At 40.4% G+C, this 135402-nt stretch overlaps 2 protein-coding genes across 2 annotated transcripts; both read right to left on the reverse strand.

Annotated features, from left to right (window-relative positions):
* Positions 1–1430: 1430 nt before the first annotated feature.
* On the reverse strand, positions 1431–69516 carry FANCC (FA complementation group C). Its single transcript, XM_050328875.1, has 15 exons — positions 69488–69516; positions 59042–59215; positions 57428–57515; positions 51700–51794; positions 24484–24603; positions 23642–23706; positions 21659–21823; positions 18598–18754; positions 13576–13628; positions 11441–11540; positions 9014–9089; positions 8099–8180; positions 4701–4872; positions 1907–2111; positions 1431–1519 (listed from the first exon to the last, which is right to left on the reverse strand). The coding sequence occupies exons 2-15, from the start codon at positions 59204–59206 to the stop codon at positions 1431–1433; spliced, it is 1632 nt and encodes a 543-aa protein (XP_050184832.1). The 5' UTR covers positions 59207–59215; positions 69488–69516.
* Positions 69517–92787: 23271 nt separating this feature from the next.
* On the reverse strand, positions 92788–134069 carry PTCH1 (patched 1). The gene is made up of 21 exons (XM_050329445.1): positions 133974–134069; positions 133769–133860; positions 132130–132328; positions 131377–131498; positions 129939–130086; positions 129214–129345; positions 128761–128916; positions 128050–128148; positions 126930–127055; positions 119768–119886; positions 117448–117847; positions 116657–116966; positions 111378–111520; positions 109276–109459; positions 107613–107893; positions 105923–106060; positions 103840–103982; positions 100782–100881; positions 99185–99439; positions 97598–98108; positions 92788–95948 (listed from the first exon to the last, which is right to left on the reverse strand). Exons 1-20 carry the CDS (start codon positions 134067–134069, stop codon positions 97599–97601), a joined length of 3753 nt encoding a protein of 1250 aa, XP_050185402.1. The 3' UTR covers positions 92788–95948; position 97598.
* Positions 134070–135402: the final 1333 nt, after the last annotated feature.

Consider the following 135402-nt stretch of genomic DNA (forward strand, 5'->3'; position numbering starts at 1 on the left):
GAGAAGATGGGAAATAATGCCGTTATGTTGCTAAATACTAAAAATTCTCCATTAATATTGACAACAAAACCACAGATTTGTCCCTCACCACTGAACACATGAGAAGCAACTTCTGCCCAAGGTTTCTCTTCTCATTCACCTGAGTGGAACCAAGCAACTTTGAGAACTACTGTTCTCTCAAGTTTAAGTGAAACAAATCAAGAGGTCAGAAACTATTTAAAGGAAACACAAATGGATGGACATTGTAACCATTTCTAAGTCATCTCCAGAGAAAACTAAAAGCACAGGAAGGTTCTGCATGTGTTAGGGGAAGCAATTCAATTCTGTAAAGCTTTCAAAAGGAAAAATAAATCCCTCCCCCAGAAGATGACAGAATACCAGGAAAAGATCCTAAGTCGCAATTTTTGCAGATCAGGAGGGACTTTACTCCTTGTTATCTGCTGTGTTAAACCCAAAGTTCAGTGTGCTAACCAAAACCACAGCCATGCAGCCCAAATCAGTTCCACACCATTCTGCCTTTCATATATTGCCTTCAGTCCTCTTCATATCACATGGAGAGCCTAGTTACACATTAATTATTATACAGATACAGTCAAAATCAATCAGACTGACAAACTCTGGCCTGCAACAGCTCACGACCACCCTGCACTGGGGAACACTCAGTTTTGAGAGGTAGTTATGTTGCTTTCTATGAAGAAGCAAGAAATTGCCTTTGGTTTTTCTGGAAAGGTTTAAAGTAACAGGCTAGTACGTTCATAGAATTGTAGAAATATAGAATTAACTGGGTTGGAAGAGACCTCCGAGACCATCAAGTTCAACCCTTGATCCAACCCCACTGTGATTACCAGATCATGGCTCTCAGCGCCATTACAGCATCACAGCTCAACAGCTGCACTACTCAAGAGAAACTAGAAGTAGCAGACTGTAAATATACACCCCCACCCCCAATTTTATCACTACATTCTTATGCTAAAAAAGAACTTGTTCATTTTTAAACTTGCACCTAAAATGTGAGAATTATCTTAGCCCTTCCTAAACAGAGAAATATTTAGTCTGTTTACTCAGGCAGCTGCATCATAAGAATCAGATGCCTTACACATGCAATACACCCTATAAAGAGCACTCTGCTGCTGAAAGGGAAAAACCTTTGGAAGTGTATAAACTACACACTGGCCTTAGACATGCTTGCACAGGAGTTGTGAACTTCTTCAAGGAATATGGCTTTATAGTTAGGAAAGAATTTCTAATCTCACACTGATACAGCACTGTCTTCAGAGACACAAACACATCTTGAGGTCTGCACCAGTATTCCTGAAGCCTGTCATCCACAACAAGAAGGTACGGTGGCAAGCTTCCAACCTTGTACTCCTCTTCAGCTTTTTTCACACCCTAAGAGACACAGTCTTAGCTCTTCTGTCATTCCTTCTCTCTCAATTACCACACTGTTGTCCTCTTTGACTTTCTAAAGCACCAGGCTTCTCTCCCATCAATTCTAACACCTGGTAAACAGCTGCTCTACCTAATGCAAAACAGTGAGAAGACAGTTCCAGCATCTCTGCAGTGGCTGGAGTATTTAGGCAGTGATTTATACTTGGAGAATCAACATGTTTGCACAGGCAATCTTGATGTATGTAAATGATCTGTAGCCATCTCTTAACTGCAAGCTACTATTTCAACGCTTTCTTCATCTGCATAGTCAGAACAGCAACCTTTTCAGTGAGATTTTATCAAGAAGTGATGGAAACATATTGACCGTATCTGAGATAGATTTGTAGCAAGTTAGGTATAGCTGTTGTAGACAATCCTCCTTAATTCTCTGTTACGTGTTTTCTTTATTAAAAGGTAGAAACTTGAATCCAAAATAGTAAAATACATAACCTGGGAAAAAAAAAAAAATAAGAAACACTTACATGGTAAATACATTCCTGGGCAACCATATGTCCACCAGATGAAAAGAGTAGAAAGTTGGTCAGAAGATGTGTCAAAAGATGCTGGATACAGCACTGCTCCGTACCCGTTATCCTGTGCACAGCAGGCTCCAGATCTCTGAGAGAAAGGTCTGCACAGCTGAAGAGCATCATTAGATGACTGTAGACTGCTTCAACTTCTACCTGTGGGAAATGATTTCAAAGGACACAGGATCAGAGAAGAGTAAAGGTCAAATCTGTGGTATTTTTCTTTTGGATTTGTTCACTAAAAGGAAACTGAACCCTTGGCAGAAACTACCCAAACATGAAAAGAGTTTGAGTTTAGCTGGGAAAACGGGGAAGGAAGGGCTGTACACATTTCTTTTATACTGATTCACACACACAGAGAGGTGGACAGAATGGATTTTTTTATTTTCTTTGGTATTACAAATGGAGCAGACAGGCGTCAAGCCAGGATTTTACCTTTTTAATAATGTAAGGAAATGGAGAAAGTCCCTCAGCAGAACGTGGTCAGATTTTTGCATTGTGGGAAAAAGAACAGAGGCTCCTCAAGGGCTCATTTCAGCACTGCTGCTATAAATCAATTAAATCCCCATGCAACCTGACCTCAGCTGATAAAATGTTCTGGTAAGAATGGAGATTTTTCCTTCTTCCTGTGTTGTTTGCAACTTATGTTTTTATGTTGTGAGTTAGCCAATAAAACCTAGTTTTTACTGAAAGTAGAAAACAGAAGATTTTGGCACCTACATAATGGAAAAAACCCTATAAGCAACTACTGCAAAAAATCCTAACAATAATTCTGTTCACTTTATTAAAAATGAACCAAACAAATTTGTAGAAAATACTCAAATGAGTAATTGCTGGAGCAATAGAAAAATACACCACTGCAGATCCAAAGGAAAAGGACACCTGTTTCTCATCCATATTCATTGGGACAATTTTGTTTCAGACATTGACCTACACCTTTAATAATTTCACATCAAGCAATCTGAAAAGGCTGCTATTCTTGAATTAAGGCCACAATTACATGTGAGGCACAAAGAATACCAGAATCTACAGAAAGGTAGCTGGAATTCAAGGTTCTTTACCCCTCTGTGCCCCCTATGTGCCAGACTGCAGATGGACAGCAGCCGGCTCTGCTCCGAGAGCTCATGTACCCCAGGAGTCTCAGTGCCAACCTCCAAGTGTTCCTTCAATGTTTCAGAACCTAAAGTTATAAAAGGACTCCAACAAATTCACTGAGAAGCAGAGTATTTAGTCCTGCACATATGAGTGAAGTTTAGTGAGCAGCAAAAGTATTTCCCATGCCATCTTAATCCTTAACTGGTGAATGGTGCAGGGGTTTTCAGGTGGAAACCACTTCATTTGAAACTGCCAAAGGGCTAATTCAGAGAAAAAGCAAACACCCAGACATAGGCAGAGGGTTTGCATGGAACTCTGGGAATGTCTCTGGAGTAGCCTGATCCATGCAAAAAAAGAAAAAAAAAAGTCTTAGTTCAGCCACCTAAGAAAAGAATGATAATGAACTGAAATATCAGAACTCTGGGACAAGGTGAGTAACTGCATGGGTTGTCAGTAGAAAAGCTCATTTCTCACTGAAGTTTGTCATGTATTATGACAGAATAACAAACTGATAGAATAGGGGACACACATGGAAATGATTTCATATATGGGACAAAGTGACTTCATTCTTTAGGGCTGGAGTTGGAACAATATTCCACACACTGATCTGCACCTGTAGTGCTTCAATTTCATCCACTCATGTTTATGGCTTACATATTGCCTTCTTTCCCAAAACTGCGTTCTAAAGCCAACCTGATTTCTTTACTTCACCACAGCCCTAACACAGCTCCGCTCAGCCAACATCCCAGCCCCTTAGACTGTAAGAAATTAAAAAAAAATTGCACAAGTGATTGATTGGGATGTGATCTTGTGTTTGTAGTGCCATCTGGGTGGTGAGAGGGGGAGGAAAGGAAATAAAATATTGCACAATACACCGTTGTACATGGACCATTAAATGTAAAAGTAAAGTGTCGTGTACTGAGCTGCATTTTTAAATCAAACAGAATCCATTTTCAAATTAAGGAAAACCAGAGAAGTTGCAGCCAAATTTTGAATGTGGACTTTGTAGATTAGATTGCTTAGGCTAGTTCAAACTTGCATAATAGGTTTCAGTTAAAGGCTTTCATGTATTTTGCATGCATACACAGACACACAGCACTCTTCCTGCAGTAAAGTGCATAAGGTTAGAACACTGTTCCTTCTGTTAGAAATACAGCATATGGGAGTATTACCTACTTATTACATTATCACACATGCCAAAAATCAGTAAATATATGTAAAAGAAATCAGAATAGATAGGCAAGGTTAGGATTCAAGGCTGTGTCTGATAAGTATTTTTTTCTGCTTCAGCTACTGTGATTTCCTGTGTTTTCTTCTCAGAAGATGTCACAACACAGGAATGCTGGATTCTGCCACACTGATTTAAAAAATGCCATCACCAGGGTAGTTTTACTTGTGATTAAAAGCACCCCCCCCAATTCATCCAAAAGAAAGCCTAACCTAAATAACATACTGTAAAAAGAGGAATAATGTTTTCTAAATGTGACAAAAAATTCAAAACCATCATCTTTCTACTTCTCCACCGCCACAATTCCCTGGAGACCTTGTAAAGTCAATACCTTTATTTTTTCTGGTGTGCATGATTAGTTTTATAGCAATGAGATAGACTATTGACTGCTCATTGCCACTTACTATCCGTACATCACCCACCATTGCCTGAGTCCTTTGTTGGTTTTCATTCTGAGGACAGTAGTAAAATGCCAGCAGCCACAGCAAAGGGTCTGGTTGTACAGCAGCCTTCAGTAATTGTTCTGCTGCAATATCCAGCCATTCTCCAAAGCAAGCAACCAAAAACCAGATTTCAAAAAGGTCAGTGAGAGAACTGGAAAATAATGAAGATAAAATTAAGTATTTTTCATTATTTGACATTTTTAATTATTTTAAGTTAACTGCAAAGGGTGCTGCCAGTTTTAAATTTAAACCACTCTTCAACAGACAATGCCTTATCTGCTTTGTGCTGTTTACTCTATTATCTGAATTCATGATCAAATGAGACAGACACACACTCTGCTACTACAGATTGACAGCATAACCGACTATCTGCAACATCACTTTCTAATAAACTGTGAAAAAATACCACGTATGAAAATAAATATAATAAAATTAACTGTTTATACTCTCCAGTTGAAGGATTTTCTAAACTCTAAATCATATATCAATTATTACACTCCAACACACTGTTGCCTTCCACTTTGTTGCTTTCTGGGGTTATTTTCTGGTTTTGGGTAATTTATGAAGCACATCTTTTTTCATAATTCATGAGCCATTACCTTTAGATGGACTAAACGTAAAGTTTTAAAGTATATTCATCTCCCGACTCTTCAAATTCATGTCCTCTTTAATGAAAATTCTGATGGTGTTTACAACAGGGTTATTGCAGTAAGAAAGGTGAGAATGGACTACCCCTCATCTCTACAGTTTCTCACATGCAGTCCTCTAAAGTTAGAGAAGATTAAAGACAAGAGAAGTAATGGGGAGATGCAAACTAATGGTAGGTGTCTCTGAAACAAAAAGTTAAATTAGGTATGGAAGGACAAACAGAAGGACAACTAGGAGATTAAGAGCCAGGAACAATTATTCCTAACAAACTTTGCAAAACTTGGAATAGAGGTTTTTCTTATGTTTAATTCCAGGGGACTCCAAAACTGCTGTGCCACCTTTCCCAGGAAACTCTAAGAGATCTTAGATATTTCAGGAGTTAATGAAGTTGTCTGAGACCATCACATCATTTGGGGAACATGATGAGCTCATAGCTTATCTGAACACTTTACAGTGCCTGTTTTGGACTCATGTACCCTCCACTTCTGACCCCACTGCTTTTTCTGCCTTACCTGTGTCCCACTGTCGTTGCCAAAAGTGGCCCTTCACTTTTTCTGGACTTGCCCCCACAAAAGGTTCATGAGTTGATTTCTGGTTTAATATAACATTTACTGTTCACTGAGATGACTACATATCATAATAAATCTGGATTAGAAGGACACAGAAAGCACTTTGCTGTAAGATTCTTGCCCTGCACTCAGCGCTGGGGAGGCCACCCCTGGAGTGCTGTGTCCAGCTCTGGCCCCTCAGGGCAGGAAGGACATGGAGGGGCTGGGGCAGGGGCAGAGAAGAGCAGGGAGGCTGGGGAAGGGACTGGAGCACAAGTGCTGTGAGGAGAGGCTGAGGGAGCTGGGGTTGTTGAGCCTGGAGAGGAGGAGGCTCAGGGGAGACCTCAGCACTCTCTGCAACTCCTGACAGGAGGGGGGAGCCAGGTGGGGTTGGTCTCTTCTCCCAGGAACCAGCAGCAGGACAAGAGGGCTCGGTCTAAGCTGTGCCAGGGGAGGTTTGGGTTGGATATGAGGAAGGAGTTTTTTCCATGGAGAGTGCTCAGCCATTGGGATGGGCTGCCCAGGGAGAGGGTGCAGTCACCGTCCCTGGAGGTGTTTGAGGTGAGCCTGGATGTGGCATCAGTGCCACGGCCTGGGAACCACGGCAGGGTTGGATCAAGGGTTGCACTTGATGATATCGGAGGTCTTTTCCAACCTGTCTGGTTCTCTGATTCTGTGATTCTGTGATTCACATTTGATGTAAAATATGACTACTGAAAACCAACCTATATAAAAGAGAGGATTGAATATAAGCAAGAGGATATGCTGTATAATAGTATTTTTTTCTCCTCTGCAAATCTTATTAAGTAGAAAGCATGTAGAATCAGGAATAAAGCAATAAAAGAAAATTGAATAGTTTCCTCATGGATATTAGCATTTAAAAATGTGTTAGATCCGTTTTCTTTGTAACTGAGAGGAGTTTGATAGAAAACGTAGGAGTTCTAAAGGCAGTAAGAGTATATTCTGGCAAACACAATACTATTCAAAGTAGTGTACTATCAAGGCAAAGGAGAAAAAGACAATACAAGCTAAGAAAGGGCTGCTAACAAAGGGAGAACAGACATGCTTATATTATTGTAATGCATTATGATGGATGGTATTTGTTTTATTTGTTTGTTCTAAGCCTCAGTTATGTGTTTCTTGAAGCAGCCAGGGTCAGCTCCTGGTCACATTCCAAGGACAGAGAGATTTGACACACTTCAGGGACAAACAGGCAAGGCACAGCACCGAACTGCAGCTCATACAGAAAGTGAGAAGCTGCTAGCAGACAGCCTGGTCTCAGAGGGAAATAAAAAAAGCTTTTTTTCTGCCACTCAGCAACAAAGGAAAGCCCCCACGAGTTAACTGAAACCAAGCATGGTCAGAAGTATCCTTTTCCCAGGACACAGGGAGACAGCTGGGTATTTTGTTCTGCAAGTCTGTTAGGCCTAGGTGATCTGTGTTTTCTGTGAAATATCTCAAGTTTTAAATCAAAATTAATTTGGTTTCTTTGAATTTAAAAGCTGTTTAACATAGTCTTTGGGCAGCTCACTCTCAGAGTGGAGCTAAGCAGACTCGCATCTGAGCTCTATCTCATCACATCTCATCACACTTCTGATTAGAAAGCATTACAGGGCAGCAGCACATAGACATGGATGTTTTTTCAGTCTTTTCATACAGTCCCCTCCCAAAGCAGAATTCATGTAGACAAACAATAACTGTCACTACTGCAACTATTTGGACAACAACAAAAACAAAAAAAAAGCCGAGGGCAACGGGTCAGAGACATGGGGTGTCAGCTCAAAGAGTAATGCAACAAATGATACTGCAGTCTGGCAGGCATTTATTTATGAAAATAGTCAAGAAGCTTGAAGTTTGGATGTTTCCACAACCCTGCAGAAAGGCAATCCCAGCTTCTTCATAAAACAGTTTTAAAAGTTTTTGAAGAGAAGTGGGAGAATAGGCAAGTAAGCATTTCCATTATACACCTAGTTATTTGTTGAAAGGAGGACAAGATTTTGTTTATTCAGAGGCAAAGTTCAGGTTCAGTAAGTAATCTAATTACTATTCTTTAAAACAAAGCTCCCTTTAGAGAATAATAAGAAAGTGAAGAAATGTAGGCACTAAAAACTTCAAATGATATGACTTTTTTGAAAGGTAACATGCAAAGGACAAAAAGGTAGAAAATCTTACACTGCTTACCTAATGTTTGTATCTTCTACTAATGCTTTGAGCGTATCTGAAATGTTTTTCAAGTGTTGACACCAAGATGTAGTTGGGAGTTCTGAGGATGGAGGAGGAAAATAAAACTTTTAAAATCCTAGTCTGTCCAACTATAACATAACAGTGAAACTAACTGCATCAAGCTAGCTTTGAAATTTTTGCAACTGGATTCAGTTATCACAGAGGATTTAAAATTTTGTCTTAAAATTTCCCATTTTCAACAATATCTATTACTGTGTTTCTTAGAACAATTCAGTGGCAAGGCCATGTGAAGAAGTATGGCTGGGAATATTCAAATGAGGTTGATGTTCCTTTGTGTAATTGCTACCTCAATATTAATATATAATCAGTGGAGTAACATTCTTGGAGACTCTTGTACTGAGCTTAAATTATTATTATTATTAATTCAACTATGTTGAAAAGTGGTTTCTTGATCTATATGAATGGAAACCTGAAAAAAAATTTGGTTTGCAGTCTAAAATATCAGCAGAATTCAAGTTTCAGAGACCAACAGAAAGCCTGTTTCTTGTAATAGACATATGAAAATTGTCATTACGACAATAAGGAGATGTAAGTATATAGATCCCAGTACTGATAAGGAGATGTAGTATATAGATCCCAGTAACATGGCTTAATTCCTACACAGTTAGGCACTCTTTCTTTGTTATTCACTTCTGGTTTAGTTTTTGTTAAAGTCATGTCTGTAGTATTGTTAATAAGAAGTGGATGTTCCAGCAGAAAAATCCATTAAAAGAATATTGTTACAATTGCTAAGTCAAACACACCCTATTTAGGAAATGGCAAATGTTTGTCTCCTCCCTTTTAAAGTTATTTTAAGACATATACAGACCATGCAGATGGGTAATGCTGCAAATAGTTCATGAATAAACTTACCAGAAGGACGTCTGAGTAGTGCTCTTACGAGAGGCTGGTGATGGCAAGGGAAGTATGCCTTCAAGGGAAATGCATGCTAAAAGACACAAAATCACTCTTTTAATGGTTTCTGGTCAGTTTGCAAAACAAACTCACAGCGAACAATCTCATCTAAGGTAGTAATTAACAATGCAGACTGAAGCAAGAGAACAGAAAATTAACACCATACTTCATTTTAGGATTTTGCATAAAGAAAGGGGATATTTAGGAAATGCTTATGAGAAGTAATTACTTTAAAAGTATATGCATCAAAAAAGATTCAGAGCATGGAAAAAAATAACATTTTAATAGTCTTAGGCTTTTGCCCTGTTTTCTCCTTAATATGCAGAAGTTAAAAGAGATACTAATTAGTTTAACTTCATTTTCCAGCGTAAACAGATTCATGGATCATATTAAACTAAGAAATAATAACATCTATAGACTCTGAGGACTTTACTGCCATCTGTTCAAAAATGCAAACTTAAAATTCTTAGGATCCGACTCAGCGCACAAATATATACACTCTTCTCAGACAGTCTATGTATCATTGGTATGGTAATGCTCTAAAGGTCTACTTATCAAGAGGATATATAATGTATAATAGGAAATAATGTTGAACACTGGTTTAAAATATTTATCCAGGTATTTAAAATAAAGTTTCCAATCTGAAAACTAATGATAATTCTGAAATGATCAAGGAAAAATAACTCATGAAGAAATTATAATTTCCATGAAATAAAAACATGAACTTTAACTTCATAAAATTACAAGCAACATGACCCAATTTTCCTGAGGTCAGCTTTCACTACCACCACAAACTTGAAGAAAATATTCTAGAATGAAACATGTCCTAACAGTGATCTCAGTACACCCTTTCCTAAATTTCTTCTTCCACTGCTATAGAAATGGTGCTTTTTCCTAAGTAGGTTTAAACCCCATGTTCCATTTACACTTTTTTCATGTCCTGTCAAGGGCAGTCAGACACCACAAAGATGGGTGCCTTAGGAATATGTGTAGTGATGGCATGACCAGTAAAAAAATCAGACATCTGACTGGCCTAAAGTTTAGGAACCAATCCATATTGTGTTTTTGCGTGTCAACTGTTAGTTAACATTATGGACTCATATACTGTGAAACAAGGGATTTTAAAATTCCAGTACTGAAAATAACACTTTAATTAGAACTCCATGAATTAAGCAACATACAAGTTAAATAGAGGAAACTCAGTATTTAAAACCACCTCAGAAAAATTGGCAGTAGTCCATGTTGTAATGCCAGTGGGTGAAGGACTTTCACCCTGAAGAAAATGCATCACCTGAGCAACAGGATTAGCTCGTGGGTGGCTGATGGGTGTGGAATCTTCACCTTGTTCTCACCCAGTGATTCCCACCTCTGGCTACACAGTGTGCTGCCACCCATGCAGGCAGGGTGGCACGAGATTAAAATGTACAGCACTCTGTATTAAGCAAGACTGGAAGACAGACTCAACCACGCTGCTAATTAAAGGCCAGTACGTCCCTAATTACAAGAAGTCCCAACCATTTCCTTAACTAACATCTCCCCAAAAGGTGCAAAAATAAAAGGAACTGGAAATTTTCTTAACTCTACAGTGAAAGCTACTAAATGACAGAGTACTTTCCAAACTTGCATCATATGGAGTTCAAAAACTAAACAAAATGACAGTGTGATTTGGGAACCTGAAATCAAGTTTGCAAGCTATAAACAAGGCAAGACTTTTTCATGCCTGTATTTTGAAATTGAAAAACAAGAAACTGATTTTGCTCTTGTTTAAATTAACACATAGGAAAGTAATTCAACTTAATTCAGTACAGTAAGACCTGTGTAAAAATCTGTGCAGAGGAGATATTAAGCTGGGAAATTTGAAGATCTGGACCAAGTAAAAGTTCTGAGAGGCCAGTATTGAAGACCAGAAACTGAAATCAGTATGTATTGTGTCTTTTACCTCCTGAACAGATAAATATGACTATTCAGTATCTTACAATTATTTAGGGGACTGGGGATGTGGTTGTTTTCTCTGCTTTATTTATTATCAGTGACCCTGCTACTGCAAAAGAAAAATGCATCTAGTGTTTTTCATCCTTTTTATCGAAGATGGGTGCTTATGATCATGTTCACTCCACAGCCAGAAACTTTAGCATCAGGGGAACTGAGCCTGGCTGTACCAGGGTACAGCTGGTAAACTGCTCTTACATATTGGTTTCACAATATAATTTTAAGCACAGGTGAAAATGTTTGATCTGAACTTTGGCATATCTATGCAGCTGTAGAGAGATGCTTTTATGTAGCTCATTATATTCAGTCACCTCTCTTAAGAGTAAAATTGGTTTTTTTCTTGTGAAATTTTGTATTTTGTCACAGAAAAGAAGTTAAGAAAGAGATCTGGACTACCTGCTTGTTTTGATTCTGATGAGCCTCAATGAAGAGCTGTGTAAACACCTGTATTATGGTCATAACTTCTGAAGTTCCATCAGTTTCCAGCAGTGCATTCCTAAGCATTGAAAAGTTAAAATATAACATATCAGATAGGTAGTCTGCCCATCACATCACTGTTAATTGAAAGGAAGAAAAAAAAAGGTATATTCTTTGTAGGTTTAAGGTGTGTCTGAGCTCATTACACTGGTGTGGACACTAACAGAATTACTAACTTTATAGGCTTTTTAGATTTTATTTTTAAATTAAGAAAAAAACCCTGTGGGCAACTAGTAAAAGAAAATAAGCTAGATTTAGTAAACATCTACAATACATACGCAGACACATGACTGGGAAATAGGAACAGTAGGAAATATCCCTGTGATAAAATAATTTAGCACAATTAACCTCAATAAATGTATGCAAATGGCAGGAGAAGTTATTCCAGAAAAAGTCACAATGCTTAGATCCAACCTTCTAACAGGACATTATCCCCAAAAATAAAAGAAGTTTTGTGCCAGCTATAGAAACATAACCGTTTCCAAGAAAGGAACCACAAGTTCTTTATCAGCTGTTCTTTAAAATCTCACATGTGACTAAATCTTAACGTCTGCACACCACTTGATAATTATTGGAAGGATATCAGAGAAATACAACAAAAAGAAACACAAAGTTGCATAAACCAATTTGTCTGCAGCATCTAGGTAACATATACAGTTTGATGTAAACACCAAGAGGACCTGAAACAAGGTATTTTTAAAATATATTACAATATCAATATCAACAGTGTAGAGGAATAAGCACACTACAGAGAAACAATTCAAAGCAAACAAGAGAGCAGGAATGTAGGCTGAGCATGATGATTTTTAGAGACAATTTGTAACATAAATAGCAGTGCAAAGTTTTATTAGGAAATACTGTGCTGGACAAAGTCCTGCATTAGCTAAGAAACAGCAAAGAAACAGCATCTCATCCATTTCCACTATCTACCGAGGGGAAAGGATGCAAGAGAGCTACGCAGTCTCATGTTATTTTCAGAAAACATTTTATACGCCATGACCCTAAACAAGCCAAGAGGCTTGAACAAATTTTGTCTCCTTGGACCATCCCAACATGCAGCCTCAGCCTAGGACACCAGTACAGGCCTGTTAAGTGCCATCAGCTTCTAAGTGCTCCTTGCTTTGGGGAAGTGAGTGGTCTCAGCTCCTCAGAAGACACGCAGCTGTGCAGACACCACAGCAACGGGAAGGACTGCAGGGCAAGAGCTGCCAAGTGCCTCCACTCCCACAATACAGAGTTTCTACAGCAGACTCTTCTGTCAGTGCCTGCACAAACCTAAGCACGCACACAGACACACAGACAGCCCCAAACACATGTCCTGGGAGCCCTGTTTTCTTAAGAAGGAAAACACCTGATGAACAAAGGAAGTCAGTCACTAAATACATTACTGTTGTATCAAATCTGTAATACTGATAGCCCTGGCAGGAGATCTACTTAAAAATATTAAGGCAAGTGAAGCACAGAGAAAAAGCCACTAAAAACAGTGTAGAAAGGATCGGAAGCCCCCATGTGGTAACCAGCATATATTGCTTCAACATAATTTTAATGCATTCGAAACCAAACTCATTATTCACAGGCAGATCAATAGTTTAATGCCATTAAGAGCATATCTAATACAAATCCTGAAGACCTTTAATATAATGTAAAAGAGGCTACAATGGTAAGTGCAAATGTTTTTGCTAAATTACACCTTCATGCTGGCATGGGTCAAGCCATTTCAGCATTTATAATTTTCACCGTGAAATCATATTTCAGCCACAAGTCTCTACTGAAGTACAAAATAAATTGTAAATTTAAAAGGCTAAAATACAATGTAGGTAACTGTACCAATTATCTCATAATGTAACTTTCATGTAAACTTCACAAGATTTTAAACATTTTTCATTATTTGCAGTGTACTACATAAAAGGGGACTTTAAAGAATACAGGTAAAGAAAAAGACATCCTGAAACTATAATACATCACAGACTACAATACTGCTTTTTCTCATGAAGAAAACCTCAATGTTTAAATGGATCACTTGAAACTCTCCCCACCATAATTTCAAAACTTACTTGAAAATTTCATTTACAACTCTGAAAATGGCAGGATGGCTCGCTGCTTGTGGCTGTTGATAAACAAATGAAAGAAAATAAGGTATTAAAAAGAAACAACTCACACAACTGCCACTCTATAATTTACTGCTTAATTCATGGGTGCTATTACATAGCCATTATTAAACTGTAACTCTCAGATCAGCTCTTACTAACCCCTCAGATTTTTTCAGGATTAGCATTCTTAGGATTCTACACAGCAAGACCAAGCAGGCTCAGCAGCTGATAAATGCAAACACCTGGGATCCCAGACTGTTTATGACAACAATCACTACGAATACTGAAGGTGGCAGAGAGAAGGAGCAGGTTGCTGCATGCAATTGCTAGAGGCAAGACACGGGGAGCTAATTTTCAAAAAGCTTTTCTCTCCTCTTTGCAGGCAATACCTTTTGGATGTGCTTTGAGACTCTTGGTACATCTTCAAGACTAAATTCCAGAAATTAAATTGATTTTATTGCCTCTGTCTTTAACAGTATTGCACTCATTTTTGTCCAAGACATTTTTTCACAGTATTATCTTCTTCTGTGAATTTCAGAGTTGCTGCTACAAGCTACATCTCTCAGTGCATGAAAATGTTTTTTTTTTTAAACTAGTGAAGGTTTTTACCATGCTACCACAAAAAAGACTGTTTTGAGGAAGTTGTTATATTAGACAAGCACTACTAACCACACTACTTTCTAATTCCATATTCTTAGGCTTTTATGGAGCATCTAGAATAAAAACTACTTACACATTCCCCAAAGTACTAAATTAAAGCTGAAGTTAAAAAAAAATCCTCACTTTCTGTTTCTGAAGTTAGCACCACAAGATCTGAAAATAATATAGTTCTTGAAACGTCTAGAGTAAAGCATGTTTAATAAAATGCATTCTACAACCTTCAGGAGGCATAGCATTTATAAAATGGCATTTATTGTAACTGCTTAAAGAGCATAATGCACAACTGAAAAGAAAACTTGTAGCCATTTGTTTCAAGCTAAAAAGTACCTTATAGAATATTAATATTGTTGCCTAAATGGTTGTGTGGGAAAAAAAAAACTCCAAGCCAAATTAGGTAGGAGATAAGGATACAAAGGCTTTAATGAGTCCCCAAGCTTTCCAGAACACCCCCAACCCACGCTCCTGAAATAGAGATGTCCACAGTTTTTATAATGATTTTCACCCAATCCCTGTCCGGCCACCACCCAGGTTCTGCCTCTTGGGAATTGGGTCTGGGGGCGTTTTGGGACCCCCTCTTCTTCATCTTCCTCAGAGCACGTAATGTCCTTGGAGGCCTCCCAGAATTCTAGGCCTGAAGGTTGTTGTGTCTATGGCTATATCTTCTTGTGTAGATTTTAGGGTGTCCTCTACAATTCTACCTTGAAAAAGAGACTAAACAGGCCAGTGGAATTTAGGGGAGTTGATAGGGGAATGGGTAACAGGGTTTGCTATGTGTGATTGGTGTGTTAAAGGGTAAAGGGATAATATGCTGCTACTCTAAAATCTACATTTACTACATAACTACTTCTAAGGTCTACAAAAATTAAAAAATCAAAACTCCAGGGTATCATATTAAAAATAATAACAATAATGATAATAGAACATTTTTTAATTGCACACAGACAAAAGCGAGGACTTTGCTCAATACGATCCCCAGATGATAATACTGGAAAATAAAGAAACGACCCTCACTGCTACCATCTAGAAAAGCTCCTCGTTCCCCACAGTTGCCTGTGCCCCACTGGAGGCACCGGGCAGCACCCCAGTTTCAGTTCTGCCCCACTGCTCCGTGCCGTGGCACTGCGCTGCCAGGGCAGACCCGTCCGGAAACCTGGAATGGGACGTGCCTTCCACACCACCCCTCCTGTGGCTCTGGCAAAGCAGAGGGCAGAGAACGCTCTTCAGCGCTCTGGGCTGAAGGCTGAGCTCGGTCACTGCCCCGCAGCCGCTCCGAGCTCCCCCTGCTCACGGACACACCCACGGTCGCTTAGACAGGTTCAACACAGACCAGAAGGGTCCACTAACACATTGCCTCACGTATCAGCATCACATCACAGCTCTTTGGAGCACCACCAGAATGAATGTGCTGCATGCAACACTGAAAAACTTTCTACTCTGTCCTGCCAGACAGCAGCAAACTGAAAATCAAACACTGCCTACCAGGAGCTTGCTCCATCACTTTAAAAACATGCACAATACAAACAAACCCAAAAAGATTCAAACATAGAGAACTGGAGCTGCCTGTGTGATATTGTGATTATATATTTCAAGACTCTGTCCCCCATCACTGGGATTTTTGAAAAAAGGAAAATAGAAAAAAATATACTTTTAACATAAAGTGTCACAGACACAGGTTTTATAGAACCATACTATTTTGATATCTGGAGAATCCTAAATAATTAATTTGTAACACAAAGCCAGAACTGAATAAAGAAATAAGAGAAATATATTTTTATCTACAGTAAAAAAGTAAGTGGCAAGAGGAACAGAATAGAATCATAGAATGCTCTGCAGCAACCAAAAGCAACCACGGGGAAATAAATTGTGCCCAAGGATACACAGCAACAGATTTGAGGTGGTACCACTTGACTTCCAGACTAACTTGCAATTAATTGGACACGAAGCTTCTATGAGTTAAGCACATCTAGCTTGAAGAAAATACTATGCTGCTGTATTTCAAATGTTGCCTGTATTTCCCAATTGTATATTCACATTTCTGAATTTTATATTTTCCAGTTAAAAACAGGAAACGCCAATCACTTTTTTTTGTTATAAAAAATGACTAGTATGTTTTTATTTTGAAGAATACTTATTTTGAAAGCCCAGATATACTTTTACAGAACTTTTAAAAGTTCCTGAATCCATCAATATTATAAATAAATTAGCACTATTTAAATATTTTACTACAGTAACATAGATTTTGAAGATGAGCAATACCATGGGAACTAATTGTAGCTTAGCTGCAATGTAAGGTTTCACATTTTCTCTCTCCATCCTTCCTCCTTTACTCCTTTACTGCCGGTTTCGCTGGCACAGCTCCTAATGCAAGGTGAGTGTGGATCCAGCTAAACTCAGAACCTAGGAATAAGGCACAGCAAGAGGGCAGAGCAAGGATGTGGGAACCAGAGCAGTCTGCAGCTTGGTGTTCTGTCAGGCCAGACAAGTCACCATATCACCCAGTAAAGCTGTCTCTGCTCCATAATGCTGAAGCAAAAGCTAACAGCCCGGGCTGTAACTGCAGAGCACAGTGTGATTGTGGTGCTGGGCTGGACTGGGGAAAGCTCTTCTCCTGCCCTTGGAAGGGGGAAGGGGACATGACCATGCTCTCAAAGATGATTCTGGGGGGACATGCCAGTGTCGAGAGTCAAACTGATAGCCCAGCTGAAGTGCATCTGCCCCTTCACTTCACTTGTTTTTATTAGTTCTGAGTAATTACAGAATTTCCAATAATAATTTCGGTTTAGCCCCAAACCCACAAACATAACAGCATACCATATAAACACAAGTTAGTGGACCATCACACTACAATTACTCTCAGAATTAAAATATGTGAGTATTTCATATCTAGTTTCATAGTTAAGTATGGTGGTTTACAATCATCTGACTACCTCAGATCTCTATGAGGTTTATGTACAGAATGGTTACTGTATCAAGACATTTTATTTACATAAATTACTCTGATAATACATTTATGACAGATTACTGAAATTTCCTTCTTATAATATAATATAATCAAATCACTAACATATTTCAGCCTATTTGTATTCCAAAGGTTTTCTCCCAAATAGAAAAGTGTAAATATAGTTTTGTTTCATGACTCCTCTTTCTATTACCATATCCATAAGGCAAACAGAGCTTCTATCCTATAAATGCTGTAATCCCAATGCCAAAAAATGCACACCCACATTCCTAAATAAATATCCAAATATTTTTCAGGCAGGCTAAATTAATTTTACTGTTGGATTCAAAGTGCTGACTGACTTAATGTCACACAGGCACCTTTACAGTACCCTGTACACATACAAAATATCATTATGCATTTAGAACACAATTTCTGGATCACATATTTTCCTTCTACACTGCCTCTCTGGAGCTCTCATCTCATTGGTTTTAAGTGTTATGCCATCTCCCATTTATGCACTCTCCCCCTTATCATTGCCTATCAAACAGCACTATCCATCTGCCAACTCTCTCTTCCTTAATGCCTCCATTCACTCCACGCCTTGTCCTCAGGACGTCCTCTCCAAATCAGCACTCAAAGCTGCTCAACTGCTCTTGCCACAAGTGAATATCTTGTTTTGAAAGTACAAAACAAAGCAAGCAAAGACAACCTAAGTATGAACATTTTTAATAAATAACAATTGACCAATTCTTAAATATTTTACTTATTTTTATGTATGTAACCTAGATCTTTTATAAAAGATATACATATTTTTGTCCTGAGCTGGTATATGGTGTAGTACCATACAGTATGTACAACTCACAGATTATCTGATATAGAAAAATTAGGAAAGATTTTTGGTACACTAAATAACAGCATTTTAAAGCAAATTTTAATTACAGTTTAGCAAATGTCTTGCGTTAAGAATTTTGTTCAGGTTTGCAAAAAATCCCAAGTAACTAAGCAGCCTATAATAAAATAATCTACAAGGAATTTCAACAGTTTAAACAGCTGAACTCCAAGGGCACAGAGATTGGAGCGAAAACAGATTCAAATCCTCTCTGGCCCAAGTTTATAATTTTTAAAGACAGAGGCAGGTACTCAGCTGCCTCACCAGTGAGATTATCGTTTCTTTATCCATTCCTCAAAGCTGGATGAAATCTTTTTTTCTCTTTACCAATTCCGTGTAAAAATTAAAAAATTATTGATGTTTGTAAGACTCAATATTTGGTTTGCATTAACAAGTCACATGTCATACAGCAGCCACTTCCTTCAAATCTGCTGACATACCTGAAAACTGTCCCGCCTGAAAGAGCAGTGTCAAATGTACTACATGTTGCACCTACCAGTAATGAGTCCTTTATGACACAAGCCACTTCTTCCAGTGAGTTCAGCTGGACGGAAACCAACCGGTCTAAAAGATGCAAGGTAGCTTTTTCCAGGCTTGGTAAGTGACGAAGCCAGAGGCTGAAGACAGCAGATTCAGGAAGGGAGATCTTCTTCCTGGTTTGAGAGAAAAACACTGTTTTCCCTGAGCAACTGTAAGAAAGACAAAAATTTCCTCCTTTTTTTAATATATTGAGGGAAAAGAAGACACAAAGAGCAACCTGAAGCAAGAGAGAAAATTTGTTTACAGCACTACGTTTATTATCAAATCATAGCAAAGGGTGACAGGGGATCATCTACAAATGTAACTTTACCACGTGTGTTTAAAACCTAAAAATGTGGTCATGATGGATCCCAGCAAATGGAAACAGAAGGTTTAAGTCTGGAGTTCCCATTCTCTCTAGGGAAAGGTCCTGCCCAACATTTGTGCTCTTTCAAACCTGGACTAGTACCTGCAGACAGCTGCTGACAGATAAGCAGGAAGGTCCTGCATAATATTTCTGCTGTATAACAAAAGCATTACCTGTCTGTGCAGAGAAGTAAGGAAAAAATTCAAACACATTAATAACAAAAGAAAAAAAAAAAATTACCCTCCAACACTGCCCAGAGCTGTTTTAAAGAGAAATGGTTAAGAAGGCAAGTTATCTCCTCACTAAAGCCTTCATCTATAACTCAGCTGAAGTATAGTGTTGTACTGCTAGGGAAAAAAGGGCACAGTGTGGAACAGCACAAATCAAAATATGCTAAAGTAACCACCCAAAAAGAGAAATCACAGCACAAAACATCCTGGAATACTCTTGTAGCTATTAATTATGACAGACACAAATTAGAAGGTTAAAACCAAAAGAATACATAAATAACAAGAAATATTTGCCTTGGTCTTAAATTTAAAACCCTAAAATTAGTCTGGAGAGGACATGCAAACTAAAGCTATTGATTCAAAAAAGAAAAGTACTGGCAGAAAGAATACTTAACACCATGTTAGGATCTATTTTCAGCATATTTATTTTGCCATACGTTCATTTAAATATCAGCCTTCAGAATTCTGAATTCCATTGAAAAGCTCTATTTTTTTTCCATTCAATACCATGCAATGACTTCAAAAGTGTACATGTGTAGACAAGGAATATATTAAAGTACCCAGAATTTCAAAATTGAAAGCAATGCTCAATTTCAGGATGCTGTTTGATTTAGTATCACTATTAAAGCATGTATGCACATCAAAGTAAATCAAGAATGACAAGAGATTATTTAGGTTTGCCACAGCCATTTTTTTGTTGTTTAGTGGTAACATGGTACATATTATAGACACTATAATATTATAGATATTATATGCCAAGCGTGAAAGCTAATAAACTTACAGAGATGTTCCAACTCTAAGATTTAAAAACCACACAGGAAGCAAAGTGTAGTGATTATACCCCTTCGATTACACTGAACTTGCAGATGGTCCCCCTGGGACAATGCTGAGTTCTGTGGAGCCCTGCAAGCACCAGTATTTAATAACCCTGTTTTCTGGAGCAGGTTTCACCCGTGTTCAGAAGGAAGATGTGTTCAGATCACAGCGACAGTCAGGGAAAATAGACTTCAGTCTTGAGAGGGAAAAAATAAAATGCAAGCACATTCATGTTAAGACCACACGAACTTCAGTGGCAGCCCAGGAACATCTCTTGCAAAGCACGTGTGAGCCTACACCTGCTCTGAGGGAAATCATGCACTTGTGTTAAGGACCCTGCTGGAGTCACTTAGTCAAAAGCCATATGAACTGAAGTATTTTTGCTGACTAGGATAAGTAAGTAGCTCAAAAGTTAAGAAAACAGACGTTTATTTTGGTCCAGAGATGGTCATCCTCCCATTACGAAGTGTCAGAAGTCTGTCATGATGGACTGCCCATGAGCTTACTGAAATGAGGAAGGACCATCCACTCTGAACCTGAGAACCTGCTATGGAACTCTTCCAAACTGCACTACTGCTTGTGCAACTTGTACAACATGAAACCATGAAAGGTGGACAAGTGAAAAAGTGAAAGACTGCTCTGCCTTTTTTGGGCCCATCTTTGACCCCACATTCCTTTTTCATTCCTCTTCCTCAGCTTCTGTTAATGTGTACGAATTAGCAGCTGTGCCTTTCCATTAATTATTTATTTTTTCTGAAGCCCTCAATGGAGCACTACAAAAACCCGCTTTGGAACATCTCAGAAACTATGATGAGTAGAGAGGAAGCAATTAAAGCTTTGTTTAAAATAGCAGAGAAATGGATAATTGAGGTAAAGCGTTCCCAGAAGACATTTTCTAGCATAAAAAGATTTGTTTATAATACAGCCCCTCAGCTACAACTTGAATAAAGCAATTCTCAAACAAAACCAGGCTGTGCTTTCTCTGTCATCTTCCCTTTTCTGGCGTAGCCCATATTGCTGATGTTCAGCTTCACTCAGCTGGTTTTCATCCATAGACTGATTTTATCAGAACAGTGGGTTTAGTGGCAGCAAAACAAGCAAAGTTGTATTTCACAAATTGCTCCTCTCAGACTCATGAAAAGTAGTCTGCTGAAAAACTGGAGAATTTAAAATCTTGGGAACCAGGAACACACACACACAGAAGAAGTGCAAAAACATCAAACATAAGGATCTACCTTGTGCAAAGCAAAATGAAACGGTTCCCAAAATGTCAGGTTAGGAATGGTGATACATTTACATGAAAGATAAATGATATTTCTATGAAAAAAGATCACATCTTTCACAAAATCACTCAAATCTATTGAAGACTTTAACCTCCATTTTAGAGAAAGAGTGGGACAAAGTCCCAGTCTGTATTTAAAGCTGTTATGCCACAATTTGGCATCAGCAATACAAAATTCTGCTCTGCCCTACAACCTCAGCTCTGCTATTCAACCACAAGGGAAATATTTTATTGGAAAGCAGGTGCACAGTGCATTCAGCGTATAAACCCAGAGAAAAGACATTTAATTGAATTAATAATCTTGATGAAAGAGTATAAGCATTACACAGACCACACTACTTACTTTAAAAAGGCCTCATTCACAGCCTCTAGAAACTCTGGACAGAGAATTTCTTTTGGTGAACCTCCATGGTAAAGAAGAAGAGTTTCCAGCAGTGGAGATAGGTCAGGCAAAGTAACGACAGGGACACAGAAAATGGACACAGCATTCACTCGACTGGCTGAAACACTGAGGAAAAAATAAACACAGTTCCTATTTCAGAAAAATCAAACCTTTTAATCTCTAAACTGATAACCTAAAAAAAGACAAAATTAATTGCAAAAGGTTAAACGTAAGAGATACATACCTAACTACAGAAAAATTATTAGGTAATATTTTATTTATTAATTATTTAATTATAAAATATTTTTATTTAGTTCATTGCATATCACCAGGAGTCTAATTATTTACACAATAGTAATTTATTTATAAATTAATAATTATTGCATGACAATTTGTTAATGATTATGTAATAAACTAATTTAAAACAGAAGACAAAATTTGACTACATAGTTTATATTAAAATTATCTATCCCTACTTTTGCTTTTGTTTTTTAGCTGCAGTTCTCTTAAGTGCAATCAAAAGGATCCACTGACATTCAAATGAGATAATTTTTAAAGTATTGACAAAAGGCTATGATCTGCATTTGAAAGTCAGTAGAAAGACAAAATCACACAGCAAAAAGGTATGATCATGTCAAAAGCAGTGACAACAGTAGCATTAGGCAATGTGTTCCCTTTTTATGGTCACAGATCTGGGCTTAATTCACTCTATTTATGTGATGTTGATGAAGAAATGATTGTTCTCACAGACTACACCTAGACATATCGAAACACACCACACATGTTGCAGGGTGTTTATGAGCATCTCTGCGAATCTGGGTCGGAGGTCTGGCCAAATCACTTTGCTGTTTCCAGACCATCCACTTTCTCAGGCTTTCATCCTTAGAAAAAAAGCCCAAGGAGGCAGTCATAGGGTAAAAATTGTGCTTGGATCAAGGGTTGCACTTGATGATCTCAGAGGTCTTTTCCAACCCGGCTGATTCTCTATGATTTTTATGCACACATCCATCACTGATGCCTTGCTTTTAGCAGGGGTGCCTGCACCCACATCCACCAAGCCCTGATGACCTTGCACAAACCAGCGCTTCCAGCCTGAGCCAAACAATCACGGCTCTGCCAAAACAGCCGCCCGCCCCTCCACACCAGCACCCGGGTGGGGGCACCAGGACAGCTCCTCAGGGGATATAACCCCCCTGAACTGTATGTTTTGCAGGCTGCTCTCCCACACCACTCCCCAACAGGCGAGACACCACCAACGACAACAGCCACCAATTCGCCAGAGACCTGAGTGGTGACTTTTACTCTTCTCTCCCTTACTTTCTCTCCTTTCCCCTACACATTTCCCTGGTGCTCTTTCTCTCTTTCTTTCTCTCTTTTCTCTTACACATTTTCTTGGGTGGCTATATTACAACCCACAGGGCTAAAACCTGCTTTCCTTGCAATACCTTTATATTGCCGTGTTACTTAAAATTGTAACAACCCAAATGGCTCCATACCTGTTTTCCTTTGCAACCAAATTGTTCTGAAATAATTTATATATTTATATACATACATATATCTCCAAACTCTGATCACCTACTATTATTTTTTACTTTTATTCACTCAAGTGGATTTCATAATAAAACAAAAGTTACTCCTGCCTGGTAGAGGGAGTCATAACAGGCAACCTGATCTCCTGGAGGTCTCCCTGCAGGGAACACCAGCAGGGGAGCTGATCTAGATAATATCTGAAGGTCTCTTCCAACCATTCTATGACTCTTAGGTTAAGTCTAAACTCTTATGCAAAGCCCAACCTAACAAACTCGTTCACACCTTAAATTATCTGCATAAAAATCCAAAACTTTTCAGCTGAAGCCTAAGGAGCCCAAGACTGTAAAAGAATCCTCACTGAACTGTAATGATCCAAACCAAAACATATCAAAATTATGTGTAGTTAACACCTACCTCCTCTGAGTGTTAAGTCCATTGAACTGATTTTCTCTGAGTTCTGCTACTAATGAAAAGACCATCTGTAAAATAAAATAAAAATAAATCATACCAAATAAATTACACATTCTGCCAATAAGCATACATTAGTTGCATGGTTCTCTGCGTGACTGATGTACTGTAAAGGTTAATAACCTTCTCTGGTCATCTAGTTTGATTTTTTGATTTTTTAACTACTGATGCCAAATTAAAGCTCTCCAGATCACTGAATAAACTATGCTGCAAAATGGTTTTGTTAACACATCTTATGCCTTAGACATTTTAAAGTTAAAAAGACATTCCTTTTAGTTCTTCACCAAGAGTTAAGGCAAAATTTTCAGAAGAGCATGACTACTAATTTTTAAATGTTTTACCTAATCATAGTAAAAAATACTATGAAATATTATTCCCACTATTTTTATATATTAAATATAAGATTCAGGGCTCCTCTACCATTTTAAATGCAGTGGATACAGTCAAAGAAACATTCAGAAGTTACATTCATACACACACAAAATAATACATATAATTTTTGATTTCACGAGAAAAATAATGATAGGACAGTTCGGGTTTTTTTTGCTATAACACAACAGCAGTGGGAATTTTGTTTTTATGAACATCTATTAGAGTGTAATCTAATAAAAAAATATCCAGAGATCTCCCACTTCTTTTTTTTCCCTTAAAAGGTTGTAAAAGTAACTAAGGTAAGAAAAGATAAACAAAGTTTAGTTCATGTTCCTTATCACAATGACAGTTCCATGTATGTGCTTATAAAGTGGTGATTTATTATTAACAAAATCTCAATTGCACAAAATACTTACATTTTTAACTAAGTGACAATAATAATCTGCTGACGTGCAGCCCAGAGTTGATATGAATGGACTGGTTTCAGCTTCATTACTTTCCCACTTAGAAGAAGAAAGGAGATGGCACAGCAAACTCTGTGAGAAATCAACAGAAGGGCAATAAAAAAAGTATTAGGCTACGACATGCTGTGTAAAAATAAATGACCGCTGTTGAACTCTGCCTGGGGCGAGATCTTTTGATGGGTCGTGGCCATTTTTCACCATCGGCACAGAAGAGCAGGCAGCTCCCATCAGCCACAGGGAAAATGCTGCAGCTGCTGCAGCCAAAGGTGGGTTCACACACCACACGATTTCAGCGGCTGCCCAGCAGCAGTGGGGACACCAGAACCAGACAGGCGTTCAGGAGGTTTCAATCCTCTGGGAGCCACTTCAGTCTGACAAGGTTTAGAGACCAAAAAAATTATAAAAGTCTCATTACCTCATTTTCTCCTTTCAGAGACCCGAATACTTATGCATGCTTTTGCTGAACATCCCTAAGCAACTACTTCAGAGGTCCTGGAACTAAATATATTCATTCCATGTGTTCAGTGTTTGATTAATGTGAGAGAGAAGATACAATTAGCAGAATGCACCAGGTCTAAGAAAATTCACTGCTACCAAAATAAGTGACAAGCCTTTGGGACACCTTATTTGACATAGTTTAGGATTCTTTTACTACCTAGCAGATTTACGTTAAATGTCTAACTATCCTTTTCCTATCTTGTAAATATTTTTTCCTAAACGGCCCTCAACAGGAGAAACTGCTGTTCTGTTGCCATGCAGTGACTTCCCTAAAACTAGAGAGGAAGGGAAAAGCTGTGGCAGTACAGTTTCAAAACAGTAATTTACATGCAACTTTTGTATTCATAAGGAAAAGACATAAAAGGGTGCATTTTCAAAATGTATAAGCCCCTAAATTCATCAAAAGTAAAAGCTAAAATCTATTAAATTCTAATTCTCTAGACAGGCCTTAATCAATTTATGAACATGAACCTTACATACTTTTGTTGTCCTTTTCAACTGTTACTTAAATTTTGTTTTCAGAACACTGATGTCTGAAACATGAAGGGTTCAAACAATTAGTTTCTGCCAAAAAGGTCAGTTTACCAAACAGAATGAGATAAGGGACAAAACTGCAAGTTGAAAACAAAATAAAGGAGGCATTAGCAACAACAAACCTGGGATATCACTTCTGCTAGAGATGAAGTACAAAATCTTGATGAAGTACAAAAATCTTGACCAGTGACAATAAATATACAAAGCTCTGACAAGGACTTGACCAGTTAACATGCCAGCCTATGACAGCTAAATGAGGAAGGCGCTTAAAACCCCATATATTCACCTGTAATACTACAAAATATATTATCTAGAGACCCTCTCTGTAACCAGAATTTTCCTAAGGATAAAAGTGATCAAACACTCTTTATGTATGTGAAGAATAATTTCAAAACTATTTTCTCCCTACCCTTGTGTAACAGTCATCACTACCCATGCAATAGAAGAAAGGCAAGACAGAATTGCTATGCATCATCAGTCTGAATATGGCCTCCAACAGTTTTGTGACTTGTCTTTAGGGGTTTTTTTTGCTTATTTGTTTGGATTATTTTTTTGTTTCTTGTTCATTTTCTGAGCACTTTACCAGATCCATGATAGAATTTAGCAGATTTTATTTTATTTTGAAATGTACAAAACCTCTGAATAGCCAGAAGGGGGCAAGGGAAACACGGGCAAGGAGATACTGTAGTCAAGATGAAAGGAAGTCTTAGGTATGTATATGACAGATATGCATTAGACTGGAAAATGTTTAGGATTCAGCTCTATGTCTTAGGTATCCATTTTAGTGACACTGTCGCCAGTGCAAAGCCTGAGACAACCCTACATACAACAAAGATAGAGAATTTGGTAACAATAAGTAAAAGCATTCATCTTTTATGGTTTAAAAGCTTTCTTGCTTTTCCAAAACATACCCAGAAAGATCTCCTTCTCTGTAAAAAATGTATCTTATTTACTGCACATAATTCTGGTTGCAATAAATGCTTACTACTTGATACTGCATTAGCAGAGAGTTGTCCAAAAGAAAATAAATATTGACACTTCCCTCACGCTTGATGGATGGGCTATTAGAAGGATAAGTAATCACGGCCATGTCCAAAGAGTTACAGTCAACGGCTCGACATCCAAGGGGGACCCAACACCATAAAACACTGACACGAGCCAGCAGTGTGCAGGTGGTGCTCTGAAAGCCAGGGACACGGGAACAGACTACCCCGAGCTCAGGGGGACGACCCAGCCCTGGCAGTTCCACTGGGGAACTGGTCTGGCAGAAGGTGTTCCTGGCAATGGCAAGGGGGCTGTACAAGGTGATAGCTGAAGATCCCCTCCAAGCCAAGCCAGTCCAAGATCCCAGGATTTGTGTAAGGTCAATTATTTCTTGAAACCAAGCAGCTCTCAGCTGTTCCATCACATAATCCTCACCAGTGATGTGGAAGGGGTAGTATAATGGCCAGAAGCAAAGTTCATTCTTATTAACCTCCAACTAAAGACAATATCTTTTTCAGATTATTTTTCCAACCACTTAGCTAGTCATCTGGGTAAGACAAACTCAATGCTTGTGAGAAACACAATTTTTGAATTAGAACATGGAAAGGAATAAGAAGCAAATCATTCCAAGAGACAACCTCTAATGAGAAAATCTGACTGAGAACAAAATAAATCAGGTAGTTATTTTATTTGTCCATCCTCTTTCATCCTATATATCACCTTGATTATCAAAAATGCAGTACAAACCAGGAATAGCTAATTTTTAACTAAATACCAGTGACTGGTTTTGACTTTGATTCAAAGTTCCCAAAGTTTAAATTCCAGTAATTCAGGTCTAAAGGGTATCAGTAGTTATGTCACATCATACTGTAGAAATTGGCTAGAACTAGCTCCAAGACCAACTGTAAACAGTATTTTCTGACATGTATGTTTCTTCCTTCACTTTTGAAATCAGCTTTCATAATATACTATAGAGAAATCCGAAGGATTTCAGGAGATTTTCTCAACAGGGTTCTTATAGGAAATAATGGAAATATTCAAAACAAGTGATAGGTTCCATTATTACATTATGAATCACCCAAAGCATTTTGAACACAAAACCATAGCATTTTACATAGCCACAGTGCGGATTTCTGAGGTCAGAGAGATCAGTAATTTGACACTAATGACTCTCAAGGGATCATTTCAAGCCCAGAACCTACAAGGTATTCAAGTACATACAATACTAAATTCAGTTTAGTACATACAACACTAAAGGCACTCCTGTATTGATTATATCAGTAATGAGTCCTACACTACTCCAGCAAAACTAGCAGTTGGAGATCTACATAATCATCTGTTATTTCTGGCAGTAAATCAATTAACACTTACAGTCTAATCCACTAGTACCATATTCTATAAGTGAATGGATGAGTCTGCAGTAGAAGTGCTGTATTCAAAATGAAAAATAACAAAGTGTCTGTTATTTTTGCATTTCCAGAATCAGATATCTAATTCTGGAAGATGAACAGCAGTCAGCAATACTGTTATATCAGAAGGAATTTCTTTCTTGATTTCCCTTATCAGTGAATAAGTAAGAAGGAAACCACCTTGATTCTACTTGTAAGAGAATAAATCCATCCCCATGGCCTAGGATTAAAGTTCTATGACAAAATCCCATTCAACCTGAAATTAAATTAATGAATTTTCATAAAGCCTCCACAATGACCAACTTTCTTGAACAGCCTTGCCAGTGGCTTTATTTTATTGATGCAATTTACACTGAGCAATGATCCAGATAATTCAAAATCCACAGAGATTTCTGGTATCTTTAACAGGCAGATAATCCTAGGAGCATTAGCATGAAGACATAAACAATTTCTTTATCAGTGTAAACACAGTGCTTCATATCTACAAGGTTTTGCAGTGGAGGCCTGATTTAGCATTTACTCCTCTGATATACAGACTGGCTACAAGGGTGCCCCAAATTAATACATTCAGGGAATGTGGAGGGAACGAGAATAGAGTTGAAACTAAACACTTCTGAGAATACAAATGGAGAAAACAAGTCATTATGTTTCCCTGGTTATCATCCACCTGTACCTGTCAGTAAAGCTATCCTGCATTAAAGCTATCCTGACTAACCTGGCCTTCTCTGACAAGGTGACCTGCTTAGTGGATGAGGGAAAGGCTGGGGATGTTGTTTACCTGGACTTTCATGGATTAATAGAATCATACCTTGAGTTGGATGGGATTAGATAGGATCATCAAAGTTCAAACCCTGGTCCTGCACAGGACACCCCAGTAATCATATCAAGTGCTCCAGAGTATTGTCCAAACCCTCCTGGAGCTCTGGCAGCCTTGGGGCTGTGCCCACTGCCCTGGGGAGCCTGTTCAGTGCCAACCACCTTCTGGGGGAAGAACCTTTCCCTGAGATCCACCCTGAGCCTGCCCTGACACAGCTCCAGCCATTCCCTGGGGGCTGTCCCTGGTCCCCCCAGAGCAGAGCTCAGTCCTGCCCCTCCTGAGGATGCTGAAGTCCACAATGAAGTCCCTGCTCAGTCTCCTCTTCTCCACGCAGAACAAGGTGACTGCAGCCATTCCTTGCATGGCTTCCTCTCTAGACCCTTCACCATCCTTTACCTAAGTAAAGCCTTTGACACTTGTTCTCACAGCATTCTCCTGGAGAAACTGGCTACTCATGGCCTGAACAAGTCTATCCTCTGCTGGGTGAAAAACTGGATGGAGGGTCTGGCCCAGAGCATGGTGGTGAATGGAATAACACCCAGCTGGTGGCAGTCACCAGTGGTGTTCCCCAGGGCTCAGTGTTGGGGTCAGTCCTGTTTAATACCATGACTGATGATCTGGACAAGGGGATCGAGTGCATGCCATGACCCACTGGAAGGGGGTGTGATGCTTGTTATAAGTTTTCTCCAGGCTGAACAAAGACAACAGACCACATGTAAGGGTGGTCTGTGCTTTTATCGTAAGTTGTCTTAACTTCAGCAACCAGCCCACTGCTTATACTGAAAAGGTGTTGGCTAGCAAGCCCTTAAGTACTTACAATACACTTCCACAAAAGGCATTGGCTAACAAGCCCTAACACACCAATATTCAAAGGTGCTGGCACACAAGCCACAAGACCACTACTCAAAGGTGCTAATGAGCCACCAGACACCTTCAGAGTCTCCCCATTCCCACAGCAAAGTTCAGTAGGGAGTATGGGATAGAACACGATAGCTGTGTTTTGCTTAGGCAAAGCAAGGGATGAAAACAAAGACTATCACCAGCACTTGGATCTCACATTGGTCCTGCCGTGTGGATGGTCTGGAGTTGTGAGACAAAGGGAACAAAGGAGAAAGAGAGGAGGAGAAGAAGAGAGAAGAAAAAGAGAGCCAGAGAGAAAAAAGGGAAGGAAAAAAGAGGGGGCCTGATCCGCTCCCTTTTATAGTTCCCCTGGTGCATGCCTCTTATGTGAATTAGACTTTTTGCACATGCACAGGCATGCCGTCTCCAGGAAGTGAGTTGGAGGGCAGGGGAGGTGGGAGACTAAGCCTAAGTCTCAAGGCAGAGCAGGAACTTGGCTCAGAACAGCGCTGACCCACCTCCACAGGACCCTCTTCTCCAATCACACCTTCCCTGTAGCAACACAGTGTCTGAGACAGAACACGCTTAGGTCTGGTTCCCCACTGCACCCCCTCAGTCAGAACACCAAGATGGGTGGGAGTGTTGATCTGCTGGAGGGTTAGGAAGGCCCTGCAGGAGATCTGGACAGGCTGGATCAATGGCCTAAGGCCTATTGCACGAGGTTCAACATGGATAAGTGCTGGGTCCTGCCCTTCTGCCACAACAGCCCCACGTAGCACCACAGGACGGGGGAAGAGAGGCTGGAAAGCTTCCCAGCGGAAAAGGACTTGGGGCTGCAGCCAGCACATGAGCCAGGGTGTGCCCAGGGGGCCAAGAAGGGCAGTGGCATCCTGGTTTGTGTCACACAGTGTGGCCAACAGGACCAGGACAGGGACTGTCCCTTGTACTCAGCACTGCTGAGGCCACACCTCAAGCCCCGCTCTGGGCCCCTCACGACAGGAAGGACATGGAGGGGCTGCAGCGTCCAGGGAAGGGCAGCAGACGGTGAAGGGTCTGGAGCACAGGCCCTGCGAGGAGCAGCTGGGGGAGCTGGGGTTGTTCAGCCTCAAGAAAAGGAGGCTCAGGGTGACCCACAGCTCTCTACAACCACCTGAAAGGCGGCTAAAGCCACGTGGGGCTCTTCTGTTGGGTCTCTTCTGCTCCAGTGTTGGTAACAAGTGACAGGGCAACAGAAAATGGCCTCAACTTGCACCAGCTGAGGTTTAGATGAGGTATTAGGAAAAACTTCTTCACTGAACAGATGGCCAGGCACTGGATTAGGCTGCCCTACTGGAGACTGCACCACCACTCCTGCAAGTGTTCAAAAGGCACTTGTGGATGTGGCACTGGGGACGTGGTTAGGTGGTAACGTGGCAGTGCTGGGTTTGCAGTCAGGCTTGATGAGCTCACAGGCCTTTTCCAACCTAGCGGATCCTGATTCTAAAGAGGACTAAGCAACTAAAGCTTTCTTTGAATAAGCTAGGCCAACTCTTTTGATACTCCTCTTTCAGAAATGAAGGCTGATTTCCATGTGCTACAAAGGATTTGCTGAGTTACTCCAAGGAGTTTGTTTCTCAGAGAAAACATATCATGGAGTACATGCATCTGTGAAAGCCTGGGAAATACTCTCCTGGAGTAGAACTTGCCCCTCCACTGATTTAAATAGGTCAGCACCAGGCAGATACCAACTCAGCTAGTGTCCACAATTCCAGAGAGAGGAAGGATTTTAGTCTTGTGATATTGTCTTTACGAAGCAGGGATCCAAAAACTTTGAAGCCTTTTACCCCTTCTTTCTGCAACAGCCGGCACATGTTGATGGGGAAAAATACAGACACTTGAATCAAAGGCACAATTACTCCTGAAATTACACATCAACACAGAAATAGAACTTGATTTTTATTACAGGATGACATGAGAAGTTTTATGCTAATAACTATATTTGTGTAGAAGCTGTCCTGGAATTTATGACACAGTTTCAAAGACATTCCAGGGGATACAGGTAAACCAATTTATTTCTGGAAACTTCTCAACACAGTCTTTCCAAAGTATTTCTGGTTCTGAAAGTCCTCAGAAGCAGATGTGAAAATCAACACTTCCAATATATTATGGACAGAGGAGATGGATGGTTTCACTGGGATGAGCCATTCAGACTCGATAATGATTAAGACTTCCCAGTGATGCTACTGGGCTGCTTTTTGCCATCTTGGCTGAGTCTATCAAAGCAACAAGTAGAGCAGGATGGAACTGAAGGATCTATCATTTATTCTAAACAATACTTCTCTTCAGTATATTCTCCCTGAAAACACAGAGTGCTATTATTTTTTGAGAAGAGACCATTAATGACATTTTGCTGAAAATTATGATCTATGTGAACTTGCAGAAGTAAGTATAGGATGAATTGCCAAAGGGAAACTTCAGAACTCTGGTCAAGTAACAGGTTTATTTCTGACCTTTCCATCTGATTCAATGGGAAACAGATTTCCTCAGCTCTGCTAAGAAAAAGCAGGTATAACATGAAAAACTACATCTTACTCAGAGGAAGCAATAGAAGTAGGTTCTATTTCTTCTCATTTTGTCAGAGTTTGGAATGAGTGTTTCTTGCATGTCAGTGTTGTTCTTAGGTGGTCCCTGTACAGCCAGAAGGCCCACTGCTTTCAACACAGGTCTAGAAGAAAAGAAGTCAAATCCTATTTCCATCCTGGCTTTAAAAATATAAAATCATAATCAATTACAACATTAATGTAAATCAGATAATATGGTTTCCAGTCATTATTTTAAAAATACTATATAATAGGTACTATTTCTTTCTGAAATAGGATTCTAATATCCCACATTATTTTCTAATAATTTAAGGGGAGTCCTAAATAAGCATGGTACACAATGCTTTGATTTTTTAAAATATACACTAATTTTTTTGCTTGCTAGCTTTCAGCAGCTCAGCAAAACCCAAATTTATATAGGTAATTTTTAGTAATATTTTCTTAAAAATCCTGCCTGAAGGCTTAAGAGTTTGTTGTGTCCCATGTTCTGTAGTTTAAATGATTAACAATAAAACACAAATAGGTCTGGTATTTTTAGAACTTCTTACTATGAAAGAAACAGCCAGTTCTGAAGAACTGTAGTGGTTAAGTCTGTAAATGACAGAGCACCATGTTCATTTAGAGGCCATCTCAACACCAACTGTTTATGAAATCAGTTCTGTGAGTAGGATGCTGATATAACACCATTCATATAATTTACACACACTTACACATTCATAAAAAAATCTGTAACTTTTAATTTTGCTTATAAGACCTCTTGCTCACTTGCTCCTTAGTTCCAGGAAAAGACAGAAAAACGGTTTTCCACAAACCAAAATCAAAGTGTAAAAGAATGTAAGGGAGTTAAAAAAAAAGAATGTAAGGGAGTAAAAAGATCTAAACATATTCTAGTTTTCAAAGTACTGTTTTACTCTAACCAGTTTTGTTTTCTCAACCTCTTATAAAATTCTCAGTGGGGAATTTTAAACTTGGGGAAAATTACATGGTGGATATTTGTTAACAACTTAATTACTATCAATATGAAAGGGTGTACTTCACAAGTTATTTAAAAATATCCTCAAATACTTACCATCCATAACCTAACCAAAATGTCCAATTGCTCCTTTAAAATTAAAGCACATTTCAAACAGACAAAATGTTGAACTACTACATATATTTCAATGATTAGCTAGTCAACACAACCTCCCACTCTGCCAAACTGAGTCTATTCCAGCAAGAACTCAGAGGTTTTGTAAACAGAAATCACTTCAGTTTCAACTTGACATTACGAAAGTTTGGAATATTCTTTGGTAATTTAGTGATCAGGGCCAAAGTGGCTAAGTACAGGGTTAGGAGAGGTTTGCTTCCTACATTTCTTTCTGACATTTACTGTCAGGAAGTTTTCTCCTTTCAGCACATGGACACATGCATCTATGGGATGGTTTTCATTAGCAGAATTCTATACCAGCACACTAAATAAAACTGCTAGCCACAAGGAAATGTTTAGGATTTCTTGGAGCTTCTCATTTTAATCCTTCTTTACTTGGAACAACAGTCTGACATCTGCCCACATCTAAACTGCCATTGATAACCACGAATGGCTAGTTCTTCATAAACAAATTATTCTGCTAAACACTCCTACAGAGACAAGGAGTTTGCCATTTAAGCATGTGATCAAGTTGCAGAAAATCTATAGACAAAGGACTAGATTGAATTAATTACTTTCAAGTTAAAAAAAGGCAAACCAAAACAGGAATAATATCATTCTTTCGCCAAATTAATGCACAGACTTCACTGCATTTCACACATTCCCAGACACGAAAACACAGATTCTGTGAAGTTCTCCATACTGTACCTGATGCAGTAGTGTGCTTTACCCTGTCCTGTCCTTGCAGCAGGTAAGCAAGCTCACCTTCACTCAGTGTTTGCAGTAAAACTGCTCTAAGTGCTCTTACAATAGACAAACTTCCTTAACTTTGCTTCAACCACCATAATTACAATTTGTTTGTATTTTTAAGTAAAAAATTAATAATGGCAAAAATACACTAAAGGATCATGGTAACCTACTAGAATAAATTAACTGAAAAAAATTTCGAAAACTTGTTGAGACAAATATGTTTCTTCATTAGAAATGGATGTATGCTAGGAATTGGATTACTCTTGCTGATACATGTAGCTTAGTGAGAAGACTAGGCTCATATTCTGTTTCTTTAAAGGGATGAAAAATGTTATGTATGTCCATACAATAGAAAATAAATCTGATCCTAATTTCCAAATGAAATGTGAGAAAGAAAATTGTGGGGAAGGGAGGAGGAGGCTGCACTGTTGCTCCTTCACCAGTTCAAGCTCAGTTACCTTCTGTGAAACCAGTACAGTAAAAACATGTTGCACTACTACTGTGGCTAAGACCACACAGCTCTCTAGTGGATGAGTTCCAAAGCCTAAGCTCCATCTGCAAATCACTAACAAAACCCTTGGAAATCATAAGAAAGAAGCTAAAGAACTGTGGGGTTGGCAAGCTTTGAGTCTACTCTTGGCCTCAGACAGGAAAAGCAGTTTCAAATCTCCTTCCTTTTCCTTTCTCCTTTCTCTTTAAGAAACACCCAACTAGAAAGTGCTATTACTCTTCGTATTAAAAAAGGGGAGACTTTTGATGCTGATATAAAACACACATTTACACTAACTTACAAAAGGAAATTCAACAGCTTTTCCAGAGTCAACCATAAATCTTTTTTCCTTTTTTTTTTTTTTTTTAAGCCCTCTGGTTTAACCAGCCAGAGATTTAGAATTAATTTCCTTCTGCCCTTCACAATTTTCAAAAGCTTCCCTCTGAATAATTCCTTAAATCTGCAAAAAAAAAAAAAATGTGCAAAAGAGGCATGAATAAATTTAAGTTTAGAAAGAATGGATGGATCACAAATTGTTTCACTTTTAGTTTAAACCTGTGAGATCTATAATTTCTAGAAAAAACATAAACTCAAATTTATGGGTTTTTTCAATGAATGTATGTGCCCAGTGTCAGATTTTTATGGTTCCAATAGGAATACATTGCAAATACTGAAAGATCACACAACTTCAGATGATATTCCAGAAATGTGCCTTTAACCACTTGGGTTTGGACTGCATAACTATCAAGCTGCTAAAAGTTTAAGGGGAGAAAAATGTCCACTGAACTTCTCAGCAAAAAAAGCACAAAATACATCTATAATGGTGACACAACTGTTGGTCACTAATTATATTAGGCTGAGCAAAAATATCTAATGCCAGTAGAATTTCTTCAAATAGAGACCTTTCTGTTTGTCAGTAACAAATCATTATTCTTTACCAGACCCACCTGACACTACTAAGGTGCTCTGAGAAATGTCAGCTGGCTAACAACTTTTGACACTCGCTGTTTAAGCTCAAACAGCCTTGCAGGAAAGCAGAATCCTTAGTTTCTCATTTTTCCTTTGAGATACTTAGCTTTTGTTTATTTTGGCCCAGTAGCCAAGAATTCTTCATATTCCTGCTAGCTTGGCATTGCTATAGAGTTATCTATTTGAAGAAGAGAGGTCTGTTTTCTCCCAGCCCATTCATACTACCATACTATTTTTAACCAGAAGACCATGGTAATGCTTGCAAATTTGCAAACGTTGCAAGTTCTCTTACATCCTACCAGTGTAATTACCTATAGGAGACTGGAGAAGGTCCAAGTCAGTTCAGAAAGCAGATTCTCACAGGAGCTAAGTGAGAAGGCTAACTAACAATTTAGATGCATAATGTTAAACAGGTTAGAAATGACCAAGAACTCCCTCCAGCTGACTTTCCAAAACCTGAAAGAACAGCAACAAGAAAATACTGTCAGTGGACTCAGTTAGTTCAAGACAACCATCTGAAATCATTTATGTGCTGTGTATGGGAAGCCCCTTTATTCTTAAATGTTCTCTTGCTACATTAAAAAGTTCCAGCTCCAGTTTCTTGTATGAATAGCTTTAACATCTATTGTTCTGCCATCCTTTAGAATGTAATTGTTTTAGAGCATAGTCTCTATTAGAAATCTTGAATATATACTGTCACAGTATCAATTACTTTGATTCATTGGTCAATTCCCATTTTCACTGCAATATTCCTCCTCACTCCGAAGTGTGAGCTCTAACCATACCTAAGAATCTTGGGGGTTTTATTTACTAGAGACAGAAACGATAGCAGCAAGTTTAAGAGGCAAATATATAAAATTTCAAGCAAGCACTGCTGTGAGAAGGGAGTTTCCCAAGGTGTGTACCCAGCATAATTGCACATTCTTCAACAGGATGAATTGCCTGGTACCTGGGACAAAGCTGAATTTTAACCAGTAATTTGAAAGTTGAAAGGTCTCTTATCACATAAAGAGTTCATTAAGTCATCGGTCTTTAATTAACGATGTCAGATCTTCAACACATGCTTATGTCTGGTTTAAAAGTCTTTTGTCCTCTGGTTTGATTCAAAAGAAAATTGACTTTGAACCATCTGTTATTTAACCAGTGAAAGTGAAGACATTTCTGTCAAACTCATTTACATATTTAATTCCACATATGCCTGTACACAATGTAAGAACTCATCTATCAAAATATATCCTTTCCTGCCCATGTACTTATAAAATAGAATTAAATTATCTGTCCTCAACTGCAGTTGATTTACATACTCCAAAAAGTCCGTAAATGCTCTGTAACTATTTGCATGACACAGAGTTTACCCACTTAAATCTATTTCACAGAACTGAAGATTCCAGATAAGTTTATGTCAAACATTAAGGAGGTGAAATCAGCTTCCAAAGCAGTAAATGGGCTGCAAGATGAGAAAACTCCCAAAAGTTCCCCTTTGTCTTGATTCAAGAAAAAGTGCTGTTCTAATGGTTAGGGACACAATAAAGCACTTTACAGAAACAGTAAAACCACACCGAGCACTGAAGAAAAAAAAAAAAAAAAGGGAGAATGAAATCAAGATGAAAAGCTTTTAAATTAAACATTACACACCACTTGCTGCAAAAACCAACAAAACATTTTAACAACAAAAACCCCACAGAAGCACAGCAAACTTCTTGAAGAGCATATAGATAGTACATTATACACTATTTACTTCAAGCAGAACTGATTTGGTAGGTAAGAGCTGGCAGAAGCAAGCAGCCAAAAGGAGGAGTGAAGGGAAGCTGTATTTTCTCAAAATTAAAAACCCTTAAAGGTCTATGGAATGCTGTTTACTTCAGCTCTGTTTTACAACCCCTGCTGCATGGACTGAAATGTTTGCAGCCTGTGGCCACCCACACCAGGGGAAGCACTATGATTAAAGAGAATGCTACGTTCTTCTATCTGCCAGCAGTCTGTTCCATGCTGTAATTATTATACTTGCAGTCTTCTTCAATAATCTGTTGCATCTGTTCTGGCAAGTCCCCTTACACTGTCCAACAAGGAAACCATTGCACAGGAATTCCAAGTTATTTTTAATGTGCGTAAATGATTAGAAAACTGGATACTTTAAATACCTCTCTTTTAAGTTTGTGAAAACAGTTTGCATTACAGGATAGCCGGTGACACAGTGAAAGCAGACCTACCACTGAAACAGCCACTTTAAGTATCAAAAGATGCAGACTGACACCCCACCCTTTCAGCCCACATCGCCATGAGATGCGTTGTTGCTCCAGACCTCTAAAGCACAGAAACCACGTGAATTGCGGATTGGGCACCTATCTAGAGAGCACTAAGATATCAGAATTCCATCTGTCACTTTGTTAAGTGATGACATGCACTGAACATTTCCCAAGACCCTATGATTTAAATGCATTATAACTTCTCCCTTTCTCTTTAAGACTATTTATTATTTCATAGCAACAGTTACTTTGAAAACAGTAAAATAAGCCCTAAACGTCAAAATAAGTAGCAGTTCTGTTAGCAGAAATTTTATTTCCCAGTCTGATCTCCGCACTAAGTAGTAAAGAAGTTCAAAACTTACATTCCATGCGTTCATTTGATTTTGTTTAGTGCTCTATCACAAAAATCAAGCAGTAGAACGCTATTGCTGGAAGCACAACACATAGCTGTTATTGCACTCTTCTCTAACAAATTTATGAGGCAGTCTGTACCATTTCAACAATTTTTCCAAGAGTTGTCTGCAGATACTCCTGTGAAAAGCACAGATTACCTACTGGCTATAACAGTGAAGTGTTACACTAACCAGCGTGCCATAGCTTAGCAAAAGAGGGAAGGAGGATGTATCAAAAGCAAGGCTGAGTGAAAAAAAAAGAACTGGGTAAAAGCTCATTCATCTCCACCCACCCCAGACCACTCCAGGGAAATTTCTTTAGGCCCTCTTTCATATAAACCTTTGATGGGAGGCAAGGGTAAATTCCATATATAGCGATTGAGGAAAAATGCCACAAAGATTCATGAAGGACCAGGGGAAAATACAGAAAAAAATTAATAGGAAAAGTATATACAAGATACATACTTTAATCACCATCAGATGTCTTTCATCTGAAGGAACATGTTCTGGTTTTTGCAGTGATCAAAGCTCCTGATGATTATTTGTACAGGTTAGAGGAGGAATGACAACTCCTCTTTTCCAAACATACCAAAAAAGCCGTAAGATCCTAAAACCACAAGAGTGAGTCTCAGAAAGTGATTAAGTAACTTTGAACTGCTTTGGCCTCCAGGAGACTTAACATTTTCCATTTCTCTCTTGGACACGTGCCCCCTGGAACACAGACCTCTCTCTTCCACAACTGCTGGGGAAAACCAGATCCCCTGCTCTATGCCTCCCCATCCCTCTTACACTGACATTCTCCTCTGATTATTTTGTATTTTACTGTGGTAAAATATTGCAGTGATACTATCACAAAGGTAAGAGAGAATCTAAAGCAACCAGTTATTTATCTTAGTCCAAATGTTACTAGAATTGTTCTCCCTTTAGAAGGGGGGAATAACAACAAAAAAGTTTCAAATGCTGCAATTGTAATAAAACCATGCTAAAACCTATGCTCTATGACACTGAGTCTTTCTACTCTTAACTTCTTCAATAATAAATAGCAGGTGAAGTATGTTCATAATTTTAACTCAAATATCTCTGTTCAGCTCTTAATCTCCCTCTTTCAAAACTGTCTAGATAAGAAGGAAAAAATGTGTTTCTCAGTATGTCCTCTAGCAATTCATAAGCTTTTTAATAGACACATTACCCATATATGTCATTAAAATAGTATTCTTATCTCATAGAGACATCCTTTATTGTAAACCCAACATTATTTTAATACTTTTTGCATCAAATGGTCTTGGGGCCCATTTGCCCCTTTGGAAAGACAAATTGCAAATGATTTAGGCTCTTCCTAACTTAAAAAAGGAGACTAAAGAACAGATATAGAGGTGTACTAAATATTTTCTTCATGTTATCTTACATTTCTGTCTCCTAGAAAAATGTGAACTTGAAGATTTGCTTTTACAAAGATAAAAGAATACTTAAAAAAAAAAAGAAGATAAAAGCTCTTTAAATTATGCTTGAATTATTCTTAACATATGTCCTTTCCTAACATTTTTCTGAGGTGTTCTTAACCATCTGACAAAGTGTGCATATACATAAAAATAGTAGGTAATGAATTTTATTTGAAAGATGACAAGTATATTAGCCACAAAATCAAATCAAAATTCTTCACCTAAGAGGAGAATATCATAATTCCAATGTACTACCCTCATAGAATCATAGAATGGTTTGGGTTTGAAGGGAACCTTGAAGATCTGGTTCCAACCCATCTGCCATGGGCAGGGACACCTTCAACTAGACCAGGTTGCTCAGAGTCCCATCCTTGAACATTTCCAGGTAAGGGGCATCCACAACTTCACAAATAAATTAACGCTGATAATGTCAGAGAGAGAATGAAGAGATGGAACACTGTCTCCTTAAATAATTATTATTTTACTTGTATTATTTATATTAAAGTAAGCTTACAACCAACGGTAGTAAAAACAAGCAAAAAGATGTTATTTTATGACAGTCATACTCTCCATTAATGTCATTCCTTTTCTTCTAAAGGTAAAGAACACAGTGCAGCTGCAGTTCTTTGAGATGTGCTGGCATGCAGACATTTATTCCATCAAAAGGGCATTCAAGGAAAAGGGAATGTTTTGCAAGAAGAGGATATTGTATCAAAAAGAGCATATCATGTACCTTGTGGCAGATGTGTGACCTCAGAAGGACAGTATACACCCTAACAAACTCAATTCCTACTAGAAGGAAGCTGATAAGGACGTTAGTAAATGTTTAACAGACAACAGCTCTTCAGGTTGCAGAGAGAAAACCTCCTCTCACTTTTTGTGTACTCAACTGAATGCAAACTCATATGTGGGAGTCACCCCCTGTGAGGGGGCGTCAGCCTCAGTCGTGACAGTCTCTGGTGGTGAGTGTGGATGCCAGAGTGGCTCCTGGATGTCAGACAGGGAAGCTCCCTCAACAGTTTGGTGACACAGGCAGGACCCTAGGACACTACAAACATCCCATTGCCCCCACTGCATGAGTTCACCACCTCATCCAGGAGTTGAGTGAGGAGGAGCCAAGGGGTGAATGTTAAAATTCCCTGAGCAGACTGTATAAATTATAGGGGTGGATTTGAGTTGGCCTGTTGGTGTAGCATTCTGTGCAGATTTGGTGAAACTGTTGGTAGAGTTGGGTCAAGAAATACCATAAAAATAGCCTTCTATCCTGTCTCTGGCAACACTCAAAGACTTAGGAAAACTGTATGGACAGAGTAGGCATTTAATTGTATCTTTCTTATCCCTCCTTCCTAGGGGTTTGCCTGTCTGTGCTCCAGGCCAGTCATACAGTGCTGTGTGAACAAGTATTCTAAGAAGCTGGGTCTTTCTGGCTTCACTTGGGAACTGCATTTAAGCACAGGCACACAAGGCTTTTGTAGCTCAGGAGCTACACTGTCAGCCCTTAAGTTTGTAAGACTGGGGTTTTTTCATTCTTTTTTACAAACTGTTTCACAGATTCTAATATTTTCACCTTCCTTATGCAGTCTCTGACACATCTCATTTTTATGTTTTACTTCACACAACACATGTGCACGTGGCTTTCGTGTACAAGTCTGAAGTAACAGTTCACCAAGATCACACTGGCTGAACTAAAACAAAATAGTTTTAAAACACCAGTTAACTTATGCCAAGTAATTACAAAAAGGAAAGTTGTCTTCTCACTTTTCTGAGGGTTAACATCACTGTCTTTGACAAAATGGCACATCTGACTCTTTTGTACATATGGGGGGGTGGGGCCTTGGCATTTAACATGTTCCATCTGCAGTCAGAATAGTTTCCTCACTTTTGCTAGCACACTGAAAAACCCCTCTGGAATAAAGTGCCCTTCAGACACCTGTGCCATTCTGCTCCTGAGGTCTAGTCCAAAAGCTTGCACGTGCACCGTGTATCAAGGGAGCAAAACACAACTGTAGAGTCACTGCCACTGTTTTGTATCTAAACTTCCTTGTACAGTGTGGGGCACTGAGAACTACCCAGAAGTTACAGTGGCACAAATGCTTCTGATCATTTATTTCTTAAATAAACAATGGGAAAATTGTCAGTTTATCAGTTATTACATTCACTGAGGTATACTAACCTGTTTATCTAACTTCACACATTAAAAATAAAAACATGGTAAAACATTTTTAAACATCAAACTGAGAGACAGTACCTTCTATGCCTTCCTCTTGTATCTGGAACATTTTAAAATTAGCTTTTCCAATTCAGGAAACTAATACACTTCTCATTCTTTGACTCACAAGTCACATAAAACATTCAGGTTTGTTGCATGCAACTTTGATGTCTTACATTAAAATCTGCATTTCCCATCCTGTCCACAGGATATGAGCCTATGTGTCATTTAAAATTGGATTAAAATTTTCATGAATCTTGAGAACATTAATAACTGCATAGCATAACAATAAAATTTCTAAAAATACATTAAGTTCCAGTACTTTAAGGCTCTAACCCATCAAACATTTTAAAAACCATCTAAAAACCCTTCAAACATAAACAAAGCAGTATCATAAAAGGGATCACTTGTGTGTAGTTATCCAGAATCTCTTGTATGTTCACAAAAGCCTCTAGAACACGCAATCATTAGCAGCAGGAAATATGGCAGACTGCTCTTGTTTGTTTCCATTTTTATGAGACATATTTATTTAACAACTGCTCTTAGTTTTAACTAAGAAAGGAAAACTTTTATAACACAGAACAGCTGAAGATAAAAGTATAATGCACAACAGCTAATTCCCAATTTTTCTTTTTACCAGCTCCAGAGAATGGCCTGTCCATGCTTGTTCTGTAACAGCATTCTTTTATACTCATTAATTTGGTTGCTGAAATCAAATTCAACTTGGTCCCTCCTTACAGAGTGCACTCATCTTTATTTGTCATCCTCATGACACTCATCACACCTAAGGACAGGAACCAGAGGGACCTGGACAAGCTCCAGAAGTGGTTCATGAGGTTTACCGTGGAGGGGGATGATCAGATCGAGAGCAGCCCTGCCGAGAAGGACGAGGGGTGCTGGTGGATGAGGGGCTGGGCATGACCAGCAGTGTGCACTCGCAGCACAGAAGGCCCCTTGTGTCCTGGGCTGCATCAAGAGCAGGGTGGGCAGCAGGGAGGGAGGGATCCTGCCCCTCTGCCCTGGGGAGACCCCACCTGCAGAGCTGCACCCAGCACTGGGGCCCCAGCACGGGACAGCACAGCAAGGACAGCAAAGCCTTGGACACCTCTCCCACAGCACACTCCTGGAAAAGCTGCAGCCCATGGCATGTACAGGGGCACTCTGTGCTGGGTTAGGAACTGGCTGGAGGGCCCAGAGAGAGGTGGGAACGGGGCTGCATCCAGTGGTGTCCCCAGGGATCAGTGCTGGGCCCAGTCCTGTTTAACATCTTTATGGACGATTTAGATGAGGGGATTGAGTCCACCATTAGTGAATTTGCAGCTGACACCAAGCTGGGGGTGTGTGATGTGCTGGAAGGCAGGAGGGCTCTGCAGAGGGACCTGGACAAGCTGGATCCATGGGCTGATCCCAATGGGATGAGGTTCAACCAGGCCAAGTGCCGGGTCCTGCCCTTTGGCCACGACAACCCCTGGCAGCCCCAGGGCTGGGACAGAGTGGCTGGAGAGCAGCCAGGCAGGAAGGGAGCTGGGAGTGTGGAGGGACAGGAGCTGAACAGGAGCCAGAGTGTGCCCAGGGGGCCAAGAGGGCCGATGGATCCTGGCCTGGCTCAGGATCAGTGGCAGCAGGAACAGGGAAGGGATTCTTGCCCTGCACTCAGCCCTGGGGAGGCCACCCCTGGAGTGCTGTGTCTAAGCTGAGCCAGGGGAGGTTGAGGTTGGATAATAAGAAATTCTTTAGAGAGAGGGTAATCAGCCATTGGAATGGGCTGCCCAGGGAGGGGGTGGATTCTCCCTCCCTGGAGGTGTTTAAGGGCAGACTGGATGTGGCATCAGTGCCATGGTCTGGGAACCACAGTGGGGTTGGATCAAGGATTGCACGTGATAATCTCAGAGGTCCTTTCCAACCCAGCTGATTCTATGATTCTATGACATCAACCTCTTGGAACAAGTCCAGAGGAGAGTCACCGAGTTGATCAGAGGGATGGAGCACCTCTTGTACAAGGAAAAGTTAAGATTAGGATTGTTTAGCCTTTAAAAGAGAAGGCTTTGGAGTGACCTCATTGCAGCCTGAAAAGAGCCTACAAGAAAGGCAGAGAGGGAGTATTTACAAGAGCATGTAGTGACAGGACAAGAGGGAATGTGTTCAAACTACAAGGTTTAGATTAGATATTAGGGGAAAAATCTGTACCGTGAGAATGGTCGAGCACTAGAACAGGTTGCCCAGAGAAGCTGGGAAGTGTTCAAGGGCAGGCTTGCTGGAGCTCTGAGCAACCTTGTCTAGTGAAAGGTTTCCCTGCCCGTGGCAGGGTCCTTTCCGACCCAGGTCATGCTCTGACAAATTTAACAAATTACAACCTAGCACATAAAACAGCCTTTTTAACAGAACACATCCACCTGGAACCCGGAAAAGGCCACAGCATTCCTGCCATTAGTGCAGTGGCTAACAGCATCCAAGCCAGAGTGCTCTGGAAGCGGGGGTGGGAGCGGAGCAGGATGCGTGAGGGACAGGGGATCCCTCAGTGCGGCGATGCCATCTCCCGGCTCCGAGCGGCACCGCGCCCCACAGCTCGCGGCTGTGCCCATGCCCCGGGAAAGGGGGGCTCCTCACAAAGCACCAGCCACGAAACAACGCCTACTTTGTTGTACCCGGCATCGTGGGGAGCATCTCGTGCCTGCAGCAAATAAACTCGCAAAGCCAGCAGCAGTGACAATGGTGACAGCATCAATTAAAACGTCGGAGCAGCACAACAAGGAATATAAGAGACATACTACAAACATTGGGAAGAGATGGATTACTTTGTCCTTAAAAAAGCCAAAGCATGGAGATAGATAAATGGGTTACCATGAAACTGTGTAATAAGGAAAAACAAAGAACAGGAAATATAAAAAACTGCACTGTTCAGAATACTACTTGCACTTTTCTAACAGTGAGAGAGGGAGAAGGCTGGAGGAAAGGAATAATTGTTTCTTTCTGCTTTTTTCTAAATCCATTTGCACGATGACTTTTTCATTCTAAGCACTTCAGAACCAAGGCTTACTAACCTGTTCTCATACACTTTTTAATGTTACAGACCCTGAGACACAAAGCCCCTAAGAATTAAAATACCCATAAATATAAAGAATTAGTCATTATCAACACAAGGAAAAACACAGGTAGAATTATTCCACACTCCTGGAATAATTATGGGCAAGAAAAGACAAAATTCAGTTCAACTGAATGCACTGTGCATACAGCAATGAAGATAGTGAAATTAATTTTCCTATTAGTGAGGATCCTGAACTGCTGCCAAAAATTTCAGGAATCTTAAAACAGATTTCTCACTAGTGTGAGCATCATTAGACAACTAAGAATGAAAAGAAACAGTGCCACACATCATGAGCAGAAGGGACACTGGTTTCTTATCTCGAGACCACTATTAAAAAAAAAGTGAATGAATTCACAGAATGCTGTGAAATGGAAAACTGTGTATATATTAATATGAAACGAACATATGTGTACCTGTATGTAATACCAGGAATGCCACATACTGGTATGTAAGAATACACACCACTGAGTGAGTAAACAGCTATCATAACATGCAAAAAGGCTGTCATTACTATGTACTACGAACATGTGTACCCAGTTCCAAACTCTGCCTTGCATACTCAGCATACTGTATTTTAACAAAAAGCCATATATCCTCCAACACAGGCTTCTAACCACAAAACAGACACAGAAGAAAACACAGTTATCTTATTGTGAGGTCTTAAGACCTTATTGCTGCCTACCAGTACTTAAAGCTGGCTTACAAGAAAGGGGGAGATAGACTTCTTAGGAGTGTCTGTTGCAATAAGAAAACATTTTTAACTAAAAGGGGTAGATTTAGACTATATAGAAGACAAGGTGCACCCTCAGCAAATTTGCAGATGACACCAAGCTCAGTGGTGCAGTTGACGCACCTGAAGGCCAAGATGCCATCCAGAGGGACCTGGACAAGCTCAAGAAGTGGTTCATGAGGTTTACCAAGACCAAGTGCTGGTGCTGCACCTGGGTCAGGGCAACCCCAGTGTCACCCAGGCTGGGGGATGATCAGATCGAGAGCAGCCCTGCCGAGAAGGACGAGGGGTGCTGGTGGATGAGGGGCTGGGCATGACCAGCAGTGTGCACTCGCAGCACAGAAGGCCCCTTGTGTCCTGGGCTGCATCAAGAGCAGGGTGGGCAGCAGGGAGGGAGGGATCCTGCCCCTCTGCCCTGGGGAGACCCCACCTGCAGAGCTGCACCCAGCACTGGGGCCCCAGCACGGGAAGGACACAGACCCTTAGAGAGAGGCAAGAGAAGGGGCACAAAAGTGATTAAAGCGATGATTCTATGACGAGAATTACAGAGTCTACCTAGCTTTTTCAGCTTCCAATTAATATAAAAGCTATTTTGGATACTTTATAAAGACATGATGAGAATATCTGTATTTTCAAAAACTAATTTAGTCCCTCTCAGTTCCTTCATGATTTACTGTGAATCCTCCATGACAGAAATATTGGAAATGCTTGGGTCACTCATTCCAAATAAAAGCCAAAATACATGAAAGAAAGCATACAAGTTTCAGAGTCCCTGGCCTTTTCTTAACATGACTTCAGAGGTTTTTTCAGAGCTATTCTCTACAGTTTGCTTGTAGATCCATCAGTGTCTACTGTGTAAGTTCTTTCTTTTAATAATTCTTTTTCAATTTGTATGAGACTTACTCAGAAATAAATAAATAACCTTGCAAAGTCCCAGCAAATCAATGAGCAATTCATTCCTGACAGACAAAACGTAGGCTCATTAAAATACTAAAATTTTAAGAAATTTAATTTTGCTGAACTCCTGTTTTTAATATGTTCTTCTCCTTCTGTTCTTGAGTACTGTTGTCAAACCAAAACATGTCAATGAATTAAACTGCTAAGAATCACAAATATGGAAACACCTGATCAGACAGCTGGATGATCCAAGGTACAAGCCAAGAAGCCCTTGACACTCTAAGAGAAATGAAAAAACACACACAAGTGCAAGTTTATAGGGAGAGGTAACTAGAGTTTCAATGCAGGATATCTGTCCCAAGAAGTAAATCAAAAATGTTTCCATTTTGAACCACAAATGAGAGACCACCTTTTCAATGTTTATTCATCACAGTCTTGGATATATCCAAGCAACATAGAAAACAATGGTCTTGAAAAAACCATTTTGCAGAAAATTCTGGCACAGATTGAGAAGTAGAGGTGAAAGGTCAGTTCTTCATTAACTGAACCAATTCAATTAAAATTCTAGTATTAAGTTGATAATAATAAAAAAAGCAGATCCTCCAGATAGTTCTGTTAAGGAACTAGGAACTCAGTTGCAGTAAAATTAAAACTCTCTGAATCAAAATTTTTACATGGATTTGGCATTATACCATGCTTAGTTCAAAAATTACCCATAATACACTGGTAAGAGAAAACATGAATAAAATCTAATGAACGACAAAACACACAAGTTGCCTTAGGTATTTTTATAAAATAGAACAAAAATAATTTTCATAATTCCAGTGCCATTAAAAATTACTCTTACAAAGAACACCTATTACTTCTGCAGCTATTAATATAACACGGCCATGCACAGGGCACAGATTCACAAAAGAACTACACATTTTCAGAAAGGAAAATTTGGCCAAGCCAAGAAAACACCTCTGAAAACATAGGCCAAGCCTAACAGGTTTTCCACCCCTATGTTTAAGCTATTATGTATACATTGTCTTGTTCATTTGTATTCCTCTAAGGGAGAGTAAAACAGAGAGAAATGTATGGCAGCATGTATCTTAACTCCCTACGCTGTTTTGGCTTTATAAAAGACCTAGGGAACCCGGATCCCAGCGCTGAAGTTCAGAATTAGAAACAAAACAAAAAACGTCTACCATTTTAAACAGCACCCAGTCCTAAAAACCCTGCAGTCTACACTGCACTATTTCAAGTAGTTTATTTTCATATTTTATTTTTTTAAAGGGCTTACAGATGTGTGCAATCTTGGTTTCTGAAATGTAGCAATAAATGCACTTCAATTGGGTAGCTACACTTCCTGTCACTAAAAACAACACAGCTTTTTCTACCACAATGGCAAGGAAGTTAAAAAGTAACCTCACATTAAATACATGTTTTGAGACTTTGAAAAAGCAGTGTAGTAGCTAAAAACAAAAGACTTGAGATTAACCTTCCTAGGAGTGACCTTAGTCAAAGATGCAAGCAAAGGCACCAAAATACTCTTCAGGAACTCATGCTTGCCATGAAAAAAACAAGGTGTAATTTCATACTCAATGTACACAGCTGTGACAGCAAAGGAAAGAAGAGATTCAATGCTAATTTGACCAAGTAATTTTCCAATCAGACATAACTTTGCATTTTGGGAGGAAAATTTTAAGGTAAGTCACCTTAAACCCCATAACTAGGAAGAAAATTAAGTTTTGTTGTTGTTGTTGTAACAGTTAATAGTAAGGAGACGAAGTTCTCTGTCTCCATTACACAGTCCTCCCTGATTTCTGGTTGTTTGAGAGAGGTATTTTGTTGGCTGGTTGGTTTGCTTTGCTTTTTTGACATTTTCTTTGTTCTGTCATCAACTAAATGGATACCCAAGGATCCCAATTTATTCGATGCATGCAGGCCTACACAGCGAACTACTTTACCTTTTAGGAAACCGAGTATTTCTCCTCAGTGTATGCTGAAGTATCAAGCTGAGGAAACTTAATGAACTCTCAGTTGCAGGGCCAGAGGACAAGACTGCTCTGAAGATCCCTTCTACAGAGGCTGAGCTGCAGCTCCGCTGTGCAGACTCGTTTTCCACAGCTCCTGTGTCAGTGTGCATGGACAGTGTGCACTGTGCTGACGCAGATCCCCACTCTGTGTGGTCATGGACTGCTATCCACACCCTCGAGGGAGAGCTTAAATGCCTCAGATAATCCATCATTTCAGTCACAGTACAGGAAAATTTTCCATAAAAACCTTTTAAGTAGCATTCAGATTTCAGTGCATTATTTAAAATTTATTCCTGGACTTCAATTCCCTTTACACCATGTAGCCACAAAACCACATTCCTCCCCACCCCTAAGAATTTGTTTCAACTAAAATTTTAGACTTCTGGCCAATTTTTTCCGTAGTGTACCACAATGTATTGGGCATCTTCTTCATCAGCAAGTAAACATCCTTGCTGTAAAAAGCTCCTGCCACATTACCAACAAGGCTGAGGTCAGATCAAATCACTGCAGAGATTGGTCACCCACACTAAAACAGCTGATGCTAACCTCAAACTATGGCTTGCATAGCAAATGTGTCTAGATCCCTTTCTATGACAATCTTCTGAGACACTTATAATAGGGAAAATAAAGCAGTTTGGGAGGAAAGAATGTTAAGTGTACATTAGGTGGGTGAATGGACTTACTGCGTGTGCATTTCATTTTTTAAACATAAATCATCATCACATGTGGCAAAAGCAAACCTTCAAGAGTAGCAAAATATTTAACTTAAGTTCTTCTGTAAAAATAAGTGTGATAGTCCTTATACCACAATTGCTGGCAAACAGAATTACATTGATGATTATGTAAGGGAAATAAAACCACCTTCTTCAAAAAGCTTTGTGATCATGCCCACTGAGCAGTAAGAAACTGAGACGAAATTCTAACAACTATAGAAAACAATTTAATATTATCTTTTCTTTTAATCCCAACTGGTGTATTCTCATTCTTTGCTACACCCACTTGAGGCAACTAGGGAAGTGCTGAATGACAGCAAGAGATGTTTGTGCTTTCAACTCCTCCATGCAATCTTTCCTAACTTTTAGGTTAACTCTTGACCCATACTGAGTCACAGTGGCTATTACATTTGACTCAGACTGGGTGGAGAAATTTCTGCAGGTGACAGAAAGGCTCGAATCAAATGCTTAACATGTTAGTTTCAATGCAAGACAGCTTCAGGCGGCAGTGCTGACAAAAGCAGCAGTTCCACCTCCATTTATCCCCTAATGTTTGTTACTGCTTACCTGATTAATTTTCCTTATATCAGCAACACCACCAGTTTAGTAACATTAATCAAATGAGTCAAATCTAGATGAAAACAACTAGTTTTTTCCCTCTAGAAACAGACTGTCTGGGTACAACTCTCCCTCACCACTTAACATCATTAATGCAAAAAAGAGGAAAAATAAAGACAAATCTTGCTCTGTTTGATAACTAACTGCATGCTATTGTGCATGCAGCTCCTCTGTCATTGTGAAGACTATAACCAACCAGCAAAACCACAGTAGAAAAGGCAAGGGTTTTTTGGCATCACTTTACTTGGGTATTCAAGCATTGGCACACTCTGAATTCCAAGTATATTGACCTCAGTAAAAGCCTCCTGAAAAACGTTAAAGACAGGAGGAAAATAAGGGTGATTTTACTTAGTATTAGACTGTTCAGAATTTCATGGCATGGAACAACCCACCAAATGGATATACACAGGCACCGAGGGCATCTAAAAGACTGTGAGAACCTTATTTCTGAGACTAATGCACATAAATCAACAACATCACATGGCTAAATATACTTATTTACTAACAGAGAATCTGCATCGTCATCATCATCAAGTATTTTATAGTCACTTGTACACCCTAGTATTACATGCACACCTAGGAAAAATGACACACAAAATAAACTGCTAAGTAAGAAATTAGCTATTTAGAGAAGTCTAGAAGTATCTTCAAGCTTTAGCAGACCTGTACATAAATAATGTTCAGGCTGCTACAGCCTCACTGGTTATGAGGACTATAAGATATAAAAAAATATATTAACAATTCCATTTGTATTTTAGACCATTTTTATACAGATCCATTGAAAATGCTAGGGCACAAAAGCAACAACACTGCACCCCCAAATTGCTATTCAGCAACGTAAAGTGTTAAGCACCAATGTGCTGAGAGTTATTTACATGCTGGTGTGCTTTGTTAAGTCAGTGCAGAAATATATAAAATATGAACAGATGTGCCATGCAAAACCCTAGATTTGGGATTAAAGTTAAGGATTCATTATTTCTTAAGTCACTAAATATAAATCCACACACAAGCACTGCCCCCTCCCCTCTGTCTGCCTTTGAAGAAAGTTTGGATACAATTAAATTCTTCACAGGAGATTAAACAAAAGCGAAAAAGAATAAAATTATAGAGCAAATATAATAATAATAATAATGGCCAGTCTTCGCGAGCGAAGATCCGGGGAAGGTCTTTACACCTTCCAGCCTGCGCATTGGATTTTTTTTTTAGGTGAGACACAGTGTGCGCGGAACTGAGCCCACCCTTTAATCCTAAGGTTCATCTGCCGGGGCCAAGCGAGCTTGGACGGTGGCAGCGAGGTCCTTAGGACGTAGGTGGGTTGCCTTTAAGGGCTAACGAGCCCCACCTGCCCGGGAGTGGCCCTGACCGGGAATTGAACCCAGGTCTCCACAGTGATAGCGCGGCGCCTTTACCACTGGACCACCAGGGGCTCTAGAGCAAATATAAGTTGCTTTCAAAACAAACTATGGCATTTCTCCAGTTATTTATTTTATCCTAACTGAAAGGTTCTTATTTTTAATAGCAATGCTTGCTTCCCTCCTGATTTGTGATTGCTGCTTCCTGTTCACAGGATCCAGACTTGATGAAACTACTGCTACGAGCCATCAAAACTACTTACTGTAAAATGCCACATCTTTTTAAGATTTAAAATGACAAACTAACAGTGACTATGTCATAATTAGAATGATATAGACTTGAACAAAATATGTATGCAAGTTGTTTGAAGCAGTTTCTTAAATAACAGAATGACAGCGTGTCTATAGATGTAGCACCTTTAAATAATCGGTTTATTCAAAGCAGTTCTGGGAAGGATTCATTCACGTACCCGTATCCAGCTGTTGGCCTTCAGTTCCACAGGGTTCTGTGGCTCACTGCTGTACAGACAGCAGAGGCACCACATCAGAGTCTTCTGGCTTTCATCTGCAGGGAAAAAAAACAAAGATACATACATTTGGAGGGAAAAGGAAAAGCCACAGACAGAATTACACACAACAATCCCTATTCATCCACAAAACTAAAGCCCTAAATATCAGCCTCAACTCACAGTGCTCCCATTCCATCAGATGCACATCACACATTTAACATTATTCATAAGTACACCTTGTGTAATCATTTCCTGCAACAGCAGTTTAAAAGGTATCGAAGTGTTCAAAATCTATACAATAATTAGATGGTCTTAAGAAACTCGCAGGACCTAGTAACTCATTTACAGAAATAATGCCTGAGGCTATCATCAAAGAACTTTCAATTCAGTACCTAATATCATTAATAATAAATAATGATCAACAGTATTAAAATAGTTATTACATTGTGTCCAAAGCTTGCACAAACTAAAGTATGCTCAGTTACAAAAAAATTAAGTTTGGGAAGTATGAAGTCGTTCATACCTAAAAGGTAAAATATCAAGTTATCCGTAAAAATATATTAAAAGTCCCCATGTCTCAGGAAAATGACATTTCTGCAGACAGCAGAGTAGGTAAATGCTGATGGAAAAAAAAGTCCTATTATGATTTTCTGCTCAGGATCAGATTGGGTTTTACTTAATTCTAACCCACTGTTGGAAATGAGTTCTCTTCTGTAAGAATCTACTATAATGAGCAATACTGTCACTGCTCAGATGCACAGATTTTGTAACAGAGGAGCTGATTATTTGGAGTAAGCAGCTGAAGAGCCATTTCACTTATGATTATTTCCCAAAACTTTGTTTTCAATAGGTTTTTGTGGTTTTTTCTTATATTCTTTGGCAGATACAAAGAGTTGCTACTGTGAATTTAATCCTAGAATGAAACTGCATGATTGAAATGAAAATTCTGAAAACTGGATGTAGTATTGTAGCCCTGACATAATATCCACTTAGTAAGCAACACCATGATTGTAAAAAATAATAAAAACAAGTGATACCACATGAGGATTAGAAATTATATTATGAGACAATTTGATTATCAAGCCCAAGGAGTGATTTCTTTTGTTTTCTGTGCATTTGTTATCCAGGATGTAATAAACAGTGTTATTTAGAAGTGCTTTGTTGGGAAAGCCTGAGGAAAAAATAAAATCTCCATTAAGCAATGCCTGCATTTTCACCAGGTGACCAGAGATGTTAACATTGATTTAAACCAGTATTCCTCAATAAATGTCCAACAAGCCCGTAGGCCATTACTGACCTCCCACTGACTAACATCTCTGCAACAGAAATGGTTTCCCAAACATACACTTCTAACCAAATACAACTTGGGGTATTCTGACATTACGTGTTTGGAGCTTTTTTTTAATAAGGATTTTTACAAGGCTAATAATTTCCTAGGTTGTGTAAGACTGAAGTTAAAGGACATATATTGCATACTGCTCAGCAGAAATTCAAAGTATCCTTACACTTTGATTGTAAACATACCCCAAGAACATTCAGAGATCAGCACTAATGGGCAACTTTATCTCCTTCAAAAACATTTCACCTAAACTCTGTTATGACATTATAAGGGAGGAAAGGTAAACAAAGAGTGGTTTATTTGTTTAAACCACTAAATGATAGCCAATTTCTTCTTGGAAAATTAAGATTTTAAACACTATTAATTACTAATGCTACAATATGGCCTGATTATAAAGTCTGGCTATTGAGAAAATTTTCAATTTCATGAATTACACAGAAAGTGACACAGAAAAGGAAATTAAGTCCAAATCTCCTATCTCGAACAACATACACACAGTTCAAGTATTCCTTCTTTTGACTCACCTGGTTTATACTGTATGCCTATAGTATGTCAGGCACTCATTTTATGTAAGCTATGGGGCTTTTTTGACTTAGAAAAATTAAAGAGGTGAAGAAAATACATATAACTGCTTGAACAGACTTTCTGTGAGAAGATTTTTTGCTATACATGATGACCTGTTACACACTATAAAGTAAATTGCATGTATTGCTGCCGGTCAGAAGTGTAAATCAGTATGACAAAAACAAAAATGGTGAAAACAAATCTCAGATAAACAAAGTTGGCACACTTTGACAGCATGAGTAGATTCACACAGATTCACCTGGGTGGATAAATTCAAATCAACCCGGGTGAAACCAAGTTATACTGGTGTCATAGCTTGTGCCAACAGTTTCCAAAAAATAAGGAACCGGAACAGCTCCAAACTTTCCCAGTCAAAATTACTTTTTGACCAAAACTGAAGTAGTCTCCCAGAGATCTGTGAAAGCAGCCCATAAAATCCTCTTGCTGAAGAACCCAGTGACACACTCTGAGGGCCACACTTGGGTTCTTTTCACAGTTTTCTTTTCAAAACTGCTCTGGAACAGTGGGTGAAAGATGTGAAGATTAAAATTAATGTAATTATTTTAACTATCTTAAAACAATTATAGCAACTGCAAAAAATAATGACATCAAAAGACCAAACACAGAGCCACAGAAAACTTACTGGTGCATTTTTATCTCCCAGTTTTCTAGCAACTGTGTGATCCCCATGGAAAACATACCATCAAGATATGCACTGAAAACCATATCAGGATGCAAGCTAAGGCATTTGATCTTATTATGGTATGAGAGAATGCTGACTATCCAAATAACCAACCGATTAATATGTCCAGAGAAATAAAATTAAAAACTCTCAGTGGTGGAAATTACAGCCCAAAAGAGGTTACCAACTATCTACTGGATAGGTAGGTAACGTGTCTCCAACTAAGGGAAATAAAAACTATCTCCAACTAAGGGAAATAAACTTCTGTATAGGAAATTCAAGACAGATTGGAAGTTGTTTTTCTAAAACAAACAAAACCAACCAAACAAACCCCAAGAAAATCAAAACAAACAAAGAAAAAGGAATTAAAAAACCCCAAACCAACCAACCAGCCGAAAGCCTAAACCTTTATGATCGGTCAGATTGCACTTCTTTCCTGCCAATCTCAGAACAAAATTTTGTTTAAAAAAGGGAAAAAAGAAAAAAGGGAATGTTATTCTCACAACACAGTGTGGTCTCAATCATCCTAAGATACAGGCAGTTTTTAAAAACCTGTCATGAGTGCGGCCAGATGGAAGGAAATAAACTCTAATCTTAGAGCCAGAAATATTATTTTTAGAGCTCGTTGTAAAATTTTATTGAAATATATCAGAAAATGTTGATTAGCTAAACTGAGCTTTCAGTGGAAATGAATGCACCCACAAGCAGGCACGTTCACACATATCCTGACATACAGAACCACCAAGAGATCCTCCAGCATTTACAGTGTTAGTCTGGGCTCAAAACTCAAACCAGGAGGGTCCTACTGAGAAGATAGTCCCCCAGCCCACAGAAAAAAAACACTGGAATTCCTTACCGAGGCTGAATTCCTCATGTATCCCTTGTGGTTTAGGACCACGAGTACAGCCATGAGATTTTCTTCAGTCGTGCTTCCCTCACATTAGCATTCTAAATAAGGTTACCTTGGGCACCTCCTGCCCAGGAGTGTTTATGAGGAGATTATTTTCCCTTAGAGGCCATGCTTCCTGCACTCAGTGGTCAGCCATGGCAGCTTCCAGCACCAACAGACACTCATTTAGGGTGACAGGTATTGTGGTTTGGACATGATACAGAAATATAAGGTTTTTCCTTCTCCATTTATGAGTATGAAAGACTGAACTGAACAAAATTAGTTCCTTCTACTGCGAGGGTGGCCTGGAGTCAGACACATGCCTGAATGAGCTATTTATCCAAATGAGAAATTACATGAAACCCACTTGAGAGTCAGCATCTGCCATAGCCAGCCCTATCTTAAAGAATATCGTCAGAACTGGTGCCAAACAAAACGAAAAACTGCTGAATCTGAGACAGAGCAGTCCAAAGAGCGCTCAGGTGGCTCTAAGAGGAGGAAGTGGTGGGAATGTCTAAGCAGACATCTCAGGTCTGTTGGTGTCAGAAAATTTCCTTGATTCATCTTTAAGCTTTAAAATGAAGGATTCCATTTTTAGCAAGTAAAGTTCTCTGAACAGTTGCTTGCCACTTTGAGACAAAACCAAAAACCCTGTAGTAAAACTCCACTCTCAAGCAAACTTCAGATGTAACAATCAACCCGCAGAAAAAGTGCTTTTGCAGCTTCAGAAAATGCTGAAGGAACACAGAAAAGAGCAAAGTAGTAGAGGAAACCGAGAACATATTGCTGGGATTGTTGTGAAAAGGAGCCAAAAGCAGACACAGATGGATTTCAGCTTTGATGAAAAATATAGACTAAGGTACTTTCTATTAAACAATATATTGTCAGCTCAGAAAATTTAATGGTCTAAACACCTGTATATTCCAAACAAAAATTTAGAAGAAAAGCATGTGTGTAATTGTAAACGTCAACAGCTAAGAACATTCTCAGAAACTATGATTAAAAGGGAAACCTTTCTGTTGTGAAAATACATCTGTAAAGTAGGAAAAGGCTTTTCAAACAGCACACATTTGCTGGTCTGCAAAAGTGGTCTGTGTGGACTGTGTTTAGACAGCGCTCTGTCTGTGGTTCCTTCCCAAATTTTCCTTTTGGAAGAGAAGTGCTGACATTACACACATCTACCCTGTTTTTGCAGACAAGTTCATTCTGCCCGTGCTTGGAGCTGTCTAGAAGGCAAAGCCAATCCAGCAGACACACAAGTGCTTGACTTAATAAGCCCTTCCAGGTGAACGCAAAACTGTCTTTTCCTGTATTCCCCAAAAGGAAGCATAAGAGCAGAAGAGACAAAATGTGACTTTTTTTTTTTTTTTTTTTAATAAGAGTAACAGACTGATTAAAGCTTATTTTAAGGGGTTCACAGAGAAGCTCAGAATTAGTTTCTGCTTAAAAGTAGATCCCAAGTAATTTATCAAAATATCAACATCTCAGTTCCTGGAAAAGGCACTAGAACTGCTGGTGAGGTAGCACAAGGAGTGTCTCCTCCCTCCCAACGGCTTTCCTGTGCCCAGTTTATTTTCTCTTCTGTATTCTCACCCACACACATATTCACTACCAGTAACAGCATTTTGGTTTTTTTCCTATGTCACCACTTTACTGTTTTAATTTTGATTCCATCTGCATTTTCATTAGTTGAGGATGGAGAGGTGGGGAAAATACACATTCAAAATAAATTCAATAAAAACAAACACAATCATAACTTAGTAGGACTTTACATTAATTAGAAAAACATAAGTATCAGAAAAGTCAAATTTCCTATATTAGCTTAAATAATAGAATATTCTGATACGTAACTGGAAGAGACTTCTGTTGAAAGTAATTTGAGACCCTAGCAAAACGTAATCAATACAACAAGAAAATAAGAGTGGAAATCATGATGCACCTAAACATTCACTGGGTTTAAAACTACTCGTCCCAAGTCAAGATTCTGTAACTAATCCATGAAATTCATTAGATCCAAAAGCAAACTTAACATTTCTCAAAGCCAGATATTTTAAATAATATGGCCAGCCTTTTCATCTCAAAATTTTACTTCAGCAAAAAAAGAATGCTGTGGTTTTATGGAAAAACATTATAGTCTGTAACAAGTTATAGTATGTTAATTTCTCTAGAATTAAGTTTATGGAACTGCTACAGAAATATCATTACGCACTCTTACCATATCCTATAACAAAAGGATTCCAACAGAGCCTTCCTAGAAGCTGCCCAATTAAAGGGAACTGCTGGATCGCTGCAACTGAACCCTGCTAAAACATAAAAACAAGCAAAAAGATAGTAAATATACCGCACATCAAAAGTAGATTAGGAGAACCGTTAATGATACAGACTGTCATAAATTACAATCCCAATGTGAAATGGTGTGGAAGCAAAACACCTGCAGGCATGTAAAAAAAGTAGAACTTCCTAAAATTTGCTATAATGTCATAATTCAAGTAAGTTAAAAGTTAAAGTAAGTAATTTCCTTACCTAATACTTAACTACGGTAGAAAATTTGTTCATTTCCCTCACATCCAGCAACCAGAACAGTATTAGTAACCAGGATTCCACAGTATGAAAGGCCTGATGAACATACATTTTTGTTGATCCTCACTGCTTTAATACAGTCTCTAAGGCACAAAACTAAGTATCTTTGTGTTACTTTTGCTTGCTTTCTTTAATTTAACTTACTCAATGACTAGCCAGTAACAAACTGACATTTAACTTCTAACCAAATAGAAAGCAGCTTCACTATAAAAGTAATAAACAATGTAGTCTATATACAATCCTGTGTAATCAGTCTTATTTTTCCATTTTTGTAGCTTTACTACCTAATAAATGAAGGCTTTGAAAAATAGTGCTGTGCTGAGATAACATGCATAACATGATAACCATCTCCTGCTACTGCAATAAATTCCTTACATTTGCCTCACATTTGGGGCTAGACCTAGACTTTCTGGGGCCATATTCACAAGGTCCATTTTCAGGCCAAGCCTCAGGTTACTTGAAGTAGCAATGCTCTTTTTTTTCCATCTTAAGAAAAAGATACATGGGAAGAAACAGCACTCCCCAAAAATCTTTTATTTAAAATTTACACACAGTTCAGAAGTAAACCCAACCCTGAAGTCTTCACATAAGAATAATATTAAAAATGAGTTCTTCCATAAGAAGCAAGCTCTATGCCATAATGCAGTATTTCTAAAGCTAATTATACTAAACATATACACTGAAAAAGCCACGCTCAGAAAAACAGAGAAGCAACTAAACATATGAACAACTACGCTTACTTTTATAAAAACACCTGAGTGAGGGCAGACAATAGTTCAAGTACTAAGCAGCATATGTCAGTGGTCTGACATGCTGCTGGAATTCCCTGTGTGTGCCACAACACTGGGGTTAACATGTCACCAAACTCTCTAAGGTTTTAAGGATCAGTTACAGATTTACACGTTAAGTCCTTTAAATCATCCAATTTATGACCCGACCACCAGAATCAAATTCTTGTCTATTTAAGAGTTTTGTTAAGAGGCTAGAGCATTGGTTGGGAAATCTCACATGACATCAACCAATCAAAAAGAAAAAGCTCTTTCCACAGTAAATCAGGGAAACAGGAAGCACGCTCCTGTTCGCGTTACCTGTGACTGTTTCCCCAGTTTGCCCCTCTGATCCAGCAGGACATTAGGTCAACAACACAAACTTCTTTGCTACTTGTAGCTTCTGTTTTCATCAAAACATGGTGCAGATTGTTTTGGAGGGTTTCTTCAAACAGGTCACTCTTCCCTCTAAGGTTACTCACCACATCTTTTAAAGTTTCATAAAGCTGGTGTAGAAACTCCTGGAGCTGGGGCAAGTGAAGGCACACATCTTTCTGGGATTCCAGGGTAGTGGCTTGACCCCATTCAATGGCTTTATTCAGCCAATATTCAAAGTTCAGTTTGGGCACTGTAGTGTCCTGGGCCATTACACAGTCCTGAGAAAGAGATCATAACTCCACGTTAGGCAGCAGTAAACACCGTCTTCAAACCAAGCATGAAAACAGGAAGAAGGATTTATGCTAACTTTTTTTGTGTTCACAGGTGAAAGTGGGTGTAGGGGGTGTCTGTGTTTACATCTTATAAAGCTGGTAATTTTATTTGTAGTATAAAGAGGGTAAACTACTAACCCCATGATGACAAAGTAGAAAAGGGGGCACAATAACCAAATAATTATCTTAGAATGTACCACCCAGATGTGTCTTAGGCTATTCTCATCTCAATTTGTCATCATCAGTATCTCACACAGAGAATACCAGAATAACATTGTGTGCATTTGTTTAAACGCGATGCATGATGACAAACCGAAAATGTCTGTTCCAAGACAAATTAAAGTGCTGAGACTCAATCAAAAGAAAGAGGTTAGGAGGCCTTTGCTCATTGTAACTTCTATATTTCTAATTGATCACTAGCTTTAAGTGCAAAAAGAGTTTTCTCCTCAAAGAAAACTAAAAAAATTAAATATTTCAGCTCGGTTGTTCTTTCTGCTACCATACAAAGGAGAAAGAAAAAATACAACCATATGCAGCTTTACATAAAACTCAATCCTGAATAAAAGCTTCACCAGATATGATCAATATCCAATGGCACATTTCACTGTAAAAAATGGATCTGTGAGAGATAAGCACTATCACCAAGCCAGAATGTTAAAATCTAAGCAAACTGCCCCAGAAAAAAATACTAAAAAAATAAAACAGGCCATATTTTTTTGAGCTTTATTATTATATTTTTCATTGACAGAAGAACAGAGAATAGCACAGTAGGCACTACAACAACCTTTAAATCCTTCTGAAAGAAACCTATAAGCTGAAAGAGTAAATGAGCTCTTTAAATCACTAGCAAATTCAATCATTTTTTTCTGTCAAAACTGTAAAGACAACAGTCAATTAACATAAACGTGGTGGCACTTTCAGAACAGAATTGTTGCCCACCTGGAAACAACTTCAAGCACTCATAGATGACACAGAAATCAGCACATGTGTATCTTTGTAAGCTACAAACTAAAAGAATAAACCAGGACCTCCGCAGCAGCCCTGCAAACCAAGTTTGCTTTATACAGCCAGCCTTACAATCACAGCATTTGTACAGCATGTGAACCTGAGCCAGAAAAAAATCTGAAGATCATTAATAAGCTTGATTAATGTCTATGAGTAATACATAAATAAATACCCCACAGTGAATTACAGCTATTATTTGAGTTTGAATCCTGCCCAGCAAAAAAAAAGAAGTGAGATAAAGCTGTAGGATTGCTAGAGGACAATGCAAATTTGCCCTAAAGTCACACAAAGCCAAGTAAGCAAAGCCACTGCTCTTATGTTCTTTATTACACTCCCATTTCTATGTGCAACTGTTGCTGTCAGCAGAGTTCTTAAGGGACTATGCAGTGCCAGGATCTTACTGGTCTTCTGTGAGTATCAGAACAGGCTACGAGAGCCTCCATCACAATAGCTGGCTGAAGTGACACAGATCCCAGCAGCAATTAGCCATCAAACACACTTATCATCACAGGGGCATAAAAAAAAAAGACTTCTAGAACAAATTAAAGCCATGAACTGAACTCACACATGTGAATAAATTAATGAGCCTATCTGATCTTCCCAGATAAGACTAATCGTCCAAATAACTGAAAAATAAACCCCCTAACAAAACGGCTCCTAAAACTTTTAGGAAAGGATAAAAGAAGGAAAACCAAAACAAATGAAAAAGAGGAACCAGCAACACTGAAGCATTTTAGGACCAGTCACATGAGTCGATTCTGTGCTAACAGGGGATACGAGGTAAGCAAACCAAGCAGGTTAAGCTCATACACTGAGTACCCAGTACCACTATTCCAGTTTGCAGAATGGCACAGCCATCTCAGTGTGTCTTTTTCCAGAAGTCTGGGAGCCCAGCTCCACCAAGGTGTTTTATCTCCCTTCTTAATTACAGTTGAATAAACTGGATTGCTGGTCAGGTGAGACTCCTTATCAATTCCCCAGCCTGTCCAGAGCCATTCCTGTATCAAAAAGGCTGAGTTGTATGTTATTCTTCTTTATCTTCTACTACTGAAAAAAAAGGTCAAAAATGAGAACATCAGCACAACTCATGAAAGCAAACCTTAGAAGTGTATCTATTCTATATAATGCTAACTGCAGGTGTGCACTTTTTACTATGTCTGAGAGCTAACTCCCTCAGGAGATCTGTCCTGAGTGTCCTGGATACAAGCAAAGCAATAGACTTGCACTACTCACTAAGGAAACAAACTAGTTCTACGTTCAGTGCTATTCAAAATCTCCACCCAAAATGCAGTCCATTTTCCACAGTTGTCTTGTATGAAAGCACAAGCAAAGGAAAAAAGCCTCCAACTATATATTCTAGAGTTCAGAACCTATCCTGGACCAGGATAGTTTCCTGGACTTGTTTCTTTCACATAATTTTCTGATGAAAGTGAAAAACACTTTTCTGTTTCTAAAATAGAGTTTAGAAATTTTAGCTGCAGTCCAATGCTCGATTCATGGACACATTCATGGGCAAAAATGGAGGAGTTTTATGCCATTTCTGAAGTGGATTAAAGGACAAATAAATATATTTTTGTCTGCAATTTATTTTCTGAAACTGCTCAAAATTATAATCTATCAGCAATAAGGAATTGTGATCCCTATGATTAAGAGAGCAGGTAATTTGCAGTGCATATTTGGAATAAACTGTGGTATGTATAGTTGAAAAAAAGGGGTAAATAAACCATTTAGAGTGACAGATAGAAAAATCTTTCTTTGCACTCTGTTTTGGGGGAGCAGGCAAGGTTGTGCACTTTTGTAAAGTTTTAGACAAGAAATACTTTTGTCAATTTAATGGTAGTAGAATCCCTTACAGCAACTATTAGGAACTGAATATAGATTTTCAAAAATTATAATCTCTTTTGGAATACAACCAAGTCACACCCCTATAAAATTACCCTGAAATCATCAGAAGAGTAAATTAAAGTGACACTTCTAGGAACGGCTGCATTATTTTTATAGGCCATTGGGACTCCTTTAGCATTTAATATGTGCTTCAATTCATCCTTGCTCAAGAATGGCATTAATTTAATATGCATTATTTTCTGCATCACAACACTAATTGTACACTGAAAGAGAACCAGAAAAAATAATTATCACAAGCACTTGCTCCATTTGCAATAGCATGATTTTTAAGTATATTTGTTTGCTTTCATTTGAAGTCTCCAATTAAATAGTCATTTTATTTACTGTCTACTTCAACTATAGAATCTAGCCCTGAAAAGAGCAATTTGATTAATATGGCTTACCCTTGTCTTCACTTCAACATCACTGGAAAGCATACAGTAAAATTAGAGAATGTATAAAGAAACTGATTAAAAAGAAAACATACCAGACACACAGACTTCATCTCAAAAACAGTTCAGAGGAATGGATTATTTTATTCTGTCAAGTGAGCTATCTGGATTAATGTCTGAAACATACCACTTTAGTCACTACCTTCGGCTACCCAATCTTGAGGAAAACCCTGCAGTGCCCCAGGGCACTGCACAGGCACTGCTGCGTCCTCCTGAACACACACACAAGCTCTGCACTGTCCCCCTGTCCCACGGTAAGGCATGGCTGTGACAGGCTCTGAACTATTTCCAGCGGTGGGAGAGACACTGAAGAAGCCTTCAGAAAACCTTACCCAACTATCTCCTTAGTCCTTTCAGACTTTAGACTCTGAAAATTAAATATTCGTTCATTCAGCATGTAGGGTAGGAAAAGAAGGAAGACTTTTTTTTTCTCTAGAACTGTAAAAATAAGGTCTTTTTAAGAAAAACCATTAAATAAGAAAAATAAAGTGAAAGAAAAGTGTCTTCTTCACAGCTAGAGATTCTGAAACTCAGGACTCAGACACAATAAAAAGGGAACATGCGGTTGTTAAAAATTACAGTTCCTCAGAAAGAATTTCTGTCTAGCACAGAAAATTCAGTAACAAACTCTGACAGCTTCCAATGTCCCCAGATGTGGCTTTAGTAGATTGCAAAAAATTACTACTGAAATTTTTTAACTTAATTTCTCTTTAATCTTGTACATTCAGCTGCTATATTTAAATAAAACTTTTCAAGTAGAAGGATATTTGAAATACCTTTAAGGTACGATATTGCCTTATGTCACAGCATTCCAGATAAATGTGACTAAAACTTGCATTCAAGGTAAAGGTCTCACTTGGGTATTTTTCCTTGAACCAGTGATAAGTAGCTCCACGCACCAAATGAACACTTTACTTTCATTACTCCTACTACTCCTCTCTTAAACCCTGCCTACCAGCAACCTCAGCCTGTGAGGAAAAAAAAACCAGAACAAGAAAGCAGTTAAAAATATCTATATGACATCAGGGTTCAAAGGCCCTGAGCAGAACAGGTTGTCATTAACTAACATAACACATATATATACCAAATTTCAAAGTAATTTTAAGAATTGTTAATACTTACAAAAGCAGTAGAACAGTCCTTTTGTGCACATTTATTACTCTAATAGATATTAGGAGGCTAATACTAGCAATTAGGAGACTAGATATTAGCTAAGCACTTCAGTATATTAGATACCGTGATTTTGACTCCCCTTAACTCTGTTATGATACAGCGCAGTTGATACAGCAATAGAGTAGCATACCATCAACTTACTGTTTTGATATTTCAAAGATTATGATGAAAAAATCACGTCACAAATTTACCACCTCGTGGATGGTATTTTGGGGCTACGCCAAGAAAAAAAAGTAGCAATTCTTCTGAACATTGTAATTATTTTCTGCTTACTATTTCTCTATATAAAATATCTATTAGGTTCTTCCACCTTGTTCCCACAAGTATATTTTTCACCTTCACTTTGACAAGTCTCCTTTTACTTGCCAAGAACAGAAAGAAAATGTAATACATACTTACTTAGGCAGTAAGAGCAAACATGACTTATTTCCTACTTAAAAGAAAACCTATCACTAGCTCCTTAAACTAAAATTAAAAAGAAGTTTACTAGGAAAGATGAAAAGATGTAAATTCTCTTTTTTCTTTTTTTTTTTTTTGAAACGTCAGAAAGGTCCAAGAGTAGTAGAGGTTATGTGAAAACTAAAACCATGTATTATTTATTCCTATCATATTTTTTTTTACAGTCTTTATAAGTAAAGAGAAATCAGCTTAACAGGCTGGTTTACAGTTTGGTATCCAGTCCAATCTACACAGACTGGCAGTTTAGCAGTCAAGAAAAATTGAGAGAATAACTTCCATCTTCATTTTGGACTGGTGTGCTTAAAATCAGAATTGACTAGTGTTAATTTTTTTAGGAACTTTCCAGATAAAAGCAAGTTTGCCTATTAACCTTTGTGCCCACATCCACAGGTATTTTACAGCAAGGAAAAACAACTATTACAGAAAACTGCCCTACTATACACAGACTTTCCAAATTACAACAAACTGCCTGCAAATGTTACTTCCTCTGTAAATAAAACCAAAGAACACAGTTTTGCCAAAAGAAATCTGCTAAATCTGGCACACTAAACAGCTGTCAACCAGAGATGGCTGGCATTATCATTCAATGTTTAGACTAACAATTCTCCTGGAGAAAGTAATTAACTCCTCTGTTTTGCTCCTCTTTATTTATTTCCCGTATTTACTCTGATAATTAGTAACTTAACAGTTGTCAGAGCTTTATTCTGAATTCTGTCACCAGGTCTTGCTGGAAAAAGAGCCCAAATTTCATCTTTAAGGGACTGTGGCTGGTCCCTAAAAGGGCCTCTTTCGTGGGCAGTGTATGAGTTAAACCTCTTGCCCAGGTTTGACCCAAGTAACACTGCAAACAGCGAAATGGTGGTTCCAGTTGCTTCCTGTTGCTCTGAGTAGAGAAGACTGGCCCCAAGAAAGCAAGCTTTGCTGGATTCATACCAGATGTCCCTTTCTAGAACGCTCTGAAAACATTACATCTCCCTCTTCCTGAAAAAGGACTATGCAACCATAATAAAGCCATCTCCTTCCAGAGGGTGGTTGGGCACTGAACAGGCTCCCCAGGGACGTGGCCACAGCACCAAGGCTGACAGAGCTCAAGAAGTGTCTGCACAATGCTCTCATGGACAGGGTGTGACTCTTGGGGATGGTCCTGTGCAGGCCCAGGAGGTGGACTCAATGATCCTTGTGGGTCTCTTCCAACTGACAATATTCTGGGATTCCTATTCATCAGCCTATAAGCTTCATGACCCCAAAAATATTATTTATTAGCCTCACTTGATAAAAGTAACCACACAAAAATAATTCTAAAATTTTCTGGTTCTAATGGCAGGCTTATCTTGCAGCAGCCAATCTTCCTTCTGACTTACCCCATTTCAAGACGTTAAGAATAAATCCTTCTGTAATGGGAAAAGCAGCGCATCCATCCATCCTTTTGCCACAGGAACAGCAAAAGCAGGGATGGTATCACTGAATTTTACAGATGTTATTTGTTACTTTTCCATAACGAACCTTAACAGGACAACAAGGCAATCAATCATCATTTTCGTATACAAAATACGTAAGTACCAGCTCATATAATGGATTTTTAGGCACAAATTGAACAAAAAAATCTCATTGCAAGCCACTGGAAGCTACTCTTGAAAGGAATACACCAAATAAGTTACTAAGACTCCACCACCACAAGTGTTTTTTTTAAGTTAAACTTAAGAGGAGAAAACAGACAAGGTAAAGTACCTTTACATCTGTCAGAAGGCTCTCTGCAATTCAGCAAAGTACCAAAACATAAAATGTCCCAATTGAAAAGAATTTCAATGTCAGCAGTAGCCAGAGCAAAACCCAGCAAGGCCCACATAAAGCTGTCCATACCAGTAGACAGAGAATCAGACGGATGTGCAGAATGGAAATTTTTTTCAAGGCACTAAATCAAATCCCAGACTTGATCAGCGCACAGTGATGTTAAGCAGATCAACACGGCCTTCCAAAACAAAAGCCAGACCTGAAAGAAACAGGGGGGTGCTCCCTTACCCTTTAACTCCTTTCTTGCTCTTCCATATCTGAATTGCTTACCTCTTATCAGTATACAGAGATCTACCACAGAAAGTAACAACAATATACGGCAAAACACAGAAGAAGCCAGAACTGACATCCTGGGCATGGTGAACAGCAGCACAAATAAGTACCCATCTTCATAATCTCCTAGAAATGGAGGAGGGGAGGTGTGAAGTACATCTCCTTTCAATATATTTCCTCAGTAAGGTTACATATTTTGTTCTGCACAATCTGAATAGCAAACCTTACAAGATTATTTTGGTAACATTCAGGTCACTGTAAAGTGGCAACCTCTCCTAGTGCTTGAGGAATATTTGGAGGATATTGAAATGAATATTAATGTTAAAATGAAAATTAATGAAAATTAATGTTAAAATATCCTCGGATTTAGTTTGCTGGACAGAGCCTTTTCACTCAACCCAGTTCATTTTCAGCTGACTTCTGTGACAGCAGCTGAAATAAAGATAACACAGGGGAAATTGCAGCTAAAAAGACAACACAAAAAATAAATGCAACTCTGGAAAGAGGCATTAGGTCTGATTCAATCTCCAAACTACAGGAGGCAGAACTGTTTCTGATATCTGGCAACATAAAAATAAAAGGTATTTTTACATCACTTAGCAAAAAGTCCTATCCTCGTTTACACGACTTTAGCTTTGCTAACAGTTACAGTAACATCACACACCAATTGTGCGTGAGTCTCTGATACCACTAGTCCAAACACTTCATAAATGAGATCTTCTGTTGCAAATTACATGAAAAGGAATACATGCTGGTTCTGTTTACATCAGTGGAAAAATTTTTGCTAGCCTCAAAGGAGCCCAGATTTCACATTAAGCTTTCATGACACTGAGAAGCTCATCCACATAGGACCTCACCAAGCCACTACACTGAAAAGTTAGACATTTTAGCAATAACTGTAAAATTGTTGTTAAAGGTTTATTGTTTGTACATATTCTCCTAAGCCAAGTCTGCCTGCTAATGCATCACTTCATATGCCATGGCTTATCTGACATGAACTGTTACTATATTGTTTTTATTGCCCAATTCTAGCAATTATGGTTTCAAACAGCTTCACATAGGCCAAAGCAAAGTCAATGTAGTTACCGGACAAGGAGTAAGAAGTCCTTGGATGGTTCCCAGGAGGGAACAGCCCCGGGGGAAGGGCTGGGAGGCAATTCCTGTGAGGAGCAGCTGAGCACCCTGGGCTGGTCTGCTCTGGAGAGAAGGGGCTGAGGGGTGACCCCAGCGCTCTGCACATCCCTGAGGGGATGTGGAGACGGAGCTGCTGATCTTGTCTCCCTCAGATCCAGTGGCAGGATTCATGGGAATGGTTCAAAGCTGTGACAGGGGAGGTTCAGACTGGACATTGGGAAACCTTTCCTTACCAAGACAGTGGTCAAACTTTGAATAGTCTTCCTACAGAGGTGGTTTTTGCTCCTTGAATGTTAGTGCCTTAAAAAGAGGCATTTGGACAATGCATTCAATACCATACTTTAATATTTGGTCAGGCAGTTGGACTAGATGATTTTTGTAGGTCCCAGTAAAATAGTCTGTTCTATTCTATTCCAATCTGAACATTAAACCAAACCAATTATCCAAGTTTCCTTCATCATAGAACCTCCTCTTCTGTCAACTTATTTTTGTATATTGCTTGAGTGGAATACAGAGAAATTTCTTTCATTAAAATTCAGTTTCTCTGAGAAAAAACATCTTAGCTAGACACTAGTTCAAAGTTTCACCATGAAATACACAGTATTTACTTTGTGTCAGTTGCAATACTTTGAGCTACCATTGAGGGGATGTTGCATACACACCAACCCTTGGCACTTTTTTTTTATTTTTAGAAGTTTAAGTTCTGCAATTAACAAATATACAGTAATTCCCTCATTTCCAGTCAGAAGCAGAAGCACATACATTAAACTGTACACAGCAAGTTAGAACACTAATCCACTCTTCAGAGTCACATAATAATGTAATAGAGAAGAAAAATGTGTATTCCTTTCATATCAAGGACCAGCAGTCAATTCTCCTTGTGCATACTAAAATCACAAGGTGGCAGGGAGAAAGCCAGAAGATAATCCAACTAAGCTGTGGGGGTCAGGAGGACAAGCAGGAACAGGGACACAATTTATTTAGATACAGAGAAGAATGATTAGCCTTTTTTCTTCAATTAAATTACAAATGAACACTACAGGTATTCATATTTCCAACAGTGTTTCTTTAATAGCCACGCAACTGCTAAATTCAAGCATTCCCCTGGCTTACACAAGCATAGGAGAAGACACATTCCAAACTCTTCACCCCAAGTATCTGAACACCAGGTACTGACCATGGTATTTATATCCAGAGCTATTCACACCATTGCCACTTGTTTTGCGACTACTTAAAATGAGGGCCATTTGAAGACTGTATTATCAGGTGTTCTTTCCACCCACTGGAGTTTGTACATAGTGTATAGACTACAAAGTCCCACGACTTTGTTAGCTGAGGGCGATACAAGAGTGCTGAAGACAGACTTTTTACGGGGGCGTGCCAACATCACGGCTGGGCTTCGCAAAGGAAGATCTGAGAAGGGCTCTACTCACGCTTGCTACAAGCGCGCCGATGGCTAAACGGCGGCGTGTAATGGCCAGTCTTCACAAGTGAAGATCCGGGGAAGGTCTTTACACCTTCCAGCCTGCGCATTGGATTTTTTAGGTGAGACACAGTGTGCGCGGAACTGAGCCCACCCTTTAATCCTAAGGTTCATCTGCCGGGGCCAAGCGAGCTTGGACAGTGGCAGCGAGGTCCTCAGGACGTAGGTGGGTTGCCTTTAAGGGCTAACGAGCCCCACCTGCCCGGGAGTGGCCCTGACCGGGAATCGAACCCGGGTCTCCGCGGTGATAGCGCGGCGCCTTTACCACTACAGGACAAAGGGCAGTGACCCCATAAGGAGCGGGTTTAGGTGGGATGCCAGGAAGGATCTCTGCTGAGGGCCGTGAGGCCCCAGCACGGCCCGCCCGCAGAAGCCGTGAGTGCCGACCCCCAGCGGGGCTGGAGGGCAAGGCGGGCGGGCGCGGGGTGCGGGTGACCCGCCCCAGAGCCCCGGGGGGTGCCGCCAGCCCCTTCCCCTTTTCCCCTCCCTTCCCCTTTTCCCCTCCCTTCCCCTTTTCCCCTCCCTTCCCCTTTTCCCCTCCCTTCCCCTTTTCCCCTCCCTTACCCTCCGCCCGGGCCGCGCCGCCACACCGATTTTCGCGCCACCGCTGCCGGCACTGCGCATGCGCGGGGCTGAGGGCCGTGAGGGAGGAGGGCGGCAGTGAGGGCGGTGCGGGATGAGGGCGGTGCGGGATGAGGGCGGTGCGGGGCTGAGGACGGGCGTGAGGGCGGTGCGGGGTGAGGGCTGGGACTAGGGCGGGTACGCTGCCCGTCCCGCCGGGGGCTCGGCTGTGCCGAGCTCCCGGCGGGACGGGCATCGTGCCGCCCGCCCGCCCGCCCTCAGCCAGCCCGCCCTCAGCTAGCCCGCCCTCAGCTAACAAAGTCGTGGGACTTTGTAGTCTATACACTATGTACAAACTCCAGTGGGTGGAAAGAACACCTGATAATACAGTCTTCAAATGGCCCTCATTTTAAGTAGTCGCAAAACAAGTGGCAATGGTGTGAGTAACGATTTAGGAAGGACAAGTGAAGTGAATGCCAATACAAATGTTATGTTACTTCAGGCATTCTGTATGGAGTTTGTCACTCCTACGTTTAAAAAATGGAAAACATTTGAGTGTTAAAAAATGTTGTGGGGATTATTTCTTTTTAGCTTTGATCTTTAGTAACTAGATGCTACTACATATAGAGCTAATCCAGCTGTCTAATCTTAGAGAATTACTAATAGTAAGTCTTCGACACTTCCAAATAATATTTTAAAACTGTTAAAATTCATCAGAAATAGTACTGATGTAGATAACAATGCCATGACTTCAAACCACCAGTATTTAGGAGAGGACGTTCCAAACACTGGAGAATTGCTGGCTGCTCCCTGAGGACCCTAGCAATCTCCTCTTCCCCAGGGTATCTTGCAAAAGCCCCTTGCTAAGCTTTGCACTTTGATGAGATACAGCAGATACCACAATTGAGTTCAGGGCAAAATACCACCGTTTTGTCTTTTGGCCAGCATTAATTCAGTAGGAAAAGAAGGAAATATATCTTTGACAGGTTCGGAAAAGAAAGAGAAAAAAAAACTTTGAAAATTGAGGAAAAGTCACAGTTACTTGAAACTGCTCAGAGGTTTGGAATGTTGGAACAATACTGGGGTAGATGGATTAATGGGATGAGCTACAGGTGATGGACACGAAGGTTCAGGGTAAGTATAATTATCAGTGCCCACAACCACCACATTTGTAATATATATATTTTATGCACATTGTAGTAATTAGCTAAAGAGCACAAACTGCTTAAAGCAACACAGGAATACCAAGCAAAATGCCCTCAGAACCCTTAGTTGAAGTGAAGATAATATAAACCTTCCTATAGATCTGTGGGTAGTCCAAAACGGCTGGTACAAGACAATGCTAATGTAGCTGCTGCATACATGTTGTTGTCCTTTACAGATGGAACTGGGACTGCCTGACTGTTGGAGTGGCAAGCAAAGCATCAGTCATATTTGAGAGATTCCCAGAGAACACCACAGTGTGTAACTAGTCACCAGCAGGTATCAGTGTAGTGCTGTTTGCTAGCCACAGTCGGGGATTTCTGAATAGGCAAACATGGCATTTCTGGATGGTGATTATATATTTGAAAATTTACCCACTAAAATACTGTATTTTGGGCAACTGTTAGCGTAATAGTTAGGAATGCCAGCATCCTCAAGTCCAAGGTGTTCATTTTCTCCCACATCTGCCAGCTGCTTTGCAGTATAATTCCATGATTCATCACTGCTTATGCTTTCAGTACTGTTCCATGAAAGAAACAACAAACTTCAGTAACAAGAAATGGAGCTGCTTCCAGGAGGCACCAGACTCTGAAAATCTGGCTGATCAACTTTGTAAGCAGTGCATATCACACAGTCTTTATGCTGACACTGTAATAATTTTTCCTCTGCTTTTGGTGTTGGTTTGCATGTTGTTGCTTTCCATTTGGCATCCTGGGGATGTTTACTTGCTCCTGAGCAGGGCAGGACATTTGCTGTGTTTTGTGTCCCCAGTGATAGATGAATATGTGTGGTTTCTTCCTAATGCAAAGACCATTAAGTTTTTAGCTGGGGAGCCTCTACAGGGTTCAAAAAATTGTCCCTGAATATACCAATGGTATTTAATATTCCTTAAACCCAACCTTAGGAGTGCTCGTAGTATCTACTAAAGCTGGTATTTCTCACACTTGTTCAAAGCATGCTCACAAGGATAAAATTTGGAAATTGTAGCATATATCAGTCAGCTAGCTAATCTTTACACAGTCAAGATTTTAATAATTTTCTCTACTGTGTATCTTTCAAAAATGTTCAAACTAATGATGTTATGAAGCATTAAATCTTACAAAATGAAGTTACCATCATAAAGTACCTCAGTGAACTCAAAGATATCACACACTGAAAGTATTTAGCTTTTTCCTTTGCAAACTTGATTACTACAGGTGAGATTTTCAAATTAAGATATTAAATCTCAATAAATCCATTTTTCTTCATAGCTTAAAAGTATGGGAAATCTGATCACTACTTGAAACTGAAATTTCAAACAAGATCACAACATTGTAAAATGCTGCAAGTAAAACAGCTTGTAAGCTCTCATCCCACTAAATACAGAAATTTTGAAATAAAACAAAAAGCAAAATTCACACACAGAAAAGCTATGCTTCAGTTTATCATGGCATGATGCACATGGTAAACTGAGGTTAAAACAGAAAGTAGCTGTATAACATCCCACTGTACTAAAAATGCAGCAAAACACAGTCACTGTCCATGAAGTATAAGACAAATGTAAGAATACAAGGAGAAAAGGGAAAGCATTTAAAGTAGATAAATTTATCTATAACTGTCTTTCATCATCCGGGTGACATGCTGTAATTAAAAGTGAAAGCGCAGTTTCCAAAGCGATGTAGTTTTGTTTGAACTTGAGGTTACCTTTCCGTCTATAAGTTCTGCCAAACCTATGTCTGTATCAAAACCAAACAAATCCAGAGGGTAAACAAAAAACCAGATACATCAGATGAAAAGTGAAGAAATTACGAAAATTTATTCAATGCATGAATTTCCACCATAGTATTCCTGATGCTGACTTCTATATTAAAAACAAAACAAAACAAAAAACCAAAAAAAACCCCAAAAAAACCCAACAAACCAAACCAACAAAAAAACCCCCAATCCCAAACCCAAACCCAAACCCAAAACAACAAACAAACAAACAAACAAAAACCAGAAAAACCAAACACACACACAAAACAAACAAACAAACAAACAAAAAACCACCCACAAACAAACACCAAAACACCACGAAGACCAAACCATAGAGTGAATACAGGAGAAGAAGACTGGATAAGGGGACAGTGAGATACTTCTTTTTATTGTAACCCAATCTCATGCAGGCCTCTTTAGCTGGTCAGTTTGAAAAATCGTGTTAATTTCTGTGTTTTTCAATGTTTGCTGAGCACTGTACATGATCCTTTGTTCACAGTAACACGGGCCAGGTTCCTCTGTAGCCTTCATGCTTTTACAAATTATATATGGTTTTGGTGTTGCACACCAAAAAAAAAATCCCTGAGTAGGGATCCCTTCAAAATGGAAAAGATCCCCACTTATTAAGTGGCTTACTTGAAGTAGCTACCAAGATAGTGCATAGCAAATCTATGGAATCATTCCAGCGTTAGTCACAGGGAGGCTGGAACAGGTCTGTGATAGAGAATAAGATCAGCAGTTCATGGGGTGCCAACTTTTCCACCACAGTCCCCATACGTCAACTGGAAACCTCGTGTTCCTTGTTCCTGGGTTTAGTTTATTGGACACTGCAAGATCGTGCTTCTCTGATCTCCCAAAGGAAATGTAACTCCAGTATTCCACTGCCTTCACTACTTCTTTAAACAGTTTGTCATCCACACCCCTTTGCCTGCAGTACTCATAGTTGCAAGTCTGTGGAATGTGCTCTTTCATAAATCTCCTCAGTTGTTTTAGCAATCCTTCTTCCTTTATTGGTATTAACCTTTCTTTAACCTTGTCTGTCTTAAGATTTAGTCCCTTCTCATGACATCTCAGACAAAATATCAATTTGTTTTCCATCATTCTCTCATTAAAACAGTGTTCCTTTGTTTCCTTAATTTCTTGCTTCATTAACTGACTATTTACACTGGATCACCTTTAATTGGTCTATAGTTTAATATGGTGAATCTGGTTCACAACTCAGAATCACTTGCAAGCATATAATTCATACTGTTCAGAAGTTTTATATAGGATTGTAAGACCATATAAAGCCTGGTTTGATGGCATTGTTTCAGATGTCTCTATAAATGAAAGATATATATGCAAATACATGGGGTAAAATAAAATAACAAATATTACATTATGATGAAGATGAGATTAGGAGATTTTAGTCTGTAAATTACAATAAATAAATTCAACCAAAATTATGTTGAATTAACCCAAATTTGAACATTGAAATGCAGTATTATTAATTGTCACATATAAAATAAATGTAATTGTATTAAGAAATAGAAAGAGCCCAAAAGCTGATATGGCTGTTAATGGTATAAGTTTAAGGTATAGAGTTTCCTGCTCCATACAAAATTTTAGTAATTTTGGAAACAGTTGCCTACCCCCTCTTTCTCCTTCAATGTCACAACCCTTGTTTTCCATGTTTTCTCTCAGAGCTGTCCCTTGGAATTTGTCTAAGACCTTTAACTCAAACCTGGAATTTAACTATGTATTTCCTTTACATTTACATATTTCTTTCATTTCATAGGACTTAAAAAAATTCTGGCAGCAGCTACAGTGCCATTTAGAGGTTCTTTCATATTTGATCTCATAAAATATTTGTTGGCATGAAATAATATGATATCAAACATAAATAAGAAGCTGTATCCTGTCCCAACTAAGGGCTACCACTGTGACCTGAAAGTAAGTGCAAGCAACATTCTTGCCTATTAAACTCTTATCTGAAACTCACTGGTCTGGACAGAGCATCAAATAAATTGTGCAGGCAACTCCATATGTTAAGCTGTGCTGTCCCTGCTCCTTTCCTTTTTCTTCCTCTTCTATCCTTAGGTGCTCCTCGGTTCTCATGTGTCAGTGTGCCCAGCTGTGAGGGCAGGACTGTACAAGGGGGCTTTTCAGTGACTGACACCTGAGCTGGCATAAAGCTTCGGAGTCTGCAGTGAGCAGTAAAGCTGTTGTGAGCAATTCTGTATCCATGAATAACAGCTCAGAGATGCATATCTATGGGCTGCTGCTGCAGATAGCCCAGCTTGCTATACCGGTGGCCTGATCCACTAGGGGAGTTTCTTTGCTCCTAATACAGTTTGTACAAATTATAACCAAATCTTAATCAGTATCTCCAGTCTTAAAATTTAAACATTTAGAAATACTAGCCAAGCTCTATTCCCTGAATATCAAGAATCCTAACAATTTCTCAGTAACTGGGCTGTTCAGAAGATCAGATAGTACAAATTGACCAAATGGCCAACAGCAAGGGAGAACTCAAGAAATAGGTGATATTTGACTATAAGAGAATATAGATTAAAACCTGTTCATCTATGAGCTCCACTCATGTCTGAATGTTAGATATGTCCAGCCTGACCTCACCAAAAAGCTGAGGAGCTAAGCATCCATTTTTATCCTATCTAGAAATGTTACTCTTTCTCCTTCAGTCACAACGCTTTGTGAACAACCATATCATAAGCAGTAAAATGATATTCAAAATGCAAAGTGGGCGATGAATGTTGTAGAGAGTGCCCTGGGTGAACCGTCAGTTTTCTGGGTAAAAAATGTTTTATTTCCTTCCTCCGTTTCTTCCCCATCTAGGAAATGAGCAAAATTATACTGGCATTATAAAATACTCTAGAAATGTGGACTAAGGAACATGAGGTAAAAAGTCAATGTAATAATTATTATAAGGGAAAAAATACACTCAAATGACATAACTGAAGAAGCCTAGTTCCTCTGAATCTTCAGTAATTGGCTTTGTGGTTTCTGGGAAGTCATTAATCCTTGCCTTTTCCTTGCAGTAACTAAGTACTATAAGGCCATAATTAAAAGTAAAAAAATTACAGCATCAGGAGCTTTAGTAACTGAGAAGGAAACTTAAAGTGTCACTAGGAAAGTGTCCAGAATGCAAAAAGGCTTCTGTGTGCTTTCTTACTCTACTTACTGTTTTTGGGCTCCACAATATCAAAAGGACAGTAAGCTGTTAGAGAGTGTCCAGAGGAGGCCCTGAGGGTGGTTAAGAGTCTGCAGGGAACCGTATGAGGAGCGGCCGAGGGCGCTTGGTCTGTTCAGCTGGAGGAGACTGAGGGAAGACCTCGTGGTGGTTTTCAACGACCTCGTGAGGGGAAGAAGAGGGGCAGGTACCAATCTCTTCTCTCTCATGATAAGTGACAGGACTCAAGGAAATGGCCTGAACCTGAGTCAGGGGAGGGTTAGTTTGAAAATCAGGAAAAGGTTTTTCACCCGGAGTGTGGTTGGGCACTGAACAGACTCCCCAGGGCACCAAGGCACAAGTCTGACATAGTTCAGGAAGCATTTGGACAATGACCTCAGGCACATGGTGTGATACTTGGGGTGTCCTGCACAGCACCAGGAGTTGGACTCGATGATCCTTGTGGGTCCTTTCCAACTGAGCATATTCTCTGGTTCTGTGATACAGGATACATCAGTGAAATGTTCTAAATGTGTTCATAGGTAGCTCTACTTTACAGCACGTGAAATGCTGCAAAAAAGTCACTAAGTCAGTTAGGGATACATTATCTATCTTCAGTGGTTCCAACTTTCTCGGTATTCAAAACATATGTGGGGACTGCAGCATTACTTGTCACCTCTCAGAAATACTTCCCCGGACCACAGGGTGAGAGCAAAGATGTTCATGGGAACAGATGGGCAAAAGTATGGGGAGTCTGGGAGCTTGACCCCATCTGGATTTTTTACTCAGGCCTTAAACAGTGTGGAGCAAAAAGTCCTTCAGCAAGGCCTCATGCACTTTTTGTCAGAGCTGCCCTTGTGCTGCAGCTGACATCCTGGTGTTCCTCACTTCTAGGCCCTCTATTCAGTGATGGCTGCTCTGAGGCACTAAGAGGAATCAAAAATGGAACATGATTAAGTGCTGCTCTGAGTTGTGCCAGTGCATGAACAGGAACATGAAAGGCGTGTGAAGACTCATCTGTAGCTGCATAATGGTGTGATACCTCCTTGTCATGGAATAAAGAAAGTCTAACTATGAAACTGCATGGAGAAAACACAAGAGGTCTGTTCTTTTCTGAAAGGCTGCAACCAATGAAAAACTGTCATTTTGCTAGCTTCAGCAGCACTCTATTTAAAATTATAGTAAAATCTATTAGTACTTGTTCAGAGAACTTGTAACCATGTTAGATCTAGAAAAGGCCAGTTACAAATCAAGATAAAATTAAAAAGATCACTGCTGTGAAATATTTTATATCAGAAAACTACCATTTTTTTTCTGTCAGCTGTGGATTTGAGGTTGATTTCTCTAGAAGCTTTATGTTCATCACCAGTTTTCATTCATACACACATGGTAAAATTCCTTAACCAACATATGACAAAATTTATTTGTCATATCATATCTAGCACTGTTACAAATGTGTAGTATCAGTCTCCTCCCATGCAGAATTTTGAAAAAGGCAAGTTTAGTAGTGGCTTGTTATGAATGAATTTCAGGCTCAAGACGTTGTGTTTTTGTGTGGTGCAGCTGCAGACGCCTAGCAAAGCCTTCTGTGCAGTCTTTGCTAATATCCTGGCAAAGCCTTAAGTCCTGCACTTAAGGCTGGGCAGAGTATTGTGGCAAGCACAACTGATAGCTTACACAGTTTCTCAGCGTCTGGACTAAATTCCTCAGCACCTCACTAAGGCTTGGGCTTGGATGGGAAATGGTGGCCCGAATGTGCCACTCTGAGCACACCAGTGGCACAGAGCAAGCTGGGAAATCTGGCCTGCAGCCATGCAAGTCCTCTGGTTTATTAGTCACTGGGCCTGTCTCTTCATATTTCTGGGTACTGGTGTCTTTGTGGATGTTCTTGAAGATGTGACAGAAATCAAGACATGTTCTGTCTGTCTCATCCTTTTCAGTGATCACACGCTCTCCTCCCCTGCGCCCTGCGGCCACCGCAGATGAGGCTATGCTGCCTTAGATGTTGTATCTGCACGAAAAGATTTAACCACCATAGTTTTTTTCCCCCCATTTTGGTGCCCTGGTGGCAGACATTTGCAGACTTTTCACATGTTTGCCCTGAAGACTGGGTTAGAAGAGGCCAGGGCTAGAAGAGGGTGATGCTTATACTTCCCCAGCCTATAGCCAGGAACAACAGCAGCAGGTAATGACAAAGCCCTAAGGGTGTGTCATTTCTCAGAAGCGTACTGAGAATATGCATCTTCTTGGACCTGTCCATTATGAAAGACTATTTTCCCAGCAACATAATCATCTCTGCTTACTTTTGTTTTCAGAACCCTCAGTTTGTAAATATTTTGGAATCTTTTCTGAAGGAGGGTACTATGTGCATTTAAGAACAATATTATTTTCTCTGCTAAGAGCTACTCACAGTCTAGGTTGTCATGCTGTTAAGCAGTAACAATCAAGAAACAGAGCATTTCTTAGGAATTAATGGCTCACTAGGCAGAGTTTAAAGCCTGAGGTACAGCCAGAGCCTATTAACTCCAGCTGGTCATTAAAAATCCTTCAGAAATACCTTGCTCAAAGGTCAGTATTACTGTTAAAACAAATGTAGGCAGATGGATTTATTTCCTGGGTTGCATTTTCAGCTGGTATGCACAGGGCTTTTCTGGAGAATTTACAGCTTCTTAACGTTAACTAGTCAATTATTTGCGTCGCCTGTCAGCATTCCAGTTATACAGTTTTAACTATACTTATTGTGAAACATGGATATGTAGCACTCTGTCTTCCACATCAGTTTATCTGATTATCATTTCAGATCTGCTGGCAGATATGTCGTCCTTTCTGCCTACTGAGGAAACAAAAACCCTGATGTGAGCATTTATTCACCCAGGAATAAGTACTCCATCTTCTCCTAACTGTCTAGTGTGCTTGCATGAAGACATGATCACTCAGAATACCAGCTGGCCAGCAGGCCAAAATGAAAATTTAACACAGGCAGGGTTTTATAGGCTTTAACAAGAGCCTATAAATAATAAATAGTTAAATTTAAAACATCTTCTGGGGAGACAGTGTAGTAGCAAAAGGTAAATTCAAGAAAATACATTTGGAATTGATTTGCTGGAACAGAAGAGGAGCATTCAGTGGAAGTAATCCTGCTCAGAAATAGAGATGGGCACAGTTAGGAATAAACATGGGCTGACTTAAGCTCTACAAAGTGTTGAATAAATCTTGAACCTTTGTGTCTAATAAGTCAGCTGTCTTTCAGAACAGCCATCCACACATGGGTGTATGTTCTTGTGATATTCGGATTTCAAGAAAATAGAATGAAAACACAGTAAAAACCGTGTTATTGAAAATTTGCTATTGCTGCTGGGGTAAAAAAACCCAAACAAACTATGTGTTTGAAAACCAACATACTGGTTTTATTGTTTAATATGTTTTTACTCTGATAACAGAAATAAGCCCAGGTACTGCTAAAGGTGAAGCCTCTAATGCTGGCAATTCTATAATGTTTGAGTTTTCTACCTCACTACTGATTTTTAGACTAAACATCAGATGACTTAAATGAAGTTTCTGAGCCTGACTGGTACAAAAAATCAATTCCACTCCTGTCACATGACAGATTTTTTTTCACCAGAATTTAACTCCCTGGGTGATAGACATTTATGAGAGGCAGCAGGGCTTTGGGATCTGACTACATCCCTTTTAATAAGATGAAAATAAGTATCAACACATCCCTCTCAGCCACTGTTGTATCACCATTAGTAAATGGGAAGCTTCTAAACATTTTTAACACATTTCTAAAATGGGAAGTTTTTTAAAATTTTGCTGGGCAAACTGTGTTGCAGCAGTGATTCCAGGAATCCTGTCAATGTCTTGCTGCTTTAAAAAAGTCTTTAATCTCTTCTCATGAAATGCACCTTTAGCTGTTTGCTTGCTTTCCTTAACACATGCAGATCCTAACAGCTGTTCCATCCCATTTGAAGATTGTTTCCATTGGCATATGGGTATCTTCTATTTTCTTTCAAAAATGTTTCAACACTACCAGAAAGTTACCTTAAATTTTACCTTATGTTACCTTAAAGGCCTTTAAATATCCCAAACTCGACCTTCGTGGAGCTTGGTCAGGTACAGAGCAAGTCCTAAGGCTCAAATCCTGCAAATACTCATGCATCTGCTTAATTTTACAGACTCAGGAGTCCTTTGAGAGTTAAGGACTTAGTAAACATTTGCAGGATTGACGCTTAAGTATTTTTTATTGTGATATATTATTTTGCATGTAGGAATATGCCTATATCCCGTGACTGTACTGTCTGTTCAAATGTAAATTTTCCCTCTCAGCACCAATGTCATCAATATTTGAATGCAATCCATGACATCAGACTCCCAACCTGAAATCAGAGCACTCTAAGGAATGCAGGTTTCTCCAACAAAAAAAAAGGTGCTTTCCCAGGTTAAGCTGAAATAGGTGCAGATCCTGCCTGTGGCTGGGCATGAATTATGGACTTTGATACAGTGTTTGAAAATTTGTGCTTTTAGTGTAAGAGACAGTGTGTATAAAACCAAATTTTTCTGCTAAATGCACTTCGAGATGAAACATCCACCCCTTCGACATTAACTGGATAAGTTGCAGCAGTTACAGTGAAAGGATGCCAAGACTAAACTATTTACTTAAAGGATTCCAATTTGTCCAAGCACCAAATGGTTTAAGTCTCTCAACCAGACAATTAATAATACAACCACTATTCCAAAACACAGTTTAACACCACAGATATACACCTGAACTTAGCAGTATCTGATTGTCCAACATGTTGCACATTGCCCTAACCAGAAATTTCTCTCCACATGGATAGCTTCAATCCTGAAATCCACATGAGATGTTCAGGATGTGTACTGGCAAAAGATTTAAATGCCTAGGATTTTGAACTGCAACTTGTCTTCTCGTGGACAAATACCTGGGCAATAAAAAAAACCAACCCCCCCAAAAAAAACCCAAACAAAAAAAAAACCTAAACAAACAAACAAAGGAAAGAAGCCCAAACATTTGAAAATATTTTTGTTTTCACTGGAATGTTCCAAGAATTAACACTTTCTGATATTCACAGACTTCTTCCCTTGTGATGACAGCTAGATGCCATTCAGTTGGGTAGAAAGTGTATTTCTCTTGAACTGAATAGGTTGCATCAAAATAAAAGGAAACCTTCTGGTGTCACTACACCTTGTCATTTATTATTTCTGCATGACCTGACACCTGTTTAAAAGGCCAAACTCAAGTGCCTCGGTTTTCTGATGTGGACAGAAGGGGAAACTGGGACAAATGCGAGTAAATATCCAAGTGAAAAATGTAAGTGAACATACAGAGAGGTCCAAAACAGAACACTGAGAACCAAAAGCAAACACAAATCTGTATTTTAATAAAAGAGATACAGCCACTGCAGCAACATTCAGAAGTCACAGGCCATAGTAAGCAACATTCACTGAATTCAGTTCACAATTCTGAAGTCAAGGCAATAGAAACGGTAGGTGTTCACATGATAATGTTAGATTCCACAAAGGAGTAAACTAATATCTGTCCAAAGTTCCAATGTTTTTTGGCTATGCCACAAGCACTAACAATGATGCCCAGAATAACAATTATTTATTTATTTATTTATTCTTTAGAATTTATTTATTCTTTAGAAAGATGAGTTACTGAAGGTAGTATACACATTTTGGAGTCACCTTTTTATGGGGAAAGCAATGCATCCTCTTTGATAGGGTTCCAGGTGTCCTTTTATTGATTGCTGTGGTCTTCCTCAGATCTATCTTTATTTGATCTCATGTACTGTAAAGATGTTAGGCAGGTTAACAGGAGGTGCTTGACAGGAGGTTAACAGAAGTGCTTTTGCATAGACTCCTTAAAGGTGTGTAAATTATTATACATAGTGGCATAAGAATTTGTACACTTCATAAGGCAATGTTTTCTGTCAGCAGCTGGCAAACAACATGCAGTTTCAATTTGGTATGCTCTGGTTGCTGTGCATCATTGCTGCCTGGCCAAAACAATAAACCACTGAAGTGGCCGTGACTGCAGAGACACCAATTTTGTCAGAAGGTGTGCGAAGGGGGACCAGTGCTGTGGCTGTTTCTGCTCACCCACTGCATATCTGTTCTCAGTAACATGTTTTGTGATGCATCTGAGGCTCAGGAGGTAAAAACCTGACCAGACTACATAACCCAAAGACTCTGACTTAGCATAAATTCTGCGATCGTATTTCCACATTCACTTCAGCTCAGCTCACCTCAACTAGATGGAGAAAAATCTTTCCTTGGTCGTTCTCCTGAGCAATGAAACATGGACCTTTCCTTCCATGGAAAACGCACAAGGGGATTTAAAGCCCGTTAAAGATATGGGAGAGAGAGTAAATCAAGTTTAATTGTATGAAGGTGGGGATCACCCATTTTTTATTAATCTGAAAGATTATCTTGTTCATCCCTTTATCGATTTTCCACTTCAGAACCACTCAAAATCCATTCACATTAAACAAGCAATAAGCCCCTTAGAAAAAAATGTAATGTTAGCAAGTTAATCTCTGAAAGCACTCATGTAATTAAATCCAGTAGTGACAGTATAATTTTTGTTTAATATCCTGTAAGGGACAGATCACAATTCTGTGTTTTACAGTAGGGTGGAAGAAGAAATCTTAATAAAAGGGCCCTGTTATGAAATATGCTGCAGCCCAAAACTTCCTGCAGAACACGCTCTGACCCTATAGTGCCACTCAAGAGGATCATCTTGGATCAAAGACCCACTGGGATATGGAGCTTCCATGGTGGATGAAAGGCTAAGACTTTATCAGTTATTGTAAGATATAACCATAGAAGAATGGGAAACGATTCATGGAACACAATAAATAAGATGTGTGGTCACTTTTAATTTTAAAACACAAAGATCTCTTCAATATCAGTATGTTATTGACAGTTTACTACTGTAATTTTACTGTAGATCACTACTATCCATTATGATTTTAATGTATTTTCATGTGACAATGCAGCTACCTCTGTTCTCCTGACAGTGCAGCACTAGGTGCAAGTCTGGAAAGAGAGCAGCAGTTAAACAGATGATCAAATTTAAGCCATGATTTATAACGGTGAATGTTTCCAGAACCCACTTCCTCTGGAACAACGTATAGCAAGAAAGAAAAAGAGAAAGAAGCTTTGATAGTTCTTTCCTCCCTCTATAGGGTGGAACAAAGGGGCCGGCATACATCCCATAGAGAAACCACTGCTGAGTTCTCAGGGCTGCTGAAAATGTAGTAACATCTGTTGGTGCCTAAATAAAATTGTATGATCCCAGGGAGGGCCACAGGACAAACCAAAGCCAGAAGGGACTTGTAGAAGGGCGAACTTCCCTATCCACTTGTCACAGTTTTACAGTGTCAGTTTTTTCTACTGTGGCTCTTTGCTGCTTGTTTTTATCAGTGTTTTGTTGTCAAAACTTCAGAGAAATGAACGTTCAAGATGCTATCGTGAGGAGAAGTGCTCTTTGGTTGTAGATTTGCATCTATGATTTTGCAAGCAGAATTTCTCAAGTTAAATATTGTCTTTATTCTTAGTAAGCCTATGCTCTTATTGACAGGCAATCACAAAATACCATTTGCCTTTAAGTCCTTCTTTATTAAAAAAAACCCCAAACACTAAAAATTAAGGATTTGAAAAAAAGAACCTGATTGAAGGCAAAACAGGAAAAAACCCCAAATTATGCATTTGTCCTTGTTGGTGATTTGGGTGTAGTAGAATTTCAAAAGAAAGGATCCTTGAGGCCACACCTCAAGACCAGCTCTGGGCTCCTTGTAACGAGAAGGACCTTGAGGTGTTGGAGAGTGTCCAGAAAAGGGTAAAAGAGCTGGTGAAGGGTCTGGAGCACAAGTCCCCTGAGGAGCAGCTGAGGGAGCAGGGGCTGTTCAGCTGGAGAGGAGGAATGCAAGGGGAGACCTCATCACTCCCTACAACTACCTGAAAGGTTGTACCAGCACAGGGGGGTGGTCTGTTCCAGCAGGTAACAAGCAACAGGAAGAGAAAATGGCCCCAAGTTCACCAGGAGAGGTTTGGATTGGATATTAAGACAAATTCCTTCATCAGAAGGTTGGTCAGACGTTGCAATAGGCATGGTGGAATAGAATAGAATTGGTGGTGGCATCACCAGTCCTGGGAATGTTCAGAAGATGTGTGGATGTGGCACCTGGGGACATGGTTTAGTGGTTTAGATGCTGGTGCTGGATCTTAGAGGCCTTGTCCAACCTTAACGATGCCATAATTCTGTGACCCGAACTCAGGGATTGAAATACACCCACCAAGATGTATGTATCACAAATTCCCACAGAAAAGCCAAAAAACCCCAGGAAGGGCCAGTGCAACAGCCAGACTCCCAGCTGACCTGTAAGCAGTGGCCTCCTGCACTCTCCTACTGCAGGGCTTCTTCATGAGGGCTCCCAGAGCCTTTTCTTTTTCACTCTTAGTCTGTTAGATGGCATGTGAGAAATAGAGTGGCAGTTATTAAGGGGATGTGTGTTCTCTGGAGCTGAAAAAAAGCTCACAGGTCACAGCCCACTTCTGGGTGTGACACACAATGTCAGTGGGAAAAAATTAGGCGTCATTCCAAGCATCCATGCAAACAAGACCTTAAGGGGAAAGCTATGAGGTCAGAGAAAATAATTTCAAATGACACAGTAGAGTGTCTTCAATTCAGAGCTTTTTTCTTCTATGACATGTACATTAAGGAGGCTAACAAGACCACTTACAGTAAGTCAGTACCCTTCCATTCTGCTTAATCCCATTTGTACTCCAAAGAAATTAATCAAAACAACAGGAATGTGGAAATTATGTCAAGAGACTCTCTTAAGCGTGTAGGATAGTGCAGAAAAAAATTCTTTAGGAAAAGTCAGCAAAGTCAGCCCCCAGACCAAAGAGAAATAGTTATCTGGAGCCTCTTCTTCTAAGGTTCCCTTCAGGAGTTTACTAAACAATGAAAATTAAAGCCAAATCATAAAATGAAGCAATGTGCACTGGGAATGACAGCACCAAGGAAACTGTGAAATCCAGGGTGCAACTGCCTGCATTTTGGAAGAAGTTTAATACACTCCAGGACAAAAAAAAGCACATGCAAAAATATAAGCCTACCTGGTATTTATCTTGGACTCAATGCTAAAATAACTTGCCAGTAGCAAATTCCATACACTGAAACCACAGTCCTTGCTGCACACTCGCATGTTTCCCATCATACACACTCACACACACACAGGCACACATACACTGCATAGAAAAACACTCAAAAAGCCAGCATCAACATTATAAAAAATATCCCCCAAAGCAAGTTATCACCTCACCTAGGAGTAGGAACACTGGGCTCTTATGCTCAGCATGCAAGCACAGCCAAACCTCCCTTGTCCATCAGAGTGACACCCCCAGTCATTTTGCACAAACTTCAAATGCACCTTTTAAAGGAACCTCTGAGAGTCCTCCCACGTGGGCTCAGGTGTGGTTCTCTCTGTTTCTCTGCTGTTCCCTTGCTGCTCAGTGAGATTTTTGCTTCTCTGTGTCTCAGCATCCCTTCACCCTGCACCTACAAAATCAAACAAACCAGCACCACAGTGTGTGTGTGCAGCACTGAACGAAGAATATCCAAGTCCCATGTTGCCAAGCTGAACTAAATCTCATTGGTAGTAAAACTCAAACTTCCTTACGTGTATTTTTATCAGCTGCTGCACTCACATCCCTTTCTACAACTACTTTAGTACTTAATTTTTCCAGTTTGAATAGTCCTAGTTACTCACCATGACTGTGAAACAAAGGACTTGAATGTTCAAAGGATCAGGGTCCACACCACTTTTTGTTAGGAGAATCTCAAGTTTTCTCTAATAGTACTTTTTTCTGCTAACCATGTCTGATTAAAAATAGTTTTCAAAAGTGTAAAATTCTCCATTAGAGTCACGCAAAACCTGAATTATAAAACAATTTGGGAAACGCACACAGAAAGAAAACAAAACTGAAGAAACACAGATAATAATTTCCCAGGGAATGTGCTCTGAAAGGCTTCTTACAGAAGGTTGTTTTTTGGGATTCCTCAGGCTTGCCCAGCCCCAAAGCAAATTTATAATATCTTACTGGTGGACAAGAGATCATGTACTTCTGCACTGGGTTTTTCATTGGCTTTTTGGAACAACTCCACTCAAACTGCACATCACAAGTATGTCTCGGCACAGCTCCACTCACCAGCTAACCATGAGTCATGCTAGAGAGGAAGGGCAAAGAGAGAAGGAGGTGTCGTAGTTGTGAGTAAAATCACATTTAAACTAAAAGAAAAAATAAAAATTCCCTGCAGAGATCTAGATCCACAGAGGTAAAGGGTGGATTATTTTCTCAACTTAAAAGGTTTCCTAAGATATTAAAAAAAAGGAAAATAAAAAGGTGATACAGAATGGCAAAACCAGAAGACAATTATAAAAAAAGACTGTTTTTTATGTCAGTGACCTGGAGGCCTAGGTTTAAGGTTGACAAGGCTATTCCAAAATAGCTCTTCTACACTTCTCAGATGGGTGCAAGACAGGCCACTTCCACAGACAAAATCTTCTGCTTGCTGTTTTCCCTTGTGCAACTTCCTGCTTCAGGTGCAGCTCAAAAAGGTTCCTGAAGGGTGCAAACTCATTCATGAAGTCCCAGAGTGCCACTGACTAAATTACAATTTACAGTCTGAAGACAAAAAATAGTCTGAATTTTTTTTTTCACTTGATTCTCAACCTCAGCTACAGGCAACTAGCTCAAGAATGAGCTGGAGGCTCTACAGTCAGGAACCTATGTGCCTTTTGTAGTCAGCAACAGCAGAGGGGCACCTCCACAGGGATGACACTGTGCCCAAGCTGCATAGTGTAGATTAAGGGAAGAGTTTGAGTAGTGCAGCCAGGGTCACAGGATCACTGTATGCTCTGTGGACCAAACCATGCAAAGACTATTACAAAATAGGTTTACCTGTGAGTAATTCCACTGAAGACAATTTAAAAGCAGTATTTTCTTAAGGCTCTTACGCGCCTTTACTGTCTCATGGCCTATTCCCATCAGATTTTTACAGGAATTTCCATGCTTCATGTATGTTTATTGCAATAACCAAATGTTTAAATGTTCAGAATACTACAGCGAGGCACAGCATTGAACATTTCGGCTGGCAGGGACACGCACTGCCCTTCTCGTCCCACTGCCTGACCAGGGCTGACCAAGTGTTAAAGGCCCTGGGGAGCACGGGGGAGATGCATTTTTCTGTGGGGTTCACTCACAGCAGAGAGGAACTGTGCTGGTGGACGTCCTGCAGAGAGCATGGGGTGGGGAGGGTGGTGGGGTGTGGGTGAGGGGCCCTGGGGAGCTGATCAAAGGCACGGAATCACAGAATCATTTAGACTGAGAAAGGCCTCTGGGATCATCAAGTCCACCCTTTCAGTGATCAGCACCGTGTCCACCAGACCATGGCACTCAGTGCCACATTCTAGTCATTTCTTGAACACCTTCAAGTGATGCCACCACCTCCCTGGGCAGTCCATTCCAAGGTTTAACAACCTCTGCTGTGAAGGAGTTCTTCCTGATGCCCACCCTGAACCTGCCCTATCACTTGAGTCTATGTCATTTTGTCCTATTACAAGTTGGGGGGCACTCAATCCCCTTTTCTAGATCATCAATAAAGATATTAAACAGAACTGGCCCCAACACTGAGCCCTGGGAACCCCGCTACTTTCCAGCCACCAGTTGGATGCAGCACCATCACCACCACTGTCCAGGCCCAGCCATCCAGCCAGCTCCTAACCCAGCACAAAGCCATGGACTACCAGCTTTCCCAGGAGAATGCTGTGGGAGATGGTACCAAAAGCTCTCCTGAAGTCCAGACAGACACATTCAGAGCCTTTTCCTCATCCACCACGTGGGCCACCTGGTCATCCAAAGAGATCAGGTTGGTCAGGCAGGACCTGCCTTTCCTAAACCCCTGCAGGCTGGGTCTGATCCCCTGGCTGTCCTGCATGTGCTGTCTGATGACACTCAGGATGATCTGTTCCACACCTTGCCAAGCACTGAGGTCAGGCTGAGAGGTCTGCAGCTCCCTGGATCCTCCTTCCAGCCCTTCTTGTGTGTGGGCATCACTGCAGTCAATCTCCAGCCACCTGGGACCTCTCTGGTTCCCCAGGACTGACGATAAATGATGCAGAGCAGCTCACTGAGCTCTTCCACCACTCCCCCAATACTGTCGTGGGAATCCCAAGGAGTCCCACAGACTTGTGGCTGTCTGACTGGCACAGCAGATCACTAACTACTCCCTCCTGGATTGCTGGGGGTCTGTTCTGCTCCCCATCCCTGTCTACCAGCTCAGGGTGCCCTGAGAATAACTGGTCTTACCGGCAAAGAATGAGGCAAAGGAAACAGAAGTACCCCATCCTTGGTGACAATGTTTCCTTCTGCACTCAATAAAGGGTGGAGATTTTCTGTGATCCTCCTTCTGTTGTTAATGTACTTATAAAAACACTTATTATCTTTCACAGCAATGGCCAGGTCGAGTTCTAGTTGAGCTCTAGTCTGCCTATTTTTCTCTCTATATGACCTAATGACATCCTTCTACTCTTCCTGACTTGCCTACCCCTTCTTCCGAAGGTCATAAACTATCTTTTTTCCCCTGAGTTCCCCTGAGTGAAAGCTTCCTATTCAGACAGGATAGTTTTCTTCCCCACTGGCTCATCCTGCTTCTTTAAGATTTCCTTCTTAAAGTACTTCCAGCTTTCTTGGAGCCCTTTGTTATTAAAGACTGATGGCACCCATCTGTCAAAGAGGGGTCTTTCCAAGCAGAGCAGAAGAAATGGCAGTGCCAAGGCTGGGTCTGGAAGAGGGGAGGACAGTCTGTGTTTGTGGGCAGCAGCCTTTCCCTGGCTGCTCCCCAGCCAGGCAGCCCAACCACGTGCTGGTGCCTGGCACTGTCCCTGCCAACAGGATGACCTTACACTTTCCCATGAGCCACCCAGGTGGCTCCTGCTACTGCCTCAGTAAAGAAATGTTTCCTAACATCCAGCCTGACACAGCTTTGAACCATTCCCATGAATCCTGCCACTGGATCCCAGGGAGACAAGATCAGCAGCTCCATCTCCACATCCCCTCAGGGATGTGCAGAGCACTGGGGTCACCCCTCAGCCCCTTCTCTCCAGAGCAGACCAGCCCAGGGTGCTCAGCTGCTCCTCCCAGCCCTTCCCCCGGGGCTGTTCCCTCCTGGGAACCATCCAAGGGCCTTCATATCTTTCTCCAATTGTAGGATTCCTGAAGAACCATAACTTTTTAACATGTAAGTTCACGGGCTGATTCAATGGACTGTAACAGTTACTTTGGAGCATTATAGTCTATAGAAAACATCCACTGAAATTTGTTTAAAGCCATTTTCTATCTGATTGACTGGGAAACCTATTTATGAATAAGAACAAAGCTTTTACGATGTGCTTAAAAGCACTTTTTTGCCCCAGGCATACACTTTTCCTCAAATTACACTGAAATGTCTGACAACAGCAGTAGACTTGAACACCACAGCTTATGTTTTGGTTAGTATTTTCACCAGTTATCCACTTAACAAGTATATTCATATGCAGGTATTTTTAGGGCTAAAAAATAACTCAGTTTATAGTTCTGTTTCCATACCTGACTCAGTATGGGTCAGTCTGAACGAAACAATAAATTCACAGAGCTCATGCCATGGAATCCTTTGTTCCATTTAGTTTCACAAGAACTCTGTTGACAAGTCTTTGCAAATTTTGATAAGGCAAAGAGAAACAAAAAGAGCCTCCACCTGCCCTTTTGCCAGGTAGAAAGCACTATACTACTATCTCAAAAATGAAAAGTCTTACCTGTCTTTTAGATGCCATCTCCAAATTTTCCTGTGTTTCACTAAGGTGTGTGACACTGTACAGTAACACCCTTCCTAAGCCTTTATAACCATTTAAAGTTTTACCTGTCTTTTAAAATGCTGAAGAATGCTACAGAAGCACATTATATTGGCTAGCAAAGTAAATGTTCTTAAGTTAAAATGAATAGCTTACTTAAAATGGTTGCATAATAGTGAAAGAGGGCTTGAATTCTCTTACAACAAATGCTAGTTATTTGGGATGAATGTTGTGTTTTCCTATTTACCCCAGTTATTACACAGAAATAAAGCACTCCAGTCTTTTACTTTATTAGTCTTAGCAACTAAAAAAATATCTGCTGCTTTGTTTAATGAGAAGTCATAACCTGTTGGGCTGAGGTAAAATCCAATTACAGATGTTTGTATGTTTGGTAACTAGGAAAGGGTCAATTGGCATTTTAACCTCAAGATTAGTAGGTTAAATCTGGACATCTCAAAGGCCATTTGTCACCCACGTTTGGTGACTTGCAGAGTCACACATGCTTTCAGTAAAGCCACCTCACTGCAGGGCAGCACTCTGTGGCGACAGACTCTCCTAAATGAAGCTCCCTGCTTACAAACCCTGCTAAGATCTGGCAGACCAGAGAGGTACAACTTCTTGTCTTCCAAGCAGGACATAACATCTGTCACGAGAGGAAAGATTTCCCTTCACCCAAGTAACAAAATCAGGAAAAAAAGAACCTCTTTTTAGTTCTTCTTAGTTACCAAGTAATTCCTGCTTAATTCCTTTCCCTTCCCCACTCTTTCAAAAGGCTAGATGGACATTCCTCCCTACAAATGGATTCCCCAACATAAACTTCAGGTGAAAAGATCTAGGGGTGCTAAACTTGATACAACCTGAAACAAAAAAAATCACTTTTACCTAGGCATTGAAATATATTAGCAATAGCATGCAGGGTCTCATAAATCAGATGGTGGAGCCCTTTCCCTTCCAGAGCACCAGGGTTTCCCGTTTCTGCCATAAATCACTTTTCAAATACTTCAGTGGTCTTTCCTGCTCAACAGATGGGGAGACCCACCTCATTCACACACCTGTGAGTGGAATCTGGCTCCTGCTTCCCAACCCTTCCTCTTCAGGAGGCAGAGTCCTCCCTTGCCTGGGAAGCCGTTTCGGACCTCCAGGTTCCCATGTTGTCCCTTCCCAGCTCTGTGGCTCACAGCCTTGCTTCCCAGCTGGCTTCACAAGGCTGTGGTGTCTGTTAGGCAGCCAGGGACCTGCAAGTCGGACCCACTGCAAGGTTTTCAGCTCAAGGGATGGGAAGACCAGACAGAAAAGCCACATTTTTTGGTGCTCCATTGTGCAAAATTTTCATCCATGGTGTGCCTGTAGGTCCCAAATCAAACCATCTGACTCACACACAGATCCTGCAGCTCTTACCTGGCAGTTGAGCCAAGCCTGGAGAAGAGCCTGTGAGGATGCTCTGACAGCAAAGCAGACTAAAACACGTGGTGCCTTTGTGTTCTGTGCTTCACCAGCCCAAGATACAACGCTCTCCACTGCAGCCTTACCCCGCACCAGCAGCAAGAAGGCACAGCTGCTGTGGCAGCAGAAACACCAGGGGCAGGTGCAGTCACAGCTGCTTCCATGAAGGTGGAAACGTTCATCAGGAAAGCCATGGTTGGGTGGTAAGTGGCCTGGATGCCACTGCAGACAACCAAGGAGCCAAGACAGAGATTTCTTTTGCTTAAGCCCTTGCTTATCCACAGGGGCAAAAGGGTTTTTGCAGGATCAAATACGCCAGCATACACGTTAAGTTTTTTTATTTTCTGGTTAAAGTAGTGGCACCACTCCATTTTCTGTGCTTAATGAGCTGCAATTAAGCAGGGGAAGTTAAACTGGGCATGTATTTTTTTTTAAGCCACTCAAGATAGGTGGTGCAGTTTCCTGGTATGCATCCTGTTCTAGCAATAAGGCTTGACATGACTGCAACAAAAATGACAAGAATGACTAAATGGAGAGGGAAAATAGTAATTGTTCTCATCGCTTGAAGCAAACATTAGAAGTAATTACAATTTGGCGATGGTGCTTTTCAGATATAAACAGTCAATGTCTCAAATGCTCATTGGGAGTAAAAGTTAACAAAAATGAAACACCTGTTTACACATAAGTGCTGCTGCAGTTTAGCAGCATGCAGCATTCCTGAAGCTGTTAAATACATGCATTATGCCAACAAAAATTCGGCCACATGTTTACTTAAGGCCTGAATAAATATGGTCAACCTCTGACAAGAATCTGATCAAGTTTTTACCTGGGGTTAATAACAGCAAAAGGATCAGAAATTTAAACATGACAAATAATGTCACGTAAATAGCTATTGTTGACGCAAAACAGAGTTGTTAAAGAAAAATCCCATGTTCTGACAGAATTTGTGGGTTTATTTATATGGTTTCCAGCCCTGTGAATGGAGCTGCTCCGTGGCCGGGACACCAAAGACAAAGTCAGTGAGTTGAGCTGAAGTAAGGCCTCAGTGGGCACTGTTTTCACGGGCTGTAACCCAAAGCCAAACCTGCAACCTGACTCAGTCTGGCTAATCCTGAGGATGTGAAGGTGAGTGTTTTGAGTAGCAAAAAAACATGTGTAGGAGTTTTGCAGTTCAAGTCCTTTAATTCTGTTTTTCTCTTTTGTGGTTGAACTTCCAGAAAACATAAAATATTTTATTTGCCTTTCCTCTGACCATGAAAAGTAGAGACTGAATTATAAGTTATCTAAAGTCATGTTTGGGCTATTTATGAGACACTCAGAACACTTAGGTAAAAAAAAATATTTAAGAGTTATTGCACAAAGTAAAAGCTGGCTAAAAAAGGATCAAGATAAGCTGGCTGGATCTGTGGCGTTTTGAGGGATGCTCAGAAGAGCATCCTTGAACAGGACAAACCACAGTGAGGTTTATGATGCAAATGACTTCAGACAGATGCTGCTGCTTACAACATCCACTCTGCTGCCTGCAGCAGCCTCTCCTCCTTGCCAGGGCTTGTGCATGGCACAGGGACCTGCACACTGCCTTGCAATCACTGCCACGCTTCCCAAAACGAGTTTTGTCAAGACTCTGCCTTCTTATGGAGGGCTTTTCAGAGTTTTCAGAACTCCACATTTATTTTTTCCCCCCTGTTTTTACAACTTGGACAGGGTGTCAGAAATGGCTCCTGCTCCAAAATGGGCCAATCTGAATCTCCCAGTCAGAATGTTTGCATGGTGGTACCTTCACAGGTGACCAGCAGTACACAGAGAAGCATTCCATAAACAACCAAATCAATAACCAGTAAGTTATATTCTTTTTATTCATGTTAGAATTTCTATCAGTGTTCGAACATTAATATTTAGAGAGTTTGTACAATTTCCATTCAAAGTTTAAAATGAGAACCACACTAGATCACAAATGGTAGCTAAAACACAGTTCTGAATTGTATGAATATTCACACTCTCTTTCTCTTAACACTGTTAAACACTTTCTTTTCTCCAGGGGGTTTACAAGGAAAGGTGTGCACTGTAATCGTATCTCAGCAGTGTTCCAAAACATAATGGTATCATCATTACATATAAACTCTTTAAAAATATACTTCTGTCAAAAGACTTGATGACTACTATGTACACTACAAAAATAAATTTTCATATAAATAAATTATATGGCATAATTTTATCTTTGTAACTGAAATGACACAAACCCACTCCTACCAAAACAGGCAGGCAATGAGACCCAGTTTGAATATTTTTTTCCTTTTAACTCCTTACACTAAAAGCTACAACAAGTCCTTAATGTAAATGTTATATACTCTTTCCTATTTAACATTAGTAAGCACTCTATACAAATAAAAATCCATTAAACAGTAAAAACATAACTGCAATAGTGTTTCCAATAGAAATAAAAATCCCTGCATCTTGTTTGTTATAAACTGGCATGACAAATACTGTAAGAAAAACATTCCTATGATACAAAAATATAAATATCATCCATGATTAAAAAAGTTAAAAAAAAAAACAACAACGAACAAACCCCTAACAAAATAAACGTTGCCAGCCACTGAGTTCTCTTGCCCAATGTGACTGCCGAAGAAGGCCTGCGCTGTGCACGAGGCAGGACAGCTCACCCCTCGCAGCAGGGCGGGTGTCACACACTGCAGCTTGCCCTGGGCCCTCCCCTGAGGAAGAGGAGGAGGCAGGGCAGCCTTGGCACGCCAGTGTCAGTGGGAGCCCTGCCCACCACACGCTGGGTGGCCGAGGCAGCTTCCCGCTGGTGTCACTCAGCTGTTACAGGTTTGTGTGAGCTGAGGTGAGTGTGCTGCTAGAGCTGCATCGGGGCCCCTCGCCTGCCTGCCTGCCACCAAGAGCTGTCCCCCTGGACACTGAGCTGGACCAGGGGCAGCTGTGACATTGACCCTCGGTGTGCACTCAAACAGTAGCTTATGTTCTATACGGGAACGACACCAGGCTCTCGCCACCTGCTCTTCGAGCGTTCACATTGGAGATCTGTAAACAAGTGCCTCATATCAAAGTGTTTTCAAGTGAGCAAAAAAAAGGCATGGACATTTGTGCATTCTAATTATCCCCATTCATTATGCTGGCAAGGTCTGTGGGCAAAGACAGACTCCCTGAAGCCACTGGAGAAAAACACTTTCCCATCAAAGAATTGGCCACCGCTGTTCAGGTATACATAAAGAAAAGCCCCACCACTGCTGTGCTTAGAAACTGAATATTGGTTGTGTTTGGCTCTGAATACACAATTGAACATCTACCTGCTCTAAAAAACAGCTTGGAGAAGGGCATTAAGAAAGATGAAAAAAGAAGACAGAGAGAATGAAAATTTGTGTTGCATTATTTTAAATTAAGGTTCTCCGTTCTTAGGGTTTGTTTCCAACTGGAACATAGATTGTAGTGTTTTTCCAGACCCTTCACCTGCAGCAATCCCCTTTTAGTTTAAAAATAATAGTACAAAAAGCTAAATTAGTTTCGCAAAGAGATCCCAGTTTAGCTGTTGTAATTAAAAGTGCCAATGCAGCATGGGAAAACACAAACAACAGAGAAAAGAACAACCCAGGCTTTATGTCTCATTACCATCCTGGGCCCACCAGAAAGCCATTTATATTTAAAAAGTGAATATACTTTTTTTTAATCCTTCCATTTGATTTTTATCGCTTACTATTAACTCCTTCCTGCCATGAAAATAAGGTGACCAAAGATACTGCTTTCAATGCTGTAACAACACAGCTGAGCTGTGGCTCCCGATTAAACAACTCATTATCCAGCTCCTAATGCCACTCACGGTTAACAGTATCAAAATAAGGCAGATGCTAATTGTATTTCTATAACCACCAGCACCTCTCAATATCCAGCACCTTTGGAAGTGAAAAAAATAATGGTTATAGTGTTTGCACTTACCTGGCACCTTTTGCAAGAAAACAAAAACAAAAAAACCAAAGCACTACACGAACAGTAATTAAGACTCACAACGTTCCTGGGAGGTAGGTAAGTGTAATTATAACCATTTTACAGAACGAGAAACTGAGGCATGGGGGAGTGACCTGACCAAAGTCACGTGAACCAAGTCATTGGGGGTCTGGGAACTGAAACACAACCCCAAACCTCGACTCCCTGTCTTCTCTTTCATTTTATCTGGGCCTTTGACGATGGCAGTCTATGGTGTACATGCTGGTAAACACCAACTCTGTTTTCACTAGTGCCTACTAACAGGGAAAGCTGGACTTACATCAGCATCAGTGGGTTTATACGCCCACTAGGTGTTAACATACAGTAAAAGAGAAACTGCAGCACACCAGGAACATACACACAGAAGCACGCGTATTTCCAGATGCACACATGAATACATACAGCAAAACAAAACCTGCACATACCTAGAACTATTTAAGCCTCTCAGATTAACTTGCCTTTCTTCATATCTGCTTATTTTAAAAATTACCACGCATAGCGTGTTCGAAAGTTAACAGTAATTTCATACTACCACAGGGTCGTGATACGCAAATTTAAAATATTTTAAACAGACATGTACCTTTCAAAAAATCCTATTACATAAGCAATATTTGCATAGAATTATACAAGTAAATTATAAAATATTTAAGCAGCAGCAACTTATGCTGAAATTTAGAACTAGATTAAGCTTAATTGTGGCACAGAAATCAATGTACAAAAAGTACAAAGCGCACACAATATTGTCCCCATTCTATTGCCCAGAGGCAAATTACTCCAGATTATACTACTTTACATTGTTCTTTTGTATATTACATATGTGTACATCTTTTAAATACTTAAAAGAAATATATAACAAAATAATACAATAGGTTACAGTAACAGTGAACTGTTGTCCTGATGCAGCATGTCCTTTTCTACAACTTCAAGCAGTTCATCTCTTCAAGCAGTTCTGGAAATACAGTTTTCCATCTTTGGCCTCTTCTTTGCTTCAGTTATTACTCTGTATAAACAGAGAAGAAAAAACCAAACATTCATTAAAGCTCAAGAAAAATAAACAAATCAAGCTAATCCAAGTCATTTCATGTTTCTTGTGGTTACAGTCAGGAAACACTGGCTCTGCTTTCATCTCAGTCATTAATTTCCTGGTAAAGAAATACCGACGCCAATTAGAAAAAATGCAGATGCCGTAATTTCTGAGTTCCCAGTTTTAGATACCTGTGACAAATTCATTCAAAACCCATGAACGTTTGAAGAAGAGAAACGCTGCACCAAACACTGCACACATCTAACAATCTCCTATTACCACGCACTCCAGCTTCAAACAGCTGAGCCCGAGGATTTCCCTGTTCTGTGGATACTATTACTTGTCAGACTTCCAGCCCAGAAGGCTGGAGGCATTCACGTCTATTTGCACTTTGGGATGTTTGGAGAGATGTTTTATAAATCAGACAGTGATTTCACTATGAGTTATCATAAAAATTTCCATCAAAACCCTTTGTGTGTGTGTGTGTGTGCATGCACGTGTCCTACAACCAAAATAAAATTACTTCCTCTGCTCAAACTAGTGTCTGTCACTGAAAAGCTCAGACAAGCAAAGAGGAAAAACAGGGATCTACAACTACGTTACTGTTCTAACACTTTCTTCCCTCCCCCCCCCAGAAAAAAACAGTGTAAAAATAGTGAGAACTAGTTTTTCAGGTGAAAGACCCAAAAAGTTTTCAGAGTAAAAACTCAGTGGGTCTCCCAGCTTCAAAGTACTCCCTATAAAAGTAATGAAAAACTAGGAAAAAGGAAATCTTTATATTCCCCAAACATCCTCTAAAACATCCTGCCTGTTATAAACAGGATCATTCCCTGTGATCTTCTCCTGCCAGCCTAAAGACAGACAATGATTCAGGCTGCAAGTCTCACAAGGTCTATCTGTGGTTTCACAGAGCATGTTAAGTGCCCTGCTAGGTCAGTTCTACCCCACCCAGTCTGCAGGAGGCACTGCAGCTGCCCCTGCAAGGCAGAGTTGGCCTGCAGACACCTCCAGTGCGAGTTCTCTGAAAGCCCCCCAAAGAGCAGGGCACACCCCACTGTGCAGCAGTGCAGTAGGAATGGTGGGACTTCCCACTTTCCCTCAGCTCATCTTCCAGAGTGATTCAGTCCTCATTATGGACTTCAAATTCTTTCACAGACTACTTTATTCGAGACAGGACAGCTGCTGAAGGAGCTGGCAATTTTACACTCTCCTAGGCAATGTCATTCTGCACAATGTGTCAGAGCATGCCTCATTCAGGGTTCAGAAGGCAGGGCCTATCGGTGGTGAATGAAGTCACAGAGCTCTGAAAAAGTTACACAGCATCTCTGCTTCATTTGCCTCCTCTGCAAAACTGGGACTGTATGAGGTACTTATCCACTTTGCAAGGCTCTTGGAAGCAGTTCAGTCTGTACCCACTATAACTGCTCAGTGTTGGAGAGTAATACATTAGCCAGCCTCGTGTCTAGTGCAAAATGTACTATATTCACAGTTTAAAATGATCAGTGACCTGTAAGCAGCGCTACCTAAAGGAAAGATACCCCTGAGAAGTTCTATTTTTCCTCTTTCTCTCGATCATGCCACTGCCTGACACAGGCAAAGCCCGCAGTTACCCGTGCTGCACACACCTTACTGTGAGCTGTTGCCAGGCACCCTCTCCTCACATTCAACATCTTGCAGTTCTATAACTTCTACTTTAGAGTTTCTTCTCTCACACCACACGTTGAAAGGCACGTGGGGGTCCTCGAACGGCCCGTGGTCGGTGTCCTGGTGTCCCTCGCAGGACGGGAAGCCCCCCGGGCGGGCGGCGTGGCCGTGCAGGGCGGGGTGGACGGCGACGGTCACGGAAGCCGAGGCGGTCACGGTAGTGATGGGCTGGCAGTAGGCCGGCCCTGCTGCCCCCATCGCCGGGCTCCTCAGGGTGTGGGAGCGGGCCCTGTGGCCCGAGCGGTCCCTGCTGGGCCCAGAGTGCCCCTCGGTGGAAATTTCGAAGGCGTCCCTGCGCGGGCGGTGAGGGGGGGGCTGCTGCCCTTCCCTCGCCTCCCGCTTGGGCTGCCTGCCCTGGCGCCACGCCCGCTGCGCGCCGCTCTCCGACGGCACCCCGGGACACGGCTGCTGCCTCGCTTCTGGCTGGACCACCTGAGGGAGAGAGGCACAGTCATCCCTGACAGCCCCGAGCAAACAAAAACCAGGCCTGCTTCTATTTTATACTGAGAATAAATATCATAATGCCCTAACTCTACAGAGGTAATGATGCGGGATCTGCTAATTGATTTTTCCATGTTTTTTTTGGTCTGATATTAAAACCTGGAAAGCACATCTTCAGAAAAACACAGGATGACAGCTGAGAACATCACTGTAACTTCCTACATGCTGGTCTGTCTTTTCAAAGAGGTGGATGACAAGCACTTGATCTTAACTCGTTCAACAAGCAGAATTGCTGGCACTTGGAAAAGGGTCTATTCCATGCGGGGAACATGCACAGGATGTTATTAGGGTAGTTCATATAGACTGTAGGAATCCGTTTTCTGATTTCCATAAAAAGCGTGAAGCGCAGCAGCCACATCAGTCAATAAACCGTGACCAACTTCAAATGTGGCTGTGCTTGTACCTATTTCTAGGCCTCTCCTGAACAAAACCAGATCCATATTGCAGCCCAGCATGCAACATCAGCAGGGGTAGGAGACAGAGGTTTTTCGCTTTCCTTTGAAATTGCAATTATGCCAACCCAGCAGCAAGATGCAACAAGGCCCATGATTTGGTACAACACTTAAACTCCTTTCTCCTGGCTCTGTTAATCTTTCTCCCCAAGATGTGCTGTGACAGAGAGGTATGTGAGATACTGATCCACGAGGAGCTGTGTGAAAGGGGTTGGGATCTCGTAATCCCTCCCTGTTCCCTCCCTGAAAACAGTCATCAAACAGACTGAGAGCTCTCTCTTGTGGCTGGTGTCAGTACGATGTAACAGCAGTCAAACATGCCAAAGACCTCTGCTTTCATATCACCAGTTTCCCCCCAGCTTGATTCTAAAGGAGAGGAGGAGGAAAGCCTTCACTACTTGCTTACAGGCTTTGGCACGAAGTCACAAAGCACAATCAGCCAGAAATATGAAAGAGTTCTACATGAAAGTAGAGTTAAATAAACCTTAACCTCACCCCCCGCCAAACAACAAAACTCTCCTTGTTCTCCTGCCAGTCCATGTGGAAGCTACTTACGGTGGATCTTGCAAAGAGAGGGTTCTCAGTGGCTTCCACGATGACCTGATGGACGGGTGCCCCGGGGCTGCGGGCGGCCCCGTACTGGTGGAGCTCCTCGCTGATGCCCGACACTGTGGTTTGAGAGCTGTACTCGGAGTCAGAGGAGTCCGAAGCATGGTTTGTGTGCCCAGGGGGCAGTGCAAACCTCACGACGCTGGGGGGTGGCTCAGGAGATGGGGTGGGCAATCTGTTGTGTCCATTGGCTGGAGAAACCTGATAACAGCGACACATTCAGTGACATTCAGCTGGCATTGCCCTTTTAATCATTACTGCTTGACACAAATGTTCTTCTGCCAAATACACTCTCCCAGTGCCACAACACCCTCAGCAGCAGTTTCCTGGTGAATGTTTATACTGAACTGAAAAAAGTCACTGAAGGAAAGAGAGGCATGACCTCCATCTGTGGATATTCGTGTAAACAGGATTACACAGACTCTTCTGGTATCAGTGTCTCAGGAAGTGCACATATGTGTGTGTGTGTCCATGCACTTGCACTTAATAAAAGTAAAAATCCCTGTCCCTTCAGCAAGCACTAACAGTGATTTCAGAGAATCACCTCAAATGTGCAGGTACAGCACAGTTCACTGCCTCTCTGCAAAGGGAGATGGATACACATATCATAGCAATATGTATGGTAATAACACACAGATACATTGCTTCAGTAAGGGATAGGTCACCTGTACGGTTAGGGATTAAGAGATCACACACTGCTGTCAAAATTGTTTTACCAATATTAAAAAAAACCCAAACACTTCTGAAATACACCTGTGAAACAGAGACAGGTGAAACACAGCACACTGATTCCACCAACACATGATAAAGACATCCCTGTGTAACACAGCAATTGTATCAACCACAGAGGAGGTAAGGAATGATCAACTACCAAATATAAATTTGGTATCTCTGAATCCTGGCATCTGGACTTGGGGTTTGTACTGCAAAGTCATCAGCATCTAAGTGAAGCCTTCCACCCACCAAAAATGCTACTTGAGGCAGGAGAATACAGCAGGAGTGGTGACTGGACAGCAGGGACCTTCTGGCAGACCAATCATGGGTATCAAGGTGTGGTCTGTGGACCACCACTGTGTATGTTGGTCCACACAGGCCTTCCTGGTGGTCTGCTCAATTAAACATTTTGAGGAATGCAACAGAGTCAATGAGGTAGGAAAGGAGAAGGTACATGAATAAAACAAACTGTCTTTTGAAAAGTATTGGGGGAAATCCCTGTTTTACAAACTTGTTTGCACATCACGTTATGCTTTTAAAAGCATAAATAATACTACAATTGTACCAGGTTTGCTGATTGTGGCCTCTAAAAGAAGACTTGTTTAAAAAAAAAACCTTGAAAAATAGAATAATATCAACTATGTAATAAAAATTTTAAAAAAAAAAGCAAAAACAAAACCACAAATCAAACACAACAAAAACACCCCTATATCAAGAAACTAAATCCAAGAGAAATTAAAAAATAGTTTCTAAGAAAAGGGGAATGACTGGGGAAGATAGGGCTGCAGACACAGTATTATTTCTTCAGTTCACCATTAATTTTACTGACCTCAGGGTATGGTCCAAAGAATGAAAGAAGAACAGGAAGCAGCACCAATCCATTGAGAACTCCCAGAATGGTTAAAATTGCCAGAACAGCAAAGAAATACCTGAAGAACAGTTCAAGGGTTTGGGGGAGAGAACAGCCACAAATACCGTTAGAAATAAGGGATTACAAATTATTCCTACACATGTTAAAATAATATACATACTAAATTAAATCCAATATATTACTCAAATTGCAGTATAAATAATTATACCTGTGTGTGAAAAGTGATATAGGGGTTTTTACCTTTTGAATTAGAGAAGCTACATTCCGCAAAGTGTTAGTTGAGAAAGGAAAGAAAAAAATTACGTTTGTTAATTTCCCAGAATCTGGAAGCATGTAATGTTATTTATGAATGTGTTACACAAACACAAAAATATGGAATGTGCAGGGAATAGCTGAATGGATTGAAAGCACAAATACAATGAAAAGGGGCCCCCATTAGTGAAAACCCAGCAGAAGCAAACAAATGAAGTGAAGGGTGTAGAATTTAAACAATTTAGTCTAGAAGGAAAAGAAGCTCTCTTCTCCCAGCAGTTAATCCACTGTGAAATGCTTCTGCAACTTACAGCAGACTGTCTAATTAAATCTACAGTATATCAGGTAAGGGTTTTCCTCGCCGTTCATTAATCACAACTTAACGCCTAGAATTCTGTGAGTTCCAGTTTTACCAAATAGCTTGAATTGCAACCCTTTTACAACACAGGAACCCGCTTTCTGCAAAGAAAATGCCCATTCTATAGTAAGCTTCAGCATTGTACTGAGTAAGAGTGCTCCACAATGGCAGAGCTGCATTGCAGGCTAATCTTTTGTTGAACAATTTAGCATCTCTGAATACTCTTGTTTTGCGTCAGCCAATTCAAACATAAAGGCTGAAATACTATGGAAGAAGAGAAAAGTGCACAAGTAGTTGTCCTTTCCCACCACTGAGGGCTAAGGTCTGGGATCCTTCATGAATACCAAGGTAAACCTGTCAGTAAAAGGAAAGCCTGGCTAGTTGGTATTCGGCACAGCTGGGGCTCAGACTAAACTTAAGGCTGCGTTGTAACTAATGATTTCAAAGACTCAGTCTTGGTAAATTCCTGGAGGAGAAGGCAAAGGAGAAGAACAGAGGGCAAGTTTGCTACTAATGGGTCTACTGATTACATTGTCTAGCTGGCAACAAACTTTACTGCCTCCCTGCTTCCACATCTGATCAAATATATCAGACTCCTGTAAAACTATAAATATCCTGCTATTGTAAACATCTGGGAATTTCTGATCTGCATTAGCAAAAATCAGCAATCCAATCTACTCTACTAACATAAACCACCAGAACTTTACACCAGGACACAGATCAGCAACAGACATTAAAAACATTTGCATCTCATCCATCTAGTGTTAGAATAAACAGGACGATTGTAGCCTTGACCACTTGGTGTATACAATGTCTGTTAATTTACTTAATCTTCCACATTGCTGGACTAATCTATCGCTTTCCGGAAGTTTGGGATCTTCCTCGCCCACTATAACAATGCTCAGACTCCCCATAGTTTATTTTATTTTATTTTTTAAACAAGGCAAACTGAAGTCAGATTGTGCTATAAAACGAGAAACCGATGGCCAAAAAAAGTAAAATAACGTAAGTTGAAAAGTTGAAAGGGTCATTTTATAAACTGAGAGAACATCCAATCCAAATTTGGTGTGAAGGGCCCCTACAATCTTCCATTTGCTATGACAGAAAAATACGCTTGCCAAAATCTTGTCTGTTAAGCAGGGAAGTAGCACACCAAATGCCCCTTTAAGTTTAGGTTAAATCTATCAGTAACCTATATGTCAAAATGTTCCAGCCCTTACAAGATCAAGTCCTAAAAGAATAATTCTATTTCTTCAATACCAATCCAATAAAGTAAAAAACATTGACTTTGAAAAAAAAAATAAATCTATTTTGGGATGTGCATAGTATCTGCATAGTAATAATCCTGATGTAGATTTCATGTGATCTAACTGCAATCTGCCTGCTTCCTCCAAATCTCACTCATACATAAACAAAAAGCTTGATGAGATTTAGCAGTCATTCTCTCAGTTCCTGCCCCTGACATTTTGTTGTTCTTGCTGTCAAATGGATGTCAGCTAAGTCTACTCCTCTACCCAGCTTACGTCTACCTAAGCAGCTAAGCCATCTTTCAGAGCATTTTTATTTGGCCCATTTTTACCTCAGTTCCATTTTGGGGCTTGGATTATTTTTCTGTGTGTGTGCTGCAGTTTACCACAAAAGAGCCTGTGTTACTTCTATGATTAGCCATTTTGCAGAGCTCCACAGGTTGTTTGGAATAGAATAGGATCTGTTTCATTGCACTTCTCAAATTCCCCTCAAAGAAAAACTTGCTTTCCTCTCTACTTGACAAATTCACGTTCTTAATTAAATTCACAAGAAACAGTCCGCTTGTAGTTCTAAACAGAAAGGCCTTCAGGCTTTGCTGTGCAGAATTTTAGTACGAAGCTCTGTGCTCATATTTATGGTTCCCCAGCTCCCAAGCAGGGCTTTTTTCCCCCCCTCTCTCTTTTCCTCATTATGTTTACCTTGCACAATGACAGAAGGGGAAGGCCCTGAGAGAGTCACTTGCAGCGCAGCTGAATGTTTGTCGGTTCACATGTCCTTTGCACACAAATTCTTGTGCACACAAGAAGTCTGGAGGACCTCAGTGTTAAAGGTCAGACCCAGCTAATATGGGACAGTATTAGCTGCTTTGAACTAACTCAACCCAGAATTAGCAAACTTTCGAAAGCAGGACATTTTTGCATTCTTTCATGCTGAGTGCCAGATTTTCCTGGAACAGATTTTAATGCCAGCAATGGAAACACTACCATGTCTAGCACGTAACAAGGAGTTAATAAAACAGAGGGAAAGCAGGACCATGACGTAAGCACGCTTGACACACCATGCATAGTAATAAAATGACAGATTTGCTGAAATGACTTAAAAATTAAAAGCATACTTGTTTTTATTTTAGAAGAAAGTTGACACAGACAAATGCTTTACCTGACAATGAAATCAAACTCTGACCCTGCAAGCATTAACACCCCGAGCAGAGTGGACACAGCTCCGTCCAGCACCGGTGCAAACATGTGTTCCAACGCTAGGACAGCCCTGTGGTTCCTGTCTCCTATGGCAGTCAAAAATGCCTGTAAAACAAACAAGTCCATTTCCTTAGACAGACACATATAACCTCCCAAAAAGCCTCTCTCATGGCATGCACGGTTTTTCACCAGTTAATTACTCTACACTACAGTTTGTCAGTTATCTCTGTAGCTGGCTGACCCCTGAAGGAAGGCCTGATCCCAGTCATACCATGACCAGAATCAGCACTGATGGCACAGTCAGATCAGACCATGGTAATACTTTTGGAAGCAATGCCTGCTTGCATCAGTAGCCTTTTGTCTCCAACTTTGCTTACTTCCACCTGCCAAGAATTCATGCCATGGTGAAAGCACCTCGGGTGTCACAACTGCAGGGCTACTCCTCTCATTCTTGTGGGGCCACAGGTTCCACAGCTTTTTTAAACACTTCTACTTCACTCAAAAGGGACGTTTTTGCAACTGCTACTGCTTCAAAGCTGGCAGGTCTATCCATACAAAACTGTCTTAGGAATAGTGCTGCACACGGTAGTTCCTGAGCAACAACATGAGCAGTGAAGTGCCTTTATCCCTCCAGCTCCTTAGGGAACAAGCTGTACCAAGAACACTCAAATACTGCTGTTTGTTACATATTTGTCAACTCTGTGTTTAGGAAAACAAGAACCTGGCTGACCTTCCTGTGATTTGTAAGGGCTCTCTTTGGTGAATTCTCTACTGCCTATTAAGATATGAGCTGAAGCAGCTACCTTCCTCTCAGTCCTGGAATTCAATTCTCTCTTCTCTACAGTTTGCAGAACTAAAAACAGCAAGGTCACAATTCACTAGAAATAGGAGAGAACTGACCCACAAGTGGATTGTGAATTATTTTTAAACTCAATTAAATTCTGTATCAACAGTTCCAGCATTGCCTTCTTTGTTTATGCCACACTGATTTGACTGTTTATATGTTTCCAAGTTTTTGACTTCAGTTTCAGTGTGAGAAAAGCAGCATTTTTAGTTTGCTTGGCATTTTAGCTTCAGCCACAGGTGACCTGTAAAGTCCTATAAATTAAATTAGTTTCATTTCATTAGTTTATGGTAATAAACTTCTCAGTTAGAAACAACTGCTTTGTCTCTTTTTACTCCACTTTTCCTGTTTTAAATCTTCAATGCTAAGAAACTGTCATTTCTTCCTTCCTCTTCTACACCATCATTTTTTTACAATTCTTGTACTATTCCAAGTCCTAGCAAACTCATTTACCTCCAACAGCCTAACCATCCATGGCAGCAGGTGAAATAAAGATGTCGTTCCTTCATGGATCCAATTCTTCCTCTTTAACCTTACATTACTTCCTCTTAAAATTGTTTTTTTCATCCCGCTATTTTGTGTGTCCTAATTCTGCACATCATCTACAACAGTAGATAAACAGTGCAAAACTGTTTTCCTACAGACTGCATGTTTGTGCCCACTATTAATAGCTGATGACTTCTAAAAAGAAGGTGCAGGTTTTACAGATGGAAAATTAATCCAAATATATTCACATTCTAGTGGTCAGGAAATATCAAATGACACTATATCTGATTTTGGAAATCTCCCTTAAAGGCTTCTGTTTCACAAGGTATAGAATCTACATGCAAAAGGGAACAAAAAGGTACACAGCACTGAGGCAACAGCGGTAAGGCTGCAGACAAGGATCACGAGAGTCTGGACTGAAGTAAGGTGATTTAAGATCTCTGTTTTGTCTATATAATTGCATCAATCAGACAAGTGGGTATCACAGGTAATGTATCCTCTCTTTATCTCCTGGGAGGCTGACTCAGTAGTTAGGAACTACCCCATCGAGATCAACTCTGTTCCATCACGACAAACGGAAGAGCAGGTAAAACTGTGACCATAATCCTTCAGAGAATCACGTCACTGACAGGACACCAAGTAAGGATTTATGGTCTGGACATTGCCACCATTTTATTTTAAAAAGCTTTTTTAAATGCCTCTTGATTTTACATACCAAAGCCACATGAACAGTGAATTCCACGCCAATGCCAACAGAAGCAATCAGGATAACCACAGGCACTGCACTCAGCTTTATTCCAATTAGACCCATCATGCCAAACAGCTCCACAGTCATCAGAGCCAGCACCACCACCTAGATGATTTCAAACATCTGTTAGTAACTTATTACACTCCAGACAAAGAAAGAGAAAGATATTTCAAACGTGGTGACTGTAAGACATATTCCTCAAAGCCATGCTATATTCCCAAGGACAAGCTGCTTTTACTTGTTTCATTTTGCTCAGTGGCAATAAACTGCTGAAGAGCCAGTCTAAATTACACTCCTAAGAACCAGATACCTGATTGAGCCTCAGTTTCATAATGGTTAAAACCTATCAGTGATCCGAAAAACCATTTCCTCCTCCTTATCATGGAAATCCCTCAAAAACATACATTTCCTCTTTTTCATCTGTCTCTCAGACAATCCTTCCAGAAGAAGTAACTTTCAACTACCTGTATTTGAACTCTTTTTTGTATAACTGCAAATACAAGTGAGGATGACTTTTCAGTAGGTTTAAAACCCAGAAGAAAGTGAATGCCACAATCAGCTGACAAGTTTCAGGTTTCAGAGGGGCTCTAAGATTTTAAGGTATTTGGTGGGGGGGACTGACATGGACAAAGTGAACAATCAAATCTAAAGGAAAGCTTTTATTTTTCTTTCATCTACCTTAAAAAAAAACCCCAAAAAAACCCTGAGGAAAAGGGAGGAGAGGAAATCTGGGGAATCAACTGTAAAAGTTGCTAAAGCCAAGCAGGAAAAAAAAGATAGACATACTTATAAAAGCAATGGTGGACCCTGAAAAGAAATGCCTTTTCCAAGGGAAAAAAGTATGCACTACAATAAATGATTTTATAAGTTAATGAATCATGCATAATAACATAAATTGCTTGATTAAGTGCTATAAAAAATATTCTAGACTAAACATTTACCTTTTAACATACCTGTCATATAAATGTACAGTACAAAAACTAGTAACTGTTTTATGCTTTTCTACTTCTGGCGTTTTATAAACCATACGATAGTTTATGGAATTTAAACACAGGAACATCATCATTCAATTTAACTTGAATGTTTACTGAGAGGCTTACGGTGCCTTGCAGAAAGCATAGAGGGGTATTCTCTTCAGTTTGTAATTTCATGCTCTCTCTCCTGCGATAGCTCAGTTACACTCTTTCCACAGTACGTACTGTACAACATAACCATTTCAGTTTTTTCCAGAAAGGCTGCATTCAGAAATCAGTGAGAAAATTTACGGGCAAGTTAGTCACAAGCAACTGCCTCGAAAAATAACTGTGTCTGACAAAAGGGGAGAGGGAATATAGAATTAGAAATTACTCCAAGGAAGTTCCTAATTTTCCTCTGTGTCTTTATTTCTTACGTTAGTGTGCATTTGGGCAAGGGCAAAAGTTTACGTACCTTTCTAAGAAACCTCTAAAGTTGCAAAAAAGGTGGCCAGAAGATTAAGGTTATTAAGGTTTATACCTTTAGCATGAACCCTACCCCCTCAAGTTGGATAAATATATAATGAATGATGCAATACACATACTCCACCAGAAGCCCAGACATAAACAAAACCTTCCCGACTACAGCAAGAGCTATGCTGAAAGGAATTTGACTTCAACAAAGACCCTTATAATAAACTTACAATGATCCCAGCTGTCCAGGGGTTTAGGAGGAAGAGGGCACACACCAGAAACGTGCAAGCCAAAACCACGCTAATGGATAAGAGGAGCCAGTGACGAAGGCCAATGTACTGCTCCCAGAAGAGGAACGGGTACCCATTCGGGTAGCTGGCGATCCCCAGGCTGGTGTAGTTACTACAGATTGCTCTCACTTTCTCAATCGCCTCCACGAAGTCAGAAGTTTCACGCAATCCATTGAGGTAGAAAGGAAACTGAGCGTACTCTATGGGCTCAGCTGCTGGAACTGCAGAGATGACAGAAAACGACAGCGGTGTTAAAACGTGCATTTGGGGAGAGGAGGGTACACAGAGAGCGTGGTTAATAAAACACTTCATTCTCCACAGCAAAATGCTTAAAGGTGGTGAATTTAAATTTTACTTCTTTGGAACGAATGGCATTTTTAAAACTCCCCCAAAAAACTGAAACTGGAAGCAGTACATGAGATTACTGTATTTGATCATGCAGTGCAATGGGATGAGTACAGCCTATATCAAGTCCCCACACTATTCTATATAATTTAACAGGTATCTTTCAATACATGTATTTAACCCTCATTACTGTTACAGTGGTTTTTACTGAACACCTGGAATCAGAGGTCATTTCCCTGAGATTAACTGAGGTCCACTGACACAAAACTTAAGAAAAATTAGGCTTGATCAGGTTGTTTTTAAGATTTCCACTGAATATTCTGAAAGTCAGATTAGGAAACCTGTGTTCTGTTACTGATGGAAATTACTGGGGGAAAAAAACTAATGTAAAAGTAATGTTTTACTGAAAAAAAATGTAACTTTTTATCCTATCATAATTTGATACGCCAACACTCTCCGTACATTTTTTGAGTGTAATGCCAAGTCTACTCTGTGACAAATGAAAAACCACTTCTACAACAAGCATTTGGTTACTGTCGTTGTGTGTTCCAGACCCTGCAGGGTCATTCAGCTGACTTGCTTAACACGATTTGCCCTATTATAATCTCAACTATAAATTTTCATTAAGACAAGACTTGGCTGGCTGCCACAGAGCTCCAGGGTTCGGGCACACTGAAGCATGGCTAGCTGGTTACCCAGCTGCATTTCCAAGTGCACCAGCTGTCCCCTCTGTGCCTCCCCCCGTGCCCACTGGTGTCCAACCAGCAATCCTCCCAGCAAGCTGAAGGCTGAGGCAAAGCAATGCAAACCAGCACTGGTGCTCAGGAACGCACTGAAGGACCTGCAGTGGGACCACTCCTCTAATTTAGCAGCCCTTGAGCCGTATCAGTGCTGGCAGCTTAGCGTGTGAGTTACCTTGATAAAAAGGTATTAAGAACTGAGGACAAACATGACAGGATCCCAGTGATGAAATTTCAGAATTACTTCAGCAGGAGTTTCATGCAAACTCCAGGCCTCTCTCACAGACAGAACTATCAGGTGACACCAAAAAAAAAAGCAACGCTCGCTATAAAATCTTAGAGCATTTTTGCAACACGATAAAACCCTGCTGCGGTGCCAGAGCTGCAACGGTGCTTGGATCCCCTAAGAGTAACACGATGTGTTGTCCTGCCCAGCTTCCCGAGCCCTGCACAGCACCGGCGGGTTCCTGGCGGGGACACCCACAAACCGCAGGGCACGAAGAAGGAACGGCACTCACTCCTCAGCCGCGTTTCTGGCATGTAGTCTGCCTTGTCGTGCACCCACTCGGGGCAGTGCGGGCGGATGTTGGCCTGCGAGGCAGCGTAGGCCACGGGGTCGTTGCTGACCCAGGCCGTCAGGTAGATGTAGAAAGCGCTCGGGTTAATGATTCCATCCGCGTCCACCAGACGCTGCTTAGTCAACTGCGAAATGGAAAAAGAAGTTGGAAGCCTTTCAGAACGAGTTTTTGCTTTCGGGGGATTTGCCATAATGCTTTCAACAAATGGCCTGGAGATGCAACACCATACAGGAGGCAAGAGAACACAAATCTTCACTTGAGCTGACTTATCAGTAAACTATTGTTTGACAATAAAAACAAAATCTAAAAAAAAAATACAGTAACAGTGACTAATTTATAAATTAGTACTCATATAATATTTACAATAACCACTAAATCAGCAGATGGTTCCAGAATAGACTAAATCAATTAAATCCAAATTCTAAAAGACTGCAGCCAAGAGGGAAAAACAACCAAGTTGAAGAAACATATTTAAAGACACGGAAAGAAAACCTGGCAAGAGTCCCTATACATGTCTGTGTGCAGTTAACCTCTGTTGTTAACACTGAAGGAAATGCCACCCAGTAAATGGAGGAGAGCTATAAAAATAAAACAACATCTGTATAAATTTTGCTAACACTTGCCTCCTATGACCTATGTATTCAGAAAATGCCCAGCATCATGAAAGCAGACGAGTGCCCTGTGTTACTTGGGTCACTGTGGGCAGATACATCCGTGGGGTAAACAGCAGTGGTACACTTCCAGGGTTCTGTTAGCCAAATCCTGCACAGCTAGAGCTCTGACAGAGGACTCTGTGGGTGAAAAGTATTACTGGTGGTTTTTGTTTTGTTTATTTAAAATTCTGGCTCAGCTCCAGTTCCAGGTCCTTTTAATGAAATGAAAAACAACAGTGACAGCAGTAAAAAAAAAAAAAAAAAAAGTTGGATTCCAAGGATCTGGATTCAATTAGTCCACAGGATATGCAACAACTGTATGTCTTCAAGCTGTCTCTGGAACTGCACAGTACAGCACTCAGCCCCTGTGGGTGCACCACACTTTTCTCCCTCCCAGGCACAGGAAATTATATCAGCAGCTGCAGTCCAATTGCATTTGTTCCACAGCGTACCTGGTACACTCTGCTAAACAAAATCTCACTGAAGGTTTTCTCTTCAACTCACTTACTTTGCCTAATTCATAGCTGAAGCTCCATTCAGAGCTGACAGCATGTTGCTATACAGCAGTGTGTTTCACACACCATAGTAACTCTGAACAATGTACTCTGTAAATCTGTCGCCTTTAATGCCAGGGACAAAAAAGAGAGACAATAAGCAGAACTGCCAAGAAGCTCACTAGAAAGACTGTTTTTCTGCCTGAAAGCACAGCGAGTCACTGATGACTCTCAGGGAGGAGAAGTTACGTTACTGCGGAATTTCTTCTTCGAGGTTTGAAATCTAATAGATATTTCCACCTATCAGTGGCTACCACAAACGCAGTCATGTGCTGTGGTAACCTCAGGCACATTCTATTTAGGCAGCTCTAACAACTGCCATTCTCAGTTCTACAACAGTGTAGATGTATTTAGTGATGATGGTCCAAGAATAGGATACTGCACGTAATGATTTCAGTCTCCCTCCTCTACCGTTCATCAACATAATTTTTTAAACATTATGTTTTGCATAAATCAGTAGGAACAAACCAAATAATGGCAAAGCCTGGCCTAGGACTGGACTCCATCCACCTACAGATGCAGAGAAGCATTTTTCACAACAATTTCAATGGAAACTGAGTGTGTCTGACACAGGAGCAGCACCGAATGCACCCCAACCAGGAATAATCAAGGACTGGCACTCCCCACGTTGATTTTGAACACTTTGCAACACAGGCCAGACTGCAGCTAACAAGTGGCTTCAGAAAAGTCAGTGAGGCCATGCAAGCAAGCTGTAGCTCAGACATTCATCTCTTTGAGCTGGAAAAAAGAACTCAGGACAAGCTCTATGCACCTCCCCTCACTCCTGATGACTTGTGCATTGCTGTGTAAACCAGCACGGACTCTGATACACTACCTGGCTGATGTCAATGGGTTTTGCACGGTTGCCTGTTTGCACCAAGAGTTTGTAAGCCAGAACAGCATCATCAGATCCATTTTTGTAGTTGTTGTAGGTGATCTTCCCAGTTTCCCAGTCGCTGTCAAATGCATCCTGAAGTCCTGAAGAGTTAAGGGAGGCAAAGGGAAGACAGAACAAGCACGTAAGTAATCGCTCTTACAAATTTCAGAAGGAGAAAGAATAATGCCTTCTTCATAGTTGGATCAGGATGAAAATTATGCACCTGCTGCCTCCTACGTTTGGGGCTCCTCATTCATTCTCAGTGTGCGGGAAGGTAAAACTACGAGTTCCGTGTTCAATATTTTGCCCAAAGAAAGGCAGGGGAAGAAAGAAAATGCAAGGGAGAAGCCCCAGAAGTCTTCCCATGTTGTGCAGACCAGTGAAGCTGAGCAAGCAAGTGGCAGATGTACTGTGCCCTGCGAACAGCTTCTCCTCAAGGCAAATTGGACACCTTCTCCAAGCACTCTACTTGCAGAAGTGCATGAGAAAGAGTTAAAACTTATCTAGAATAAAAATTGCTTTTTCTCATGAACTACAATTCCAGAATTGTCACACTCAAAACATATGCATATTTGCATTTATCACCTCTTTCGTACACACTACTCAAAGCTGAAGTCTTGCTCTGACCTGGGTGGTGCCAGAACAGAAAAGGGCTGAGCTCAGCCCTCATCCAACTTCACCACCTTAAAACCAGAGGAGACATTTGGACTGTTAGCTAGAAGGGAAACACTCCCCTTACTCCCCTCTGCCTCACAAAAACCCTGGCTGAGTGCACTGAGCCACAGAGAAGGACACACACCACTCTCATTAACTGTTTTGGGCTACTGCAGAGCACTGAGGCAATAGCTTCTATGCTATAACCAGAAATTCCACTACAAGGGGGGAAAAAAAACACACTCAAACTCTCAACTTCAAACAGCAACTCAGCTGCTCCTCAAGCACAGCATGAGCGAACACGATTTTGTCAATTTGTTCCATCTGTTCAACTTGTGCAGCTAATACAAGTCATGGGATCTGCTGCCAGCACATGTAAAGATCACAGCCAACACCTATTCACTCTCAACTGTTATTTTCCTCCTTGCCACCCTTCAATACCTCACAGCAGAAATTCAGATCAGATTTAGTACAGGAAGCCACAGCCCAGTACAAGGAGGCTCTGTGCAAGCAGATGACAAACCGCATGTCCAGGGAAGGGAAGAAAAAGGCTGGGAGAGTGGTGGTGGAGGAAATCACCGGCCCACCTCGCAGCTGGGCTGAGGAGCCCTAATGAAAACCATCACTGCAGGCTGGATAGGTTAGCTACAGCTGTAGTGAGATACGAGAAAATGCACCCGTCCCACACGGCCTCCGGGGCAGAGCACCCGCTCCCCGCTCGCAAACTCGTTCCCCTCTCCCTCACAAACGCCTCCCCTGTCGTCTCACGGAATCCTGTCACACCATGGGAACCCAGCGGGCTCAGCACCAAACAGGGAAGGAAGCCTGCCAGATCCCTGCAGCTCCCACCCAGGAGGGGGACGACTTGCCATCAGGTTTTATGGCATCACCAAAGGACTTTGGGGCCCCCTTTAAAAGAAGCGTCGTATGATGGTACCCTCAGAGAGGGGAAACACTGCTCAGGACATGCAAAAATACCAATACATCTCTCCTGTGCCAAGTCCAGCTCTGTGTCAGCCTCTCAGAAAGTGGCCAGATAAGGGTATTTATGTTATTACACCAGCCACACCGAAGACAACTTTGGGAAGTTAAGAGAAGGCTGTCAAAAAAGCACGTTGAAAAACAAGGAGACCACCTAAGAACAGCTTCACTTCCAGTAAAAACGGCTCCCTTCAGCAGGAGGAGCACACAAACTGCTGTGATAGCGTGTCAGGGCAGAGCTTTCAGACAAACATCCCCCCCTGTCAGGGGGCTCCACACATACACAGTAACAAATAAATCCATCGGCACGTAACAGTACCAGTCTGTGGTTGCAAAAGAGTCTGCAGAAAGAATATCCATAAACTACTATCAGTTGTGCTTAACTTCTAAAGGATTTCAAACCCTCAATAATTAAAATTTCCCTTTACACTTCGAAATCAGTAGGAGAGTTGCTGCCTTCAAAGCAAACATGTTCATATCAATTATTCTAAAAGACATATAATCTTTCATAAATGAGATTAATTAAATGTTTCTGGGCATAAAGATAAAAGCATCTTGTTGACCTCTTTCTGTGGAAAACTTATAAAAAGTTGAGGGAATTTAAAAAATCTTATATACGGGATTTTTTTCACATCAGCAGTCACTTTTGCTTAATGCTTCCGAAGTGACAACATCCAAAATTATGTGGGATGCAAGAATGGGGGTGAGGTGAGGAAGGAATTCCTACTGACTCATGTGAACAGCTGCCACCACGAAACACCAGATAAGATTTCCCTTTGCAAAAACACGCCTAATTAGAAGCCACCAGGGAATTCAAGCTACCTAACTTACATTTGGTCACTTACAAAAATAATGTTAACATTTACAGTTAAAATGAGTAATTAGTGTCAACTTTTCTTCCACTGATTTTTCAGTAACAGAAAATATGCTAACATAACATGATAAAAAACATAAATAACAAAAATACAAGGGGATCTCTGAAAAGAGAAATACATCAGGCAGAAAGCACTCCACTGCTATTAAATGAGGCAAAATGTCTGGCTAAGACCAAGGACACCTTGATAAAAAATGCCTTTGTTCACGTGTTGCTTCCCTCACTCTGCTGGACAAATGTGTTAGTGTCAGAAGGCCATCTTGAGCCATTAACCTCCAGCACTAAATTCACAGTCAGGTTGGCAGGAATTAGCCATGCAGTTCAAAGCTGTCCCTACTTCGATTATCCCATCCCTGCAGCACATAAAAATACACCAGCAGAACTGTTCCACCTCGCTGAGGATCCTCCCTGAACCCAGCCTGAAACCCAACCTTGTTTGTGAATTCTACCTTCCTCTTCCCTTCCCGTGACTCCCTCAGCACCAGCCACAGTAGGTGACAATCAGGTATTATTCAGGCTCTTACTGCCTGCACCCCGAGGTAATTCTCCAGCTATGACAAGTGTGGCAGCTTTTAGTATAACAGGTTAGCTCCCCCCTGTTACATCAACACCCTGTACCCCTTGAAAACACAACTTCTTTCTACTCAGTGTCCTCCTTTACAGATTTGTGACTGCAGTATCACACTGTGTGAAGACAGCCTGCGACTTTATGAAGCAACAGGGCTGTATTAATTTTGTCCCTTTCAGGGGAGGTGGGTAGGAAGAGTAAGGATACAGACCTAAATGCTAAATAACAATAAAAATGATTAAAACTGTGGGTAATCAACAGGCAAAGCAATGCACCATCCATCATAGGGCTGGCATGCCCACTGGGACCACAGCAAGTGGCCGCTTCCTGGATTCTCCTTGACCATTCCTCCACAGCTTTCCAGCTCCATGCAGCCCATCAGTCCGCTCAGGGCACCAGGGACACTCACAGCTCCTCCGGCGGAGCAGAAGAAGAGGGCAAATGAGGACAGGCAGGCCAGTGGGGACTGGAATGGGAAAAGGAACTATGTGCTGAACGAGGCACAGAACAGGAACACCCCTAGGAGAGGAGCAGGTCTGGGGAGGTCTCGTGGGAGCTGCAGAGCAGGCGGTGCCCCCGCCCTTGGCTCTGCACCGAGGCCACACAGCCCCGAGTGGCTGATCAGGAAGGGACAGGGAGGCACCCAAAGTGGTTTGGGGAAGGATGTGGTGCACCTGAGAGAGGGGCACTGGGAACGCGAGCGCTCCTGGGAGCAGCACCAAGTGGGCCAGCCTCCAGCACTCTGCCTGGAGCCGCCTGCAAGGGAGCAGATCCAAGGGCACCTCTTCCCGACTTTATCGCTGGCAGACTGGGTTGAGCTTGAGCACTAATAAAGCTTCCTGAACACGAGCTCAGATTTCCACCTCCCTCGTGGGAAGGGGGGAAAGTGAAAGGCGGGACACACCAGACACATTTTTTTTTCCTACTGTTTTGGAACAGCAACAAAAAATACCCACAAAAGAAACAAACAGCAGTGGTTTAAGAGAATCTGGAAAAGCATGTAGAAGGATGATTGCTTAGAAATCTAGAAAGTATACTAAGGTTCCAATACAGCAAAACATCTCAGCTATGCTGAATTTTCTTCCTGCCAGTAATGCCTTCCCTTACAGCTCAATATGCTTACGTGAGCAAAATATTTTAAATCAAGCTTCCCGTAAGTAGACTGTAATGAATCGATCCAATACATTTAAAAACCATTAAAAAAACCCCAAAGCTGAGAGCCAAAATACTGCTTTGCATTATTTATCAATGCATTAAACACACAGAAAACTTACTCATTTTGTATAGATCTACCACTAAGATGCATCTTCTTTCCTAATATTGCCCGACTTATTTTCAGAAGAAATAAAATACCCCAGTTACTGACTGTTACCTACATGTTCTCCAAGAATCATGGGTTGCACTGGTCACCTGTGCACACTTAAGGTTAAAATTTACAGCCTTATTAGGTCAGGACAATTTATGTTTCTGTTAGCAAAAGCTTCCTGAAGATTCTCCCAATAGAAAGACAGAGGTAAGAGAAGTGCTCCTTGGCAGGGTTATGTTTACTGTTAAATTTCCTAAGATGTAACAGTACTAGTTATTTTAGATACAAAACTCTTCAGCACAGAAAAAGCAGTGCAGCAGAAAGAGTAAGGATGCTTGATTGGAAAGCTAGAATACGTGGTAAGTTTCCAATCCAATAAAACACATAAGCCATGCTGAATTGTCCTCATGCCAGCAGTCCCAGATGAAGCCAACAGGATCACTCAAGAGTTGAAAGTTAAGCCTGTGTCAGAATAAATCATTGGACTGGGACTTTTCATTTACTGTTCTGAAAACACTCAGCAAACATTTATTTACCCAAGACTGTGGGCCATATTTGGCCATTAATTATAATCCAGAACTCCTCATTAGCTGCTTAGAAATGACTGGCATGGATATAACCACTTAAAGCTTCAAAACTGTCTTACTGGGGAGTAAACATAAATTCTCTGTGTTTAAGTGACCTGCTGGAGAACCAGCAAGTCCCCGTGTGATTTCTGAGCGGCACCCAGGCACCCTCCCCCTGCTCGCCGCCTTTGGCTGCGTGACCCTGTTTGAAGAAGGCAGCAACTCCGGTGCCAGCAACACTTACTTTGGCCCAATTAAGAAAAGTTAGTTTGTGTAACACTCCCTTACCTTGCAGCCAGTCTCGAAAGTAGTGCAACCACATTTTGGGGAGCTGCCTGTCCTCTTCCAACAAAACATAGGTCACGTTGCTGAAACTTCTGTGAAGCTCGTAAAGTAAGTGCTGGACATTTGGATAGTCTGCTTTCTGTGTCACAATATACATGTTGTAGAAGGAAAAGTACTTGAACTGTGCAGCAATAAAGTCATATTCCCGTGTTTCCCGTGGTACAATGTCTGTGAGATCTAGTCCATCTCTCACCCGGGTAGTTCCATAAAGGCTGAGCCCAAGTAAACCCAGAAAAAGAAAAATAACCACAATCTGCAACAGAAAATGGAAATGTTTTTTGGTTTAGGTTTCTAAAGGAACTAACAATTCATCACACTACAAAGCCAGGTTCAAAATTAACATCCATCAGTCTACTTTCAAGCTTTTCTTTCTTCTATCCTTTTTTTTTCCTTACACATACATAATACAAGACTAAGCTAATTTGAGCTTCATCGAAGGGGCTCTGAATCATGGATGAGAAATTTATATTGCAGTAAAGTTTAAAAGTGGCTTTAATTTCCCTATTCACAAGCTAATATTACTAAAAGACACCAAAACCCTCACTCATAACCTACATTCAAAAAGTATGTCTCTACAGCACTTGCAAGACAGAACTTTTAAAGTAAGAAATCAGCTGTAAAATTATTAAGAACTGTTATTCCACAAGAATTGTATTTATTCCTTATATTTAATACCACTGCCAGGCAAGGCAGAAGACAGTGCCTGAGGAACAGGTGAATAGTTCCCTGATTACCTTAGCTTTTGGTTTTAGGAGGAAGGGAGCATAATGCTTTTCTGCAAAAGACGAGAGCGTCCACTTCGTACAGGGGGGCTCAAGGCAGTGCACGCCGGAGTCTGAGAATTGGGAGAGCAAATCCCTCGTCGAGCTGGCGCTGTCTGGGCTCTGGCAGCTCAGGTTCTCCTGCGTGACCGTGACGGGCTGCACAGAGATCTCGGAGCGGGGCTCTGCTGTGGTGTAGTACACCTGCGTGTGGGGATCGTACTCCGTGCGCAGCTGCACCGTGGACTGCATCGTGATCTGGGTCTCATGTGCAAAGCTGTGGCTGCTGTACGGGGGAGGGGGGCTGTAGCAAGTGTTGTCGTTCTCCGCATACACCTGGGGCTCGATCTGAATCACCCTGGTGACACACGGGCTGTAAGAGAAGAGAAAAACCTCTGAGTGCATTTCAAGAGACCTTGACTGCAGCCACAGTAGACAGGATAACATGCTTTCATCTGAGATTGCTTCTTCTACTACTGTGAGATGGTTTATACCAACTGAGTGTGATGCTTAGATGTTAATTTCATTCTGCACCTTCAGGAAATATTTCTCAGACACGGTTCACAGTGTGTAGGCCTTTGAGAGTATTTCCTGTGCTCTGGAAAGAAGGAAACAGCACCTGTCTGAAGACACTGACATCTACACACCCACTCCATTAATTACACATGCTGATCAGGGCACTACCCAGGTAGCTGTACACAGTCTGAATGCACAGGGAGTTTCCATCTATGTACCCACGCTGAGAATTAGGATATTTGCACCAAAAGGTAAAAACATGACATACTTAGATCTTCTGTTCAGAACTATTAAAGGAATTGTTAAATAATATTCAGGCTTTCTGGATAAGACCTCAGACTTCTGGGAGGCAGCTTGAAACCACTCGCCATACACTGACTGAATCTTTTGTAATTCCAGAAAACACTAAAAATTTAACAAGACGATTCATTCCTAGGAAGGGTAGGCAATATGAAGAGACAAAATCACAGGCATAATTGAAGTATTCCCTTTATTTTAGTCTATGCAAGACCCTAACAGACACCTAGTTTATATAAAAATAACAATTATAAGAGACAAACCTCTTCCTGTATATGAGAAATGACAAATGGATAATAGTAAACAGTATCAAGTATTTTTCACCAAGTGGACAAATCCTACAGAACCAAGAAGAATTCAGAATGTTGCCTACCTAAATAAAGAAAGCTCTCAGTAACTGCATTTCTTCATGTGCAAATGGGTTGAATTCTGATACACATTTGGTGCAACTTTAGATGAGGCAATAAATGGCAGGTCTGAGAGCCCTATATTTCTGAGAATCAGGGCTCTGAGTCTCTAATTAATTAGGTTATCTGCTGAAACTATGACTGAATCAGGAATGAAAATTAGGAGTCCTGGGTGATCAACTCCCTGTTCTAACCACTCCCTCAGAAGCAAATTTAGTAAAGTGTTTTCTTCCTTTGACACTAAAATATCCAACTATCAGCTCCCAGATGCATGTAAAAGGCTAAGAGGACACATGGTAGATTCTCCACATCCTGGTTATGGACAGTTAAAAGCAAAATCTAAGGTAGAAAAGATGTTAATTCCTACGCAGTGTCTTCACTGATGGCAGCAGGCTGCTCCTAGCCCCACTCTAGGCTCAGAGCTGGCTGTGTATCAGGTAAGAGTACATTTATACACTCTTCAGAATGGCAGTATTATTCTTCCAAATTAATATTGCAGCCATAATGGAAACTTTATCAAGCATTATCTTGTAATGGTACTGCTCATTCCTTGTAGATCTCTGAAAAACTCACCTAAAGGGAAGTCACTTTACAGTTTATTTATTTGGGTTTAAAGGCATAAGGGTATAAAAATTAACACATAATGATTTACTATAAGTGAGGCTTCTCTGTGTCCTGAGTTATGTACAATTTTCCAAGACTGCCCAGTACTGGCACTGGACACCTTTCAGTGCATTCTAAAAATGCTTGAAGATATTCCTGAATCGTGGAGCTTTTATCTGCTTTCCAAAAGTTGTTCTCCAACAATCGAAATGAACATATGTATGAATGAAGGGAAAAGTGCAGGGGGAAGCAGAAGTGGGGGAAGAGAGGTAAAGGGAGACAGATGTATTTTACCTTTTCCCCTCAGGCAGGTAAAAACCAAGGTAGCACATGTAAGCCAGTCGCTAGCAGTGAAATCATAAAAACATCCTGACCCCGCTTCAGTAAAGAACTTCCACTCCTGGCAAGGAACTGAAGCACTGACTGGCGACCACAGAATGGACATACATCAACCTGCTGCTCACCCTCACCTTGTGAAACAGCAGAATATATCCAGCCTCCTGTCCTCACGACGATAAAGATCCATGCTCAGGATAGCAGGGAAGATCAGCAGAACCATAGCAAAGTTGAACACCACCACAACTGCTGCCTAGAGACAACCACAGGAGAAGTGATGTTGCTAAACTTCATGTTAGGCCATCAGCTTTACGAAGCATAAAGATCCCTTTAAATTTTCATCCATTCACCGATTCACCACTTCAACCCATAAGATGCTTTCGAGCTTTTCCCCGAGCACACTGGGTGATACATTTTTACATTCCCATTTCATTATGGTAGGTCTACCATAATTAATGAATTTTAATAGTAAACTTTGTATTATTTTAATACATCTGTGCCTGGATATTCGCTGGTAATTTTTAAAGTGGAAAACCAGAGTCTGTTGACTCTGAAATCACATTTTTACATGACATTCTGACATATTTAGAGTCTCACAATAAAGTAATAGGGAAGCAAAAGCAAACCTGGCATTAGAACTGAAATTCTCCTATTTAAGGGATCTGAAGTAATTTAAGGATGACAATAACATCAAAGCATGTTACTATAAGTTCAAGTAAATTTTAATTAAACAGATCTATTTAGTAAAATACTGGGCACTTGTACTTAAAAGTCTAACCAAAAAAGAACAACATTTTGAGTTTATCAGGGATTCTTTTTAAAGGAAAATCAAAATTAAACCAACACCACATAGTAAATCTATGTATTAATATGCTTGTGTTTAACAGAGCTTGATTTATGAGCCAGTCTACCAAAATGAGTCTTAAATTGGAACAAGAATACTTGGTTTAATTTGTAAAGCGAGTATCACATAATGAAAAAAACAACCTCCCCGCCCACCCCCTTTCAAACCATACTTCAAACCGTTTCCCACACAGAGATTCCCAGAGAATTTCCATAAACATATGTGGTGCAGCATCTATCATTATTATTGATAGCGTTTATTTGTAATGCAGAATTGTTAGGAGCACTAGCCATCACAAAGGGAAAGCTTGGCGCAGATGGAACTGGAAGACAGTTATAAGAGCAGGAGAGGCACTGGGAAAAAAATGGTTGAGCCACCAACCAGTGGAAAAAACCCCCTGAAAGCCCTATATTTTATCCACGAGATAAGCAGCAGCCATCTCAGTAGTAGCCCAGTCTCACATTAAGGTAGTCTATAAATAAACTATCAAGTGCCTCCACCTGTAACTTCTGAAGTAAAAACTGCTTGGGTTAAAATGGTCACAGAAAAGAACAAAAGTGGGGCTACAAAAATGATCTGATACAAATGTGACCTCTTTTTTTCCCCAAAGAGATGAATGGCTTCTTTTGATCTTGAAAATCAGACCTCAAAAATGGCAGTACAAAAGATGTGATATCCAAAATCCATGTTTTAGAATTCTTGAGTTATATGCCAATTAAATGACATAAATTGCTTAAATTTATCTGTGAAAATCAAGATAATAACACACTGAAATATTTCTAGAGTTTTGAAACTGTCAGAGTATAATAAAAGGCTTAGATACTGCTTTTACTGATCTGAAAATGGAAGAATCAACTAATTATGTAAATGTTTTCTAGTAAGTTCAATCGTAAATATATTCTATACAAAATGGGTTTTACTGGTGTTTCTCGTTTCTTGTCTCCAGACTGCTTGAAGTAAGATTTTAGTCCTGCTGCTCGTCTGTAGACAGCTATTAAAACAGTATTTACCTCGTACTTAAAGCCAAATTAGTATTTAGCCATCTTTGTGAGAAAAGATCAAATGACTATTTAATGATTTATAAATATTCACACAGAGAGGTATGTAAGGTCATAGCCAAGACTTTAAAATTAAGTGATTTGCTTTTGATCTTCTCTAGAATTAATTCAATCTGTCAGAAAAACAAATGGCTGCTGTTGCAAGAAAGGTGTTTGTTGGACCTAGTTCATGCAACTGCTTTCTTTACTGCTGCTAAACCAAAAAGGTTGAATCATCCATATAACATGGATAATTAGTTGTGCCTAACCAAGATCTTGTATCAAGGATCAGCTACGATTTACTGAGATTTGGAAAAAACAGCTGAGGTCTGACTCAATAGTTCTTACTCCTCCCAGCATGGCTGAAAAACTAACAGAAGTCCTCTGTTTCTGCTCCATAAACTGCAAACACTTTGTGCCATATCAGTTCCCTTTGTAGACACCAACATCTTTGAATCTACAACGTTACTAAATCTGAAAACTGAAGTGCGTGGTTGAGATGCCATTAAAGTTAGTAATATTGACATCTGATTTTCTTAAGAAGCATCAAAACTAATCCAATAACACACGATAAATCTGCCTACTTCCATGGAATCCCTTTTTAGAACAACTAGATTTTCCACTGTGCCACCCCAGTGCTGATGTACTAACTACCCTGCAAGTGTAACACTTCAAAGCAACCTCTGTTCTGATTTGTACCTGGATTCTGAGAGCCAAAGACCTGTATGTTGCACTCTCACCCACCTCTACTGCATTACAGGGACGCAACAGTTCTCAGTTTTCACAACCAAATACAGAAAACTTTGCTCTTTCATGAATTCTGATCTCTTGTCCCCTCAAAGAACACTCTGTGGCTCGATAAGGAGAAGGAAGAACTGCTGAGGAGTGACTCAGTGCCTGACCTGGTGCCTCTGCCACTGCTTCCCTCCCAGAGCCGTTCCCACATCTGGTGGCGTGGCAGCCCTTGGGGAATGCAGTCATGGCAAGAGCCACAATCTGCACAAGCAACAACAAATGGTGGCAGCAGAGCTTCCAGAGCACAGGCAGCGCACAAGCTGAAAGCATGTTTAGGATTTCTGTGGACAGGGCATCTTCTCTCACCTCTTCAGAGACCAGTGGTTAAATGGGAGAGGAAAGGGCCTCAAACCTCGCACTTGAGAAACCAACAAAGGTAAAACAGTCCTAGAAGGGATAAAATGGAGCCTACTCAAGGGCGTAAAATGAAGGCATTCAGTGAAATTAGATCAGAGAGCAGTAAAAAAATTCCATTAATCAGAAAAAAACATGTTGGTCACTTCCTGAGAAACATGCTACGGTTTTCGCATCTTTTCATAATGCACGGCCTAAAAATGTTATTGCTGTGCAACTGTTAACAGAGACTGAAGAATGGCAGTCTGTGCTGGAGGCAGAGAGGGAGCAGGGAGCCAGGCTGGTAGGTATGTGCTGGGGCCCTGCTGAAGGTATGTGCTGCTATGTGCCATTCCTGGCAGCCCACCCAGCGAGACCGGGTGTGCTGCATAGCCAGAGGTGATGAACGGAGGAGGAGGTCTGTCAGGGGAACTTCCACCCTACTGCTCTCTATCTGCAACTCCCTCCTGACAGGGTACAGACCCGGATCCTTGCCCCTCCCTGCCCTCTTTTCCCTTAGGCTTTAATTTTGCTTGTTAAATTCTCATGTCAGGGGCAGGGAAAGGTAAATGATGTGGGTAAAAGGCAGAGGACAAACCAGAGCAAGATAATTGAATGAGCTTAAAAACACACATTCCTTCTCTCCATAAACCCACCACCACCACCTGGTAATGCACTTTTACATTTAGGAAAAAAACTTGTCATTCTTACACGGTGAGGGAAAAAGTTACTGCTAAGACTGACTGGGAAAAGTTCCATTCTGCTCATTAGTGGATCCACACCACTCCTCAGCTGCTAGGGGAGGAATTTTCTGGTGTAACCAAGAAGAGGTGGATGAATTTTTGTACCCTATCTCTCCTGGGCAGAATTAACTGTATGACAGTGTCTGACTAGTCTGTCTTAGAAAAGAATACAGCCCAGTCCAGTTACACTCTGCCTTGCTTTCCTGCACTTATACTCGAAACAAAGGGCTATGTTTAAGGCATTCCTACTGCAAACTTCAACACTTTCAGTGGATTTCTCTGATAATCTCTTCCTCCACCACAATTTTAAGAAATGAAGCTCATCTGAAAACTCAGACCCAGTCCTTCAACGTCCTGAGTAGTTTTATAGGTGATTCTTGTTACTGAGTATTTGGGTCATATTCAGCAATCTCAAAGCCCTAAAACTGCTTAAACAAGATCAACAAATGAAAAAAAAAAAAAAGAACTTAAACCAGTGAAAGAGCTGAAACAGTCCCTACCTGCATAATGTAGCTAACTTTAAAAATCTCACTTTTAAAAGGACTGAATTACATTTTTGGAATCTTGGAAAGAGCTAACCCTAGCAAACTCTTAAGATAACAGCAGACTTGCAGTGTTTGAGTTCCATAAAGCAAATGAACAACTCAAAGGTATCAATGAACTTCTCTATCTGGCAGAAGAGGACAGAACTGAGACAGGAGAAAGCACTGATATGCAAAACGTGAGTTTCAAACTAGAAGTCAGGCTTGCAGATGCAGGAAACCCTTTATCCTCCCTCAGCAGACAGGTTATTTTACCAATACTGGGCCTCAAAAGTTACAGAAACTTTGACAATTACCTACAATGTCTTAAGAAAAGTAAATGAAAAGCAAAGCAGTGTCAAGAACAACCCTTTGTTTTAAGCCAATGTGTTAAAAATTCACTATCTAGATGAGAAGGCGGCAGAAACTGTGAAAAATAAATGTAGTATTTAATTGCTTTTAAAGTTTTGCTAGGAAATTACCAAAGATGGCAAGGACTTCTTGTTTAAACAAGACTGAGGGAGAGGGAGGAAGGAGATTGTAAATAAAGAAATCAGTATATGAGTGCAGACCACCCACCAAAGCTGCTGTGGTTCTCTGATTCTGAGTACTGTGATTAAAGTATCACCTGATTTTGATTTTACCTCGTGAAGCTAGGCAAAGCAAGTAATAGATGTTCCTTTCTAAGAACAAAGGATTTAATTTTAGTGGTTGTTAACTTATGTGTGTGTCAGTTGTATATGTTACTCCAGTATCAATAAAAAAAATCATGACAGGTCTCTCCCCCTGTTCTTCTTTTCATTCTTATATGCAGGTAAGGGGTTACTATGTTCAAGCAAACACAAATTACCAAGTGAGAAAAGATTGAGCAATTCAAACCCTAATTTCTGGACACCCATTTGGGTTCCCCTATACTTAAATTCCATATTAATCACTGCCTTAAAAAGGACTTTGATCGTGATGTTTTCACCCTGAACAATATCAACATGTTCATACAGTAACACGTAAAAATCTCACTGAAAACATTTTGTTTATCATTTTGCTATGCATACTTTATTTTTAAACTTTCAGTGAGTCAGTCTACAGCATGCCAGTAGACAAAGAGGAATGACTTCAGGAAAGGTATATTTAACTTATACTGATAACAGTAACAATTACAGCTGATGACTCCAGGTATGTTCCAAAGGCAACCTGTCATGTTCTGATGTGAAGAATGAAAACAGAAAAAAAACAAGCAAAGTCTAATCAGATAAGAATTCATTTTGGTGGCTCATACTCAACAGCTCAGCAGTAAGATTACAGTAAAAAGGCCCATCTCTGTTGAGTATCTCTTAAGAGATGCATTTAGGCTGATGTAACTTCTGTAAAGCACTGGTACTACAAGTTTGATGACCTCCACTATCACTACCCTGTTAGCTGCTGAAGGTCTGTGTTAGATGTTTGAAACTGGGCCATAGATTTGGGAAAAATAAACAACATCTTCCAGCAGAAGTGATATTCTTCCAAAAGTATTTCACACATCTAGGTTGGTCTTTACCATGGGAACCTCACGAGGTTCAACAAGGCCAAGTGCAAGGTCCTCCTCTGCACTCGTACCTGATTGCCCAGTGTCACCCAGGCTGGGGGATGATCAGATCGAGAGCAGCCCTGCCAAGAAGGACGAGGGGTGCTGGTGGATGAGGGCTGGGCATGACCAGCAGTGTGCACTGGCAGCACAGAAGGCCACTTGTGTCCTGGGCTGCATCAAGAGCGGGGTGGGCAGCAGGGAGGGAGGGATCCTGCCCCTCTGCCCTGGGGAGACCCCACCTGCAGAGCTGCACCCAGCACTGGGGCCCCAGCACGGGAAGGACATGGAGCTGTTGGAGAGGATCCAGAGGAGGGCCACAAGGGTGATTAGAGGGATGAAGCACCTCTCTTGTGAAGAAAGGCTGAGAAAATTCAGGTGTTCAGCCTGGAGAAGAGAAGGCTCTGGGGAGATCTTACAGCAGTGTCTAAAGGGGGACTACAGGAGGCTGGAGGGGTGCTTTTTAAAAGGGCATGTAGTAACAGAACAAAGGGGCTTTAAACTGAAATATGGTAGGTTTAGACTAGATATTAGGAAGAAGGATTTTTTTACATTAGGGCAGTACAACACTGGAAGAGGTTACCCAGAGAAGTCTAGGTGAAGATGTCCCAGCCCATGGGGTTGGGGGAGGTGGGGGTTGGACTAGATGACCTTTAAAAGGTTGGTTCCAACTCAAACTATTCTGTGATTCTATAAAGTAAAACAATTCATTATCACATGATCCATATGAAGAGACATCTAGGTTTTGGCAAATCAGCAGAGCTAAATACTGCTAACCATTCAAGACTAAATATCTAATTTTAGTTGCCACAGATATCTTCTAAATGATGCACAAAACCAAAGAGGCCTTTACTTTCTCTATTATTCACTCCTAAATTGCCTATTGAGAAGGAAAGGCAAACAAATTATTACTGCTTATTTGTAACATAACTGCAATTGCAAACAATTTACCATTTTACAGCTTAATGCAAGCACACTTAAGTCTCTGAAAACAGCAGTTGTTGCCACAGGTATTGAAAAAAATGGAAGTCTTGCTTCCTCTCGGTAGCTGTGGGCTCAATAAGAATGAAAAATGACTGGAGAACCAGGCCACAGCAGAATAAAAATATCTACTGAAAAAAGTCAGTTTTCCTGCTCTGGGAGAAACTCTCAAAGCTTTCTTCAAAGAATCCTCACTTTTAGAAAAGATATTTCTCCAACATCCTTAATATTTCATGTTCCTGAAGGTATATTATCACAAACAAATACAAGAAGACAGAGAGAGGAAGAGCAAGTGATACAGGGTTCAGCACATAAAATTCACGTTTTCTCCCTATGAAGCTGGAACATAAAATCCTTACAGCTTTTTCTTAGTTTGCTAAAAATACGCTGGAAGGAAGGCAGTAAAAACTGCTGCAGTAATAATTAATATGCATATTTGTTGCTGTCATAGAGCCAACAAAACAGGACACAAACTTACCTGAAGTGAAAATGCTCGTAAAGCAGGAATAGGGATCAGGGCAGCCATGAAGAAAGCAGTGACGTTACTGATGGATGTAAGGGCTACACTTGCTCCTGTGCGCTTCAGACATTCACCCGTCCTGTCCTGCAAAACAAGAGACAGATCTCAGAAGTCAAGTGAATAAGGTGATCTCCTGCAAACGAAGCACTCGTCCTACCGATGTAACACGGCAGCAGTGAGAAATTGTCACACTTAAATTCTGAATACAAGTTTGCACCTGGAAGTATGTGAGAATAAACTATATACAAAGTATATGGGAGAAAAACAGGTAACACATGAAGTGCACAAGTTTCTTGAGGGTAGAAAAACTTTACCAGAGCTGATTCTAGCTTCAGAACACAAAACTAAATGGGTACTAACATTATACCAGGATACATCTGTAATTAAGCAGGATGTAATTTTTACCGATGGAATCACTTGGTGTTCTCACTTTTGAGACAAAATAAGCATGTATTAACAGCACAGAGGTGTAACAGCTACACGTCTTGAAAAAACATGTAACAAACGAAGAAAACAACCTGAAGTCCAGGGACCACACACAAAAAACCACAGAGAAATCAGAACAAACACATGACCCCTTCCCAACTAACAGGCTATTATGAAGCACATACAAGTTACACTAGAGTGAGGCTGCAGTGTCTGCATGACCAACCAGCTGGAAAGAAGTGGAAGGCATTGCTTGTACAAAACAGAATCAGCAAATATATAAAGGTTTCAAATGAGTCGTCCTTTGGATATGAAACTCTGGACTGATACTAAAAAGACTTTACTTTTAAAGGATCATAAAAGCAATGACACCCCCTAGATTTCCTTTTAAAAGTGATAGTCAATTACAAATGTCAGAAAATGAAACTTAGGAAAAAATATAAAAATAATTCAATTCAAGAATGTGAGCATTCCAAAACACTCCAGGACCACATATATTATTATAATTTCCTATTTTGACAGAAATAAGAATTTCTAGACTGTAGGAAAAGCTATGGAGAAAAAAAACCCCTCTACTGATTAATTCTGGATATGGTTATTTTTTCCTATATGAAGCCTTTTATCTTCCCCCAAATCCCCATTTTGTCATTACCTCAAATGGAATTCTCTTATTCTGTCCTGTTTCGCTAAATGCATGTGCCAGGAGGAAAACATCATCTACACCAACTCCAAGAGCAAGAAAAGGCAAAACCTTGAGGAAGAAACAAAACAAAACAAAACCCAAGAAGATTTTTTTTATCATCTGCCATGCAGCTAGCCATTACGTGGCTAATTACAGCAACTTTTACATTATACAGCAACACAAATCCAAGGAAAAAATGAAAATCAAAAGGATGCAACACAGGTATTAACTTTTTCTCTGGAATACTGCTGAGGAACTTAAAGTGTACCACTTACAGGTACAAAATCTCATCAAAAGTAGTTCAAGTTTTGTTCAAAGAATATCTGATAATACTTAAGAGTCATATTCTAAATATTTTCAGGATTTGAACATCTTTATATATTCAGATGTAAAAACAAATCTGCAGCTCCTTACATACAGCTGCATGCCTCCACTGGTATTGGGACACAGAAAAAAAATCAAACAACCCAGACTACACAATACTGGCTTTTTTCTTTAGCATCACTTGGCAGCATGATCATTTAATTCATCACAGCACAGGCTACGAGACAGGAAAAAGGCACAAGTAAAAATCTGGAGCCAAAATATTTTTTCAGCCTTTTTCCCCCTCAAAGATTCAGTTGTGTTCATTTATTAACAGCGCACTTGTAATTTAACAGCAGACTCATGTCTTCTAAATACCTGAGTTGTGGCAGCATTAAAGGAAATTCCAATCAATGAGCACAGGCCCAATCCTGCAGCCACCGAGAGTGCAACCAGCAGGACTCCTGCCAGCCCCACAGCACCCTGAGACTTGGCACAGTCCCACCGCAGCATCGTTAAACAGGCATAGGCAAGCTGGAGAGAGGAGCAGGGAGGGGAATTTGGGAGGAAAAAAACCAAAATATTAGAAGGGATCCTTCTCTAGCAGCTGTCTTTCCCCACCCAACATACAGATGCTTACACACATTTTTAATCAGAACAGAACACAGAGGTTACCAAGAGGAACGGGTGACATGCCTGAGGTAAAGTTTACAAGCTAGTTTTTATTTTAAATATATGTAAAATGTTCTAGACTACTACCTGGCAACAATAATGCAGATCTTGAAGCCCTGCTTTACTACCAAAGAAAATTAAATAAATTTATTTCATTACCATTAGTAAGTAGCCACTGGCTACTCTGATAGCACTGACATCAGAAAATGACTTCAGGATGTCATCCAGGGTGGTTGTAGTAAAGGAGAGCACCTTCTGGGTAGAGTTTTGTGCAACACTTTGATGAACAACCTACGAAAACAAAAATAAAACTCGGTGTGACTAAAGAAAATGTTTTCTTTCAATTTTAGTCTCTTAGTCAAAAGAAATTATTACCATCTTCTACAGCACACATCTGAAATCACCTCCTTTTGCTTTGCTGCTCCAGTGACAGCCCAGGCAGAGACTAAGCCTGACGCTACACAAGTGTGCCTCATGGTTATTTCTTGCAAGCTACTGATTGTGAGACCAGAATTTGCACCCTTCTGGAAAGGCTGCTCCATTCCCAGCCCAATTCCAAACATTTCACTTGAATCCCTTCCCACAGCTCCACCATGAGCACCAGTCCTGGGTTAAACCCCAGGCCAGCAGTGCCTCTGCCCCTCCCTGCCCAGCCATTCACAGAGCAAAACCTTCATGGTTTCTGAATAACCAAGCAGCTTCTTAGGGGAAAAAAACGCCAGAAACAGTGAAAACCCTAAAGAACCCTAAATAATGGGGGGGGACAATGGTTTGGTTCTGGTTTAAGCATCTTCCTTCAAGAAATACTGTAAAAACCTGTAAGAGAAGGCAATGGATCTTGGTAGAACTTTATAGTGTGGTATTTAGGTTATCTTCAAATTTACCTCAACATACATCCTCTGCCAGGCTTCCAGAATTGCTGCTGCCTTATCCTCATTCCAGTTGATATGGGAAACATATTCATACCCCTTGAAGTGCTCATACATTTGCTTAGGAGTCATTAACTGAAACATGGTTTGCAAAGCCTGGGCACTGCGACACGGAGAGAAAAGAGAGGAGAACAAGGCATAAAATGAGCATTTTCAGGAAAATGTTTTCATAGCATGAAGTCCCAAATGCAACCCTAATAGGAGCCTGCATGAGTTCCTGATTTCAGAGGGCACGTGCTTGTACTAAAATTGAACAGAATACAATTATTGTGCCTCAGCTGCAGCTGTACTGTTCTATGCAAGTATTGAGGCTAAACCTGGTTTCACTGAAATTAATGAGAGTTTTGCCATCATTTTCGATAGGTTCAGTTTCAGGAACAAGGGCCATAACCCTACAAATCAGAACCCTAAAAATTATAAAGGTTATGATTGGTAAGACACATTACTGTGAGGACACCACTGGAACAGTTATTTCTGCGAGACCTTGGAAGTGCTGTTGGCAAAATGTCATTTGATGACCTTACTCTATTTCACCTCTTGGAGAGAAATGTTAGACTAAACTCCTCATGCCTGACAAGTTGTGTGGAGAACACAGCAGCAGTAACTATCCACCTGACTTTCCACAGTAGGCAACTGTATCCAACAATTTTAGAAGCTCAAGGAACTACTTTATTTTTTACTAAAAGCACATTATTTGGCCACTTATAGAAAAACTTAACAGTCTTTAGTGTGAATGCTGAAAAGGTCAAAATTCATATTAAAAGTTCTCTGAAAGAATTATGCTTCATTTAGTTTAGTATGGGCTACATTTTTTAGAACAGTTCAACCTCACATGTTTCTTCCCCACTGAAGTCCAGTGTTTCACATCCTCATTCAGAAGTTTAAAAAAAAAGGGTTTGTTTTACCACTCAAAGCTGTATTCACAGTACAAGGACATAAAAATAGACTTTTCTCTATATTTGTCCTGAACATAAAGTTCATTGGAGATCTTGGAATTCTGAGAGAAGTCAAATGATTGAGCACAGTGCTCAAACTGTTTTCTTCCCCTTTTTCCTTTGATCATATTTTGGAATGAAGGGGTTCAGCACTTTAAACACTGTTTAATGCTTTATAAATACATTCTAAACAGCAAAGTTGCCAGAAGAAGCTTTCTTCCTGAGCAACATACACTATCATTCTGAGGTTAGAAGTAGGAAGCAATGATGCTGCCTTAAATTTAAACAACTTCCTAAGCACTCTTTTAAATTCTGTTCTCTTAAGAGGGTCACATCCTTCTTTAAGTGAGATTACAATACACATGAAGGGCAGAAGATTTGGCATGGTCCTCCCACTGTGCCCCAAAAAACAAACTCTAACAGAGAAAAACAGACTTTTTTTTTAAACATTTTTTTACCTGACAAGTTTACCAGAACTGTTCTTGACTGTACCACCTATAATCAGCTCCTCCTGCCAATGCATGTATTTTCTTGACAGTCCATAGCATCCACCACTCAAAACAAGGGCTACATCAAGAGGCTAGAAAAAGTTATAAGGAAGCAATTAATTGGTTTCATGACTTCAGACAAACTCATACCTTAACTCAGCACCCAGAATAATGGATATTAAAGACCATCTAGGCAGTCTATTAGAAGAAATGCATTCAGGAAATCAAGCTGAACAAGTCACCCAGATACCTGTGGGCCAAACAGCAATTCCTGCAAGGCCTAATGTGACTGATAAAGGGATGTATAAGTTGGAGGCCCACAACTACAAGTTTGTCATGAAAATGAACAGAACTGGCTGCCCTGGAGGGAAGGCCGTGCTGTGTCGTGTGCAGGGGCAGCTGTGCCCCAGCAGTGGACATTGTCTGCCTGAGGCACCAGGTTTGCTGAATGCCACACCACCACACTTCCACAGCCGGAGTGCAGCTGACAACTGCACTTTAGATACACGGGATTAAGCACTGCATCACAGAACAAGGCGAAGCCCGTGGCTGTGAGCTAGCAGCGTCTTGCAGGAACACAAAAATGACATCACTCAAGAATAAGAACTACATATTGCTTGGAAGAAAATGGTACTTTCTTCTATTCTGCCTGACCTTCCCCCCCACCCCTCCCCACCCCCAAGCCTCCCTTGAAAAGACATGCACAAGGACAAGCAAACTTACTTTGGTGGAATTTTTATTGGGAGCTGTGATTGGGCAATCGGGATCAGCAGGATTCAGGCAGGGTCGATCCATATAACCATGACCAACCTCTGCTTTATTCAGCATTTCTTCCCAGCTCTCCACTTGGTAGTTTATTTTCTTTAACTCTTCCAAGAATTCTAAGGGGTCAAAGTTGATCCACTGCAAAGGAGGCTTCCCTCTGCAAGAGCAACCAGGAGAAAAAGACACATAGAAAAAAGACAAAAGAAGTACTGAAATAAGCATACTTTTAAAATTCTTAATTGAACAAATAACTAACTTATGTTATGCTAAAAGTTAGAATTTTTCTTGTAAGGCTGTTTCATAAAACATAAGGCATGTTTTAATTAGATTTGCTTATGTACTTTTCTTGCAGCCCAATTGTAATTGTAACAAAAATACTCACTTCTTATAAAGTTATCTTATACAACAGAATATTCACAGGTTAGAAATACTTCCATTTACAAACAAAGCAAAACAAATCATCAACCACCTAAATAACAAAAAAGCAGCCAACTGCTGCTTCAAAGAATTAAGGGGGAGGGGAGAGGGACAGAAGAGAGGGGGCTGAAGAAAGAAAGCCTTTCTCATAGTATCAGATTACTTCTAGCTAGTCTAATAATCATCTTGGAAATGTAATCAATCAATATAACTGATCTTTGTTTATCTATAACAATACTGTGCTCCTTCAAATGCCCTGGCAGCTTGACTATCAACCAAGCTTTCCTGCAACCATGGCTGTCACCACTACCACTGTCACGTCTCCCACCCCCCACTTCTGAATTTGTGATGTTGACAGACTAGAAAGGCTTTTGACTGCCTTATTCTGTGGTTCAAACCACACTGTATCTGCTTAACCAGGCTTAAGTCATTATTCCGAATCTCCCAACCAGAAAACACAAACCCCCTTATTTCCCCATCTAAAACTGTACACTAAAGGTTAGGAGATGGCCATTGCAAATTGCTTTTGCAGAGACATGCAAACCAGCACAGAAACAATAACTCAAATGCTAACTCTTGCATAATTAACAGAAAATGCCTGCACAGATTAACAATTAACTCTTTAAAGGATTCAGGGCATATAATATCACACTTGTAAACTGTGAGAAACCATCCATAAAGGATACTATATGGTTTCTTTAATGATCTCATAAGTAAAGGATTTGGTTTTTATTCCTTAGGAAGAATTGAGAATTAACCCAAGACATTTTCTTAGGTCTAAAATTTCCATCCAATCAATGTTTTTGTGTTTTGTGGGGAAAAAAAAAAACTACCAGAAACAAGTTTGTTTCAAGGGGAAAAAAAAAAAAAAAAAAAAAAGGGCAAAACATAAAATCCTTAAAACTTCAACACAGAATTTACGTTTTATTTTTCATGCTAGCAGAACAGGAAAAATAACAGAGGATTTAAACTGAGGCTTACAAATCATCTCTAAGAAACAGGAAAATCTTTGTTAAATTAAAATAAAATCCAAGCAGACTTTCCATAGAAACACTACGCTTTAAACTTTTTTCTTGTTAAATCAGAGTCTGAATAAACAATGGGAGTGCAAATGAAAAGTCGTACAGAGTTATACAATTAAAAACAGTCAGACCAGAAAGCTATAAAAAAGCATGCTTACAATAGATATGCAGTTCCTGATTGTAGCTTTGCTCCTTCCCAGAAGCAGTCCAAAGGAGTGATAATTAAACAAGGATAAAGATATTCTATGATCTGTCAAAATCAGAAGGGGGAAAAAACACAGTCACACAAGAATATAATCAAGGCAGCACAGGCTGAATCATGAAAATGCACAAACCTTGTAACTAAATGCCTGCTACACGTACCTGGTCCATGTAACCTGCTTCTGTGATGAGTTCTCCTGATTTGTAACACAAATGTTCCAATTTCCACTGTCTGTAAGAAACATGAAGAACAAACATCTTCCTCTTGCACAGTTACTGAGAAATTATTTTTAAAAGGTAACAGACATTTAAAATTGCAACTCATATACCCAGAACTGGGAGGAGTTGTTGAGTCCTAGAAGGCAGAGAGGCCCTGCAGAGAGACCTCACCAAATCAGAGGGCTGGGAATCACCAACCAGATGAACTTTAACAAAGACGAGTGCGGATTCTGCCCCTGGGATGGGGTAACCCTGGATGGATGGATGGACACACTGGGAATGAGAGGCTGGGAAGCAGAGCTGGAAAGGGCCCTAGGGGTGCTGGTGGTCCCAGCTGTCCCTGAGTCAGCAGTGCCCTGGCAGCCAGGAGGGACATCCCTGTCCTGGGGCAGCAGGGAGGGGATTGTCCCGCTCTGCTGTGCCCTGGGGCGGCCTCACCTCAACATTGGGGCAGTTTGGGGGAACACAATGGAAGGGAGAGATTGAGCCACTGGAGAGTGTCCAAAGGAGGGAACGAGGATGGGGAAGGGCCTGGATTTGGAGCCGTGTGAGGACACTGAGGGCACTTGGTGTGTTCAGCTGGAGCAGAGGAGACTGAGGGGAGACCTCCCTGCAGTTCCAGCTGCCTGGGCAGGGGCAGAGGAGGGGCAGGACTGAGCTCTGCTCTGGGGGGAGCAGGGACAGCCCCCAGGGAATGGCTGGAGCTGTGTCAGGGCAGGCTCAGGGTGGATCTCAGGGAAAGGTTCTTCCCCCAGAGGGTGGTTGGCACTGAACAGGCTCCCCAGGGCAGTGGGCACAGCCCCAAGGCTGCCAGAGCTCCAGGAGGGTTGGGATGATCCTCTGGGGCACAGGGGGGACTCTGGGGCTGGGCCTGTGCAGGGCTGAGGGTTGGACTGGATGACCCCTGTGGGTCCCTTCCAGCTCAGCATATTCTGTGATTCTGTGATATTGGCCTCAAGCAGGAAATCACTGAGTGAGACAAGTGTTGTTAAAAATAAACATGCTAGACCTCACAGAAAAACACCCAAACAAACTGCCCACATCCCACCCCCCTAAAAAAATGGCTTTTCTTTTTGTAGTTACAGATAGACATTTGTTTAGTTATTCAGTTATTCTCATATTCTCTGTAATGCTCATTAAAAACAAGGGAGGTGCTTTTGCATGTAGAGGGTAGTGAACACATGTTAATGGGACAAAAATCCATCCTTGTATAAATGAGACCCTTTGTGACTAAGACATCACTCAGTGACACAAGTATGAGAGAGGCCAGCTCTCAGAGAACTAGAATATACCCAACCATCCCACACACACACTGAAGAAAAGTAACCATTAAGATTTCTGTCTTTCTTTTTCAGCTGTATTACAATTTCCA

Source organism: Myiozetetes cayanensis, unplaced genomic scaffold (assembly GCF_022539395.1).
Source record: "Myiozetetes cayanensis isolate MyiCay16 unplaced genomic scaffold, myiCay2020 scf4, whole genome shotgun sequence".
Classification (NCBI taxonomy): domain Eukaryota; kingdom Metazoa; phylum Chordata; class Aves; order Passeriformes; family Tyrannidae; genus Myiozetetes; species Myiozetetes cayanensis.

What these genes read in the sequence shown, in the direction of transcription:
- FANCC (XM_050328875.1), bottom strand. Translation starts at nt 59,206, where the DNA reads ATGGCCCAGGACACTACAGTGCCCAAACTGAACTTTGAATATTGGCTG. An exon ending in TCCTTTTGTTATAGGATATG is followed by an intron (nt 51,795 to 57,427) that starts GTAAGAGTGCGT and finishes TTTTCCCTGCAG; the next exon opens with ATGAAAGCCAGAAGACTCTG. An exon ending in ATTGTCACTTAGTTAAAAAT is followed by an intron (nt 23,707 to 24,483) that starts GTAAGTATTTTG and finishes TTTATTTTACAG; the next exon opens with ATGGTCTTTTCATTAGTAGC.
- PTCH1 (XM_050329445.1), bottom strand. Translation starts at nt 134,069, where the DNA reads ATGTTTGTTCTTCATGTTTCTTACAGACAGTGGAAATTGGAACATTTG. An exon ending in TCCTAAAACCAAAAGCTAAG is followed by an intron (nt 116,967 to 117,447) that starts GTAATCAGGGAA and finishes TTTCTGTTGCAG; the next exon opens with ATTGTGGTTATTTTTCTTTT. An exon ending in TCTTTGGACCATACCCTGAG is followed by an intron (nt 99,440 to 100,781) that starts GTCAGTAAAATT and finishes CGCTGTTATCAG; the next exon opens with GTTTCTCCAGCCAATGGACA.